The sequence below is a fragment of the Diabrotica virgifera genome, chromosome 3, assembly GCF_917563875.1.
Source record: "Diabrotica virgifera virgifera chromosome 3, PGI_DIABVI_V3a".
Taxonomy (NCBI): Eukaryota; Metazoa; Arthropoda; class Insecta; order Coleoptera; family Chrysomelidae; genus Diabrotica; species Diabrotica virgifera.
The window spans coordinates 101167551-101311729 of NC_065445.1; the positions used below are offsets into that span (position 1 = coordinate 101167551).

At 31.7% G+C, this 144179-nt stretch overlaps 1 protein-coding gene across 1 annotated transcript; it reads right to left on the bottom strand.

The window, feature by feature from the left end:
- Nucleotides 1–6641: 6641 nt before the first annotated feature.
- Nucleotides 6642–101137, bottom strand: LOC126881231 (polypeptide N-acetylgalactosaminyltransferase 2). Its single transcript, XM_050645375.1, has 8 exons — nucleotides 101039–101137; nucleotides 87490–87557; nucleotides 58360–58547; nucleotides 41447–41614; nucleotides 23714–23884; nucleotides 18848–19008; nucleotides 13892–14175; nucleotides 6642–7531 (listed from the first exon to the last, which is right to left on the bottom strand). The coding sequence occupies exons 3-8, from the start codon at nucleotides 58474–58476 to the stop codon at nucleotides 7332–7334; spliced, it is 1101 nt and encodes a 366-aa protein (XP_050501332.1). The 5' UTR covers nucleotides 58477–58547; nucleotides 87490–87557; nucleotides 101039–101137; the 3' UTR covers nucleotides 6642–7331.
- Between the last annotated feature and the right edge of the window lie 43042 nt (nucleotides 101138–144179).

Consider the following 144179-nt stretch of genomic DNA (forward strand, 5'->3'; position numbering starts at 1 on the left):
AACATATATTTTTTCAAATAAACAAAAGTTATCTACTTATCTTAGAAAATAAATATCAAATATAATTTGGCAGCATTAAATGGTAACTAAGTATTAAAATATTAATTATACAGAAGAACCTTTTACGCAATGTAAATCTTTCCTACGGGAATAATACCACAATGATTATAAAAATGAAGTAAATATTTAAGAAATTCTATTTATTAAAATCCTTTATAAAAGGTATATAATTTATTAATAAAAGTCCCTTAAAGAGCTACATCACAATAATTGCAGAACTTTTCGATCTGTATAGATCATCATCAATGCTGAACAGGATGTTCACATCCTTGATGATGATCTATACAGATCGAAATCGTTCTGGAATTGTGATGTAGCCCTTTAAGGGACTTTTATTAATAAATTATATACCGTTTATAAAGGATTTTCATAAATAGAATTTTTTTTGATATATGGATACACATACAGCCAATTACAGGAAATCATTTTCCTTGTGGATTCACTTATCATTTCATCCTATTAGTTCTAATAATAAAAGAGATATTATATTCGCGAACAGACAGGTATGAAACCGGAAGCATACAATTTGTTGTCGAATAGCTAAGGCGCGTCAAATAATATATCGCATGCACTTTTTCGGCGACTTTAAGACAATACTTCCGGTTGCAACTCTAAAAAGCTTTCATTCGACACCTCATTAGTCATTATATCTTGTCTAATGGTGGAGGAGTTGTGTTTACAGACCGACAGAGAGAAATGGATAATTCAAGGTTTTTACATTTTTTAAAAAGGAGTGAAAACAATATTACTTTTGATGTTACTGGATAAACTAGACAAAAATAATAAAATGATAGCTTTTCTTCTATCTAACGTGTTGCAATTCAGCAATATTATATATTATATAACAAATTTTGTTTAGTAGATATTTAATTTTTGTGATATTAAAACCTCTTGGTATAAGAACTGACAATTTTTTGTATATTAATCCTCCTGTGTGGTATAAAAAGTCCTTCTGTATATTACTTAATACACATTATTTCGAGCGCTTCGTCGACATTGTATGTTACTTACATTAAAATTAAACACACAAAATATTACTAAATTGTATAAAATTTTTTTGATAGAGGAACAAAACACTGCTAGATATTTTCAATCCCATTTCTTAGTTAATGCAACTTTTTCTTTATTTTACAATAAAGTTTAATATAAACTTCATTTGAAACCGATCTGTACTACCTAACTATATGATAACCAAAACATTTGGTAGCTAAAGGAATACTTTTAAATGTACAATTTAGGTCCAATCAAAATTATTAAAAATGTTAAAACTGTATTTATCAGTCAATACACCAGCATATACACCAGCGAAAAGGAAGACATCTAACCCTACAAAGATTAAGCTGTGTGAAATTTTTTTCATTATAGGTTATAAAATACACTCAGGTGCAATTAACTGTCATTGTATACCGGGTGTACGAATCAAACTGTGTTTTTTTCTCAAAGTTCGCATCACCCTGTGGACTATAGTAGCATTTATAAAATACTGAAATTAAAACCCAACTATAGCCTCAGGTTTTCTTAACATTCTGTTTTTAGATTCATTCGCTTATGTTGGATAATAAAAAAATTAGGTACTTTAACAACTGGCCATGTTCTTCATCAGTACAGGGTGTTTCTAAATAAGTGGGACAAACTTGAAGGGGTAATTTTAAATGAGAAAATAATGACAGTTTGCTTTATAATCATATGTCCGCAAAGGCTTCGTTTCCGAGATACGGGATGTTCAATTTTTTTTTACAAACTGACGATTTATTTATTGCTTTAAAACCAATTAAGATATGCAAATCAAATTTGGTGGGTTTTAAGACATAGTTTTTGCACATTTTTTGACATACAATTAAGAATTTTATTATTCACCATTGGCGTGCATACGGGTAATATGATCGGTCATAATACCCGTTTGCACGCTAATGGTGAATATTAAATTCTTAACTGTATGTCAAAAAATGTGCAATAACTACGTCTTAAAACCCACCAAATTTTCCGTATCTCGGAAACGAAGCGTTTGCGGACATATGGTTATAAAGCAAACTGTCATTATTTCCATGTGTAAAATTACCCCTTAAAGTTTGCCGCACTTATTTCGAAACACCCTGTACTGATGACGAACATGGCCAGTTGTTAAAGTACCTAACTTTTTTATTATCCAACATAAGTAAGTCGATGGGACAGCTCAGTGGGACTAGCAGCTGACCGCCACTTCACTTCGCCGTGAGGTATGTGAGTTCGAGCCCAGCCAGGTCATTGGAAAACAAAAAGGCTAACGCGTCAGTATAAAATCCTAAATATGAATCTGGCGCTTAGACTGGAATATGCGGGCGTCTGATCGGCCTATGAGGGAGCAGTACGGCAAGGGATAAGGGCTTGCGGCTCGGTGATACTCCCCCATAGATCCCTACCGGAAGGGCGTTAACGCCTAACATACCGGTGTATACATACATAAGTAAATGAATCTAAAAACAAAATGTTAAGAAAACCTGAGGCTGTAAAAAACCTGTGAAAGCTGTGAAAACCTATAGTTGGTTTTTAATTTCAGTATTTTATTAACGCTAGAATAGCCCACAGGGTGATGCAAACTTTGAGAAAAAAACACAGTTTGATTCGTACACCCGGTATACAATATACAATGACAGTTTACCTGTCTAGCAACAATGTTATTACAGAGATATTGTTAATGAATAAGGCTATAACATGGTAAAAAATTACTTAAATCGGACAACAGGTTTAGGAAATTAGAGACATCAAAAATGACCAAATTTTCAGTGGATCGATTTTTTTGCACCCGAGTGTAGATAATATTTCATTGCAAAATGGAATTGATGTTAATAAAAAATGTTTAAATGTAAATATGTATTATGACGAGTCCTACGGGATCTCGTGTCTATTGCCAGACAAGTTTTCGAAAAATTGTCCCATTATTTTCAATTTATTCTCACCATCTTGTGATATTAATACTGAAAATTACTATAACTAGCCAACAATGGTCACAGCAACACCATCTAACCAAAACCGGGATCGAAATGTCAAGAAAAGCTTATCAAAAACCTTTTCTGCTCCTAAAATTTAATTCTTCGAATAATTTAATAAATTGGCTGTGCAGAATTTTTAACTTAATGCCTTGATCTGTTTATTCATACAGCTTCAGCAACAAATTTTCCCGTCTCTAATGTCATCCTATTTTTTTTACAATCTGTCGTCATTTAAATCAAAAAACATTTGTTTTTCAGACGAGAGGCTGCAGAATATAAATTTGGGAAACAAGTTTAAAAAATAAACAGTTCGAATTTCGAAATGTTAACCTCCTGAGAAATGCTAATAATGTTCCTTTTAACAGGCTAAAATAAGTGGCCAGATGTATGGTTTTTGAACGAGATAGGCAAGTATTATGGAGGGGTTACGAAGAGAAAAAAGAACAGATTAGATTTTAGCTCGTTGACCACCTTTGATACAGTGGCGCAATATACCTAATATAAAAAACGAGAGCTTATCAGTTATGTTAAGCATAATTTGAAGTGTTAGTAATTATCAGGGTTAACAGGAACATGATCGACACGATCACATTCGATGTCAACTATGTCAATTTGCAAAGTGGTTGCAAGTATTGTATTAACTTTGCAGCTTATTGCCGTGAAATTTAATTACGATTATAAATTCGAATAATTAGGAAATTGCATACTCATGTAATTATTGCTTAAAATCACAATTAATAAAATATATTTACCTACGCCTAAAATCTAACTGCTGCTTTCAAAATAAAGTCACATATACACAATACAAAACAAAATAAAAAGATTACACGTTAATCAATAAAAAAATTTACAATGATGAAAAAAAAGTAGAAAATAATAATTATTATAAAATAAGTTTGATTAAAATCGAAGATTAATATCATTAATAATCACATTGTTAGCATTTATAAGGTGTCCAGAAACTATCCTCATAAACGAAGACCGGAGATTTCTCAGATAATTTTAAGACAATTTAACCCAATTCGTCTAGTCCGAAAATACTTTCTGAGGGAGCTAGAGCTCTTTGAAGAATGGTGACGCCTTGTAATTGGTTTTTTAAATACCTCCAGAACGTTTTTTATATAAAAAAAAAAACGAAAACTGGTACGTCTATTTATCTTCCAGAGATAAATTGATTCCATCAATTGCGAATTTCTAGTACAGGCCATAAGCGTCCGTTTTGAGTAGGACAACGATTATTTTATCGCATAACTTTTTTGTCTTTAACCTTTGATCATTTTTAAGACTGGATTATTAAATTTTGAGATATTCTAGTACTAAAAGGTTGTCTTGCTTTAGGTCGGTAGGATACTAGGGAGAAAAGCTCTTCTAGCTAACCCTAAAACCAGGTGGCTTAACCACATGAAGTAATACAAAGGATGTCCCATTACCCAGGGCATCCAAAGTAACGTTAAGTTCAACGTCTCCCCATTCGGTATGTCCTTCGATGGGGAGGGGTGGAGGTATAGCTTAGGGGTCAGATAGGAACCACTCCATTACGGGGTGTGACCGGTTTGATCTTCGGACATGTGGGTTCCACTTTTCCATTGGAACACACATGTCCGCCGGGGCTGGGGTTGATACGAGCATGTGTGTGTGGTCGGTAGAATACAAAGTTTTCTAGAAAAATCGATTTGAAAATTTTTCGTTTTTTGAATTTGCAATTTTTTTTATACGGTATATTTTACCGACTTAAGGCAACTACACTTGAATATCTTTTAGTACGAGAATACCTCAAGTTATGCGATATAATAACCGTTGACCTACCCAAAACGGACGTATATGACCGGTACAAGAACTTCGTAATTGATGAAATGGATTCATCTCTGGAAGATAAATAAACGCACCAGTTTCGATTTTCTTAATAGATTTTTTTGAATTTTTTTTAATTTCAAAAAACAAAAACTTTCAAACTGATTTTTCTAGAAAACGGTGTATTCTACTGACTTAAAGCAAGAGTACCGTTTTAGTCCGCTCATTTGTTTTGAGATGGACGTTGAGAGGTGACTCAAATTTTTTTTCAGAAATTGTTTGAAAATAACTCAAATAATAATAATTGAGTTATCCTCCCACTCAAAAAGGTCCGGAACATTGTTTAAATAATCAAAATGTCAAAAAATGAAGGAAAAATTCGAATTATTTCTTCGTTTTTTGATTATAACTTTAAAAGTATTCATTTCCGAGAAAAGTTGCACCGACATAAAAGTTGCGTAAGTAAATTTCCTATAATATAGGATTGGTTAAAAATTTCAAAAATTGTAACCCTTGTTGCAAAATAGCAATAATTGCAAAAAAACCATCAAAAAACAAGTATTTGCATTTTACGTTTTTCAACCATTTATGCTACACTTAGGACCTTCATATTTTACACAGAAAAACTATATGATAAAATAAAACAATACTGTAAAGTTCATTAAGATCGGTTCAAAAGATTTTGCAAAATAAATTTTGCAATTCAGGTTTAGCTAAAAAAATTCATTGTTTCAAAATGTTGCAGGACTGAAAATAAAGCAGATAGCAAGTTGAATTTTTTTTGAATATAGAAGAGTACCGTACCTTTCAGTTGCAATTTTTTGGCGTCAGAATTTTTTTAAATAAACATTAATTTTTGGTGCTACGCGCAGGACAGCGGTGTTCGATTCACACAAGTTAATTTCCACCAAAATTTCTTCCAATCTTTATCTAATATATTATTTTCTTACTCTATATTTTGTTGTATTTTAATATTTTAATAAAACTAATTTGATTATTGTTTGTGAAATATTGTTTAAACAATTGCATATGTTTAAAAATAATAAACTTTTATTCTCTAAGTTAAAATATATGAACAAAGAAAAAAAAGGTAAAAAATTGCTGAAAAAGTGTTATTTCAGTGTACGTGTTTTTATTTTGCAATAAACAAATTTATTTATTTATATGGAAATGTACTAAAAATTAAAATGTATCTCACTATCAAAGGTCATTTGAATGCCCAATCAGAGCAAACTATTCGCTGTCCTGCGCGTAGCACCAAAAATTAATGTTCATTTAAAAAAATTCCTGACGCCGTGGTGGTTAACCGATTTTAATTTTGAAAATTGCCAATCAAAGGTGCAGTATTGTTCTATACGTAAAAAAATTCAACTTGCTGACTGCTTTATTTTCAGTCCTGTAACATTTAAAAAAAATGAATTTTTTTTTGCGAAAGCTGGATTGCAAAATTTATTTTGCAAAATCTGTTGACCCGATCTTAATGGAATTCATAGTATTTTTTTATTATATCATAAAGTTTTTCTGGATAAAATATGAAGGTCCTAAGTGTATCAATGCATCAATGGTTGAAAAATGTAAAATGCGAATACTTGTTTTTTTATGTTTTTTTTTTAGAAATTATTGCTATTTTGCAACAAGGGTGGCAATTTTTAAAAATTTTAACCAATCCTATATTGTAGGAAATTTAATTGCACAACTTTTATGTTTGTAAAACTTTTCTCAGAAATGAATACTTTTAAAGCTATAATCAAAAAACAAAGAAAAAATTCGAATTTTTCCTTCATTTTTTGACATTTTGATTATTTAAACAATGTTCCGGGCCTTTTTGAGTGGGAGGATAACTCAAATATTATTATTTGAGTTCTTTTAAAGCAATTTCTGCAAAAAAAATTGAGTCACCTCTTAACGTCCAAATGTACTAATATTTTTACAGATGCGCCCTGGTCTATTTAGCACCAGAATACCTCACAATTTAATAATCCAGCGTCAAAAATGTTTAAAAGTTAAAGACAAAAAAGTTATGCGATAAAATAACCGTTAAGCTACCCAAAACGGAGGCTAATGACCGGTAATAGAAATTCGCATTCGATGGAATCGATTTATCTATAGAAGTTAAATAAGCGTACCATTTTTCGTTTTTCTAAATAGAAGCGTTCTGGAGGTATTAAAAAAAAACTAATTACAAGACGCCATCTTCAAAGACCTCTAGCTCCCTTAGGAAGCATTTTCGGACTAGGTGAATTGGGTTAAATTGTCTTAAAATCATCTGAGGAATCTCCGGTCTTCGTTTGTCATTGCCAGGAGCGTTATTGACACCATATAGATTTACCAAATTGTCTACTAAATATTTTGATTATCATGTAAGCATATTTCCTAAACGTCTCATAAAAATCGAGAGATCTCATGACCTACAATACCTAAAATCAGACCCAGTATTTTCATTTTTCTCGTAACATTATCTTTCGCAAATTACTGTATTATTTAAGTTCCGTGATCCACTTAATACGTCGTTTAAGATCTTCCTGTTAACTGCCATCTTTGAGAATCTAAACTGCTACTACATCTTTCCGCTGTAATGCCTTTTGTGTCTGTAAATCGAGAGTCTAGACAAAGTGGATATTTAGAATTACGAAGAAGACCATCGGGTGCGATCAAATGCCATTTTTGTTCAGCAGAACCGTCGCATATTCGCATAACCACCTGGGATCCCACTGAAAAAAAAATTATAATTATTTTTTATTTTTATATCAAAAAGTTTATTTATTAATGTCCGATTGGGATATCATTTGACAAATAATGACATGATTTCAAAGTCAGTTAAATATGATATATTTCCCAAAATAATACCCTAGGGTATTAAATTTAAATAACTAGTTAAGTACTGTTAAGTTGACAAACAACAAGCTAAGTAAAACTATGGTTACCACAATTAGGTTACGACTATTGCTGGTAAATGTACTTACATATTTGAAAACTAATTAATTTAAAATTCATTCAAATTTTTTGCATATAAAGAATATTTAGTCGGACATTAAACGTTGAAGGAACCACGGGTATTATGGATAATACCGCTTTCGGTCAACGTATATCCCTCGGGCCAAAGGCCCTCCGTATACACACCATTGACCTCAAGCGTTATTATACTTATAATACCCTTGGTACCTTAATAAATAAAAATCCATTGAGGTCCAGAATTGGTGATGACTTATTAGAAGCAATAAATACCACAAAATTTCAACTTGTAATGGAAATAATCGTGAACGAAGTCATAAAATAACTGAATGTCCGACTGGTATATTAATTGACAAATAATGACATGATTTCGAAGTCAGTTAAGTATGATATAATGCCCTAGAACGTTATTTTTCAAAATTAAAAGGGCATTAAATTTAAATAACTATACTTTATTTCACGTTAAGAAGAGAACGTTACGCGTATGGAAATCAGTGTTGACAAAGCTCTCGGGCACGGGTGGCTACTCGACTTCCGATATACGATTCATTTTAATCAGTACGGCGTAGCATCGGCGCGCTTCTATTGTTCATAAGAAATACATGGGGTATCTTCGCAATGTTCTATTCTTAACGTGAAATAAAGTATAGTTAAATACTGTCAAGTTGACAAATAACAACCTAAGTAAAACTATGGTTACCACAAATTACGTTACGACTATTGCTGTTAAATGTACTTATTTGAAAACTAATTAATTTAAAATTCATTCAAATTTTTTGCATATAAAGAATATTTAGTCGGACACTAAACGTTGAAGGATCCATGGGTATTATGCATAATAACGCTTTCGGTCAACGTATATCCTTCGGGCCAAAAGCCCTCGGTATACACACCATTGACCTCAAGCGTTATTATCCTTATAATACCTTTGGTACCTTAATAACTATAAAAAATACGTTGGAAAAAATACATGATGTCTTAAAGTTAAGATATGTGCCTAATTTAAAAGTGCAGGTGCTATTAAAAATCTAAAATACAGACAAGGAATTTTTCTGAAATGTAAATTATAAATCGTACAATAAATTGCTCCACCACCTCTGTCTTACAAGTCATTAGTTTGTTATGTCCAACAACATCTACAGTAGATGTTACAAATTTACTTATTGGTTTTGACCTTTTTGTCTTCTTTTTTTCCGTTTTCTTCTTTGTCTTCATATGCCTTGGCCGTTGCAGGTGTTGTCTACCATCATAGCAATTTTAATTTTGGTTGCGGCGTTTCTGAATAACTCAATCGATGTTAATCCAAACCATTGGCGTAAGTTTTTCGGCCAGGAGTGTCTTCTTCCAACTCCGCGTTTACTCTCTATTTTACCCTGTATTATCAGTTGCAGTATATTTTATTTATCATGTCTCATAATATGACCGAGGTATTCAAGTTTGCGTTTCTTAATAATTGTGAAAAAGATTTCTTTTTGTTTTCGCATTCGGAGCAATACCTGTACGTTGGCGGTGTGGGTCGTCCAGGATATTTTGAGGATACACCCACATTTCGAATGCATCCAGTTTTTTCATTAATGTTTTCGTTATTGTCCAGACCTCTGGATCATACAGCAAGACTGGAAATACATAATATCATTTTAGCAGCCGTATTTTTAGTGGAAGTGATATGTTGCAATTTTTCGGCTTTGCTTGTTTGAAATATAACGATACTACAGTATTCGAAATTCCTTTAATATATTAAAACATTTTCAAATAGTCTACAAATCATTTGGATTCTCATACAATAAAATTTTACATGATATATAACTCAATCCCCACTTAGTTTATTGTGCTTCTTTGGGTTGGTTTATTGAAAACCAGGAGAAAACTAATATACTAGTAGTCCAGGGTAATAAGGTTTTTTCCATGATATTTGAACAGCCAGGGTACTGAAGCGTTTTTTCGACAGCAATTGAATCGAAGAGCAAATTGTAACTATGGTTCTTTTCATGAGCATTTTTCAGTGCGTCACAGTTTTTCGATTTCTCTCTAACGCATTAAATTGTATGTGACAGAAAAAAACGCACCTCGCTGATTACATTTCGTCGGTGACATTGATTACATTTAATCTAGTTCTCAATAGATGGCGCTAATAATATAATATTAAATAATATTATATTATTCTATATAAAAAAAATTTAATCTGTACAATTTATAAGACTATACAAATCAAAGAAAATACCATTTTATAAATGCAATAAACAAAATTGATTTGTTTTTATAACAAATTGCAAATAAAATGTGACAACTGTCAGATTTAACTAAAATGTCATGTTAGAATAGATGTCATAAACGTGTATTTATCACGGACTAACCTTTTTTTCTATCATTTGTGACGCACTGAAAAATGCTCATGAAAAGAACCATATTTCCTGCGTAGGATCTGGCGGCCATTTTTATTTATAAACAATTAAGTGTCAAAAAATGGCATTTTTCACTTTTTTTTCAAATCAATGGAAAACAGGGAAACTTATGGTTTTTTTATTACAAATATTTTCGAGATTTTGGAAAAAGCTTTAAAATGACGTATTGCAAAGTTTGATATACTCATTTATTGTTAATATAATTGCGAAAAAAGGTCGGAATTGCAAAAAAACGATTTTCACAATAACTGTTGTAAAAATTAGTGTACAGCTTTGAAATTTTTGTCAAATAAGGGTTCTTTGGTGCTTAATATGTGATAAAAATTTCAAAGCGAGTCATTCAATTGTTTAAATTTTATTCAAATTGTTTATCCCAGAGAGCATTTTTTTTGCAATAACATAAGTCAGAAGAAAATGACGTTAGAACCATTCCAAAGGTGTCAAATGAAAGAGCATGAGCTATATTTTCAACTTGGTTTAAAAAAAGTGAATAAAAAAATGCATTTATTAGTAATAAATAATTATGCAAAAGTATCGTAAATCTTTCCTTATAAAATTTTTATTTTGTTATATAAGAAATTATACATATTTATTACAATTTTTTATCAATTATGATATAGATAACATTACTTGGTAGTTTTGCACTTAAAACAGGGTAAAAAAGTTAATTTTTTTGGAAAAAGTTATTCAAAAAGTTTTTAAAGAAAAATTGACAGTACTTTTGCATAATTATTTATTACTAATAAATGCATTTTTTATTCACTTTTTTAAACCATGTTGAAAATGTAGCTCATGCTCTTTCATTTGACACCTGTGGAATGGTTCTAAGGTCATTTTTTTCTGACATGTTATTGCAAAAAAATGCTCTCTGGGATAAACAATTTGAATAAAATTTAAACAATTGAACCAATCGCTTTGAAATTTTTATCACATATTAGGCACCAAAGAACCCTCATTTGACAAAAATTTCAAAGCTGTACACTAATTTTTACAACAGTTATTGAGAAAATATTTTTTTTTGCAATTCAGACCTTTTTTCGAAATTATATTAACAATAAATGAGTATATCAAACTTTGTAATACGTCATTTTAAAGCTTTTTCCATAATATCGAAGAGATTTTTACTAAAAAAATCATAAGTTTCAGTGTTTTCCGTTGATTTGAAAAAAAAGGAGAAAATGCCATTTTTGACAGTTAATTGTTTATAAATAAAAATGGCCGCCAGATTCTACGCAGGAAATAGTTACAATATAATTTGTTCCTATACGCTGTGAGCTCGTACGTAGAGGGGGTATTTATAAATTCACGAGCGCCAGAAGTGACAAGTAATTAAAATTAAAAACATTAATTATAAAAAATATTAGTTAGTCAAAGCTGTGGTATATATTTTTACCTTAAATATACTTACGTTTTAAATACTGAATTTACGTTTTTTAATGTTCCGTAATATGTAATTATAAATTAATCTTAGCGCCATCTACACGACAATTGTGAAAGTATCCGAAGTAAGAAATTAATATTTCATCAATAGAACGTCAAAATGATTAGCAAAATCTTAAAAAAATCTATTACAATTTTATTACTTTTTAGCGTTGTAAATATTAAGCGATAACAATTAAATAATAAATTTAAAAATTACCGGTGAAAGTTGAATTAGTAATCCGCTAGGGGCGACACCAGCGAAGCTCAGAGCGTATAGGTATTACCTGTCGAAAAAACGCTTCAGTACCCTGGCTGCTAAAGTGCCACGAACAGGGTATATTTTTGTCTTATTACCCTGGTCTATTGCTATAGTGGAGCTATTAACATTATGTACTGGTAATATTTGTTTTCAGTTAATCATTGATTTCTATAAACAAAACTTTGGGATATTTTTTATTTTCATTATTAACGGATAAACTCCAATATATACACATCCGCTAGAGTCATTCAAATAATATCAAAAATAATTTGAAACAAATTTGTTTACAAAATAGAAGTTAAAGTAAGGGGGAGGTATATATGTAGATGATGTATGTTCTCCTCATGGTTTAAAATCATTAGACAAACTGATGATATGAACTACAAAAAAATATCAATCAAATTTAAAAATGAAAACAGGAAATGATAGACTCCTTTTCTGAGTATATTAACCTGAAAGGAAGATACAGGATATCTAGCAAAAGTATAAAGAAAACCAAAACACGTTAACAGATATTTGAAATATTCATAAGGTACACAATAATAAGGGTATCATAAAATTACATAAGCCCAAAACGCTTGCTCCAGAAGAAATGCCTTTTTGCAATAAAAAAACTTGTTAACATCTATTCTAGAAAAAAATGATTATCCATTATCATTTAGAGATAGAAGAAATGAGATAACACCACATGAAAAGGATTGTGAAATACAAGTAGTGATTCGAATAGAATAACAATAACATACATAAAAGAATTTTAAGAAAACCACAACAACATTCCCAACAATTAACACATTGAGATCTATTAAAACTAACAACAAACAAGAAAGATAAAAGAACTACATTTGTAAAATATCTTGTGAGTGTGACAGTTTTATATGGGTGAAACTTCAAGACCACTACATGTTAGGATAAACGAACATGAATCTTACATTTCACAGATCTTAGATATGTATACAACCTTGGGACAATGAACATAAACGAGGCAAATTGTTCAGCAAATTCACCAATTCATTAATGCATCAAGATTTGGTTAACGATACTCAATGAAGAAGTTAGCAATAAGTAGAATCCAACACTAAAGAGGTAATAATATTAAATAAGCATATGCATTTGACTTGACGTTGCTCATTGCGTATGTGCCGCTTTCGATACAGAACATCTCAATATTCTATTGGCTAAAAGTCGGTCTCATTGAAGCCCCTTATGTTTGCAGGTACAGTCGACTCTCATTAATTCGAAACTCGAGGGACTCTTAAAATATTACGAATTATTGAGTGTTTGAAATATCAAATGGTTCGAAATTTGTGAGAAAAATAAATAAAACTTCGAATTACTAAGTGTTGATCAATTATTATTATTATTATTTATTAACTGCTATTCTATAACGATGACAAAAGTTTAGAAGTACATTCGTGTACATACATGTATGTATTCATAATGTGAATTAATCAATCTTTCGAAAGAACTCTATTATACTGCTTTGCTTCAAAGCACATTGCTGCTGCTCAGACTGCCCAATAATTTTTTTTAAGAGAAAAAGTGCCTGAAATGCTTTTTTCGTTCTGTAGACAAAAGGTTTATATGGTATCGAATGAGGATCATGCTTCCTTACCTGAAATAAAGGCGCGTTGAAACAAGTTTGAAAACTGTACTTACTACAATCTTTCCGCCTCTTTCGAATTAACGCGTCGTTTTGTCATATAGCAATGATTTTTTTCGTTCGAATTACCAAGTGCATAAAAATGTATTGATTTAGTTCGAACTATAAAGAGATTTTGTAGGGAACTCGTGATAACTTTGAATTTATAGAGAGTTTCGAATTATCGCAGGTTTGAATTAACGCGAGTCGACTGTATTGAAGTTTATTGATATTTGCTGGGTGTTGTATTTTCAGTGTCAGGGGGTAGTGAGCTGTCACTTTGTTGATGGATTAATTTTTATGATTTATGAATACGCTGCTTTCATTTTATTAAAATAATATTTATCATTCACTATATGAATATTATTTATAAAGTAAATCAAAAAAGTTACACTACCTTTAGCAAAATTAAATACTGTTAAACAAAGATCATGATGCCGTAGAAGTCCCGTATTGGTTAATCCCCATTCTTGGTTTCCACCAGTATGATGACACTGGTACAATCCTACAATTCCATCTAACAAATGGCCCATAGTGTCCAAGCAGTAAGCGCCTTGACGAATTTGGCCGTACCGTGAAGTAGTAACTTGAGGCACACTCAATTCTGGATAAACATTTTTTAAGTACCACTTAAATGGCTTGCACTGCAGTCGTTCTTTAAGTTCGAGACGATCACTGATACTAAAACAAAAAATAACAAATAAGTACCTATAATAGAAAATTAAGTAAAACAAGTAGGCAATAACAAATGCACATATGATTACCTTACTACTCTAATTAATTTAATTTAATTTCTACAAATGTGTCAAATGTGGATGGGATTTATAGACAGATGCTGAAGATACCTTGGACAGCAAGAAAAACTAATAAGGAAGTTATATGAGGGTCAACAAATATAGAGAACTGCTAAAGACTGTTAAACATCGGAAAATATATTATCTGGAACATATCCCAGATAGCATGTAAACTTGTGGCAAGTTTGATTCTTCTTTGATTTTAAATTGCTGAGTCAAATATGACGAGGCAAGTTTGTGTCAAGTTTGCTGCAATATTGTTATATGATGATGATGATTCAAGTTTGTAGCAACTTTGCTGCAAGCTTACAGTTGCAAAGCCACGTCACGCGTGCCATCTATTTGGTTGACTTACGTTACGGTCGGTTCCGTTCGGTTTCGTTCGTTACCCTGACTGATGTCACGCCCACGAGAACGAAAGTGTTGCCACCGGAGGTAAATTTCCCTTTTTTCGAGAAGTTTCAACATAAAAGGGAAAAAGTTAACTCATAAGAGAATCTTTGGTCCAGTCCAAATTGTAAAATATTTAAAAAAATCAAAATATTTGAAAATAATTCAACATATTTTCACAGATTTTTTAAATAGGAGCATAGGAGGGAATTTTATCATGAAAGTGAGAATTTTTAAGGTACGTTGAGGGAAAAAGCTTACTCGACAGCTGGCAGTGCTGGCAACACGGGAAAAGTAACCTGTGCCAACTTTGCCAAGCGGTGATAATTTGTGGTTATGTCCGTCCTATCCTATGTTGATATTTTTCTTTGAGTTTTTACAGCATTTACCGTACAATTCTCCGAGACTATTACTTTAATTACTAAGCTGAAGCTTCTTTTCTTCAGTTTTTCATAGATCCACCTGCTTGTGGTGATTAGGTACAGATTGGTATTCTTCTTGCTTTGGTGAAATTGACGTAAGATTTTTTTATGTTTTTCGTAACTTCTAGCTGTATTTACATACATACTATCTAAAATAAATATATTATAATATATTAGGTATATATAAATAAGTTTTAGGTTTTATTGAAAAATTGTTACTTTAACATCTTTTTATCTCTTTTAATAGCAAATATTAATTCTGTTCACACAGCAAGAGTTTATAACAATTTCTTTTATTTGTTTCAGAGCTGATAGACAAAACTGAGCATCGGAATCTGAAGCTAGCGGGTTTAATGTAAATTTCAATAAATAATTTTAGACAATAGATTGTATTTTAGTTGAGTGATTACTGAATAAATAGTTATATAAAATGGTATTGTATTTTTTATTCACATTGTTGTATTCAAATTGTGGGCAGTATGTCAAAACAAACCTTCATCAAGTTTGTATCAAGTTTGAAAAACAAACTTCATGCAACAAAAAAAAAACAAAACTTCAACAAGTTTATTATATCAAGTTTGTATCAAGTTTGTATCAAGTTTGAAAAAACAAACTTCATGCAAGTTTGTCACACTGTAACCAGCAAGTTTGATTTAAACTTGCTGCAAGTGTGCAAAGTTGCCATGGAAAACCTGCAGCAAGCTTTCATGTTTGATGTATCAAACTTGTTGCAAGTTTGAAACAAGTTTATATTGCTATTTGGGATAGTGATGGGAAATCGATATAGAAGACTACAACTGATCCTTAAAGGCAAAATAGAGGGCCGCAGAAGTGTAGGAAGAAAACAAGTTTCTTGGTTAAAAACATTCGTGAATGGACACCAATATCAAATGCATGTTACAAATTCCATGATGCAGAAGATCGAGAAGCCTTCGGAGACCTGACGATGAACAGTAAAGTTCAGTGTTCGAAACCGGCCATATAAGGTACAATAAATTGTTTGTGAGTGAGTCTTTTATTTATTTCTTTAACATTGATGATTAAAATAGTTTACATTACTAGTTGTTGCATGCAAGTATAGTTCAAGTAATGAAGCTTAAAATAGGACAAAACCTCGCAATTTTTACAGAATACGTCGATTTGCACGAAAATTTGGAATAAGTTTATCTTACCCTCTTCTTTAAAATCTATATTGTGCTGACGGGCGCTTTTTTTTTAAACGTGAAAACTACTCCTTATTGTCAAAACCTATAAAAAAGCTTAAAAAGGGTGACATTTGTACAGATGCATTACATAATGATTGTCTAATACTCTAATTATATCAAAAATGAATAACCATTTTTGATTTTAGTCTTTTACTCTAATTATATTTATTGACTATTTCGATTCTTTAAGAGTTAATTTTAAGGGTGAAAACTACCCCAAATTGCTCAAATTTGCTCAAAATTGCTCAAAAATGCTTAAGGAGGATAAACTTTGATTCGGATGATTTATGTGATAATGGTTTGATATTCTTTTTATAATTTCTGAGTATTTCAACCCTTAAAAATTTATCTTTGAAGGGTGAAATCTACCCATTATTGCTAAAACCTATAAAAAAGCTTTAAAATGGTGAAATTTGTTCAGATGCGTTACATAATGATTGTTTAATACTAATTATATTTAGTGACTATTTCGACCCTTTAAAAGTTCATTATTAAGGATGCAAACTACCCCTAATTGCTCAAACTTGCTCAACATTGCTCAAAAATGCTTAAGGAGGATAAAATTTGATTCGGATGATTTATGTAATAATTATATTAATTTTTTATATTCGTCCCTCCTAAAATTTAGGGATACATGCATACACAAATATGTATACGTATTCGTAAGTGTTATATAGTTCCATGAGTTGAGTATGAATCAATGTATGCGCATATATAAGTTTCTAGCGTACACCATACAAAAAACACCGCTAACTTCTTACATTGTTATGCTTCCAACTGGATTTCTCCATTTTTTTTTTTGAAAAAAATATATTGGTTTTTTAACCGTAACTTTTTTATTTTTTATCTTAGAAAGTTTGGCAAAAAAGAATTTTGTAGGCTTTTACAAGATCTAAAAGGCTATTAATATAAAATCCATTTAAAACCCCCAGTCGCAAAAAGAGGCAACTTTGAAAGGGTTGGCAGGTAAAGGTGGTTTTTGCATGTTAGTACAAGTTTTAATTGTCAATAGCTCACTTAATTTTTGCCGTAGAAAACTTTTGCAAACCAAGTTCTTGAAAATTAAATAACCTACAATTTCATATCGAAACATTTTTTCGTATCTCTGATGCGAATATTTCTATTCTGAAGAAAAATGCATTTTTTACCAAACTGCAAAAATTTGTTATTCGCTATTAACTCCAGTTTTTTTAAAATTAATCATTCTAAGCCAGTCAAACTTCTAGAATCGATTGATAATATATTAATAAAGAAGACTGAATAAGGTCAATGACTAAAAACACCTGTAACTTACATTATTATGCTAAAATTGGATTTCACCATTTTTTTTTTTCAAAAAAATATATTGGTTTTTTAACCATAACTTTATTTTTTAATTTAGAAAGTTTGGTAAAAGGGCTTTCGTAGGCTTTTATAAGATCTATAAGGCTATTAATATTAAATCCTTTTAAAATACTGTCACAAAAAGAGTTTTTGCATGTTATTACAAGTTTTAATTATTGTCAATAGCTCACTCAATTTTTGCCGTAGAAAAAATTTTCGCAAACCAGTTTCTTGGGAATTAAATAGCCTACAATTTCATATCGAAACATTTTTCCGTATCTCTGGCGATAATCTTTCTATTCTATCTTTCCATCAAACTACAAAAATTCGTTATTCGGTTTCAACTCCATTTTTTTTAAACTAATCATTATAAGCCGGCCAAACTTCTAGACTCTATTAACAATACATAAATAAAGAAGATTGAATAAGGCAAATAACTAATTTTAATTAGTGTGATAATTAGGAGGTTGTTTCCGATCACTTTTTCGCTGAAAAAATAGGAACACATTCGTTTCATTATAAGTCACTTAATTTTTGAGCTAGTGACTTTACTTTTATTTTTGGAGATATATATTTTTTAATACTTTAAATTAGTTTCTATAAGTTATCTTCCAAAAATGCATAGTTTTCCCGTCTTTTGACTTTGAAACTAAAATATTTAGCATTTGACGAAGAAGAGCTAACATAATAATATGAAGAGCTAACATAATAAAGTATAGCTCGATTACTGTTGGTCGTAAAGAAAATTAAAAAAAAACGTTTTGTTTCTTTTTTCAAAAGGTACATTTTTGTTAAGTAAAGTTGTTTTGATAAAACGAAAACTTTTTGAGTTATTAGCAGAAAACTAATTAAAAACATTGATTTTTTCGATATAAAACTAACACTTTCGATACCGAATAAATCGAACAATATTAATTTTATCAAAAAAACGTATAGAACATTTTTTGCTTAGAATGAATGTTTTTACCAACTTTTGCGGTCAAAATATAATAAAAAATCTCCACCCCCCGAGATGAGGTGGCAACCACCCCCATGGTAAAAGCGCCTTTCGGTATCATATAGATTTTGATCCTTGGACTATCCACTACTTATTCTCAAATTTTCAAACAAATCGATCTATTCTGTAAAAATTGCGAGATGAAAAGCTTTGGTTCCTGGACTAGTAGTGTATTTTCAAATACTGATAATCTAGTCTAGATAATGACTTAGTTATACTTACTCCCCAAAGTTTACACTCTTGGCTAGAGGAACTGAAGCGTAATAATAATTTTTAAATTCGTCCATCCAGACTTCTGCAGCTCGCCTAGTATTCCTTGCAAATACTGTACCACTACCTCCTGGGAATGTGTAAGGGTGTCTTTTTCTAAATACATGACCCACCTAAAATTGAGATCGAATTAATTAATTTAATATTAGTTATGAATAATAACCAAAATCAAGATTAATAGCCAAAATCAATTAGGCAAAGTTGGTCTTAAACTAATATGGCCACCGATGATCTCAAAAAATATACCAGGTCTTGACTTATTATCTTCTATCGATTTAAGAATAAGAGAATAGTTTTAGTGTTGCACTTATACAGTTAAGTATAGTATAGTGCAAATGAAAGGAATATGTACAGTGACGATCACTGAATAGTTTACACCTTAATTTGTATATTGTAATACTGTAAAATTGCAGTGTCGTACGGATTTGATAAATGTCAAAGTCAAGAAATTTTTAAAAAAATCAATGGTTGTAAAAAATTTGGCGAATGTTGAAAAATAAAATAAAATAATATCAAACTCCTCCAAAATGGTTAGAATGCATTTGAATGATGCGCAAAAAGCAAGAGAAATTGAAAATATTGAAAATCAAACAGAGATGGTGTTGGAAAAATAAATCCCCAACACTAATATTTAGTAAAACTATACTTTATTTAAATATTTTGTTTAGTGGTTTGCGCCTTGTTTACACGTCAAAGTTTTTCTATGTTTTTATGTTCTATGATTCAAAGTTTACACAAAGGCGCAATATTAAAAAAAAAGAAAGTTCGTTACTAAGGTGTTGTTGATATAATAATAAAAAATATAAAAACGGGAAGTAGGGCTTGTGTCCGATCCCACATAAATTATTACTATAATACCAAAAGTTTGTGTTAGTGTAATAAAGTTTATTTGTGAAAAGTGCCTTAGTTATACCTAGCTTCCAACGAGATTCAAAACCAGCGAACATTCTTCCTTAATGTTGAAAAAACCCAACAGATGGGATAATTTTCACTGTATACCACGGTTGGGAGGTTCCAGATGTCAGAAGATCTCCACAGATCAACAGGATGAGATGTAGATTATTTGATAAAATTTTCTTTATCAACAGCTCAAAAAGCTAAAATCGAAGAGACAGCGTTTGCGGGCAGTATTTGCAATGCTCGTAGAAGAATTAAAGTGGACTGATAAATTGTACAGCTGCAAGGAAACCTTTTTTGATTGAGGATTACAAGAGGAGACGAGTTGCATTTTGTAATGAATTTATAAACCGTGAAGAGAACTTTTGGTCTAAATTGCATTTTCCGATGAAAAATTATTTCATTCATATAGCATTGGTCAAGTAAGAGTTCATAGGCTGAGAAATCATAGATATAATGAACAATATACTCATCATTTATAAAATAGTGGAGGATTCTCGGTCAACGTATGGGGATGGATAAGTGCTGAAAGCCCGGAAGTTAGTTATCATATAGAAGAAACATTAACAGGATTACATTACAAACATATTCTGGAGAACACAATGTTGCCATCGGAGATCCAGAGATTCCCCAACAACAACTTCATCTTCCAACATGACAATTGCCAGATGCATACGAGTAAATTATTCGAGAATGGCTGGAAGAAACTCATGTTAATGTTCTTCCGTGGCCTTCCCGGAGTGCAGACTTTAACCTTGTCGAAAATGTGTGGGCAGAGTTAACAAAGAAACTAAATGAAAGAAACCTTAGACCACGGAATAGAATTCAATGGGAAGAGCTTGTTATCTATAACGTGAGGGGATTGGTGCTAACTATGAACCGAAGACTGCAAAGTTGTATTGGCAACAATGGGGCTTCCACCAAATATTAATTATTGTTTATTATTTATCATTTTTTATCCTTATTTAATATAAAATAAATTTAAAATAAAATGGATATTTTAAAACCAGACTTCCTTATTTTCGTTATTAAGACAATAATCCCTTTTATTCAAAAAAAATTCTTTCTATACTTTCCATTTTGTTAAATTTTGTAAAATATATTTACATTATTTTGATTTTTAAATTTTAATCACTAAACTATTCTATGTAGGTACATCACTCGGAAAGTCACTTTGACGTAAAAGGCGCGTTTAAACGAGGTAAACATTTAAAAAATCTGCTGATAGCTACGTAAGCCTGTAAACTATTCAATGACTGTCACTGTACATTCGTTATTTCGTAAACCGGCAACTTTAAGGAAAAATCCCAAAACAGGTCGATTTTTATTTTTAAATTAAGCATATATGTCACACTAGTGACGTCATCCATCTGGGTTTGATGACGTAATCGATGATCTTTTCTAATTAGAATAGGAGTCGTGTGCTAGCTTATTTGAAAGGATATTCAATTCTCTATTCAGGATTATAAACATTTACATAATTTACTACAATTTACATACTTATTTGTACAAGGTGTCCAAAAAAAAATTTTTAATTAAATTATTTGACAAAAAAAAAAGAAGAATATAATATGTATTTTATTTAATTTCAAATCCATTTTACTGTTGCCCGAAAACAGAAAAAAGTTTGTTTCACAAATAAACATTGCTCACAACTTGAGAGAATGGTACTTACATATGTATGTACACTTGCCATCAAGTTATTTTAGGAGACCTTAATCTTAATCCTATTACAAACTCATTTGTATTTGAATGGCGTCCTTAGGTTTCGAGAGGCAAACATACTGAATAGCAGGTACAATAATTAAAGGAACAAAAAATTAAAATTTATTAATTTCTACCTGTGCCGGAAACTTAACCACACGATTCAAATACAAATGACTTTGTAATAAGCTTAAGATTAAGGTTTTCCAAAATAACTTGATGGCAAGTCATTTTAAGGAACTTTCAGAGCATTGTCTCTAAAGTCCAAATGTCTATGATGATTGCCGACCTCCGTCTACAGTCTAGGAGATGGCACTTAAAGAAGAAGATAAAATGGTGATGGCATAAAACATGCAGACTAAGATGCCAGTAATAATATGAGATCCAAGGTCTCCTTGGATCCTAAAGAAGAAGATAAAATGGTGATGGCATAAAACATGCAGACTAAGATGCCAGTAATAATATGAGATCCAAGAGATAATATGAGATCCAAGTGCTTACAACTTTGTGTTTCGTTCATTGAATCTTACATCTTTTTATTTTTTTATGGATAGGATTTAAACCAGTTAACCTTGTTTAAACATTGTTTCGTTAATTAATTTTGGTCACTGCAGTAATAAAAACTGCTCTTTCCTGGGCTTTTATAAATCCTAAGCTGTATCTACCGTTATTGTTGATATTCCCTATGCTACGCTGTTGTTGTTCTGAAGCTAAATTAATATTTTGTATTTTGAATACTAATACTTGTATTTTGAAGCTAAATTAATATCTTGTATTTTGACAACGACATTCGATGTGGGCGTCGAAACGTTAATAAAATCATTTTTTTTTTCGTTAAATTGTGGCTTATTTCCCATTTAGAATAGTTGATTACTATGCTATCCTATTAAAACTCGAATCACTATCATTTACAACAACCAAAAAGTTTATAACAAAGAAACCAAAAACACAAGTTTTTATTTTAAATATCATCATCATTATCATCATCATCATCATCATCATCAGTAGCTCGACAACCCTTTTTGGGTCCTGGCTTGTTCTAGGATTTTACGCCATTCTGTTCTGTTCCTTGCTTTGTTCTTCCAGTGGGTAATCTCAAGTGTTTTCAGATCTTGTTCCACTTGTTCCATGTATCTAAGTTTGGGTCTTCCCTTTGACCTTCTCCCTACTGGTGTTTGTTTCATTATATGTTTTGGTGTTTCGGTCTCCAACATCCGTTCAACATGGCCCATCCAGCGCAGACGTCCGACCTTTATGGATGTTATGACGTCGGGTTCGTTGTATGTTGCGTCTAGTTCAAAATTATATCTTCTGCGCCATACATCATTTTCTTTCACCCCCTTATATATGTGTCTAAGGATTTTTCGTTCAAACGTACCTACATACCTAATAAGTTCTCATCGCTTTTCGACAGTGTTCATGTCTCTGATCCATATATAAGGACCGGTTTTATCAGGGTTTTGTATATTTTGCATTTGGTTTTTTTCGTGATGTTGTTAGATCTTAGATGTTTAATAATTAGTCCATTATATGTTTTATTAACAATATGTATTCTTCTCTTAATGATTATCGGGGGTATAAAAAAGTAACAAAAGTGCCCCAGTAATCTGTTTACATCAATTTGGTATCGAAAATCCTTGAAACTTCAGAAGGTAACTGCCTTAGCTATAACTTCGAGCACCAGGTGCTCCGGAGGTCGGTTCTGATGGCGTATCTGTGTTCAGCGATCCCAAAAACCTTCGAGCAATCTGTTCGTATCAGTTTACTGCCGAAAACCTACAAAACTCCAGAAGATGACGTGTCTTAGCAGTGACTCTGGTCACCAGGTGCTCCGGAGGTCGGTTTTGAGGGTATTCATGTTCAGCGACGTCAAAAACTCCCGAGTAACAAAAATATGGCCCTTAATGGACTGGATTTTGACATGTTTATTGCATTTTTGGTTGCATTTGACGCACTGTAAATGCAATTACATATTATGCATTTCCATCCTTTTTTCTAATGTCGACTTTTGTCGATAGAGTGCAAAAAGTTACCAAGTCGATATATATTTTTTAAAAATCGATTTATTCGGGAGTTTTTTGTTCTTAACGCCCTGGTTTATAAGCTCGGCTACCTTGTTGGGATTTTATGTAAATTTTTTATAATTAATGTTATGAATTTTAAAATATATTATTATACAATATAAGGAATATACTATTGCTAATAAAATATACTTACCCTACTACATGGTATTATTTCCAAACTGCCTCCACACTGCCATACCCTAAAAGATATTTCCAAGTTTTCTCCTCCCCATACATCCATTTTCATATCATATTTTCCCAGCTTTTCGAAATATGCCTTATTAATAACGAATAATCCGCCTGCTATCATTGGCGTTCTTATAGGCTAAAAAAAGTAGAATTATCTGGATGGCATTCTAAAATACACTAGCAGTTAATAGTGATGTCACATGTGAGATCTACTTCCATATTCAGTTCTTATGCTCTGATAATCTGGGCAAATTAAAAAAACAGGGAAAACTTATTTACTAGTAATTTTATTGCTGGAATCGAATCTTATGATTGTATATAGATAAATTTGCTATTTTTGTTTATAACAAAAATATGCTATTTTTGTTATAAACAAATTCTCGCTCCGAAATCGTGATTTTTTAATTATTGATCTGTAACTCCAAAGCTAATAAAGTAAATGTAACTCCAAAGCAATAAGATTTTAATTTATTATTTTAACTCAAATAAAAATTCACCGTAATTTCACCGACATCTCTTAAAGAAAAGAGAAAAGTCCCATATACAAAATTAACTATTAAAATAAAAATTAAAATTAACTAAACTAAAAAGGGTAGTTCCCTAGGTTGGCTGTATACCATATAGTTAAAAAACTCAAACATGAAGGAAAAACCACTTCTACGTAATTGGTATATTTATTAAAAATTTTAAAAATCCCAATGGATTGAAAAAATGTGTCCAATTCAGAACGTTTTCGGACCTATCGGTCCATCATCAGTGAATTCGAATACTTGCTAAATAGCCCCAGAACCAAACAATGGTTGAAATTATAATTCAATCTACATTATGTTGTAGTGATATTGAACAGGCTAAAAGCCGATGTTAAAAGATATAACCTACGGGAACATGGTGAAACTCTACCAGGAAACCTAATCAACCATCTTAGGCCAACGTTGACTACCAAGTAAAATTAACTAGTTTTGATTAACTAATTAAATGATTTTATTAACGTTTCGACGCCCAAATCGCAACTCATAAATATTGGCAATATCATTTTAAAGTCTTCTACTTTAAAAATGTATAATATATGTCTGAATTGTCGATATAAATGAGTCAGATTAAATAAATTATTAGAAGAATTTTTTTTTACTAAGCAACAACATTTTTGTTTAATTTTTGAATAATTTTGTTTGACGATTTGGGCGTCGAAACGTTAATAAAATCATTTTTTTAGTAAAATTGTGGCTTATTTCCCATCAAAACTAGTTAACTGAAAAAATGCCACAAGAAAATAGCTTCAGAACAACAAAAATTAAAATAGCAAATAATTATTTAAATCTAAAACTTTTCTTATTAGAACCCCTTTCTGGCGTCATCCTTAATCTCTGACTTTTACAATTTATAAGACAAGAGACGATGAATAAAGAAAGCGAAAAGGACTCTACAATATGCAGTCACATTCCGCGCTTTCATTCGTGTAGGAAAAGGTCCGAAAGAAAGTTTCAAGTACTCAATATTTGAGTACACTAAAACCTCGATATAACGAACTACTAATTGGTGGACGGGATGTCCGTTAAAGCCGAAAGTCCGTTGTATATGAATAGGGTTAAAATGAATCAAAAATTTTTTTTTCGAAATTATAAATTATGTATTTAGTAGATACAGTGTACAAATCTGTAAGTTAAAAAAGGAATAAAGTTGTGTTCACTACTTTTTTACTTTTCTACTTCATCTAAAAACTTGCAATATACTCATTTGGTTGACAAAATTATTCACTGTTTCATGGGTTGAATAAGCAATGTATTTTTTGACAAAACATACAATTAAAGTTGCCATCTTCTGAATTTAGAATACAGTAATACCTCCACTGACGCTACCTTGACCTACACGAATCCAGAGTTACGCGATTTTCAAATCTTGTCGATTAGTCATTTGAGCGCCAGACAATCACTCGATTATCGATGAAATAGAATTACCGCCCACATATTATTGCTCATCAAATGTAGACATTTGGACTTTTCACACGAAATCAGCACATCACTAAAATTTATTTTGTACATATTAGGTATTTCTTATCTACAGTTTTGTCTGCAAGTGGGTGTTTGTTATTTTTATGAAATTAGTAATGCGATTAAAGAAGTTGTTAATAGTGATGACGTTGAAGAACTGTTGAATTCCTACAATCGGGAGCTAACTATTGATGACCTCATAGAAATGCATCAGGAAGAACAAGACATTGAAGAGCTTGATTGTTTGGATCCATTTTAAACTGAAGATCAAATAACGGTTGGAAACTTGACTGAAGGTCTCAGTTTAATTGAAAAGGGCTTACAAATTTTAGAAAATATAAACTATAACAAAGATCGCATTTCTTCTACCAAACAAGGGATAAAAAAATTATTAGACTGCTATGAAGAAATTTTGCGAGAGAAAACAAATCTTTGAGTTGTCTCTTTGTTAGATTTTATGTAGCCTTCTACATCAAAATAAATTAAATTGACAATTTTATATTTTTATATGCTATTTTTCAGCATCCGGTCCCAATTAAATATAATTTATATACATACATATGCGAAATTACACCGCGACTTACGCGAATTTGACTTACGTGGTTATCGCTCGGTCCCACCTTTCGCGTAAGTGCGGGGTATTACTGTACTTTCACGGGAATTAGCAGGAGTTTTGTCTCAAGTCAATAAACATTTCGCCTCTTTAGGCCGTATTACCAGTTTCTTCTCTTGGAATTTTCTCACTGCAGGTACAAATCCTTTAAAACCCCATTTTTGAAAATATCTCTAATGAACCATGCCCTATTAAAGCTATAATATGAAACGGGCATATGATACCTTTTGATGATTATATCTTTGAAAACACTAGGTTTACGAGATTTACCAAATTATAGTAGTCAATCCATGTGATCCATCGGCGTTAGCACAAAGCAGTGCCGAGATTCTGTCCTTGTTGTTTCTCCTTCTAGAATTCGATTTTTCATATTTTTTTGCATTCAAATTTTTTTTATATTTGATCGGATTTTTTGTCCGTTATATCCGAAGTCCGTTAAATAGAGGTCCGTTCTATCGAGATTTTACTGTATACCCAACGCAATAACATGTAATTTTATTGAGTTGGGTGTACAAAAAACTTTCAAAATAGAAACTCTTATTTATTTTATTATTATAATCTATTATTTATCTCTTGAATATAAAATTCTTCGTAAGGTTATAGAGTGCAATGACCATAAAGCAATCAATTTGATCGGTCACGTTTTAGAGACAATTCGACAAGGAAGACATTACAATGCGAAATATGTCCTTTGAAGCATTTAGTCAGTTGCCAGTATAGAATTTTATTTCGGATTAAAGTAACTAACTAATTCGATTGATTTTTATTCATTCAAGACTTAGTCCAGGTCGCATCTGTTTTGAGATGGACGTTGAGAGGTGACTCAAATGTTTTTGCAGAAATTGCTTGAAAATAAATCAAATAATAATATTTGAGTTATCCTCCCTCTCAAAAAGGTCCGGAACATTGTTTAAATAATCAAAATGTCAAAAAATTAAGGAAAAATTCGATTTTTTTCTTCGTTTTTTGATTATAACTTTAAAAGTATTCATTTCCGAGAAAAGTTGTACTGACATAAAAGTTGCGTAATTAAATTTCCTACAACATAAAATTGGTTTAAAACTTAAAAAATAGTTATTTTAGTTGCAAAATATCAATAATTGCGAAAAAAACCATACAAAAACAAGTATTCGCATTTTACGTTTTTCAACCATTTATGCTACACTTAGGACCTTCATATTTCACTCAGAAAAACTTTATGATACAGTAAAACAATACTGTAAATTTCATTAAGATCGGTTTAATAGATTTTGCAAAATAAATTTTGCAATCCAGCTTTCGCAAAAAAATTGATTTTTTCAAAATGTTACAGGACTGAAAATAAAGCAGATAGCAGGTTGAAATTTTTTTTTGCTTATCGAAGTGTACTGTACCTTTCATTTGCCATTTGCAAAATTAAAATCGATTAATTACCACGGCGTCAGGAAATTTTTTAAATAAACAATAATTTTTGGTGTTACGCGCAGGACAGCGGTGTTCGATTCACACAAGTAGATTTCCACAAAAATTTCTTCCAATGGTTATCTAATATATTATTTTCTTACTCTATATTTTGTTGTATTTAATATTTTAATTCCACAAAAATCAAACTAATTTTATTATTGTTTGTGAAATATTGTTTAAACAATTGCATATGTTTAAAAATAATAAACTTTTATTTTTTAAGTTAAAATATATGAACAAAGAAAGTTTTTGCTAATAAAAGTGTTATTTTAAAGGATAGAGTATGTGTTTTTATTTTGCAATAAACAAATTTATTTATTTATATCGAAATGTAATAAAAATTAAAATGTATCAATCATTATCAAAGGTCATTGGAATGCCCAATCAGAGCAAACTATCCGCTGTCCTGCGCGTAGCACCAATAATTAATGTTTATTTAAAAAAAATCCTGACGCCGTGGTGTTAATCGATTTTAATTTTGCAAAATTGCAAATGAAAGGTACCATAGACTTCTATAAGCAAAAAAAATTTCAACTTGCTATCTGCTTTATTTTCAGTCCTGTAACATTTTGAAAAAATGAATTTTTTTTACGAAAGCTGGATTGCAAAATTTATTTTCCAAAATCTATTGAACCGATCTTAATTAAATTTACAGTATTGTTTTACTGTATCATAAAGTTTTTCTGGGTGGAATATGAGGGTCGTACGTGTAGCATAAATGGTTAAAAAACGTAAAATGCGAATACTTGTTTTTATATGTTTTTTTCGCAAGTATTGCTATTTTGCAACAAGGGTGACTATTTTTTAAATTTTTAACTAATTCTATATTGTAGGAAATTTAATTATGCAACTTTTATGTCAGTACAACTTTTCTCGAAAATGAATACTTTTAAAGTTATAATCAAAAAACGAAGAAAAAAATCGAATTTTTCCTTAATTTTTTGACATTTTGATTATTTAAACAATGTTCCGGACCTTTTTGAGAGGGAGGATAACTCAAATATTATTATTTGAGTTATTTTCAAGCAATTTCTGTAAAAAAATTTGAGTCACCTCTCAACGTCCAAATGTACTAGTATTTTTACAGATGCGCCCTGGTCTAACTCGGTTAAGAATTAAGTGAATGTTTTTAAAGTAAAATTCTGCTAGAAAAACGACTTCAGAAGCGATATGATGACACAACAGCTCTAATTAAAATAAGATGGACCCTAAGTAGGTACAAGAGAAAGATCAAAAGAAAATAATTATATTAAAAAGTAGCACCATTGAAAGGGAAAACGACATTGCCGAGATTGGATTTATGTGCCGCGGTACTATGCCTTTTCTCATGAGAATCTTTCAGTGCGTCACAGTTTTTAGATTACATTCTAACGCATTAAATTGTATGTGACAGAAAAAACGCACGTCGGTGATTACATTTTATCGGTGACATTTATAACATTTATTCTAGTTGGCAGTATTCAATAGATGGCGCTATAATTGAACAAAAAATTATTTACGAATTATATAATATATCTACCAATATAATCTGTACAATTTATAAGACTATACAAATCAAAGAGAATACCATTTTATAAATGCAATAAACACAATTGATTTGTTTTTATGCCAAATTGCAAATAAAATGTGACAACTGCCAAATTTACTTTTTTACTATCATTACTTACCTTTTTTTCTATCATTTGTGACGCACTGAAAAATGCTCATGAAAAGAAGCATATTTGCAAAATAATTAATGAAGAAAACACTACAGGCATTGAACAGGAAGACATTGAAGTATATGCGTGGTCGGACTCAACAATAACCCTGGCATGGATAAAGGGATCATCAAACATATAGAAAATATTCGTCGCTAACAGAGTAGAAGAGATAAAAAGCATTATATTACTAGAGAAATGGTATAAAGTGGATACAAAAAAAACCCAGCGGACATCCTTTCACGTGGAAGTACCTCATCAGAATTAATAAAAGATGAATTATGGAGGAAGGGACCAACTTGGCTGACAAGTAAACAAGCACTTAAGCCGACAACACCAGAAATACCTTAAACACACGAGGAGGAAATCAGAACGAAAGTAACGGCGCATACGTCAGTAACAAATGAAGACATATGCGAGAGGTTCTCGAATTTAGAAAGAATGAGAAGAGTATTATCATATTGTACGAGATATGCAAACAACTGCAGAAAAAAGAACTGCAAGAACCAAGAGCAACTGACGGTCCTAGAACTAGAGGAAACGTTATTAAAGGTGATAAAACTAACACAGCAAACCTACTTTAGACAAGATATTGACAAGCTGAGGAATAAACAGCAGTTAGTCAGGACAAGCAAGTTATCATCATTGGTACCATTCCTGGACCAACACGGGATTTTACGAGTCACAGGAAGGCTGAGAAACACGAATTTACACTACTCGGAAAAACACCCTATAATTTTACCCAAGGAAAGTGCACTAACAAAACTAATTATCTCGGAAAGTCACACAAAGAATCTACATAGCGGACTCCAACAGACATTATAGTACATAAAGAGGAAATACTTGATAATAAACGGAAGAAAAACTGTAAGAAATCTACTAACTAAATGCTTAAAGTGTAGGAGATATAAAGGACAAGCAGCCCAACAATTAATGGGAGACCTACCTATTATTAGTCTACTCCAAAGTTTATTTTTGTAAATTGTAACCTTCGTATAAATTTGCCTTAAGAGGCAACATCAGCGCATGGAAAACGCGTTCCAAGATTGCAGCTGTAATTTGGAATATTTTGTCTAAATATTTGGCACACATATTCGTAATAGAGTAAAGAATTGCTCCATAATAAAATAAAATATTACAAAAAGGAGCCTGTACCGACATTAAGAAGAACAAAAAATATACTTTCTTCATTTAGCGCGCCTATGAGTATAATAATTATTACAATCATTATCACAATATTGTGCCTTCGTTTTTGATAGTGTAGCGTCATTGTCACTGTCGTACTGCCGATGCACTGTTGCCGCACAGTTGAAAGTTCGCAGAACTTCCGAAAAAAAAAAAATTGATTACCCGCTGATATAGCCTCTTAAGTAAACTGCTACTTTATTTTAAATAAAGTGAGATGTCATACACAACAGTTTTTGTGTTTTTATGTGATTTCTACTAGCCTTTAAAAATCCTGGATTAGGTAGATACTATTACCGATGCGTAGAAAAACATTAGATAAATGTAAATACCAAAAACAAATATGAAATATGTCAAAGACAGAGTATCTTAAAATAGGGGATGATGAAGAAGATCCAGATTTAGAAATTAGAACCACAAAAACATGTAAAGAATATAAATATCTCGGATCTATAATATCTAAAGAAGGTAGATCTCCAAAAGAGACATCGAAAACAGAACGCAGCAGGGCAAAAAGCGGTAAACATTCCAAGCTCTCTACTATGGTCTAAAGATATAAGACAAAAAACGAAATTGACAATCTATCGTACCTTGGTAGAGCCTATTATGACTTATGGGGCAGAAGTTTGGCAGATCACGAAAAAAGATAGAAAAAGAATACAAGTCGTAAAAATGGATTATCTAAGGAGAGCGTGTGGTATATCCAAAAAAGATTACATCAGGAATGAAGATATTAGAAGGAGGACAAATACTGTATATTCCAGTGTAGATAGAATTGAAACGAGACAACTTGTGTGGTATGGTCTCGTGAAACGAATGAAAGAAGATAGATGGCCAAAGAAAGATTTAAATTACTTACCACAACAAAGAAGAAGAAGGGGAAGGCCTTCAGTTGCCTGGGAAGAAAATGTACGGCACATCATGAGAGATAGAGCCATCAAAGAAGACGAATGGATGAACAGAAAAAGATGGCGGTCGAAATGCGAGAAGCGGCAGAGGCTGTAGGAACATCGCTTATAGATAGAAAAACATTAGAACATTTTTGAAAAAGAAGTTGCTGTTTAATGAGTAAAAGTATGAATACTGAAATAAACTTTTTTTTTTCTAAATTAAAAATTTTTCACAGTAGAAAAAATAAAAATTGGAATTTACTTATTGTAGTCCTGTCGCCAGGGGGGGGCGGGGTACAACGGCCTCCTTAATTCAGATGGACTTACCCAAGTTTTTTTTATGTATTGTGACCCATACAACACGAATTTTTTGGGTAACAGTTGATCCGGATGTCGATAAGATTGTTGAACTTGAGGAATTACATAACAGCAATTTTTCGCAAAACAAAACATTTTTTTGTATTGTTTGGGTGATTCTCAGCAAAAAATGATCTTACAAGTTTTTTCGTAGGATGCATAGTTTTCGAGATAAACGCGGTTGAACTTTAAAAAAATCGAAAAAGTGCAATTTTTGAACCCGAATAACTTTTGATTAAAAAATTATATAGCAATTCTGATTACTGCATTTGAAAGTTCAAGTCAAATTCTATTGATTTTGATTATTTGCATTGCTAAAAATTAAGTTTTTATGTGTTAAACAAAGCCATAAACACATAGTGTTTCCCGTGACCAATGCATGCGTTTTAATGTACGTAATCTATGTACGTAGAAATTGTCTGTATGCGCGCCTACTCGTTGGATTTTAAATGAGAAATATATTGAAAACATCATTCAATCACTATGTGTTTATAGCTTTGTTTAACAATAAAAAATTAATTTTTAGCAATGAAAGTAATCAAAACCGATAGAATTTGACTTGAACTTTTAAATGCGGTAAGCAGAATTGCTATTTTATTTTTCAATCAAAAGTTATTCGGGTTCAAAAATTGCAATTTTTCGATTTTTTGAAAGTTCAACCACGTTTATGTCGAAAACTATGCAACCTACGAAAAAACTTGTAAAACATTTTTTGCTTAGAATGACCGAAAAAATACAAAAAAGTGTTTTGTTTTGCGAAAAATCGCTGTTATGTGATTCCTTAAGTTCTTTGTTTATAACAATCTTATCGACATCCGGATCGACTGTTACCCAAAAAATTCGTGTTCTACGCATCAAAATACATAAAGAAAATTTGGGTAAGTCCATCTGAATTAAGGAGGCCGTTGTACCCCACTGGCGACAGGACTATTGGTAGGTAAATATAAATTACAGGACGTGTTAAAAATTAATTCCTGACTAGGTCAAAAGCTTTGCTATAATTTATGAAGCACAGATATGTTGCGATGTTAAATTCTCTGTATATTTCTATAATCTCTTGTATGATTAACCTTTGTTCTCTAGTACCACGTCCAGGGACGAAACCAACTCAATTCTCCGCAATTTCAGGAAGTAAAAAGGGCTTTATGATCTCTAGAATTATGTATAAAAGCATCAATAAATAGGGTTACCATAATTTATTAGGGCCAAATCAGGACAGACTGTGAATTTGACTGTGTTGCTACCTCTACATTGTACATAATATATTCGAAATGCATATGGCACAATTAAAAGTACAGCTGTTTTAGGTCTGGATCCCGCGTATGAAAAAAAAGTTGATTAATAGCAAGCTGAAAATTTGGTAATATCTTAAGGGTGTCTAGTCAGATAAACTTTGATATATGGGAACACTGGAACAGGGGCAGTTTTAATTGTGGAACAGGTTGAAAATTTGGAACGGTCACACCACGAAAACGGCACATTTATTTTGTCCGACAGAACAGACTTAAACTGTCCGAACAGAGATTAAACTCTCATGCAAAAATCAGACTGCTATATTTATCACCAAATGGGCGTTTTAATGAGTGGAACATGTAGAATATGTCAAATGACAGGAATTATGACAGATGATAAATAGCAGTCTGATTTTTGCATGAGAGTTTAATCTCTGTTTGGAGAGATTAAATCTGTTTTGTCGGACAAAATAAATGTACCGTTTTCGTGGTGTGACCGTTCCAAATTTTCAACCTGTTCCACAATTAAAACTGCCCCTGTTCCAGTATTCCCATATATCAAAGTTTATCCGAATAGACACCCTTAAGCTATTAACAAATTTTCAGCTTGCTATTAATCAACTTTTTTTTTCATACGCGGGATCCAGACCTATTTCGCTACAATATGCAACTAACATCGAAAATCTCTGCCAGTTTAAAATACATATACACCTATGTTTTAACATACTTTAGACCTAAGGTGCTGCGCAGGATGATATTTCCCACCGCTGGGCCTAGGCCTAGCATTTTCCATTTTTTTTAGTAAAGAAAAAATCAGGACATTTCTCATATCCGGACGCCAATCCGGACATGTCTTTCAAATCCGGACATATGGTAACCCTATCAATAAAAGACATGTCTGTCTCTCCCTTTTTATGTACGCGGATATATAGGGTGAGGCAGATAAAGGGCCTATTAGAAATATCTCAAGAACTAAAGGCAACAGAATCATGAAAATTGGAATGAAGGGGTTTTGAAGAGTGATCTACAGGGTGGGGCATTAGTGTGACAAAGTCCAATTACTCGTTTGTCGTAAGAGATACGAAAAAAAGTTATTTAGGTAAAGGTTGGGGCACACATAGTACCATGATTTAAAAATATTTTCAAATATACAGGGTCGTCCGTATTGACAGGGTGACACAAACTTATGTTTTTTTAATGGAACACCCTGTATATTTTTACAGTTTTGAATTCTCCTCGATGTTTCCTTTCTTAAACTATATGGTTTTGTAATATTATACGAGGTAGTTTAAAAGTTAATTACGTTCTTTTGTTAATTTCGTAGCAAAATCTACACCCTGTAGAATTTTAGTGATTTGACATCAAATTTTTATTTTATGTTCAAACGATTTTTAATATAGTCTACTACTGTTAATCATTAATAGTATAGCGAAATGTTTAATTTTAGTTTACAGGGTGGGTCGAAACTCGGAATGAGTATTTTCTGAGTTTTCTTAAATGGAACACCCTGTATTTTAGTATTGTAGTGAAATTATATTTTATGGTACTTTTTTATTTCTTAAGCATTCCCTATACCTAAGTGCTTTAATTTGTAAGTTATTCGTCATTCTTTAAGCAAACATTAATTGCAACAAAAAATTACGTAAAATTTCATTAGGTAGCCGTGAAAATATCCAATCAAAAGTAATTTTTCGAAAAAAAAATACATAATAATCTAATCTGATCCTTAGTTTATTAATATTGGATGAGATATCCAAATACATTCTTAGTTAAGGTTGTTGGTGCTTAAAATATGAATCAAACATACAAAATTCTGCCTAGTTGGCTATGACACAAAATTTGCTTAAATATTTGACATTATACTATTTACATAGTTTCAGTTGATTTGATACCATTACTAATATTAATTTTTCGAATGAGGAACGGATTAAAATGGCTTTGTGCTAGGAGAGTATAACAAAAATTAGCTACTAGCAATAAAAATTTATCATCAGCAGTTCCCTGATAGACGACAACCAAAAAGAGAAACTTTTGAAAGTATACTAAAACGGTTTCAACAGACTAGATACTTAGATTTTAAGAACGATTATACTAATATGCAGATCCTCAGTGACACGTGACACTAAGGATTACATATAATTGCTGTTTTCTTCACTTGCAATAGTTTTTATTCGAGCAGATTTATCATAATGTAAGTGATCAGTCCGTTGAAACCGTTCTAGTATATTTTTAAACGTTTCTCTTCTTAGTTGTCGTCTCTCAGGGAATTTCTAATGAAAAATTCTTATTGCTAGTAGCACATTTTTGTTATATTCCACTAGCACGAAAACCTTATTAGTCAGTTTCTCATAAGAAAAATACATATTAGTAATGGTAACAAAGCAACTGGATCTGTAAAAATAGTATAATGTCAAATTTTAAAAGAAATTTAGTGTCATAGCCGACGAGGTAGAATATTGTATGTTTTTATTAATATTTTGCGCACCAACAAACTTAACCACGAATTTATTTGGATATTTCATCCATTAGTAATAAATTAAGGATCAGACTAGATTATGATGTATTTTCTTTTCCAAAAATTATTTCTGATCAAATATTTTCACAGCCACCTAATAAAATTTCACGTAATTTTTCTTACAATTAATATTTGGCTTAAAGAATCACGAATAACTTACAAATTAAAGCACTTAGGTATAGGGAATGCTTAAGAAATAAAAAAGTACCATAAAATATCATTTCATTACAATACTTAAATACAGGGTGTTCCATTTAAGAAAACTCAGAAAATACTCATTCCGAGTTTCGACCCACCCTGTATAATAAAATTAAACATTTCGCTATACTGTTAATGTTTAACAATAGTATACTATATTAGAAATCGTTTGAACATAAAATAAAAATTGATGTGAAATCACTAAAATTCTACAGGGTGTAGATTTTGCTAGGAAATTAACAAAAAAACGTAATTAACTTTTAAACTACCTCGTATAATATTACAAAACTATATATTTTAAGAAAGGAAACATCGAGGAGAATCCAAAAATGTAAAAATATACAGGGTGTTCCATTAATAAAAACATAAGTTTGTGTCACCCTGTCAATACGGACGACCCTGTATATTTGAAAATATTTTTAAATTATGGTACTATGTGTGCCCCAACTTTTACCTAAATAACTTTTTCTCGTATCTCTTACGACAAACGAGTAATTGGACTTTGTCACACTAATGCCCCACCCTGTATTTAATGAAAATATTTTCATCTATTTTCTACTTCCGGTTATACCGGAAGTTGCTTATAACTTCGCTTTTTTAAATGGGACACCCTGTATATTTTTACATTTTTGCATTCTCCTCGACGTCTCCTTTCTTAAAATATGAGGTTTTATGTTATTATACAGGGTAGTTTAAAAGATAATTACGTGTTTTTATTAATTTCGTAGCAACTTTCACACCCTGTAGAATTATAGTACTTTGACACCAAAAACTCTATTTACGTTCAGATGATTTTTAATATAGTCTACTATTATTAAACATTATTAATATAGCTACATATTGAATTTTAGTATACAGGGTTGGTCAAAACACGGATTGAATATTTTCTGAGTTTTCTTAAATGGCACACCCTGTATTTTAGTATTCTAATGAAATGATATTTTATGGTACTATTTTATTTTATAAACATTCCTTATACCTAACTGCTTTAATTTGTGAGTTATTGGTGATTCAAGCCAAACATTAATTGCAACAAAAAATACGTGAAATTTTATTAGGTTGGCCTTGAAAATATTCAGTCACAAATAATTTTTCGGAAATAAATACATATTAATCTAGACTGATCGTTAAAATTCCCAATAATGGTTGAGCTATTAAAATACTTACGTAGTTAAGATTGTTGGCGCGATTAACAATTAAGCACAAATTAAAGCAATTAGGTATAGGGAATGCTTAAGAAATAAAAAAAGTAACATAAATATCATTTCATTACAATACTAAAATACAGGGTGTTCTATTTAAGAAAACTCAGAAAATACTCATTCCGAGTTTCGACCAACCCTGTATACTAAAATTCAACAATTAGCTATTCTAATAATTTCTGACAATAGTAGACTATATTAAAAATCATTTGAACATAAATAAAGTTTTTGATGTTAAACTACTCCAATTCTACAGGGTGTTAAAGTTGCTACGAAATTAATAAAAAAACGTAATTATCTTTTAAACTACCCTGTATAACAATACAAAACCTGATATTTTAAGAAAGAAGACTTCGAGTAGAATCCAAAAATGTAAAAATATACAGGGTGTCCCATAAAAAAATGAAGTTATAAGCAACTTCCGGTATAACCGGATAATAAATAGATGAAAATATTTTCATTAAATAGATCACTCTTCAAAACCCCTTCATGCCAATTTTCATGAGTCTGTTGCCTTTAGTTCTCGAGATATTTCTAATAGGCCCTTTATCTGCCTCACCCTGTACAGAGAGGATCTAAATTATGGAATAAATTAATTTTCTCTAAAATGGACGACTTTGGAGAAAAATCCTGAAACAGGTCCATTTTTATTTTTAAATTACAATTGTTTGGCATATATTTCATACTAGTGACGTCATCCATCTGAGCGTGATGACGTAATCAATGATTTTTATTAAATGGGAATAGGGGTCGTGTGGCACCTCATTTGAAAGGGTGTTCAATTCTCTATTCAGTAATATAAACGATATCATTATTTATACAGGGTGACCAAAAAAATTTTTTTTTAATTAAATTAATTGACGCGAAAAGAAGAATGTATGTAATTTATTTAACTCAAAATACATTGTACGGCTGTCAGTAAATAGAAAAAATATTTATTTCACAAATAAACATTTCTTTTCGCTTAAATTAAATCACAAAGAGCCTCCCACCTACCTCTTTGCAGTTTGAACATTTAATTTAAGCGAAAAGCAATGTTTATTTGCCAAATAAACATTTTTTTTCTATTTTGTGACGGCGATATAATGTATTTTGAGTTAAACAAATTGCATACATTCTTCTTTTTTCGTCAATTAATTTAATTCAAAAATTATTATTTTGGCCACCCTGTATAAAAATAGATATTAATATTTATATTACTGTATGGAGAATTGAACATCCTTTCAAATGAGGTGCCACACGACCCCTATTCTTATTAAAAAAAATCATCGATTACGTCACCACGCTCAGATGGATGACGTCACTAGTATGAAATATATGCCAAAAGATTGTAATTTGAAAATAAAAATCGACCTGTTTCGGGATTTTTCTCTAAAGTCGTCCATTTTAGAGAAAATGAATTTATTCCATAATTTAGATCCTCTCTGTACAGTGATTTTGTCCAATCTTCAAACCATTTACCTGTCTCCCAGACTATTTGACTTTGATATATTATATCCACTCCAACTTAATCTAGGACCCAAATCATTTCATCCAAATAAGAATGTTATCTCGACCAGCAGCTTCATGACTTTTTTGCCTCATAATTGCTGCTTTAACTTCACTTTTGAGTACCTACGTTAGGTTCTGTCTCAAAACTGTCATCTTCTTCGTCTTCTTGTTGTGTTGTGATGGGCTGTCGGTGCTCTCCTCCATCGTCAATTGTCCACAATATTCTTTCCACCTGTGTAAAATATCTTTTGTAGAAGTGAGTAGAGTTCCATTACCGTCTTTCGTAGCCAAGTGGTTTGATGTAAAGGAACTTGTGGTGTGATTATTGAATTTTACCACAAATAAATTTTATAAATTTTTGGCTAGTGTACCAAACTACATATCAGTTCACACAACTTCATGTTACACTGTCTGCGTTGGTATACTGCAACAACTGACCAAGTCAAATTTTGTCAGTTTTGAGTTAACTTTGACTAAGTCACTAAGAACCGTTGTTAGTTTTACCAGAAAAATTGACCAGGTCGTTTAAACGTAATACAACCGTCAAACAAAACTCGTCTATAATGACTATGTGCATAAGACAAGTTTTTGTTACATATAAAACTAAGTCAACTTAGTCACTTTTGGCTGTCAGCAAATTGCACTTGTCCGTTTATTGCGTATCGTTAGTTTATGATTCAGAACTGTTTAGACTTTAAAAAGAGTACGATATTTTATACTTTCACAGTAATATTTATAAAGTATATTGCAAATTTCACCCTCAGATGTGTCACAACTATACTATTCTTTTAAATTGTGTGTTTACAACTTTATAATCTATGAAGCGGCACCTCCAAATAATGCGCAATGTTATAATTGGACAGAGATTAATGGTCAACGTGGAAGCTCTGAAATTGGAATAGCATTGATCAAGTGGATAAAAACTCTGCAATCACATGATCAAAAGGCATCACAGAGATCAGTTTATATTCTGACTTATCAGAGATTTTTATATTCGTTCATTGCCGCATTAATTTGTATGTTGTTGTAACACACACATTAAGATTTTGCAGCATAATTTTATGGAAAAAGGACATTCGTACATGGAGGTAAACTCAATGCACAGTGCCATATAGTCTGTTAATAAAAATGTTGCCATTTTTACAATGAACGATCTGTTGAATATTTTCAAGCTAGCCCGTTCTACAAGACGCAACAAAAAGACGGTGGCTACAGAGTTGAAGAATTACGGTTTTCAGACTTTTTCTATCTTAAGCACAGATGTTCTTAAAAAACAGAGACTAAGATTAAAATGAAAACAAATTATCGTGATTAAAATTAAAAGTTATGCGTTACTTTTAGAGTATGTGGCAAGATCAGAGCAGCTGTTATTCCTAAGAACATTCCAATGTTATAAAAAAGACTTTTGTCTACACCAGAGCAAAATAAAAACAGCCCCCTTGCGTAGAAACAAAATTATTCCGTAAGAGTTCCATGAGTGGTATAAAGCGATTCCAGTAGTCAAAAAAAGTTTTCATACCGTAACCAGCTTCTTCTGAAAGCGACGACACAGAAACTGATTAGATTTTAATTTTTTTTTATGTACAGACCGTAGTTAATAAATATAATTTCCTAATACGGTGTTGCTTATATTGACCAAGTCAAATTTCTAATTTTTTTCGACAACAAAAAGTGACCAAATACAATTTTTTTTAATTGTTCAAAGTCCACAATGTTTAAATATCGTGGTTAAAAACTAAAGTTTCTAATACACAGGATATCAAAATTGCAGTCATAAATAGCTAATATCCGATTTTATAAACAGCTTCCAAGTTAAACTTTAATTTCTCGAAAACAGTAATTTTTGACTTGGTCAGTTTTTGCAGTATGCCGACGGTCTGGCTCTACTGTCATTAGTCCGAAACGCTTTCACACCTGTCACCTGTAATCAGTTGGCTTTCACCTTTCTCTTTGCGAAGACAGAGAAATCAACTCAACCACCTACATGCTTGTGGTATAGTCATATGGTGCCTTGAGGTCTACCCTTTAAATTTCACTCATCGCCAGGGTTTAATAAATAATATGCCAATGTAAGACCTTTGGTCGGCATTTTAAGGGTTTTAACCCATGTATTTTTGGTAGCTTAGCATGTAGAGCTTGTAAGTATAACCTAATTTTTTATCTTGGTCATCCTTTAAAAAAATTTACTCTTGTCTTCACTAATTATGGTTATACTTATTTTAGGCTTAGAACACTGATGATGCTCTCTTTAGAGCGAAAACGTTCTGTATTTTAATGTAGCCCTTTATTGGGCTTTTCAAACTAATATACCTTTAACACAGAAGATTTTTTCTTCAATTTTTGTAATTAGTGGTATACAGCCAGCTACAGGAAAATTTTTCCTTGTTTATTTAGTATGGCGTTTATTCTTACAACGATGGATTTTATTTTCAATCCTATTGGTTCGGATTTCATTAGGTCTCTTAATTTAATCCCCCAATTTTTAACCCTATTTGCAGTTACATCATTGTTCATCTGAAACAAGGTCTAAAATGGCGCGTATTTCAATAACGACGCAACTGCCCTGTGGTGGCTCAGCACATAGTTACTGTTCTGTCGTTTTTGTATCATCTACACAGGATATTTTAGAAGTAGAATAAACAGGAATGGGTCTTCTCATTTCCTTCAAGTACTTGTTATAATTCATATAAATATTGTAATATATCGTAAAAGCCCTATTGAAAAAATTTGCAGTTACGTCAGTTTTCTTTAGGGACAGCGATAATGTCGTGCGATTTTGTGTTCGGACTATAAAAATTGATTTTCTTTATTTCAGAGTTTTAAATTTAGATGTAAATGTTCAATATATTTGTAAAATGTGTAAAAAATGCAATAAACATTTATTTACCTGTGTAGGATCTTTCTGTCGAGATTCTCGGTCAGCATAACTTAGATACTCCCATTTAAAGACTAGATTCCAATCAAACCCACCTCGTAAATCGGCAGATGCACCAATATACTGAAAAGTATCCATACTAATAACATCTATCACAGGACAAACAACCCTAGTGGGGTCCTGAAAAAAACCAAGATTTTTAATTAATGCTGTAATCAAATCAGATCTTTTGAAATATTTGGGGTCAATTTTGTTAAACCCTTTTTACTGGTCTAACTATTAAGCTTGTAAAGCCTCTTATTAGTCCAGGTTGTGAGGCCACTCATGTGTGAAAAATTTTCTGATTCGGTTTCTTTGCGTATTCCTGTCCAAAAATGTCCACTTTAAACACCCTAAAGGGTGCCAAGCAAAATTTTTGAATAGAAATTGTTTAAACAATTTTTTTAAACAAACGCCAAAAAACACCCTTTTTGGCTCGGAAAACATTTTTTTGGGCTTTTTATGTCATACTAAACTAAATAAAAATCGTCTTTTATTTTTCTTAAGACTTGACAGTTTTGAGTTGATACAAACAATTTACACTCCGAAAAATAAGTGTACGCATTTTTGAGGCTTAAAAACTCATACGTAAATTATTATTTTTGAAAAAATAGTAAAATCCTTTATAAAAGGTATAATATTTAAAATCCCTAAAAAGGGCTACATCACAATCACATAACTAGTTTTCCACTGGTTTACCAGTCATCATCAGTGCTTACGTGAAGTTTACATGCTAACCACCAAGATATAATTTACAAAAATATTAGGGCCAAAGCCCTGTAAAAGTAATCCGTTAAGGAAACGTCGATTGAAAATACTAACTTAGGCGTAAATGTTTTAGTCCAGAAAGCCACTGCGCATCCGCTAGGAAAAATATTCTAATTCGGATTTTTTGCACAGTCTTATTCAAAAAGGACTCCTTTTAACAAATTTGCATGTTGCCAGGACCAAAACGTGGTCAAAAATTTTTTAAACGTTTTTTTTTGTTTTTTTCCAAAAATAATTTTTTTTGCATGGAAAAAAGTTTTTTTAGGTTTTTTGGATCATTCCAAACAGAAAAGGTCTTTAGTAACTTTTCTCTAAAAATGATAGTTTTTGACATATAAGCGATTAAAAATTGAAAAATTGCGAAATCGGCCATTTTTAACCCTCAAAAACTATGTGAAAAACTGAAAATTTGAATGTTGCCAAGGTAGGTAGATATTCTTTAAACTGCAATTGATGAAATCCCGAAGAGTTTTTTGCAATACAATATTCAAAACTCCTTTGTTTTTTAATTGCTAATCAAGCGTGCGCGACACTATTTTCCACCGACAGTATGGTGCAAATGAAAGGAATAAATTCGTTATTTCGTAAACGGGCGACTTTAAGGAAAAATCCCGAAACAGGTCGATTTTTATTTTTAAGTTATGATATTGAGGCATATATGGTATACTAGTGACGTCATCCGTCTGGGCGTGATGACGTAATCGATGATTTTTTTAAATAAGAATAGGGGTCGTGTGGTAGCTCATTTGAAAGGTTCTTCAATTCTCTATTCAGTAATTTAAACATTTACATAATTATTTATACAGGGTGTCCTTCTACTTCTTTTTTGTCAAATAATTTAATTTAATAAACATTTTTTGGACACCCTGTATAAATAATTATGTAAATGTTTATATTACTGAATAGAGAATTGAAGAACCTTTCAAATGAGCTAGCACACGACCCCTATTCTCATTTAAAAAAATCGATTACGTCATCACGTCCAGATGGATGACGTCACTAGTATACCATATGTGCCACAATATCATAACTTAAAAATAAAAATCGACCTGTTTCGTGATTTTTTCTTAAAGACGCCTGTTTACGTAATAACGAATTTATTCCTTTAATTTGCACCATACTGTCGGTGGAAAATAGTGTCGCGCACGCTTGATTAACAATTAAAAAACAAAGGAGTTTTGAATATTGTATTGCAAAAAACTCTTCGGGATTTCATCAATCGAAGTTTAAAGAATATTTACCTACCTTGGCAACATTAAAATTTTCAGTTTTCACATAGTTTTTAAAGGTTAAAAATGTCCGATTTCGCAATTTTTCAATTTTTAATCGCTGATATGTCAAAAACTATCATTTTTAGAGAAAAGTCACTAAAGACCTTTTCTGTTTAGAATGATCCAAAAAATCTAAAAAAAACTTTTTCCATGCAAAAAAAATAATGTTAGGAAAAAAACAAAAAAAAAAAACGTTTAAAAAATTTTTGACCACCTTTTGGTCCTGGCAACATGCAAATTTGTTAAAAGAAATCCTTTTTGAGTAAGACTGTGCAAAAAATCCGAATTAGAAAATTTTTCCTAGCGGATGCGCAGTGGCTTTCTGGACTATTTGAAATATTTGCTAATATGCCCCAGGTAACATCTGAACAGTGATTCGACTTGTTCACTTCCACCATGTGAACAAGTCGAATAACAGCTCAGATGTTTCCTGGGGCATATTATCAAATATTTCAAATATCCACGCTTAAGTCAGTATTTTCAATCGATGTTTCCTTAACGGATTACTTTCACAGGGCTTTGACCCTAATATTTTTGTAAATTATATCTTGGTGGTTAGCATGTAAACTTCACGTAAACACTGATGATGACTGGTAAACCAGTCGAAAACTAGTTATGTGATTGTGATGTAGCCCTTTTTAGGGATTTTAAATATACCTTTTATAAAGGATTTTACTAATTTTTGTATTACATGGTATACAGCCAACTACAGGAAAACTTTTTCCTTGTGGATTTTTATTATTTTTGAGGTTGCCCAATACCTAAATTGAAGTTTAAACATTCAGTTTCAAGGTTCTGAATAGTAATCGAAGCTTATTTCAACTTAGGCCGTTCTTTTTTAATTGTTAATTATGCTCGATTTTTATCCGAATTATCCCTCGACTTTTAGCCGCCGAGGCATGCTCTGTGTCTATGTCGCACTTACACATATTATACAAAAAAAATTCATAAAAATATTTGATAATTATTTACCAAAATTTTGTAATTTGTTATTAATATACCTAATACAGTAAAACCTCCGCTAACCGAAATAATTGGGGGGAAGGCCGTTTCGGATAACAAGAATTTCGGTTAAACATAACATTGTTTTTTGTATTCTTCTTGTATCAAATTACATAGTATTATTGGCCAAAGTTGGTATTAAAAAATACTATGAGGTGATTTCGTAGTGTGTTGTATATTTAATTGCGTTCTTTAGTTGTATAAAAGCAATGTTGACGATGTTGACCAATTAACATCGAATTATTTCCGTTTGGCGATAAAAAATTACTTTTATTGACGAAATTATTGAAACTGTATCCGTTTCGGTTAAACGATGTTTCGGTTAAAAAGGTTTCGGTTAACAGAGGTTTTACTGTATTTAAATAATTTATTTTGTTATTAAATTTTTTTATTTAATAATAATTTATTAATATGTATTAATGAAAAATAACCAATATTTGTTGGGAATTTTTGCATATTATGTACGTATAATATTGTTAAGTGCAACAGAGACGCATCATATAGAGCGAGGCGCAAATATCGAGTTGACGCGCATAACTGACAATTAAAAACCAACGATATAAATTAAACTAAATTAGTCTGTAGAATCTTAAAATTGAATGTTTAATCGTCAATTTAGGCACTTGGCAACCATGATAATTTACATGAGTTTTCAAGCCTCAAAAATGCTTATTTTTGATTTTTCGGAATTTAAATCGCTTGTAATCCGAAATCTATCAACTTTTCAGAAAAGTGATACCAGACCTTTTTTGTTTAGAATAACCCAAAAAATTTGAAACAATATTTTAAGGAACATCAAAGGTGTTTTTTTAGAATTTATTTAAGACAAATTGTATAAACAATTTTTGCTCAAAAATTTCGCCCAGCATCTTTCAGATTTTTGGACAGGAAGCCGCAAAGAAACCGGATCAGAAACATTTTTATTACGGGAGGGGTCTCACAACGTGATCTAATTTACTTCAGTCTTTGTAAACATGAACCCATGTTAAGTAGATTAAATTACTGCATGTTTATCTTTCACGTAATTACAATCCAATTTTATGGGAAGCTAGGAAGAAAATGTAGGTAGGTAGTTAATATACTTCTAAGGTAAAATGTTGATTACTTTTAAGCACTGCAAATATTTACTTAATATTTAGCGTATATTTTAAACCAGAAATAATATGATGTTTTATTAATTAATTAATTATAATGTATAATATATCAAACTGTAGTGAGGGTAATTAGTTTTAAAACATTAGCATCTTTAAAGTAATTGAACGCTGTCTGAGGCAATTTTAATAGTACCTACGTTCTTTAACGGTAAAATATTGCAAAACCTCTAAATTTTAAAGAACCGCTTGGATTGTCATAAAATTTGGCATACACATAGCTAATAAGTCAAAGAAAAAAAGTGATATTGTGCCGATATGTGCTTTTGCCCCGGGGGTGGTTTTCTATCGGTATAAAAGTCTATCGAATGGTACTAAACATGACCCACCACGGAGAGGGGTGGGGGGTAAATTTAAAATTTTAAATACAAACCCCGCGATATTTCGCAAAATGAACATCAGATTGAAAAACTGCAAAATACACTTTCAAAATGTTTTTGAAAAATCTATCGAATGGTACCAAACACGACATCCCACGAAGGTGGAGTGGGGGGTTACTTTAAAATATTAAATGGGACCCCAAATTTTTATTATTTGGATTCTTCACGTAAAAATAAGCAACTTTTATTCGAGACATTTTTTCGAGTTATGGATAAATGGCGCTATAATCGAAAAAAACGATTGTTGAAATGGAAAATTTAATTAAAAAGTGAAAAGTCTCCACTAAAATGAAAAAAATTTACTGAACTTTTTTTGGTTTTAGGACCTAATAATCACAACCCAATAGGTTCCCATAACGCTGGAGTAACTGAAAATTTAGCATACTTTGCTCCCCTACCATTAGCACTTTATGTGTAGAATTTTTCTTTAAGTTCTCTTAGAAATAACGCTTGACTGCAATTTTAGCATCTTGCCGCAAATAAATCAGTTTTTATTAAACATTGCACGATTTTTGCCATTTTTGCAGCCAATTTGTAGCTGAAGTTGTATACTTTCACAAGTCGTACTTGATATGTATACTGGATGAATCGTACAATCGATAAGAAGAAGTTTTAACCGTTTTCGATCGTTTGTAACGCGATTTTTAACGTTTATTTTTGAATATTAGGCTCTAACAATGAAAATTTCATAGTCAATGGAAGTACCTAATAAATTTTATTGACCTCACGAGAATCATAAAAATATTTAACAGCCTTATAGAAACTGGCTTCATTTGCGGAAAATGCAAAAATTGCATACAAAAACTATACTCTTCTTGTGATTTTTATCGATAGGACACTCTGTGATCAAAACACCATCACTGTATCAGAGTGCCCAATAGGACAACCTCATACAATGGTATGGCATTTTCAGGGTACAAGGTTTCTCCCCATATAATAATCTGACGCGCTCGAGTAACTGCAAAATTCCCCGCTTGGGATCTCCTACCTTTATATAAAACGTCAGGCTATTAGAGAGAACACTTACCCATGTATTTACTTAATTACTTACTATTTAATTCTTTATTTTATCTATTATCGTCTTCGGGGTATCTACATACATATATAATTTTTATGATATTTTAAATGCAGTTTTATTGTAAAACCTGCATTAAACCATTTAGTGCAGTCACTGAAGGTTTTCACCTCCGATTTCGTTGAACCTCCATCGATTTTCATGAAAATTGGTGAGTAATTAGAGGATACCTCAAGGAACAAAGGTGACATGCTGCCAACTTGCGCTTTTACCCTGGGGGTGGATGCCACCCCTTCTCGGGGGTGAAAATTATTTTATTAAAAATAATACCATAAGTCGATAGAGGAACAAATTATAAGCAAAATTTGTTATATAAAGTTATTAAAATAAATCAATACTTTTTGAGTTATTAAAGACCACAGATTTTATTTTTTCGTAAAAAAATGCATGTTTTAAATCGGTTTTTCACGTATAAATAGTGTGACCAACTAGCCCGAAAAATCCGGGACATGGCCCGAATTACGAAGTCGTGTCCCGGAGTCCCGGGCAAGGCTTCCGGGCCATCCGAATTTTCAACGTTTTGGTAAAATTCTATTTTGAAATTTTGAATACGTTATTCTTCTAAGAATTCACATCAAATTGAATTGGTGGGACAAAAAAAAGTCGACAATTTCTAGAGTGTAATACTAATATCACATCCAAAACGCATGCATTTTATATCGTGGTATTATAGTTCTATGAAAACTAAAACGGTGGACTTTTTTTATTTCTGTATTTTAATTATCGTCTTCTGAAAAAAAAATGGCCCGACTTTCATTGAAATGTCCCGGATTTCAGGTATTTTTTTCAGCCTTGTCCCGGATTCGACTGAATTGGAGTTGGTCACACTACGTATAAATCAAAAACTATAAGCTTTTACAAAAAAGTTATTATTACTGAAATTGAAGATAATAAAAAATTGAATACATTCCTCATATAAAGAACTAAACTAATGTTAGTTCAAAGTGAGTTATTGGCAATTGAATGTGTATTTTTTTCGGCGAGTATGTAAGCTTAAATAACGGGAAAACGATGCAATGTATAAAATATTCCTGCTAAACATTTGTCAAAGTACTTCGGAATACCTATCAAATGAGCTTCAGAACAAGGTAATAGCGTCAAAATTAAGCAAGTTATAATGAAAATAAAAGAACCGTTTCGAATTTTTTAGGAAAAAGTGAGAAATAAAACATACGCAATTTCCACAAAAATTAAAATTTATAGTAATCCGTACAAGAACTTCTTTATATAAGTATAATTAATGTTTTCGATAATTTTGACCGGTTTAGAATGCATATTTTTGAAAAAAAAAAAGATATAATTTAAAAAATCATAATTTTTAAAATTATTGTAATTCTCATATTCTTTTGATAATAACTCCAAAAATACTCAATACATTATGTAAAAAATTATATATAATCAAATTTTAGTTTTTCTGTGCCAAATATTTTACCTGTTTTACTATTTCTATAGGGTAAAAAATAACAGATAGAAACGTTTAAATCTTAAATTTTGCCGTGGGAACCATGCAACCGGGGTCATTTAATCTTTTATTTTTAAAAAAGTAAGGGGTTTAAAAGATTAGATTCAACGTGCTTAAATAGTACTTGGAATTAACTTTCAAACAGTTTTTAGAACCTGATATTGTAAACATAAGCGGAGTTATTAAAAAAAAAAACAATAACATTTTTTGGAAAAATTTTTAAAAGATAAATTTTGAAAAAATTTTGGAGCATAAATTTTAACGCTATCAACATGTTTGGGGGCTCATTTGATAGATACGTTTAAGTACTTTGACAAGTGTTTAATAAGTTTATGTTATAAAATGTATCAATTCCCGTTATTTCAGCTTGAATACTTAGAGTTTTTTACTCGCCGAAAAAAATATGCATTCAATTACCTATAACTCACTTTTAGTTAACAGTAAAAGGTTTTTCTAGTAAGGAGTTTATTTCATTTTTTATTAGATTTAATTTTGATAATAATAACTTTTTTGTAAAAACTTACACTTTTTGAGTTATTGATGAAAAATTGGTTAAAAACATGCATTTTTCTCAAGAAAAAATTAAATCTTTGATCTTTAATAACTCAAAAAGTTTTGATTTATTTTAATAACTCTATATAACAAATTTTGCTTGAAATTTGTCCCTCTATCGAATTATAGGGTTAATTTTAATTAAATAATTTTCACCCCCGAGAAGGGGTGGCATCCACCCCCTGCGTAAATGCGCAAGTTGGCACCATGTCACCTTTTTTCCTTGATATATCCTTTAACCACTCACCAATTTTCATGCAAATCGATGGAGGTTCAACGAAATCGGAGGTAATAGCTCATATCCACCTTCAGTGACTCCACTAATTAACTTAGTTATAACCCAGAACATAGTTGTCAAATTATAGTAATTGTTAAAAAATATTTTGATTCATATAAATGACAATCTTCTTTTTTTAATTCATGTTAAAAATATATTTTTTCAAAATAATAACTATCATTTGCAAAAACATAAATTACACAGATGATGAAATATAATTAGGTACTATTTTTTGAATCAAAGACACCATGAAATAAAAAAATTATACATCTGTTGTAATATAATTACTAATTCTTGAAGCAAAGGAGAATTATTACATGGAATAAAAACTATAATTTTGTGGAGATACGCTTTGCAAGAATGGTCATATTAAATGTTTTATTCTGTTGTTATTTCATTCAACGTATTTCATTCCAGTTAAGATAAAAAAGTAAAAGAATTACATACTCAAATATTTCTTGTTTATTCACCTGAAGAACAAAGGAAATATGACGTCTAGAAATATAGAAGAGTAAATTATGCCGGTAAATACATTTTACTTGCATCCATGGAAGAATTTCATTTGGTATGCAAACTTACTGCAGGTTTCAGGCATAATACATACAGGGTGGAGCATTAGTGCGATAAAGTCAAGGAGGAGTAATTCAAATTTACCGCGCCGTAATGGTTGTTTGTAATTGGTCCAAGCCCAGGCAAGTTTACTACACTGTTACAGTCGGAAAAATGAAAGATTACCCATGAACGATCATATCAATCACTTATTTTGTATTTTTTGCTGTCTTTTTCTATAAATAACAAACGTTTGTTATAGAAAAAGACAGCAAATACAAAATAAGTGATTGAAGTCATTTGTTTCGAGCTTCTGTCATATTTCGTAGAATCCGTGTATATTAATATTATACACAGATTATACAGGGTGTCCCGAAAAGATTGGTCATAAATTATACCACAGATTTTGGGGCCAAAAATAGATTGACTGAACCTCACTTACTTATATACAATAGTGCACACAAAAAAAGTTACAGCCCTTTGAAGTTACAAAATGAAAATCGATTTTTTTTCATATATCGAAAACTCTCAGAGATTTTTTATTGAAAATGGACATGTGGCATTTTTATGGCAGCAAAATTAAAAAAAAAATTAAAGTGAAATTTGTGCACCCCATAAAAATTTTATGGAGTTTTGTTCCCTTAAACCCCCCCGAACTTTTGTGTACGTTCTAATTGACTTATTATTGTGGCACCATTAGTTGAACACTATGTTTCTAAAACTTTTTTGCCTCTTAGTACTTTTTCGATAAGTCAGTGTTTATCGAGATATTTTGAATATTTGTCGAATCCACCACATATTTGTATATAGATAAGTACGGTTATAGAGACCTGTTAATAATATGAAAATTTATGTATAATTTACATTTTTAGGTATATTTTGAAAAAGAAGCTACATCTCGATAAAAGGTGACTTATAAAAAAAAAGACTAAGAGGCAAAATTCTTAAAAACACTGTGTTTAACAAATGGTACCACAATAATAGTTTAATTGGAACGTACACAAACATTTGGTGGGTTTAAAGGAACAAAACCCCCATAAAATTTTTACGTAAATATATTGGAAAAGAAGCCGCATCTCGATAAAAACTGGCTTATCGAAAAAATACTAGGAGACAAACAAGTTTTAACAACGTTGTGTTTATCTAATGGTACCACAATAATGAATTAATTGGAACGTACACAAAAGTTTGGGGGGATTTAAGGGAACAAAATCCCCATAAATTTTTTATGGGGTGGACAAATTTCACTATAATTTTGTTTTAAGATGTTCCTGCCATAAGAATGATACATGTCCATTTTCAATAAAAAATCTCTAACAGTTTTCGATATATTGAAAACAATCGATTTTCATTTTGTACCTTCAAAGGGCTGTAACTTTTTTTATGAGCACATTTGTACTAAGGTAAGTTAGGTTCAATCGAACTATTTTTGACCCCAGAATGTGTGGTATAATTTATGACCAATCTTTTCGGGACACCCTGTATAACATACGACAGAAGCTCGAAACAAATGACAATCGATGAAAAACCCTATTCTTTCATTTTTCAGACTGTATGACATTTTGACACTAATGACATTTATAAAATTTTGACACATGCAATTGGCATTTCATAGGTTAATTAAGTTGTTATATCAGCGTTTTTTGAGTTTTCTGTGTTATTCCTTTAATTTTTAGTCTGATTTTATATAAAAACGTTATTTGTTTTTAGAACTCTTTAGCGATGTATTAGTATAATATAATATTTATGGATTACCTACTTTCGAAGCCCGACATAATCAACCAAAAAAAAGATGTATTTGATGATTTTTCTAGTGACCTTGGGTGTGAATCTGTCTTTTTAGTTTACTTTTTTTGGTTTAAAAACAAACCATAGTTTGTCATAAGAGATTTTATAAAACCTGTATCACACACGTTATCACCTATGGAATAGAATAACGGGAAGACACCAATAAAAACAAAAGTATGCTACATACAACCGAAATGAAGACACTAAGGGCAATATCAGGAAAAACAAGAAAGGGCAGAATAACACACAATCTCATCAGGGAACAATGCGTAGTACCAGGTAGGTTGGGATCGTGTCTACCCCAAAATCCCGACAGCCAAAATCCCGACAGCCAAAATCCCGACGGCCAAAATCCCGACGGCCAAAATACCGACACGCCAGAATCCCGACAGGCCAAAATCCCGACACGCCAGAATCCCGATAGGTTTGTTAAGTTCCTTTTTAATATATATAATTACATTTATTTCTGTTTTTTTGTTTATGGCCATCTGTTTTTTATTTTTTGTTACTAAACAAAAGTATTTACCATTTAATATGAACTAATTTTCTACTAAATAAACTTTCTAACAAGGGTATATGAATTAAATGATTTTTTTTTGCCAATATATAGTCCAATAATATATTTATGTACATATAATCATATCCTGAATTCAAGTTTACTTTCATATAACAGATATTATCATGTCACTTACAACCTTCCATTTCAGTAAGTATAGCTTTTATATTTTAAAATAAAGTGTTTAATAATTTCTTCTTTTAAAATACATAATAATTAGTACTCGTCACCCGTACTTATTAGTAAGTAATTAATTGTTCAATTTCAATACTCTATTATCTATAATATGATTTGGTTTTGCCTTTGAAAAGGAAACAATAAATATTCAAAATGAACTGGTCGGGATTTTTGCTTATGCGAGGATTGTTGTGGATTTTGGCCTGTCGGGATTCTGGCGTGTCGGTGTTTTGGCCGTCGGGATTTTGGCTGTCGGGATTTTGGCTGTCGGGATTTTGGGCGCCACCGATTGGGATGGGGCAGACAAAGGCGAAGAGAATGGTACAATGATGTGAAAACGATGGAAGAGCAAAAACTACAAATAACTGCACTTGAAGAAAACCAGTTGGTAAGACAACTCCGGGAGATCACCAAAGAGATGAGAAGATATATTAGCCAGTCTAACTCTCAAGAAACAAGCAACGGAATTAATAGATCGTCAGATGCACAACAAGTCCAAGGAGACATAAAAAATAGCAAAACAAGTAAAGAACGATATGGAGCCAATATGCTAACGTACTGGTACTTTGTGAAAAGTAATGAAACATAATATAATTCAAATATTTAAACAAATATGTACTATTTCGCTAGTTTTAGCCTGACCCCAAATAATAAATTTATAAATCAGTAGGTGTAGGTAAGTACACATAGTTCAGCCGTCAGAAATTTGAATTCTAAAAACGAGACAGACAAGCAGAATTTCGCTGAGAATGTCAATTTTGTGACGACCTCGAAAAAGAGGCAAAAAAAGTTCAACTCCTGCCCTCGGGTTTTCCCCTAAAACTCGCCCAAGTAGGTAGGAAAATGAAAAACATCGATTTACTAAGAATCTGTACGCCGTCCGTAGCAAAACTGATTTAAACAAGACATGTAGATGACATAATTTTGAACAAAAATGTTTATTAGAACTTTTTGTGTAGAATGAACCGTTGTCTCAGAAACAACGCTTGAAGCGATTAGCGATTTTTAATGTCAGTTAGGCCTGCCAAATCAATTTTTGAAATAAAATCTGTATCAATTCGATATCTTTTGATCAGAGTGTCCTACACAAAAATCAAAATGCGTTTTAAACGTGAACAGTGCAGCTTTCGTATAAAATTTTTATATTTGGTCGCAAATGAAGTTTCTACAAAGCTGTTAATTTATTTAAGGGCTTTTTTAAACGTGCATCTTTGTCATAGACGATTTTTATAAGATCAATATAATTTATCGCTTTCACTGACCGGACGCTGTGGAATTTCTATTGACAGAGCCTAATCTTGAAAACCCATAAATATGAAATTTCGATCTTGAGTTTTGACAACAAATTTTTTGGCATCTGGATTCTGCTTAAAAAACGCTAAATTTAAACTTTTACATTGCGAACAATCTCACGTAATGGAAATGCTTCCACGAAGACAACGTTAGGTGTAGTTTGTAGCCGAAGTTGTGTTATTTCGATTTTCGAATAACGTAATAATGTAATCGAAAAGACGCAGTTTTAGACGACAAATGTTGCCGCGGCAACAACTGCAACTGCCGCTTGCAGTTACTGTTTGACGTCTGCAGTCGTTGTCGGAATCGTTCCTTTAGATCGTTTTTAATGTGAAAGTTTAAATTCAAAGTTTTTTAGTCATAATTCAGATGCCTCATATTTGTTGTCAAAATTTAAGAAGGAAATTTTATGTTATAGGTTTTAAAGATTAGGCCCTAGCAATGGAAATTCCACAGTGACCAGTCAATAAAAGTGATAAATTTTATTGATCTCAAGATCGTAAAAAGCGGAGAAACAACAGCTTTATAGAAAAAAGGAAAAGACAGTATTTGTTTTTATTTGATTCAGAGTTGGACCACAATCTCCAGATAGCTATTTCTGCCTCTCAGGCTTTATCAATGGAGCTATGTAGTCACAACTCTGAATCAAATACTAACAGGCTGCCTTATTTAAGGGAAATTACCGCGAACGCAATAATACTCCAGGTAAATAAGGCAAAAATATACCATGTTCGAGACACTTGAGCAGCCAGGTTGCAAATGGGTTTTTTGGGTACTGTATACCTAATACATTATACATACAAAAATGCCCGTCACAGTTCGGACGAGAAATTTAGTTATTAACAAATAAGTGTCAAAAATGGCAGTGTTTTCGTTTAAATCGCTACGGGTAAAAAAAGTGTAATTAAATATCTTATTTATACTGTTATTCTCGTAGTAGATGAGCCAAGGTTTAATTGAATTTCGGTTTGATCATTTGTTGCTTCAGAAATTGAAAAATAAGACTAAAATTTCTAAAATAAAAAAATTGCTATAACTTTTGTGAAAATGACTTTAAGACTTTCATATTGCACGAAATGTTGAGACAAACAGTCCATATAATGCACAAAAATTTTTAAGACGATTCGTCAATTAGTTTAAATTTTATTCAATTTGTTTATCCCAATGAGCTTTTTTTTCTCAATAATATTGTTCAGAAAATAGTAACGTAATAGCAATTCTGTGAAAACCACATGAAAGAAGAAAAGTCATGATTTCAAAGTATTTAAAAAAAAAATCATTAAAAAGTCATTTTTATGAATCCGAAAACATTTTACTAAAGTAGGGTCATTGTTAGTTCATAAACAATTTGAATAACTTTGTTAATATTGACTGTAGATTAAAACTACTTTGAGATTTGAAAAGCTGGTATTTTTATACGAATTTAAAAAAAAACACTTTTTGCCTAGGTTAATTACAGTCAACGTTAGCTACTTTTTTTTTTAATTGACAGCTACTTTCTTTATAACAATTAAGCAACCCAACTAGCGCCATTTCGAAGTTAAAGGTATGTAGATTATGTGTAAAAGTTTGAGTAAACTTTAAACTTCAACAGAGTTGTTAATAAAGCTTTAAAAATAACGTTCTAACGAAATCGATTTGTGGTCGGTGGAAATGAATTATTAAAATCCGTGCACTCAAAAAATGAAACTGATTCTTCAAACATATGCTGCGATTAATATCTCCAGAGCTTGTTGATGGATTTTGATCATAATTTTTTTAAATTGTATGTACTCATAGTCTTGTAGAGTACGTTATGTACGTAAATCCCCACCTAACATTTCAAAATGTTAGGGGGAGTTCCCCTTATCACTCAGGGATTACGACCGATTCTAAGACCTACCGAATATACATATATAATTTCATAAAAATCGGTCAAGCGGTCTCGGAGGAGTATGACAACTAACACTGTGACAGGAGAATTTTATAGATGTAAATATATAGATGGGTATTAACAAATAGGGGTTGGTGATGGAAAAGGGTAAATTAAGGGTTGTATGTATTTTTTAATCCTACATCATATAAAATTAAGATAAACAATTTTGTCCAAAAAAATAAAAAAAAATGTCAGGGGGCAACCCCCTTATAACTTATGGATATGAAAAATAGATTAAAACCTATTCTCGGTCCCATAGGATACACTTGTAAAATTTTATAAAAATCGGCCAAGCCGTTTCGGAGTAGTATGGTAACTAACACTGTTACAGGAGAATTTTCTGTATATTGAAGTAACTGTGAATTAAATAATAAAAGTGGCTAACTTTGACCGTAATTAACATAGGCAAAAAGTTTTTATTTTTGAAAATTTGTGTAAAAATACCAGCTTTTGAAATTCCAAGGTAAATTTACTCTACAGTCAATATTAACAAAGCTATTCAAATTGTTTTCAAGCCAAAAATGACTCTACTTTAGTAAAATCTTTTCGTAGTGACAAAAACTACTTTTTAATGATTTTCTTCAATAATTTGAAAACAATACTATGGTTTTCACAGAATTTCTATATAATTATTATTTTCTGAACAATAACATTACAAAAAAAAGCTCTTTGGGATAACAAATTGAATAAAATTTAAACTAATTGACGAATCGTCTTATAATTTTTTTTGTGCAGTATATGGACTCTTTGACACACCTTTTTGTGAAATATAAAAGTCGTAAGGTCAGTTTCGCGAAAGTTATAGCAAATTTTTGTTTTTTTTTGAAATTTTAGTTTTATTTTGCAATTTTCAAAGCAAGAAATGATCGAAGCAAAATTAAAAAACTGCTGTTTTAAACATTGGCTCATCTACTAAAAGAAGAATACTATAAATAAGATATTTAATTATCCTATTTTTACCTGTAGCGATTTAAACGAAAAACTGCCATTTTTGACCCTTATTTGTTAATAACTAAAATTCTCGTCCGAACTGTGACGGGCATTTTTGTATGTATAATGTATTAGGTATATTATAGTACCCAAAAAACCCATTTGCAACCTGGCTGCTGAAGTGTCCCGACAAAAACATTATTTCCCTGGAGTATAATTCCACTTTTGAGATGCAAATCAGCGAAATCTCTCGTAAAACGAGGAAGACGAAATACAAAGTTTACTATAATTAAACAATTAAAATAACTGAAATAAAAATAATAAACAATATTTTAAATCTTAAACTTTTCGTTAAGAAACTGCTTTCTGGAAGCATCCTGTATCCCAAGCTTTTACAATTTATAAGCACAGAGACGACGAATATAGAAGAAACCAGATAAAGGACACGGTCACGTATCTACTTTCTTTTCGTCTAGAAAAAGGACAGAAAGACAGTTTCAAGTACTCAAATCTGAGTAAAGATGAAAAAGGAAATACAGTTTTTGTTTTTATTTGATTCAGAGTTGGACCACCATCTCCAGATAGCTATTTCTGCCTCTCAGGCTTTATCGATGAAGATATGTAGCTTTATAGAAACTGACTACACTGGCGACAAAACACAAAAATTGCATACGAAAGTTATACTTTCGCCATTAAAACGCATGTTGATTTTTGTTGATAGGAGACTCTGATCAAAAGATATCGAATTTTTACAGACGACTTTCGATTCAGTTTAATCTTTTTAAAAGCCTCTCTGATGACGGGTAGACCTAGAAACACGTGTCAGAGGATGGTAAGAGACTCAAATTAAATCGCAATTGAATCATCTATAAATGAAGTAAAAGACAGACGTACTCTCAATCGTTTATCGTAACTTCCTACGACTTTTTTCGCTCTCTAAAGTATGCAGAGCATCTTCAGATCAACGGTTACAAGTCACTAAATGCTACAAATTTTTGTAACATTTTTTTGATGTTAAGTTCCTTGTACTGATGTAGCAAAAATGCTAGTCTTGCATTATTCAAACCCAACCCAACTAACCCATTTAACATTTGAATAATGCAAGACTAGCATTTTTGCTACATCGGTACAAGGAACTTAACATCAAAAAAATGTTACAAAAATTTGTAGCATTTAGTGACTTGTAACCGTTGACCTGAAGATGCTCTGCATACTTTAGAGAGCGAAACCGGTCGTCGGAAGTTACAATAAATGATTGAGAGTATGTCTGTCTTTTACTTCATTTAAAATGAACTCTCACATGCAACCCATTCAACATTTGAATAATGCAAGACTAGCATTTTTGCTACATCGGTACAAGGAACTTAACATAACATCAAAAAAATGTAACAAAAATTTGTAGCATTTAGTGACTTGTAACCGTTGACCTAAAGATGCTCTGCATACTTTAGAGAGCGAAACCGGTCGTCGGAAGTTACAACAAATGATTGAGAGTACGTATGTCTTTTACTTCATTTAAAATGAACTCTCACATGCAACCCATTCAACATTTGAATCATCTATGTTTATTTAAATAATTCAAAGTTAAAATATTTTTCTAATGAATTATTATTTTATGACAAAACCTTAAAATGTTGTTTTAGATATTCTTTAAAACTTTTCCAATAATTTTAACTGATTAAAAAAGTTTAAATTTAATTTCAATCGTAAAATCTCATCACGGGAAAAATCTGCACTTACTTCAACAACTCTTTCGAGTAACGGCTCCAACCAATTAGCGTTGCACTCGCAGTGGCTATCTAAAAACGTCAAAACCGAAGCAGTTGCGGCATCAGCACCTTTTACCCTTGACCTCATCAATCCTTCCCTTTTATCGTTCCTTAGAACTCTTACTTTTTGAATTTTTGCCAATTCTTCGCCGTCGGTAGCTAAAAATAAAAGAGTTAAGATTTTTATTATTGCACTCGAATACACAAGAGGCGTTAAGGTCTTATAGGGGACAAATCGCTCAAATGTTTATTGCCCTGTTACTAAGAAAAACTTAAATAGAAAATCCACGAGGAAAATAAAAATCCTGTAGCTGGCTGTATACCATAAATCACAAAAATAAGAGATCCTTTGTAAAAGGTGTATTTAAAATTCCATAAATAAGGGTGACATTACATCACAGAACGTTTTCGGATTAAAAAATCCATCATCAATGTTAATAAAAGCCAATAATGTGCATGCTTGAGCCACCAAAATGTTTTTGGTAAAAACACTTTAAATGTTGAAAATTGTTATTAATACTACTGGGCTTATTAGCAAAATACAAGGAAAAGTTATTTACCAGCAATTTTATTGCTGGAATCGAATCATGATTGTATATATTAATAATATATGTATGCAAAGTCCGCAGATAGTCTGCTACTTTTTTTATAAACAAAATGGCGCCCGAAAATCGTGTTTTTTTCAATTTTTGCTCTATAACTCCAAAGATTTTAACTTTATATTAAAAACACCTAAATAAAAATTCACCGTAATTAAATTCTGCATAGAGACGTGTTTTTCCCAAAATACTTCGACGAAAATTTTTTCAACAAAATCTTTAATTTTCAACTAAAATTTTAGATAAGTAATCGTTTATAAATAATTAAATAACTTGGTAATATAAAAGCTCTTTTCGTATAGATCATAATCTCAGAAGCCGATGGAAATTGATTGAAAAGTTTAGCAACAATTGCATTGTTAATTAAAAATTTACGGTCGCTATAATAACAACAATAATTATGATACATAAGAATAACTATGATTTTTGTATAAAAAGACACTGTACCTATTTAATGTACTTTACAGAATTGAAATTGGACTATTTAAGCGGCCTCAGAAATATTTTAAAATTATAAACAGTTTTTTGGCATATAACCAAATAAAATATCTCGGGAAATATTACATTAAATTAAATCATGAAAACGGTATTGGGAAAAAAGCGGCAGGACGCTTCTTTAAAAAAGAAAACGTTTAATTGTGATGAGTGGTTCCTGAGATATGACTGGTCAAAGTTGACCGGCATTTCCGGCAAAGATATAAACAATAGGATCATAATTTTCAAACCATCAACTTTTTATTTTTGTCCTCTTCCTCCACACCAATTTTCATATCTTTAAAATACTCATAACATATATTATTATAATAAAAACTATCGATATTACGAGTGAAAATTGCTAAAAATAGCAAAATTCCAATTAAAAATTAGGTTGAAGAAAATGCAATCTCAAAGTTCAAAATCGGTATACGTTAAAAAAATGCATTTTCTCGGCTTCCTATAAAGCAATTTTCTTCATTTTTTTTTTGTTCCCAAGTAACTCGAGTAGAGACATCTAACTAACGCATTATTAAATGTCAAACTTGCTTTTGTTTTGTTATAATAGATTAATTTATTTATAAGAAAAGAAAACTACATATTTTTTCCAGTTGTAGACTTTTTTTTAGATAAACTTACTACAAGTGTACCTTTTAACGTTAAAAATAAAAATATTCTCATTTGAAAACTGTACGATTATTTAAACAATCTTTATTTAAACAAATTAAAAATTTTTGTTATAATAAATAAATTAATCTATTATAACAAAACAAAAGCAAGTTTGACATTATTTAATAATGCATTAGTTAGACGGCTTTACTCAAGTTACTTGGAAACAAAAAAAGAATGAAGAAAATTGCTTTATAGACCAGGGCGCATCTGTAAAAATATTAGTACATTTGGACGTTGAGAGGTGACTCAAATTTTTTTGCAGAAATTGCTTGAAAATAAATCAAATAATAATATTTGAGTTATCCTCCCTCTCAAAAAGGTCCGGAACATTGTTTAAATAATCAAAATGTCAAAAAATTAAGGAAAAATTCAATTTTTTTCTTGGTTTTTTGATTATAACTTTAAAAGTATTCATTTTCGAGAAAAGTTGTACTGACATAAAAGTTGCATAATTAAACTTACTACAATATAGAATTGGTTAAAAATTTAAGAAATAGTCACCCTTGTTGCAAAATAGCAATAATTGTGAAAAAAACATACAAAAACAAGTATTCGCATTTTACGTTTTTCAACCATTTGTGCTACACTTAGGACCTTTATATTTCACCCTAAAAAATTATATGATACAGTAAAACAATACTGTAAATATCATTAAGATCTGTTCAATAGATTTTGCACAATAAATTTTGCAATTCAGCTTTCGTAAAAAAAATTCATTTTTTCAAAATGTTACAGGACTGAAAATAAAGCAGATAGCAAGTTGAAAATTTTTTTGCGTTTAGAAGTGTACTGTACCTTTCATTTGCAATTTTGCAAAATTAAAATAGCTTAACACCACGGCGTCAGGAATTTTTTTAAATAAACATTAATTATTGGTGCTACGCGCAGGACAGCGGATAGGTTGCTCTGATTGGGCATTCCAATGACCTTTGATAATGATTGATACATTTTAATTTTTATGACATTTCGATATAAATAAATAAATTTGTTTATTGCAAAATAAAAACACATACTCTATCCTTTGAAATAACACTTTTATTAGCAAAAACTTTCTTTGTTCATATATTTTAACTTAAATAATAAAAGTTTATTATTTTTAAACATATGTAATTGTTTAAACAATATTTCACAAACAATAATAAAATTAGTTTGATTTTTGTGGAATTAAAAAATTAAGATACAACAAAATATAGAGCAAGAAAATAATATATTAGATAAAGATTGGAAGAAATTTTGGTGGAAATCAACCTGTGTGAATCGAACAACGCTGTCCTGCGCGTAGCACCAAAAATTATTGTTTATTCAAAAATTTTCTGACGCCGTGGTGATTAATCGATTTTAATTTTGAAAATTGCAAATGAAAGGTACAGTACACTTCTATAAGCAAAAAAAAATTCAACTTGCTATCTGCTTTATTTTCAGTCCTGTAACATTTTGAAAAAATGAATTTTTTTTGCGAAAGCTGTATTGCAAAATTTATTTTGCAAAATCTATTGAACCGATCTTAATGAAATTCACAGTATTGTTTTACTGTATCATAAAGTTTTTCTGGGTGAAACATGAAGGTTCTAAGTGTAGCATAAATGGTTGGAAAACGTAAAATGCGAATACTTGTTTTTGTATGGTTTTTTCGCAATTATTGCTATTTTGCAACTAGGGTGACTATTTTTTAAATTTCTGACCAATTCTATATTGTAGTAAATTGAATTACGCAACTTTTATGTTAGTACAAATTTTCTCGGAAATGAATACTTTTAAAGTTATAATAAAAAAAAACGAAGAAAAAAATCGAATTTCTCCTTCAATTCTTGACATTTTGATTATTTAAACAATGTTCCGGACCTTTTTGAGAGGGAGGATAACTCAAATATTATTATTTGATTTATTTTCAAGCAATTTCTGCAAAAAAATTTGAGTCACCTCTCAACGTCCATCTCAAAACAGATCCGCCCTGGACTATTATGGGAAGCCGAGAAAATGCATTTTTTTAACGTATACCGATTTTTCATTTTGAGATTACATTTTCTTCAACCTACTTTTTAATTGGAATCTTGCTATTTTTGGCAATTTTCATTCGTAATATCGAAAGTTTTTATTATAATAATATATGTTATGAGTACTTTAAAGATATGAAAATTAGTGTGGAGAAAGAGGACAAAAATAAAAAGGTGATGGTTCGAAAATTATGATGCTGCTGTTCATATCTTTGCCGTAAATACCGGTCAACTTTGACCGGTCGTATCTCAGGAACCACTTATCACAATTAAACGTTCTTTCTTTTAGAAGAAGCGTCCTGCCGCTTTTTTTCTAAAACCGTTTTCATGATTTAATTTAGTGTAATATTTCCCGATATATGCTATTTGTTTATAAGCCAAAATTTGAGGCCGCTTAACTAGTCCAATTTCAATTCTGTAAAGTACATTAGATAGGTACAGTGTCTTTTTATACAAAAATCATAGTTATTCTTATGTATCATAAATATTGTGGTTATTATAGCGACCGTAAATTTTTAATTAACAACTCAATTGTTGCTAAACTTTTCATTCAATTTCCATCGGCTTCTGGAATTTTAATCTATACGAAAAGAGCTTTTATATTACCAAGTTATTTAATTACTGATAAACAATTACTTATCTAAAATTTTAGTTGAAAATTAAAGATTTTGTTGGAAAAACCGGCATTTTCCGGGAAAAATTTTTGTCGAAGTATTTTGGGAAAATTACGTCTCTATGCAGAATTTAATTACGGTGAATTGTTATTTGGGCGTTTTTGGTGTAAAGTTAAAATCTTCGGAGCTATAGAGCAAAAATTGAAAAAAAAAGAATGTGTGTGTACTTTGTACGCACGTAAGAAGTTATACTTCTATTATATTATTGCAACGAAATAAATATACTTTCAACAGGTTATTTGTATTTAATGATTAAACTAATTTTTACTTACTACTTTCCAAAAATTTTTACTAAAACAATGCTAAAAATAAAAAAAAGTTAGATAACACACGGAATTGAACCAGGGACCTCTCGATCTCCGGCCGAACGCGCTACCACCGAGCTAAACCCCCTTTGCTTTGACAGCTTACAAGATTTCTCATACATACTGACATAGTGAGGTATAAAAATACTTTAAAATTTAAAGTAAATATACTTACTATTACATATTATAAAATATTTTATTCCCGAGGAAGACAAATCCAAAGACACAAAAATTATAATAATTAATACATTTACTAAAAACACTAATATATTCTTTTAATGACTTATTTGCTCTGATACATACATAATTTGAAAGATTAGCAAGGAACTATATACTGTCTGTCTGCGCATGCGCCAGGTAAGTATAAAATTTTCACCCTCGATCGTAAAGAAGTATAACTTCAAAAAACACGATTTTCGGGCGCCATTTTGTTTATAATAAAAGTAGCACTCTAAGCATAAAATAAGCATTAAACAAAAACATCTTGACAGCGTTACCTCAAGGAATGTCTAAAGAAAATATATACAAACTTCCAGGTGAGTTGGTCAAGTAGTTTTTGAGTTACAATGTCTTCAGCCTGAAAAAAGCAGTTTTGAGAAAAACGCGAAAAAAGTATTGTCAACTTTTATTTTCAATTTTTTTTGTCTGTCAAATGGTAAAGTGATGTACACCGAAATATGTTTTTAAATCGCGGAGTAATTTACAAAAGGAAATAACACCAGCTGTTGACCGTTTCTCACTCGCTCAAGCGCGTTGGCACGAACTTGCTATAAAACGAGTCGAAGGTAGGTAGGTAGGGAGATAGTGTTAAATATTCCTAGCTTTGACTCAATTTGCAGCAGGTTCGCGCCAGTACGCTTGAACGTAGTGAACAACGGTCAACAGCTGTTTTTATTTTCTTTTGTAAATTACTCCGCGATTCAAAAAGATATTCTGGTGTGCATCATTTTACGATTTGAAAGACAAAAAAGAAATTGAAAATAAAAGTTGACAATACTTTAAACGCGTTTTCCTCAAAACTCCTTTTTTCAAAGGCTGTAGACATTGTAACTCAAAAACTACTTGACTAATCCACCTGGAATTTTGTATATATTTTCTTTAGACATTCCTTGAGGTAAAGCTGTCGAGATATTTTTTGTTATATGCTTATTTTTTGTTTGACAATAATAAATATTTTAATTTTCACCCTTTTTTACAAAAAAAATTCGTTGTTTTGACTTCTGAGTGGTATCAAAAAGTCAAAATTAGATAAAACTAAAAAACTTGACAGCGTTACCTCGAGAAACTTATAATAGTCTGGGCTGATTATCGGAGAATAGGCCATTTTTGGGAAAAGTTATTTACCAGCAATTTTATTGCTGGAATCGAATCTTATTATTGTATGTATCAATAATATAGATATGCAAAGTCCGCAGATAGTGTGCTACTTTTTTTATAAACAAAATGGCGCCCGAAAATCGTGTTTTTTTTCAATTGTTGCTCTATAACTCCAAAGATTTTAACTTTAGACCAAAAACACCCAAACACAAATTGACCGCAATTAAATTCTGCATAGAGACGTGTTTTTTCCGATTTACTTCGACGAAAACTTTCCCCGGAAAAAGCGGGTTTTTTCAACAAAATCTTTAATTTTCAACTAAACTTTTAGATAAGTAGTTGTTATTCAATAATTAAATAACTTGGTAACGTAAAAGCCCATTCCGTATATATTATCATTCCAGAAGCCGATGGAAATTGAATGAACAGTTTAGCAACAATTGAAATGTTAATTAAAAATTTACGGTCGCTATAATAACTACAATAATTATGATGCATAAGAATAACTAGGATTTTTCATAAAAATACACTATACCTACCTAATGTACTTTACATAATTGAAATTGGACTATTTAAGCGGCCTCAGAAATATGTTACAATTATAAACAATTTTTTGGCTTATAAACAAATAGAATATCTCGGGAAATATTAAACTAAATTAAATTGTGAAAACGGTATTCGAAAGAAAGCGGCAGGACGCTTCTTTTAAAAGAAAAAACGCTTAATTATGACGAGTGGTTCCTGAGACACAACCGGTCAAAGTTGACCGAAATTTACGGCAAAGATATAAACAATAGGATCATAATTTTCAAACCATCAGCTTTTTATTTTTGTCCTCTTTCTCCACACCAATTTTCATATCTTTAAAATCCTCATAACATATATTATTATAATAAAAACTATCGATAATACGTGTGAAAATTGCCAAAAATAGCAAAATTCCAATCAAAAATTAGGTTGGAGAAAATGTAACCCTCAAAGTTCAAAATCGGTATACGTTAAAAAAAATGCATTTTCTCGGCTTCCCATGGAGCAATTTCCTTCATTCTTTTTTTGTTCCCAAGTAACTCGAGTAGAGCCATCGAACTAACGCATTAATAAATGTCAAACTGGCTTTTGTTTTGTTATAATAAATTAAATTATTTATTATAAAACAATATTTTAATTTGTTTAAATAAAAATTGTTTAAATAATTATACAGCTTTCAAATGAGAATATTTATGTTTTTAACTTTAAAAGGTACACTTGCACTAAGTTTATCTAAAAAAAGCCTACAATTGGAAAAAATATGTAATTTTCTGTTCTTATAAATAAATTAATCTATTATAACAAAACAAAAACAAATTTGACATTTAATAATGCGTTAGTTCGATAGCTCTGCTCGAATTATTAGGGAACAAAAAAAGAATGAAGGAAATTGCTCCATGGGAAGCCGAGAAAATGCATTTTGTTAACGTATACCGATTTTGAACTTTTTGGGTTACATTTTCTCCAACCTAATTTTTGATTGGAATTTTGCTATTTTTGGCAATTTTCACACGTATTATCGATAGTTTTTATTATAATAATATATGTTATGAGGATTTTAAAGATATGAAAATTGGTGTGGAGAAAGGGGACAAAAATAAAAAGGTGATGGTTTGAAAATTATGATCCTATTGTTTTATAGCTTTGCCGTAAATTCCGGTCAACTCTGACCGGTTGTATCTCAGGAACCACTCGACATAATTAAACGTCGTCCTGCCGCTGTCTTTCGAATACCGTTTTCACAATTTAATTTAGTTTAATATTTCCCGAGATATTCTATTTGTTTATAAACCAAAAAATTGTTTATAATTTTAAAATATTCCTGAGGCCGCTTAAATAGTCCAATTTCAATTCTGTAAAGTACATTAGATAGGTATAGTGTCTTTTTATGAAAACATTATAGTTATTCTTATGCATCATAATTACTGTCGTTATTATAGCGACCGTAAATTTTTAATTAACATTTTAATTGTTGCTAAACTTTTCATTCAATTTCCATAGACTTCTGGAATTATAATATATACGGAAAGGGCTTTTACGTTACCAAGTTATTTAATTATTGGTTAACAACTACTTATCCTAAAAGTTTAGTTGAAAGTTAAAGATTTTGTTGGAAAAACCCGCTTTTTCCGGGGAAAGTTTTCGTCGAAGTAAATCGGAAAAAACACGTCTCTATGCAGAATTTAATTGCGGTGAATTTTTATTTGGGTGTTTTTGGCCTAAAGTTAAAATCTTTGGAGTTATAGAGCTAAAATTGAAAAAAACACGATTTTTGGGCGCCATTTTGTTTATAAAAAAAGTAGCACATTATCTGCGGACTTTGTATATCTATACAGGGTGTAACGAAAATACAGGTCATAAATTAAATCACATATTCTGAGACCAAAAATAGTTCGAATGAACCTAATTTACCTTAGTGCAAATATGCACACAAAAAAAGTTACAGCCCTTTGAAGTTACAAAATAAAAATCGATTTTTTCGAATATATCGAAAACTATTAGAGATTTTTTATTGAAAATGGACATGTGGCATTCTTATGGCAGTAAAAACTTAAAAAAGAATTATAGTGAAATTTGTGCAACCCATAAAAATTTTAAGGGGGTTTTGTTCCCTTAAACCCACCCAAACTTTTGTGTACGTTCCAATGAAATTATTATTGTGGTACCATTAGTTAAATTCAATATATCTAAAACTTTTTTGCCTCTTAGTATTTTTTCGATAAGGCAGTTTTTATCGAGTTGCGGCTTCTTTTTTAATACGTTTACATAAAAATTTTATGGGGGGTTTTGTTCCTTTAAACCCCCCAAATGTTTGTGTATGTTCCAATTAAACTTTTACTGCGGTGCCATTAATTAAACACAGTGTTTTTAAAACGTTTTTGCCTCTTTGTATTTTTTCGAGAAGGCACTTTTTATCGAGATATTAATTCGTTTTTAATATGGCTCAAAATATACCTAAAAATGTAAATCATAAATAAATTTTCATATTATTATTTCAAATAATATTATTATTACCAAGTCTCCATAATCGTACTTAGCCATATACAAATATGTGGTGGATTTGACAAATATTCGAAATATCTGGATAAATACTGACTTTTCGAAAAAGTACTAAGAGGCAAAAAAGTTTTTAAAATATTGTGTTTAACTAATAGTACTACAATAATAATTAAATTGTAACGTACACAAAAGTTTGGGGGGGTTTAAAGGAACAAAACCCCCATAAAATTTTTATGGGGTGTCTAAATTTCACTATAATTTTTTCTTAAGATACTACTACCATAAGAATGCCACATGTCTATTTTCAATAAAATATATTTAATAGTTTTCGATATATTTTTAAAAAAATCGATTTTCATTTTGTAACTTAAAAGGGCTGTAACTTTTTTTATGTTCAGATTTGTACTAAGGTAAGTTAGGTTCAATCAAACTATTTTTGGTCCCAGAATATGTGATTAAATTTATGACCTGTATTTTTGTTACACCCTGTATTATTAATACATACAATAATAAGATTCGATTCCAGCAATAAAATTGCTGGTAAATAACTTTTTCTTGTATTTTGCTAATTAGCCCAGAGTATAAGCTAATAAAATCTTTTTGAATTTTTTGTTTACCATGATTCAATGATAAGTTCTGATGTCCACCGCAAAATTCATTATATTTTGAGGTGTCTTTTAAAAATTTGCCACCGTTGGCTTATTTTTCAGTATTTTCCTTGAGTAATCTATGAATTGTACTGAATATGCCTATTTAATTTAAAGATAAAATAATTCTACCATACTTAAAAAAAAATGTGTTTGGAATATTGATTTCAACCCCTTCGGCCCCCCTTAAGGATAGCTATGAGACGATTTTGATAGGCAACCCATGCTAGAAATATTTGTCTACGTATGAAATTTAATAAAAAAAATGTTTCATCCGGCAAGCAGATGAGTACATTTTGACCTCCTATTCGGATCTTAGATTATAATAGACCTGGATCCCGCGTAAGAAAAAAAAGTTGATTAATAGCAAGCTGAAAATTTGTTAATAGCTTAACGGTGTCTAGTCGGACAAACTTTGATGCACGGGAACACTGAAACAGGGGAAGTTTTAACGGTGGAGCATGATAAACGTGTCGTCCTGACAAGTTTATGATGGTGAAAAATAGCAAGTTGTTTTTAAGTTTATTCAATAGCCAACGTTATATAATATATGGAAAAATGTTTGTCCGACAAAAATGTTGGGCATTTTAACGAGTCCGACACGTAGAACATGTCACATCACAGGAACTATGTTGGTGATGAATAGCAGTCTGATTTTTGCATGAGAGTTTAATGAAAGGTTAAAAAAGCAATTGGAAGTTCTGTCGGACAAAATGAATGGGAAATTTTCCTAGTCGGACATTCTAAACATGTAAGATATAGACAAACATGTTGGTGATAAATAACAAGCTAATTTTGATTTGTTTATGTACAAATTATATTTTGTAACGCAAAAAGTTATATGTCGGACAAAAAGTTTGGGCAAATCGAAGGAAATAAATAAAAAACATTTTTTCAGAATGACTTAGTCACATATTGATAAAGCTATTTTAGTTGTATATTATTATTTATATTCACATATTTGCATGTGCATATATATACATGCACACTCCAAAAACAGTGAGGTAAGTATCAATGCATGTATATATTGCAAAACAATTATTTTTTTGGGTGGAGTTTCTTCTAGATATTCTCAAAACGACAATAAAAAATGTCAAAGAACATGTGAAAGAAATCTCTTAGGGTTTTCTAATTAGGTGCATCAGAAAGTACGGAAAATTTCCTATAAAAAACGTTGTATACATTTTTTTCCATACTTAAATCTTAACCCTGTAAACGACATTGAAAAATGTGAATAGTCTAAAACTTCGGTGCTTATAAGAATATACGTAAATATGACACATTATGCTTAGAAGTATGTATTAGAAGGCTGCATTTGTCAGTGTGACACTTTGTGCTATACAAAGTAGTATTTGAAAGTACATGGTCTCTGAGTTTCTGTTTGCCACGTGTGTTGGAAATTAAAATTTATATTAACTATGGAGTGTTTTTGTGTCTATTTTTGAGTGTCAACAGTTTAAATTTTAAGTCGCCAAATCAAAAGTGAAACCATTCAACGGAACATTTTTGAGTAATTTTCGAACATTTTACAAAGTTAGTAAAATACTTGGTCATCAATTAAATGAGGTTCAGTTGCCAGATAATTATTGTGAAAGTTCTATTGAATATCATTCTTCGTGCTATAATGCTTTGCTTGATTGAAAAAGGGTACCTAAATAAATTATTACTAAAATTGTATAACGTAATTTTTCTCAACTTTCTACAAATGAAATAATGTAATTAATATGTCACAGGGCAAGAAATAATTTGCTGCCAAAATAAATCGATTAGTTTAAATTTGAAGTTACGATTGCAATTTATTATGAATTATTGTCAAAAGTGACAGTTTTTCTTAAATGAAAATGTATTCATAGACATAAGGGTAGACAGGGAATACAGTGCAAAAAGTCGATAGGTGGTCTATCTATCTCTTTTAACCAAGCGATCCCGCGCATGTGGCAGACAAAGATAGCTAGACCACCCAATCCATAATATAATTTGCCTGATCTACTATAAATGTATTACAGTGAGGTATCTAAATGATGTTGAGATAAATCGAAAGATATCGATTGTAATTGATTGCAGGTGCTTTTGACATAGAGTAATCACCCCTTATTAAAATTTCAAAAATTATTTTTTTAAATTGTCCGACTACAAAATCTACCCCTTATTTTTTTCCGACAACAGTCATTCTTGCTAAGGAATAATTTACTTTATTAATTTCGTCTTTGTCGGAAAGCTATTTATCACCAGCATTTTTGTCTATATCTTACCTGTTTAGAATGTCCGACTACGAAAACTTCCCATTAATTTTGTCGGACAGAACTTCCAATTGCTTTTTTAACCTTTCATTAAACTCTCATGCAAAAATCAGACTGCTATTCATCACCAACATAATTCCTGTGATGTGACATGTTCTACGTGTCGGACTCGTTAAAATGCCCAACATTTTTGTCGGACAAACATTTTCGCATATATTACATAACGTTGGCTATCGAATAAACTTAAAAACAACTTGCTATTTTTCACCATCATAAACTTGTCAGGACGACACGTTTATCATGCTCCACAATTAAAACTTCCCCTGTTCCAGTGTTCCCGTGCATCAAAGTTTGTCCGACTAGACACCGTTAAGCTATTAACAAATTTTCAGCTTGCTATTAATCAACTTTTCTTTCTTACGCGGGATCCAGGTCTATAAGCTTTATTTCCGAAGAAATAAACACTTCTATTGTGACCAGATTCTGGTAACTTCTGTATTCGTGCTTTATAATACTTGTACATCAAACGAACGATGAATTAAAGAAGACTACGGGAACCGTAAAATTGCATTTCACGACCTGTCTATGAAAAAAATGAATATAAGAAATCGCAACAAAAAAATGCTGCAAATATTTTCTCCCTCTCTAGTGCTATCCCTCCTTGTGGAGAATTGTGCACTTAAGCGTTTCTTGGTCAGTCAAAAGTGTAAGATGGTTGGCTGTCTGGCCAGGTCAGCACATCTTCTTTTTTGGGCATTCTTTTAATATCCTGTGTACCTACTAGTTCTTTTCATTCTCTTCTATCTATTACTCTGTTTTTGGCCTGTTCTTCACCCCATCTTAGTCCATACATTTTGTGTTGTGTGGTTGTAGTTCTTACAGCTATTGTCTGGTCTTCTTTTCTTTCTCTTTTCCTCGGATCGGTATTAAAGTGCTTGTCTCGCTATGTTGTTTTGATTTTTCCTCATGGTATGGCCAACCCATTTCTATTTTCTTTTCTCGATTGCAGTTAGATATGTTAGTTTATTTTGTTCTTTTCCGTAGTTCTATATTAGTTATTCTGTTGGGCCAGTATGTTTTCAGAATCTTTCTTAAATATTTGTTTGCAAAAGTTGGTAGCTTTTTAGATATATTTTTATCCTGTTTACACTAACTCACAGTGTACGCGGATTTTTACCAAATTTTAGTACCTGTGCTATTTTACCTTAAAAAAGTAACCTATAGCTTTTTTTAGCCCTCTAGGTGACCCTAGATAGGTCTTGAGATATGTCCCTTGAAAGGGTAAAAATAACCCTTTTTACCCTATATTTATCCCTTTTATAAAAACCGCAAAAGATATATTTTATTTTATAGGTTAAGAAAAAGGAAAAGAAAACTTACAAAATTTTTATAAGGGCCAAAATTTAATTAAACGAGGAAAAAATATAGAAACCCGCAAGTGAAAGTGCTTTTATAGTTATTTTCCTAACAAGTGCAGAAAGTCATTCTTTTCCGCACGCGACTGCAGTTTGCCGAACGACGCGAAGCGGGAGTTCGGCAAGCAGTCGAGTGCGGAAAAGAGACTTTCTGCAAGAGTTAGGAACAATATTTTTTCTAAGAGTCTTTAAAAAATTACCAAATCTACCAAAACGACTGTTATTGTCTACCAATTTGACTTTCGAATATTATGTCAAAATAATTTTATTTCATCGAATTGTCGCGTTAATTTCATTAAAACAGGAACACAATAAGATATATTTGAAATAAATTAGTAAATAATATCTAAATATTAGTTTATTGCATGTATCAAGCGCGGCTCCTCCTTAGGGTCAATTGGTCAATGACCCCCCTAAAATAATCTCATAAAAATACCAATTTTATTAAAAATATCTTTTATCTAAAACTTCACTCTGAAATATAAAATTCTCTCTCAGCAGTCTGCATTGGCAAAACAAATATAATAGATATAATAACGTCGCGCCTCGCGCTATACACAAGCCCGTGGCTGGGCCGTATTTTAAATTGTCTATATACAGTTCTTATGGCTTATGGACAAATGCATGTAAAATAGAAAAGAGACGGCAGATAGCAATTTCGTGGGCGAGAGTGGGAGTGACCTTTCCGTCGTATACCTCTAGTAGAGTCGACGGCCTCACGTTTAGTTAGTTACCGTCTGCTGACCGCACTTCACGGCAGGTCTATATCGATCGCGGCGTATTTGCGTAATTTATTTTGTTTTGTTGGATTTTTTTGTGATTGTAACAAAAACAAGATGAGTGTTGTTGACGAAATAATTGCCTTAAAATCTGCTGGAACACTAAATTATGAACGGCGGCTTGAGAAAAAAGAAAGTGGTCGACCAAAACCAAACATGAATTTAAAACAAACAACAAAGGATAGGGGTAAGGACATTCAAAGATATTTTAAAGAATCAATGTACAATTTGTGTGATTGGATTTGTGGCTGCAGTGTGAGAAATGCATTTTTTTGCTATCCGTGTTTACTGTTTTCGAATGACGCTGTATGGGCGAAAAATGGAGTAACTGACATTAAGCATTTAAAAGTGAAAATTACAAAACATGCCTCTTCAACTACTCATATAAATTCATCAATGAGTTACGCAAGTTTAGGACGTGTTAACATAAGACAGCAACTTGATAGTGTATATCGTAAATCTGTGCATGACTTTAATGAATTGGTATCTAAAAATAGGTATATTTTAAACAAACTAATCGACTGTGTAAAATTTTGTGGAGTTTTCGAAATTGCATTGCGCGGTCATGACGAAAGTGACAGCTCCAATAATCGTGGAATTTTTCTGGGCCTTATCGATTTTGTTTCTGAACTGGATTTAATGTTTAAAGAACACATTGAAAAAAGTACAGTATTTAAAGGAACATCGAAAACAATTCAGAACGATATTTTAGAATCAATGTTAGCCATTGTGCATACTCATATCATGAAGGAGATTGGCCAGACAAATTTTGTGGCCATTCAAGTAGATGAGACCACAGACAGCTCCAATAAAACGCAGATGATTATCATATTGCGATATGTATTAACTGGTATTGTACATGAAAGATTTTGGAAATTTGTTAACCCCCTAGGTACTACAGCACAACATTTAACTAATGTAATATTGGAAGAACTTCAATTATTAAAAATTAATGAAGCACCTGAAAAATTGATTGCCCAAAGTTACGATGGTGCATCAGTCATGAGCGGTAAACTGGGAGGAGTACAAACAAAAATTAAAGAAATATACCCAAATGCACACTTCATTCACTGCTATGCCCATCAATTTAATCTTATCCTCCAAAAAGCGGCGAGTCAACACAAACCGATAAAAATATTTTTTGCAAATTTACACGGATTTTCGTCCTTTTTCGGCCGATCTCCAAAACGTACGATGGTTCTGGATAGAGTGGTTAAAGTAAGGCTACCTAAAGCTGCGCCTACTCGATGGGCTTTCAATACAAAATGTGTTGAAATTGTATACACTTATAAAGATGATTTAAAATCTTGCTTAGAGGAAATTATTGATGAGGAGCAAGATGGTAACAATATAAATCAAGCAACTGGTTTAAAAAGACATTTGGAAGATGAGCATTTTTTATTTTGGTTAAATTTTTTCCATAAAATAATGCCCCATGTTGATATATTGTTTAAACAATTGCAAATGCGAGACATTGATGTTATATCTGTCAAAAATTGTATCCTGTCTTTTAACAACAATATCCAAATAATTAGAAATACTATTTTGGAATCAGAAGTACCAAGCACATCAACAGCAAAAAAAAGAAAAACTACTGCAGAGGATCCAAAGCGACGAACTGCACTTGAAATTTGTGATATTATTATATCTGAAATAAATCACAGGTTTAGTTTCAATGATCATCTCATGATTTCACAGTTATTCTACATAGAGAAATTTGAAGCATACACTACCAACTTTCCGCAAAATATTTTAAAAATGGTGACGGCTAATTATCCCACAGTGAATATTTCCAAACTAAAATCGGAACTTGAAGTCTTATATTATCGTGAGGATTTTCGCAATAGTGCTGGTGCAGTAGCCATACTTCAGCTTTTTATTAACATGAATTTGTCTGAAACATTTTCTGAAGCAGTGAAGTTATTAAATATTTTGTGCACACTCCCTATGACAACCGTGGAAAGTGAGAGATGTTTTTCTACTTTAAAAAGAGTAAAAACATTCCTGCGTAATACGATGGGACAACCTAGACTTAGTGCCTTGTCTATGCTGAGCATCGAGAAAACGCTTGTCAAGAGCATTCCAAATTTCAATGAGAAGGTCATAGACTATTTTGCAGAACTAAAGGATAGAAGAATTGACTTAAAATATAAAAATATTTAAAGTAAGTTTCGTTTTAATAAATTTACAATTTATTATACTATAAATATTCCTATCTATATATCAGTCAATAACCTGTTCATACCATTTTTCCTATATTTTTTAAAAGATTTACTCTAAAAAAAGACAAATTTAATTTTCGGAAAACTAGGGTAAATAGTATTGAGTTTTATCTAAGTCTGTATTTTTTATCTAAAATATAAATGCTAAAAGATCTTTTAAATACTTTAAAAAATCAACAGTTTGAAGTTTTCAAACCAAAATGACCCCCCTGAAGATTGACCCACGAGCCGCCGCTGGCATGTATTATAATTACTTTAAGGCTATATTAACATATCTAAATTAACACGCGTGCGGAAAAGTAAAAAACGCGTGCGGAAAAGTAACACGCGTGCGGAAAAGTGAAACTTTCTAAACTAAAATGCGTTCGCGAAAGTAGACATTTTTGCACGCTCGTAGAAAAAATAATTTTCAATCAAAAATAGCCCGTTTTTCGAAAATCGCATTTTTTATTATTTGTAAACTGATAACACCTAGGTACTTTTGCCTGACAATTTTAAATTTCACAAACATTTAGGAGAAGGTAGTTTTATATGCATACAACAATCTCCACTTATTTAATTTCTTGGTCCAAACCTTTAACTATTTTTCTAACCGCTTAAAAATTGAGTTTTTTTATTCATAAGTAAACCAACACACATCAGAATAGGGAACTTAAATATAGACTTAATCGAATCATAAAATTTTAAATTGAAAAAAAATGCTGTAAATTACAGCAGAACATAATTTAAAGTATATATAAAAAAAAAAGTTGTTTTTATCTTTGGTTTGGCCCCTAAAGACGATTAAAATCGAGATAAAATTCAAATTATAGCAATCCGCCCAAAACGCGCTCTCAGTGGTCATGACGTCATATCATAATATTTGAGATCCGCGCCATTAATTCATTATGTTTGATATTCGTTTACTTCTTGTAATCATCTTATAGTGTACCTCAGTTTTATAAATGTTTAGATAGTTGCTGTGAACTGAAAATTACCAAAGAGGGTTTTTCTAAAGGGCAGTCTGATAACTTATCCATTATGAACGTAAAACTTTATTATTATGATTAGCTTATTTTAATTTTAGAGTAAAAACAGTTTCAGAAAAATATTGTATGGGTAAATATCATTTAATCAGTAATGTGCACCGACTACTTACTTACTTACTTAAGCCGTCCTCTTGTACCTTACGGTGTCGAGGTAAGTAGAGAAATCAAACGTCTCCATGCCTTTCGGTCAGTAGCTAGTCTTTCTGCTTCTCTCCACCCAATATTTCTTTTTACGCAAGCCTTTCCAATATTTGCGTTCCACGTTCTTGCTGGCCTGCCTCTTCGTCGTTTGTTGTCAGATGCCGCTTTCCATACCCTCTTTACAGTTCTACCTTCACTTATTCTTGCCATATGTCCGAACCATGATAACTGTTTCGTTTCAAGTCTGTCTAAGGTCCTTCCAACACCGCACCTTTCACGTATGTCTTCATTTCTTATACGATCACGTCTGGTCACCCCGGACACCGCACGTAAATATAGCATTTCGCATGCTTGAATTTTACTACGGATGTTGTCGTTCACTGTCCACGTTTTACTACCGTAGAGTAGCACCGGCTCATATACAGTTTGAAATACTTCCATTTTTGTTTTCAGGCTTACTTCTTTCTTCCTAATAAAACTTTTGTTTAGTGTATAGTATAATTTTGTTGCACTCATTACTCTGCTGTTTATTTCTTGTTCTATATTTCCTTGCCCATTCATTGTTGATTCTAGATACTTGAAGTCCTCTACTTGTGTAGTGGTCTCATTATTCAGCTTTACATTTATATTTTCTTGAGTTTTCGATATTATTTTACTAAAGCTTCTGTTTTTTCAATATTTATTTTCATCCAAAATTTCTTAAAGGCTTCATTCCAAACATTCACATTCACTTGCAAGTATTTTTCTGATTTTGCCACAATTGCCAGGTCATCGGCATATATCAACTCTGACACGTAAACTTGTTGAAGTTTATACACCCCAACCCTAGTTCTTTTTACCTTACCCCTGCATTCAATTTCGTCCATTAGAGCGATGAATAACAAAGGACTCAGAACACCACCTTGTCTTACACCTGTCCTTATGTAGAATTCTAGAGATGAGCGATTGTTCGTTCTTACATTATTACGTGTACATTTATATATACTCTGTATTGCTTGGATTAACTTCGGTTTCACATTTCTACAGTTTAATAATTTCCAGATTTTGTTCCGTGGCGCGCGATCAAATGCTTTTTCCAAGTCCATAAAACAGAGAAACAACTTACTGTTATGCTCTAGAGTTTTTTCTGATACCTGTCTCACCGCGAATATGAGATTGTACACCGACTAAAATATACCAAAATTAGATTTTGTTCAAAATACACTTGATTTATTAAAAAAACTATTAAGCATACATATATTATTTGCCCCTCCGGAGGTGACCTCATGCAGTGACGTATGGTTTATGGCTTTATATTGCCAGAAGCACTAGCGTTCACGTATTTGATAAGTCAGATTAAAGTTAAAAATAAAACTACCATAACTTTGGTTCTCGACCACCTAAAGCCTTCCGTAAACTCTTAAAATTTAGGATTTTTCTTGTCTATTTTAATAATTCGTTGAGTTGTAATATTGTCGGATAATCAAATACAGGAGAGAAATCATTAACGACAACGTATGTAAGCTTACTTATGACTCAAAGAGCTCAATTTTTAGGCGGTCAAAAAAATAAAGGATTGGGACAAGGAATCCAATAAGAAAAAAAATGTTGTATACATATATTTTGACGAAGACCTACTGAATAAATTTTAGTTCATTATTTCTTCAATAGCCTTTCTGTCTAATCATGTTTGATTTACTTTTTATTTACTACAGAATCTATTGTTTTCTTGCTTAGTGCTTTGGCTATATTATTACGTAGACCCAAATTAATATTTGATATTTTTTCATATTAGTTTAAATATGTGTCTTGAATTAGAAAATGCCTAACCTGTCTTCTAATTATTTGACTTCTGTTCTCTACTTTTTTATACTTTTAACTACTGTTTTCGTACTGTCAGTATTTTTCTTCATCCGTGTATACTAATATGTTACTTATAATTTCTAATATATATATCCTTTCTTAATTAAGTTACCTACTTTCCAGAGATACTTGTGTCGAGTTATTTTATTAGTCCTTGTTTTCGTTTTTTTGTTTAATGCGTTTAGAAACTAATCATTGAGTGATATGTCTATTTTCTATAATCTGACATTTAGTTTAGATATTTTCATTTGGATTAGTTTATTATAACTGTTGAAATGTGAACTAATTTACTACACCATAAAAGTTAAGCTCCAACAATCCGATGATCCGAATACCTATATATTACTGATTTAAATACCTTTTAAATTAGCAACTAATAAATACTGAACCCAATTTAATGGTCTAATAAATTGAGATGTTAATGTTTTTGCTTTTGCAAATTAAATTCAATCCAATCTATCTAACCACTTACCGGAAACTCATTCCAATCGAAAAGGTATTTAACTTTCTTTAGTCACACTTTTATATGGACTCATCTGTCATTTTTTTACTTCGAGCGAAGATAAAAAAAACAACATAGGAAATCAAACAATATTTATTTTAAAGCAATTTAATCACCAATCCATAAAAATTAAATAAATTAATAAACTCTTGTTAGTCTAGCCTGTATCGTCAGGTAGATTATTCCGATTCGATTTTTTTGCACAAACTTACTCAAAAACAGGTCCTTATAACAAATCCACAGGGTGTTAGGCGGTACCGTGGTCGAAAAATTCTGTAAACAATTTTTTTTAAACAAATTCACAAAAACAATTTTTTCACATCAGATAAATTTTTTTAGATCATTTGGGTCATTCGGAGCAAAAAAGGTCTCTTGTGATTTTTCTCTAAAATTGATTGTTGTCAAGTTATACGCGATTTAAAATTTGAAAAATGCGAAAATGACCATGTTTAATGCTTAATAACTCGGTTAAAAATTATTTCTATGAAAGTCAGAAAGCCACCAAATCAAAGTTTAAAGCCCACCCTACAAGATCCTGAAGAAATTTTTGTCATTATTTTATTACTAAGCTGTTATTTTTAATTATTAACAATGAGCGCTAAGAGCGTCTATGTGAGTGCGAGTGTGATTCACCATTGGACGGCGGGAATGGTGCATCTCTTTCGCATTCACCATTGACGGCCGCCTAATACCGGCTTAGCGCTCATTGTTGATAATTAAAAATAACAGCTTAGTAATACTATTATGACACAAATTTCTTCAGGATCTTGTAGGGGGGACTTTAAACTTTGATTTGGCCCCTTCCTGACATTCATAATAATACTTTTTAACCGAGTTATTAAGCATTGAAAACGGCTATTTTCGCGTTTTTCAAATTTTAAATCGTGTATAACTCGACAACAATCAATTTTAGAGAAAAATAACAAGATAACTTTTTTGCTTAGAATGGCCCAAATGATCAAAAAAAATTGTTCGAAGTAAAAAAAATATTTTTGTGAATTTGATTAAACAATTTTTGACCACGGTCCCGCCTGGCACCCTGTGGATTTGGTTATAAGAACCTCTTTTTGCAATGGATATGTTGATGACATTAATCATTGGTTGTTTGAATGCAAACATAATGATGATGCAGTTAAGTATTTGATGCACAATTTGATTCAAGAACAAATACCTTTTCCACAAAATAATGCTTCTCTTTTATATTTGTCTCGTCGAAATTCTAAGATTAAACAAATCATCTGTAGTCCAGAAAGCCACTGCGCATCCGCTAGGAAAAATATTCTAATTCGGATTCTTTGCACAATCTTACTCAAAAAGGACTAATTTTAACAAATTTGCATGTTGCCAGGACCAAAAGGTGGTCAAAAATTTTTTAAACGTTTTTTTTTGTTTTTTTCCTAAAATTATTTTTTTTTGCATGAAAAAAGTTGTTTTAGGTTTTTTGGATCATTCCAAACAGAAAAGGTCTTTAGTGACTTTTCTCTAAAAATGATAGTTTTTGACATATAAGCGATTAAAAATTGAAAAATTGCGAAATCGGCCATTTTTAACCCTTAAAAACTATGTGAAAAACTGAAAATTTGAATGTTACCAAGACAGGTAGATATTCTCCAAACATCGATTGATGAAATCCCGAAGAGTTTTTTGCAATACAATATTCAAAACTCCTTTGTTTTTTAACTGTTAATCAAGCGTGCGCGACACTATTTTTCATCGACAGTATGGTGCAAATGAAAGGAATAAATTCGTTATTTCGTAAACCGGTGCCTTTAAGGAAAAATCCCGAAACAGGTCGATTTTTATTTTTAGGTTATGATATTGTGGCATATATGGTATACCAGTGACGTCATCCATCTAGACGTGATGATGTAATCGATGATTTTTTTAAATGAGAATAGGGGTCGTGTGCTAGCTCATTTGAAAGGTTCTTCAATTCTCTATTTAGTAATGTAAACATTTACATAATTATTTATACAAGGTGTCCAAAATTTTTTTATTAAATTAAATTATTTGACAAAAAAAGAAGTAGAAGGACACCCTGTATAAATAATTATGTATATATTTACATTACTGGATAGAGAATTGAAGAACATTTCAAATGAGCTAACACACGACCCCTATTCTCATTTAAAAAAATCATCGATTACGTCATCACGCCCAGACGGATGACGTCACTAGTATACCATATACGCCACAATATCATAACTTAAAAATAAAAATCGACCTGTTTCGGGATTTTTCCTTAAAGGCACCGGTTTACGAAATAACGAATTTATTCCTTTCATTTGCACCATACTGTCGGTGGAAAATATTGTCGCGCACGCTTGATTAGCAATTAAAAAACAAAGGAGTTTTAAAAATTGTATTGCAAAAAACTCTTCGGGATTTCATCAATCGATGTTTAAAGAATATCTACCTACCTTGGCAACATTCAAATTTTCAGTTTTTCACATAGTTTTTGAGGGTTAAAAATTGCCGATTTCGCAATTTTTCAATTTTTAATCGCTTATATGTCAAAAACTATCATTTTTAGAGAAAAGTCACTAAAGGCCTTTTCTGTTTGGAATGATCCAAAAAACCTAAAAAAAACTTTTTTTCGTAAAAAAAAATTATTTTAGGAAAAAAACAAAAAAAAAAACGTTTAAAAAATTTTTGACCACCTTTTGGTCCTGGCAACATGCAAATTTGTTAAAAAGAGTCCTTTTTGAGTAAGATTGTGCAAGAAATCCGAATTAGAATATTTTTCCTAGCGGATGCGCAGTGGCTTTCTGGACTACTGGGAGTTTTTAAAAAGGACTAAAAGGAAAATTTAACTTGCACTGAATGAGTCCGGTTGAATGTGTTTAGCAATAATTATTGTTTGTTTTATGTTTCTACTTTTGTAATATTGTCTCCCTGTGAAATTTTACAGGGAGGTAATAAGAATAAAATTGTATAAAAATTTATATTGAAAAAATTAAAAAAAAATAATATGTATACAAAAAATTAAAAAAAAAACAAGAAAAAGAAAACAAAAAATAACAAAAAATATTAAAAAACAAAAAAAAAAACAAAAAAGAAAAAAAAAAACAAAAAAAAATAAATAAAAAAGTATAATAAATTATAAAATAAAAAGAGAAAGAGATTAAAAACACAAAGAAAGTCTAAACCTCCCCGGTGTCAAACCGGGTTGAAGCCTTAGCGCTGTGTTAAAAAAAACTTATATGTATATTTATTAGTATTAAGTATTAGCATTTAGTTTTTTTGTCAATTTCATTGTTTGTAAATTAATTTAAGTTGGTTAGGGCCATGAATGAAGGGTATACCTGCCGGTCAATTTAATGTTTCCACCCCCCTTTTTGGTTTTTTTTGGAGTATTGTAGCAAACAGTAATTTAGTATCTATCGTGGCTGAATGGATCAAGTCATCCAAAGCCAATAAGCAAAGAAAAAAAAAACCTCTTTTTGAGTAAGTTTGTGCAAAACACTCAAATAGGAATAATTTACCCAACGGGGGCGACGATACAGCCTGGACTATGTATAATATTTAAATTGTTTTCATTTATTTGTTTTTTTTTTATAAGTATTACCACGCTTATGTAAGCTTCAATTTGCGTGGGCACGTTCCTAATCAAATTGTCAACATTTTTTGTGGTATTCTTCAAAGGCAGCTAGTACCGAGCAGTGTTTTATGGTCAACTATTTTCAATGGGAAATAAGCCACAATTTTACCAAAAAAATGATTTTATTAACGTTTCGAAGCCCAAATCGGGTTTCGTTGTCAAAATACAAAATACTACTAAAATAAACAAAAATGTTGTTGCTAAGTAAAAAAATTCTTCTAATAATTTATTTAATCTGACTCATTTATATTGGCAATTCAGACGTATATTATTATACATTTTAAAGTAGAAGACTTTAAAATGATATCGCCAATATTTATGAGTTGCGTTCCTGGACGACTTTACTAAAAGATAGTTCATTCGATTATATGAAATCAATCCCAACTCAAGAATATCCGTCACAAAAAAAATCATAGCATGTAATCTGTCTTTAAAAAGACAACCAAATGCAACGATGACAGTTAAATTCTCGCGTTAGAGATTCCATAGTAAATCACGAGGGAAAACCAGGAAAAACCTCGTGATACTATCCCGACATCGTAAATTATTATAAGTGTTTAATATAATATTTATAATAAATTGTTTATTTTATAATAAATTATTATTATATTAAATTAATATAAGTGTTTTGTGGATTATCCCGGCGATCTCTAATTCTCTGTTAAGCATATCTCACAAATGCTCTATACGCTATGAGCTCGTAGGTAGAGGGGATAATTAAAAATTCGCGAGCGCCAGTAGTGACAAGTCTGTAAGCTTTTACTGGAAATTTGACATCAATGTCAAAGTGATTAATTTAAAACATTAAAATTAAAAACATTAATTGGAAATGATATTAGTTGGTCAAAGCTGTGGTGTATATTTTTACCTTAAATATACTTACGTTTTAAATACTAAATTTAAGTTTTTTTAATATTTCGTAATATGTAATTATAAATTAATCTAAGCGCCATCTACACGATAATTGTGAAAGTATCCGAAGTAAAAAATTAATATTTCATTAATAGAACGTTAAAATGATTAGCAAAATCTTAAAAAAATCGATTACAATTTAATAACTTTTTTGCGTTGTAAATATTAAGCGATAACAATTAAATAATAAATTTAAAAATTACCGGTGAAAGTTGCATTAGAAATCCGCTAGGAGCGACACCAGCGAAGCTCAGAGCGTATATGGTTAACGTCAGGCGAGCAAGCAGGCCTCTCTGCTGGTATGCGGAAGTGCATTATCATGCAAGAAATTTAAATTATCTACCATTCCAACTCTCCAGAGCCTAACTACAGGTTCTTGAACCCAATTAACGTACTTGCGAGCTGTTATAGTTGTTTGAATGAAAATTAAAGGATTTTTTTACTGATCATAATGCTTCCTCAGAACATGACACGTCCTTCTTTATATTTGTGAACAGATCTGGCAGTTTTCGTTCTTTCTTTGAAAAATTCTCATTAAAAAAATCATCTATTACGTCATTACGCCCAGATGGATGACGTCACGAGTACGATATAGCCAAAATCATAATTCAAATATAAAAATCAACCTGTTTCGGCTTTTCTTTCCAAAATTGCCGATTCTCAAAAAAATGAATTTATTCCATAATTTTGTCCTTCACTATATATTCTATTGTACAGGTTAAGATAAAACATCAACACTGATTGTTGGTTGTCTTTCTCCACCTAAACATTTCTCTCAGAGTGCCAGTTTACGATATAGTTGCAAAAGTTTGCTTATAACAGTTTGTGAAGTTTCTAATTTAACACGAATTGCTTGTTGTGTGGCACTTCTATCAAGCGTTCCAACCGCACTTAACATTTCTTCTTGGGTATCTTAATGTTTTTTGGCAGAAAGTTTTGTAAAGTATATACCGGGTGTCCACTTATATTTTCCCCCATTTTAACTGCCTATAACTTCTAAACAGCTCAAGATAGAAATATGCGGTTTTCACTGAAATGTTTTATTTTAGTAAAAGTTTTGTATGAATGGATGGAATTTTTTATATCGCTTTCAAATACGAAATAAAAAATGGCGGATTTTTGAAAAGAACTTTGTTGACTTTTTTTAAATAGAACACCCTGTATATTCTTTTGTAAATTGAAAGAAAGGTCATTCACCTATCTAGCGATATAAAGTTTTTCAAAATCGGTTGTCAAATCACTGAGTAATTAATTTTTAAAATGAGAGGTGCAACGTGGATATCTCTCATTTTAAAAATTAATTGCTGTCTTTTGACAACCGATTGTAAAAAATTTTATATCGCGGGATAGATAAATGACTGTTTTTTCAAGTTTTTAGGTAAATGACCATTTTTTATATCGCTTTTAAATAAAAAATGGCGGATTTTTGAAAAAAAGAACGTTGTTGACTTTTTTTATTAAAACACCCAGTATATTTTTTTGTGACTTGAAAAAACGGTCATTTACCTATCCAGCGATATAAAATTTTTTAAAATCGGTTGCCAAATGACTTAGAAATTAATTTTTAAAAAGAGAGATGCAATATGGAAATCACATAACATAGTATCATTTTGCTCAGTTATGTTATTTAGGTTTGTGATATCCACGTTGCACCCCTCATTTTAAAAATTAATTACCCAGTGATTTGACAACCGATTTTGAAAAACTTTATATTGCTGGATAGGTGAATGATCTTTCTTTCAATTTACAAAAAAATATACTGGGTGTTCCATTAAAAAAAAATCAACAAAGTTTTTTTTAAAAAATCCGCCATTTTTTATTTCGTATTTGAAAGCGATATAAAAAATTCAATCCATTCAGACAAAACTTTTACTAAAATAAAACATTTCAGCGAAAACCGCATATTTCTATCTTGAACCGTTTAGAAGTTATAGGCAGTTAAAATGACGGAAAATATAAGTGGACACCCGGTATATTATTATATATGTATTATTAACAGTCATAACATATTAATTGCGCGCTAGTTTTCTTTCACTTTACCTCTGATACCTCCTGTTTTTAATAGCCAACAACCCTAGTTCTAGTTTGAGGAAAGTATTTCACGGGCAATCTTTTATCATCGTATTTGAACAAAATAGCTTTTATTGGAAATTTATATAAAAGTCTTCTTCTTCTTTTACTTCGTGGATATCTTTCGATCTGTTTAATTCTGAACCTTTCTATCTGGTTAATTTCCTGAGAGGTAGATTGCCAACTATCCCTCCATCTTTTAGCTGATCTTCCGGGGGTATTGAACCGTTAGGGTTGTTTTCTAGGGCAATTTTTGAGCGTCTACTCTCATCCATTCTTCGTACATGGTTATCGATAGTACCACATCCTCTTGCGCTGCCTTCCCCATCTTACAACATCTTGAATTTTGCATTGCTCTGTAATGGTTGTATTTCTCACCGTGTCTCTTTTTGTTCTCGCCATTATTATTCTTAGGGTTTTTATTTCGGCAACCCTTAGCATCTGTTTCGTTTTGTTGGTGTCTTCGCGCACTTCTGTGCCATATGTCATGATATGAAAATGTGATTTTAATTAACTAACTTATGAACGTAGTGATTCTGCAATGGGACTTTAGACTATTACTAAAAAATATTTGTGCTAATATTGCTAGCTGATTTTTTTTATTTTAGGCATAAATAATTTTAATAATTTTAACGATTCCTTCTAGTTTTATGTTTCGAACCTCTCACGTGAAGACCAATCTATATGGAAAGCTACAAAAAAATTTAAACGACCGACAATAACAAATTCACCTTTAAGAAAAACAGATGACCTGGACCCGCACAAATGAAGAAAAAACCACAGTATTCGCACAGCATCTTGCAACTGTATTCTCAGCACCAGAAAACAATGACGATGAAGATGACGATATAAAAAGGTACCCCAAAACTCCTTGTCAACTATCTCTTCCTCTGACAGCATTTACTCCGACAGAGGTTCGACAACAAATAAAAATGCTAAATCCTCAGAAAGCCCCTGGCTATGATGTGATAACAGAGAATTACTTCAGAAGCTACCGAGAAAAGCAGTGGTGTTATTAACAGTAATATACTACGTCTTCGCTACTTTCCAATACAATGGAAATTAGCTCAAGTTACTATGATTCCGAAACCTGGTAAACAAACAACACAAGCAAATTCATATCGCCCTATAAGCCTACTCACAATAATGTCGAAAGTATTAGAACGGCTGTTATTCCATAAAATCGAGCAAGTTGTCCCCATAAACGAAATTATATCACAACACCAATTCCGATTTAGACGTGAACACTCAACCATCCAACAATGCCACACAATAGTAAATATAATTAAAACAACTCTTGAAGGGAAAAAGTTTTGCGCTGGAGTGTTTCTCGATATACAACAGGCATTTGATAGGGTATGGCATCAAGGTCTCCTCTATAAACTGAAATTACACCTAACAGACCAACTATACTTTATTCTAAAATCGTATCTTACTGATCGATACTTCCAAGTCAGAATTTAAGATAACTTCTCAAATTACCACATCATCCAATCTGGTGTACCGCAGGGTAGCGTTCTCGGCCCATTTATGTATCTGATATTTATTTACAGCCCTGTTTCAACCAGAAATGATACCTTCTTAGCTACTTTTGCCGATGATACGGGAATCTTAACAGTGGATCTCGACCCTAATGTAGCATCACAAAAAGTACAAAATCATTTAGACCAATTACAAAACTGGCTCAAGCGATGGAAAATAAATGTTAATGCCAGCAAATCAGTACAAATTACTTTTACAACCAGAAAATCTGCATGTCCTCAAGTTTTTATAAATAATACTCCGATTCCCATCAAACCAGTTGTCAAATACTTGGGATTGCATCTGAATGAAAAGCTCACATGGAAAACGCACATTAAAACTAAACGTAAACAATTAGATCTTAAACTAAAAAATATGAAATGGCTATTTAACAAGAGCTCTCAGTTATCTCTTGAAAATAAGCTGCTTCTGTAGGTACAAATCTATACTTATAACAGTTTGGTCATACGGAATAGAACTATGGGGCTGCAGTAAACCTTCAAATACGAAGATACTCCAAACATTCCAGTCCAAAATACTCCGTATGATAAGTAAAGCTCCATGGTACGTATCCAACCAGATACTTCACAATGATCTGGACATCCCACTAATCAAGGACTTAATAAAGAATCATTCAATAAAATATAAAAATCGCCGAATTGATAAATAATTTATTCACCCAAGCACTTGCTGAAAGAAGACTGAAGAGAATATGGCCAGACGATCTACCCATGATCTACCCCAATAATGCTTAGAGAACCGTCATTGCACGGTACCTAACCCATGTTAATTGACTTACATACCATTTACTTATTAACTAAAAAGGGTAGTTCCCTAGGTTGGCTGTATACCATATAGTTAAAAACTCAAACATGAAGTAAAAACCACTTCTATGTAATTAGTATATTTATTAAAGATTTTAAAAATCCCAATGGATTGAAAAGAAGTGTCCAATTCAGAACGTTTTCGGACCTATCAGTCCATCATCAGTGAATTCGAATACTTGCTAAATAGCCCCAGAACCAGATTTACTTATTACTTTGTATATAGAGTAGATTGTAAAAATGCAGTGTATCAAATAAATAAAAAATAATAATAATTTTAATCAAAATTACTTACGGTTGTCGCTGAAGTCATCCACAAGAATAATTTCTTTTATTAGGTGTTCCGGACTTCGGTTCAAGACGCTGAAACATTAATAGATATTTATTACAAAATGTAATAAAGAAAAGGATGCAGACGTCGAAAGTATAACGCTAATTCATGAGTTACGAAGAAGCAAGTGAATCATCTCAATTTCATTGAATTTATTATAAAATATGTCAGTCGACATTGAAGCTTGGGGGTACCAGTATTAAGCATTTAAGTTGTAACGGATAGTTGAGTCGGACAACAGACTAAGTAAAACGTAGGTTTAATTTAAATAAAAATATATTCGAAAGGCTGTTTTCAATCTAATAGCAAATAAAACAACACCAAAAAATGCTGTTCCACGTCCTACCAGACTGAAAACAATGGGAACCTTCTCTGGTTACATCTCTGAGGCTTCTACAATTTGCAAGCCATAATGGATGCTGAGACTAAGGAAGATGAGGGAATTTTACAATTTATAATTCACGTCCCATCTGCTCAGCGCGGTAAAGTTCCAACGAGAATGGTCCCCTTCGTACTCTATTCAGAGTAAACATGTAAATAAAAAATGAATAACCATTTTCAATTTCGTTGCAACACGAAACTACAGCCGCATCATTATTCCAGTTCAATCAGAGAGTGCAGCAAACCTCTACCGGTTTCGAAACTTATTAGTCTCTCATCAGGAGGCACATATGCTGCTCTCTCTGACCCAACTAGGACAAACCCCGGCGTGCAGTCACGGATTGCAACGAACGAAATGGCAGGGATGCTCTAGCGGAAACTGCTAACAAAAGACTAAGTTTTCAATCTAATAGCACATAAAACAACACCAAAAAATGTTGTTCCACGTCCTACCAGACTGAAAACAATGATAACCTTATGGCTTGCAAATTGCAGAAGCCTCGGAGGTGTTACCAGAGAAGGTTCCCATTGTTTTCAGTCTGTTAGGACGTGGAACAACATTTTTTGGTGTTGTTTTATGTGATATTAGATTGAAAACTTAGTCTTTTGTTAGCAGTTGCCACTAGGGCATCCCTGCCGTTTCGTTCGTTGCAATCCGTGACTGCACTCCGGGGTTTGTCCTAGTTGGGTCAGAGAGAGCAGCATATGTGCCTCCTGATGAGAGACTAATAAGTTTCAAAACCGGTAGAGCTGCTTGCTGCACTCTCTGATTGAACTGGAATAATGATGCGGCCGTAGTTTCGTGTTGCAATGAAATTGAAAATGGTTATTCACTTTTGAAAAATATATTCTTTTAACCCAATACAATAAAATAAAAGTAACAAAATAATATTACAATTCTCCACTCCGGCTCGAAGGCAGTACCCCAGTAGTTATCTGTAAAGAAAAATAAAATGTCTTGATAAAATAAAATGTACTGATGTTAAAATATGATGATGTTATTATATTTACATACACACATCGACAAATCACCAAGATGAAGATGGGAGTAACCGTTCAATTCACGGTTACGGTCACTGCGAGCAATTCATCAATTCTGAACCGCTACACGGCTGGTTTTAACTCAATTCGTCAAAGCCTGTTTTGTTTTCGCTAGATCAGTTTGAACCAGAGAGTCTTTTTAGACCAGAACACCGCAAAACTCCGGTTCCGTTGGAATCCGGGTGGCTCCCAGGGACCGGTGAGTTTTTTGCCAGATCAGTTCCCCAGCTTGAACTCACTTTCTGTTACCTCGATCTCTATTTTACATAATTCCGACGGACCATCTCCTAGCATTCGTAGGTAGTAGTGGGAACTTTGGTGGGACAGCGTGCGTTCGATGCGTGTTCAGTGCCCGCTGGCGAGCCGAATGCGCGAGCTAGAAGCTCTACCGTTACGCAGTTAGATTTATTTTATTTTAGTCCAGAGTAATAAGGATTTTCTCGGGACACTCAAAGATCCAGGTAGCTGACTATTTTTTTAGTTATTGTAGACTTATAGGAAGAAAACCTACCTGTTTCCTGCCTAGAGTTCGCGTCCGCTTTTTAATTATTAACAATTTAGTGCAAAAATCGCGATTTTTTCGATTTTTTGCACTTCATTCAAAAGCTAAATAAATGAAATAAAATTTCAAAATTCAGTCTTTTAGAACATTGAAAAACCTTCAAAACGTCGATTTTTGAAAGTTAAAAAGGTCATTTGTTACTACGCAAACTGCAAAATAAGTGAAAATCGTTCTTTGTTAATAACTTTTACTAAAACTACCTTAGAACTTTAGTGTTTCACTTAAAGTTGGGTATGGGCGTACTTAACAAACCTTTAAAATTTGAGACCGATCCATTAATTAGTTTAAGAGTTATTCTATTTGTTTATCCCAGAGCCCTTTTAGTGCAGTCACTGAAGGTTTTCACCTTCGATTTCGTTGAATCTCCATCGATTTTCATGAAAATTGGCGAGTAATTAGAGGATACCTCAAGGAACAAAGGTGACATGATACCAACTTGCGCTTTTACCCTGGGGGTGGATGCCACCCCTTCTCAGGGGTGAAAATTATTTTATTAAAAATAATACCATAAGTCGATAGAGGGACAAATTATAAGCAAAATTTGTTATATAAAGTTATTAAAATAAATCAACACTTTTTGAGTTATTAAAGACCAAAAATTTTATTTTTTCGTAAAAAAATGCATGTTTTAAATCGGTTTTTCGCGTATAAATCAAAAACTATAAGCTTTTACAAAAAAAGTTGTTATTACTGAAATTGTAGATAATATAACATTGAATACATTCCTCATATAAAGAACTAAACTGATGTTAGTTCAAAGTGAGTTATTGGCAATTGAATGTGTATTTTTTTCGACGAGTACTCAAATCTAAGTATTCAAGCTTAAATAACGGGAAAACTATGCAATGTATAAAATATTCCTGTTAAGCATTTGTCAAAGTACCTCAGAATACCTATCAAATGAGCTTCAGAACAAGGTAATAGCGTCAAAATTAAGCAAGTTATAATGAAAATAAAAGAACCGTTTCGAATTTTATAGGAAAAAGTGAAAAATAAAACATACGCCATTCCCACAAAAATTAAAATTTATAGTAATCCTTACAAGTACTTCTTTATATTAGCATAAGTAATGTTTTCCATAATTTTGACCAGTTTAGAATGCATATTTTTGAAAAAAAGGTATAATTTAAAAAAATCATACCTTTTAAAATTATTTAATTCTCATATTCTTTTGATAATAACTCCAAAATTACTCAATATACGTAAAAAATTACATATAACCAAATTTTAGTTTTCTCTGTGCCAAATATTTTACCTGTTTTACTACTTCTATAGGGTAAAAAATAACCGGGATAGAAACGTTTAAATCTTAAATTTTGCTGTGGGAACCATGCAACCGGGGTCATTTTACCTTTTATTTTTAAAAAAGTAAGGGGTTTAAAAGATTAGGTTCAACGTGCTTTAAAAGCACTTGGAATTAACTTTCAAACAGTTTTTAGATAAACCTGATATCGTAAACACGAACGGAGTTATTAAAACAGAAAACAATAACATTTTTTGGAAAAAATTTTAAAAGATAAATTTTGAACAAAATTTGGAGCATAAATTTTAACGCTATCAACATGTCCGGGGCTCGTTTGATAGATATTTTTAAGTATTTTGACAAATGTTTAATAAGTTTATGTTATAAAATGCATCAATTTCCCGTTATTTCAGCTTGAATACTTAGAGTTTTTTACTCGCCGAAAAAAATATATATTCAATTACCTATAACTCACTTTTAGTTAAAATTAAAAGGTTTTTCTAGTAAGAGGTTTATTTAATTTTTTATTAGCTTCAATTTTGATAATAATATCTTTTTTCTAAAAACTTACACTTTTTGAGTTATTGATGAAAAATTGGTTAAAAACATTCATTTTTCTCAAGAAAAATTAAAATCTTTGGTCTTTAATAACTCAAAAAGTTTTGATTTATTTTAATAACTTTATATAACAAATTTTGCTTGAAATTTGTCCCTCTATCGAATTATGAGGTAATTTTTAATAAAATAATTTTCACCCCCGAGAAGGGGTGGCATCCACCCCCAGGTAAAAGCGCAAGTTGGCACCATGTCATCTTTGTTCCTCGAGATATCCTCTAACCACTCACCAATTTTCATGTAATTCTATGGAGGTTCAACGAAATCGGAGGTAATAGCTCATATCAACCTTCAGTGACTCCACTATTTATTTTGCAATAAGATAAGACAGAAAATAATGAAGATAGGGCAATTCTGAGTATGCCAAATGAAAGTAGAAGAGTATCAAAATGTATTAAAAAAAGATAAAAAATAATTAATATAGTCAAAAATCCTAATGCCAAATTTTTTGAAATTTTGTAGTTTATAAACATTTACAATAACTTTAAAAATGTTGTCCGTAGAAACAATCTTTTTATATAATCGAAAAGATATTAACACGAATTTTCAAATTAAAAAAATTAGCCTGGGTTCATTTGGGACAAAGTTAGCCACATGCTTTTTTTTTAATTCACAGCTAATTTGTTTATAATAAGTAAGGAATCTCATTAATGCCATTAAAAAATGGGATTCCTATTTTTTCTTAAAAAATTTGCACAAACATTGTACCTTCACAACACCCACAAAAATCTATTTTTTAATCATAGTATCATTAATGATCATAGAAAAAGTTAAAGTACACTTTAATAAATAAATTATTTTTATTAGATAATTATTTATTGAAGATAATTTATTTATTAAAGTATACCTTAACTTTTTCTATGATTAATAACGATAGTATGATTAAAATCATGGATTTTTGGGAAAACATTATTTTTTCAGAAATTGTTTAAACAAATTAGAGTGTTTATTAATTAATAAATGTCTAGAAAAATTGCATATTTGTAACGTACAGAAAAATTAAATGCAGATTAAAAAAGAACGATCAAAATATATTCAGTAGATCCCGAAAATGATAGTAGTTTTAAGTTGACTTTTTTAGTTTTCGAACTCGTGCATTTGTCGGCTCCCAGCTCCCCCTTTACTTACCACGACTAGTCACCAATTGAACTACATTTTTAAAAATTCGTGTAAAATAATATGTAAAATGATTTTTTCTACGGACAATATTTTTAAAGTTATTCTAAATGTTTATAAACTATAAAACTTCACAAATTTGGCATTAGGATTTTTGACTATACTAAATAATTTTTTTCATCTTTTTTGAGTACTTTTGATAGAATCAGTTTTCTACTTCCATTTGGCATGCACAGAATTGCTCTATATTCATTATTTTCTGTCTTATGTTATTGCAAAATAAAGGTCTCTGGGATAAACAATTAGAATAACTCTTAAACTAATTAATGGATAGGTCTCAAATTTTGAGGGTTTGTTAAGTACCTCCAATCTCCAATACCCAACTTTGGGTGAAACACTAAAGTTCTAAGGTAGTTTTAGTAAAAGTTATTAACAAATAACGATTTTCATATATTTTGCCGTTTGCTTAGCAACCAATTAACTTTTTAACTTTCAAAAATCGACATTTTGAAGGTTTTTTAATGTTCTAAAAAATTAAATTTTGTAATTTTATGTCAACTATTTACCTTTTGAATAGGCTGCAAAAAATCGAAAAAATCGCGATTTTTGCACTAAATTGTTAATAATTAAAAAACGGACGCGAACTCTAGGCAGGAAACAGGTAGGTTTTCTTCCTATAGGTCTACAATAACTAAAAAAATAATCAGCTACCTGCATCTTTGAGTGTCCCGAACATGGTCTATGTCTAGCTCATTACTCTGGAGTATTTATATGAATCCAAGCCTTAATATAAAGGTTTGTAAATTGAACAGTAAAAACTATCGCTAGTGATTATGCATGGTTTACACTACCAATAAAGCATATTTCGTTCTATTTTATTTTACGCCGTTTAGAACTACTTATTCGCTAGCATAGGTACAGTCGATAGAGCGCATTTGAGTTACCTTACATCGATTAAAAACGGAAAATAATGAAATTTGGAGCGGCATCCTTTTCCGTCCAGTGTTGTCAATTCTATTAAATTCTTGTTAAAATCACGAAAAAAGAGTCACATGTGTCATACTAGACCAGGGCATTTAGGAAAAAATAACTCTTTTATTAAATACTGCACCTATAGATCTGGAACTTTTTATGTTTTGTTTTGCAAAAGTCTACTAACAATAGAAAAAGTGGAGGAAATACTTAATGGCATTTCAGTGCCGCGCCAGCACGTGGTAGCGCCTGTGTGCAAAACATTTAATGGCGCCCAAAATGAACAATTATTTATTGTAATAAAAAAAAATAACTAAAAATTCTTACACATGCAACAGGAAAATAAAGCAAGTTCAAATAATTAAGTAAAAATAAATCTTTGGCGTAATAGCATAAAAAACTAAAGATATAGGTAGAAAAACATGAAATACTTAGCTATTTTATAAAAAATTAACTTTTCGCATCTTCAATTTGAAAAATCTTTTTATGGTGAATATCAATTTGATTTAATACTGACGACTCTATAGAGATGGTAGATAAATGTATCAACCGCCCTTGACTGATGGTATGGTCGTTGGTAAAGTTTCAGTTTATAAAAAGATCACTCAGCAGTGGCATCAGATATGGGCAGAGTGAGCAGAATGCGAAGAGCTATTGCTAAATTTGGGCAAACTGCAGCAAATTCGTTTAAAAATATAAATTTTAAAATTTTAAAAACATTATTTAATTCTTTTAACAAAGGCTGAAGCTGTATAATTTCTTCAATTAAATCGTCTCCCCCTATATCTAAATGATCATTAAATCTCATTTTATTTTACAAATTTCTACACAAAAGTTTTAATTGTGAGTGTTCTGTACTGTCACTGTCGTTTAAATTATATAAAAATTTGAAATAGTCAACATGATTTGAAAATATGGAAAATCTTTCATTTACTGAAATTAATGCTTAGTCGAGAACACAATAAAATAAATGAACTTTGTATGACTTTTGGGATCCAAAATCAGTTCGTCTTTATGTTCGTAATCGAACTGTTTGCTTTTATTCCGACGCCGAACTGTATTTCTGATTGAAAACTGGGCTCCACATCCAGTTTCTCTGAAGTTTCATTTGCTGTAGTAATAACATCATTAAATTTTCTATCTATCCGAAACTAGAGCAAGAATTGTTTTAATGGAGTAGGCGCAAAATTTCGCTCCAATGTGTTTTAAATAAATTCATTTTTTCGAATCCTGAGAAAACTAATAAGTATTTTTGAAAAATTCAAAACGCAGAATGAAAGATTACATTATTACCGAGGGCAGAAAGTCCCTTAGACTAACCAAAAAGTTTCATTTGAATGAGATCTTGAAAATTAAAAATCACACTAATTTTTTTTTTCACTCCTGTAACGTATTAAATAAACATTATAGAAGTTTTTACGGACTTTCGGCCCTCGTAATAATGCAATCTTTCATTCTAGGTTTAAATTTTTCAAAAATACTAAGAATTTGAAAAAAAAAAGAATGAATTTAAAACACATTGCTCCGAAATTTTGCGCCTACGTCCTTAACTCTTGTAAAGCATTTAAGGCAGGCTGCATATTCATTGTTTTTGATTGTAAAATTTTGCTAACGAAGTTAACTTTCATCAGAACATTTTGAAGGGTTTTCAATGTTTTTTTCCCGTCCGAAAAGAATATCTCCACGGCCAGCTTATTTGAAAGACACCATACCTAGGTATATATGGACTGAAAATATGAATGTAAATGTTGATATTTTATCTTCTAAATGTCTAGCTTGATATTTTGAATCAAGATTAAATTTATCCGAATGTGTTATAGGTACTTACTACATAAAGCATCATACATTTCTATAAAAATTTTTTACAATGGCTTTAAAGCATAAATTCTGCTGGACCAGTGGCTGCATGTCTTTACAGGATGTTTCTTGTTTATGTAGATTGTATAAATCAATATATAACGTACCTACCTTTAAAATTGAGATATGCAGGGTGGCAAGGTAGTTAACGACGTTCTACACCTTCGTTGCGGGGTATGCCTCTCAGAGGAAAGGGGGGAAACTTATATGCAAGCGAAAGTTGGTAACAATGCATTTATAGCAGAATACTCAAATCATACCTTTCAGTATTGAATAGGTACTTTATAAAAATAAATTATAATAAATTACGGAAATTAGGAATAAAGTTATTAACTTTTTAAGAATTCCCATAAGAGCCCATGTTAAAACTTAACTTTGACCCTTAATAGTAATTAAACGGCACGGTAAAACAATTTTTAAAAAATCAAGTCTTAGTTTTTTGAAGTAAACTATAACATACTAAAATTTCATGCAAATCCTTAATTCTTTGCCCAAGGTGTAGAATGTCGTTAAATGGGTAAGTGTTGTTTTTACCAGCGTAAAATTTTTGTAACAAATCTAGTGGCGCCCCTTAATTGTTGGCGCCTGTGTGCGCCGCACATATTGCACACGTGGACGGCGCGGCCCTGTGGCATTTTAAAGTGCATAAATAAGTCAAAATCAGTATGTTAAGGGCCAAATTTTGTTATTCAGGGAGTTTTTGGGGTCACTGTTCTGTATGGGGATATGCACGTCATGTTCTGGAATTTTGAGGCTTTCCTACACTAAATTGATGCAAATAGACTACTCGAGGGAATTTTTTGGGATTGTTGAACACGAATACGCCATCAGAACCGACCTCCGAAAACCGAAAACACTTGAAATTCCAGAAGATGACGTGCACATCAATCACCTTGGACGCAAGGTACTCAGTGAGTCGGTTCTAATGTCATATTCCTATTCGTCAACCCCAAAAGCCCCGAGGAATCTGTTTGTATCAATTTAGTGCCAAAAACCCTCGAAACTGCAGAAGATGATGTGCCTCAGCAGTGATCCTGGGCACTAGGTGCTCCGGGGGTCGGTCCTGATGTCATATTCCTATTCGTCAACCTCAAAACCCCCGAGGAATCTATTTGTATCAAATTAGAGTCGAAAACCCTAGAAACTTCAGAAGATGATATACCTCAGCAGCTACCCTGGGCACAAGTGCTCCGGGAGGTTAGTTCTGATAACGTATTCGTATTCAGCGATCCCAAAAACCTCCGAATAATCTATTGGCATCAATTGAGTGCCGAAAATCCTCGAAACTCTAGATGACGTGCCTTAGCAATACTGCCGTGCTTAGCAAAAACGCCGTATCTGCAGAGACATCACATTCGAGTAAAATCGATTTTAGTTTAAGCATTCGTATACATTTACACAGGATATGGCATAAGACGCGGTATGTTTAATGTGTTTTGGCTTAACTTACGTCATTTTTAGTAAGCAAATAAGATAGATATGCACATTTGGGTTAGAAAAAAGTAAAAATTTCATTCTTTCCGATTTTTGCAGATACGACGTTTGTGCTAAGCACGACAGATTAACCCTAGGCACCAGGTGCATCGGAGGTCGGTTATGATTACCTACGTATTCGTATTCAGTGACTCCAAAAACCCCCCAAATAATAAAATCTGGTCCTTAATACATTAATTTTGACATGTTTATGCATTTTTGATTGCATGTTATTCACTTTAAAGTGCAATTATGCATTTCCAGCCATTTTTATATTGTAAACTTTTTTCCTGACGTCATCCTGAAGACAATGAAAAAAGTTGCAAGTCTCTAGGTGCTGTGTTTAAAAATCGTTTATGACTTTTTTGTCAGTAGTGACACAAACTCTTTCTGATTGCAGTTTTCATTAAATACTATAAAGAGTGATTTCGATAGCTTCTTTTATTTTTGTTTTGTGATGTTTTCTTCTTTTTATATTTCATGGGCGCTATAGAATATATATTTATTAACGTATCTTTTTTTTGGTTTAGCTGCTTTGTTTGCTGAGATATTTGATTTTATGGTTTTGTGTTTAAACGTATATTGTTCTCTCATCTTAATTTCCCCGGCATCCTGTTTGATTTATAAATTTTGAAAATCTCAGGAGGTGTAACCAAAGAAAGTATTCCACCTGTTGTCAATCTGGTGGTATGGGAATGATATTTATTGTCGTTTTCTGTGCTACTTCGATTGATAACTTACTTTGTTTTCGGTAGATGGCTCTAGTTCATCCGTGACATTTCTTTCTTTGCAATTCGGAAAGGCCCAAAGTATGATGCGTGGATAAGTCGGAGAGAAGAGGATATGGGACTACTGACGAGGGGGAAAAGACCTCCGACACCGGTATAGACTCTTCCTGCACTCTCCGATTTAACCAGAGTATTATGCAGCTGCTGCATTTTCGTGTTGCAAAGAAATTGAAAATGTTTATACATTTTTAATTAATTTACTCTTTTGTAGGAGTATTAAGGAATCTTTCTTGTTGGAACTTACCACGCTGAGCAGATGAGTTGTGAATTATTTAAAATTCTCTCATCTTAATTTCCTCGGCATCCTGTTTGATTTACAAATTTTGAAAATACCCCAGGCTGTGGGTGAAAAAACGTAATATAATTCAGGAATTTTTGAAACCTATCAGGTGTTGTGAAGTACGATGCCAGGAATAACTTCTACTAAAATGTAACCAAAAATATTGTGCGCTTTTTTTTAATTGCGATTTTCCTTTGTTAAATTTGCAGTTTTTATTGATTTTTAATTTTGTAGCTTAGGATATTGATTTTAGAGAAAAACTTTTTAATAGAAAATTGTAGCAAATTAAAAAACCTACAATTTGAGCTATCGTAAGTTTAATTTCGTTAATTGGTTATTGCAAAACAGCCTGCTAAAGGTCCAAAATGGCCGTTTTTTACAATTGCATTATTTATTGTACAAATATTTTTTTTTATTTTTTAAAGCTTTAAAATGAAGATCTTTCAATTCCAAACATAAAAAAATTGTAAAGCCAGATTAACGAATTTGTTGCTTAGATATTATAAATTGTTTATCCCAAGAGGTCAAATGTCGAAGGGTATAACTTTTTGAAAAAAAAAATCGTAGAAAGTTGGCGAAACATCCAATCTCCTTCTAAAGAGTTATATTTTCATATTGTGATGTAAGTAAATGCGAAAAACATTTTTAAACCTCTAATTTTTGGATTTGAAAATAAGGGGGCAAATTTCGTTATAAACATTTAGAGCTGAAGCGGCCCTGTACATCCTATGAGTTTTTAACTTACATATTATTGTTGCTGAAGATGAAACGAAGATTTATAAAAAAATAAAAAATTTCTACGACCAACTGAAGCCGAGATAATTTTTGGGGTTTGAAAATAAGGGAGCAAATTTCGTTATAAACATTTAGAGCTGAAGCGGCCCTGTATATCCTATGAGTTTCTAACTTATAGATTATTGTTGCTAAAGACGAAACGAAGAATTATAAAAAAAAATAAAATTATCTACAACCAACTGAAGCCGAGAAAATTGTTTTTTTTTTCTTAAATCATAGTGCCTTTATTTATAACAATTAAGAAATTATTTTACAGTAATTGACTAAAGAAAGACTTATATTATCTTAAAATAAAAATTATTATAAAATATAATTACATTTAATTATTAAAAATTATTTTTTAAATCGGTGCTTTTGCAAGCGGCCGAATTTTGCAAATCGCCCGGCTCGCTTCAAATCCGCGCGCTCGAAAAATTTTTACGTAACTTGTATTAAATTTTGACAGAAAACAATGTAATAATATTACCATTATAATATACAGTCTATTTACCACTGTATTTGTTTTTCTTGATAAACTTTTATATGTGAAATCCAAAAAGAATAGTCACTACAAGAAGAAAAAGTTATATATTGTATATTATAGTAAGAAGTAACATTATTATTATTATTATATTTATATAACAATGAAAAAATTAAAAATATAGTTATATATTTCATATATATGTATCATTTTTGTAATATTATTTCTTCAGATATGAAATTTCACATATAAAAGTTTATCAAGAAAAACAAATACAGTGGTAAATAGACTGTATATTATAATGGTAATATTAATAAATTGTTTTCTGTCAAAATTTAATACAAGTTACGTAAAAATTTTCCGACTGCTCGGATTTGAACCTAGCCGGGCGATTTTCAAAATTCGGCCGGTCGCAAAAGCACCGATTTAAAAAATAATTTTTAATAATTAAATGTAATTATATTTTATAATAATTTTTATTTTAAGATAATATAAGTCTTTCTTTAGTCAATGACTGTAAAATAATTTCTTAATTGTTATAAATAAAGGCACTACGACTTGAGAAAAAAAAACAATTATCTTGGCTTCAGTTGGTTGTACAAAATTTTTATTTTTTTATAAATCTTCGTTTTGTCTTCAGCAACAATAATCTGTAAGTTAGAAACTCATAGGATGTACAGGGCCGCTTCAGCTCTAAATGTATATAACGAAATTTGCCCCCTTATTTTCAATCCCAAAAATTAGCTCGGCTTCAGTTGGTCGTAGAAATTTTTTATTTTTTTATAAATCTTTGTTTCATCTTCAGCAACAATAATCTGTAAATTAAAAACTCATAGGATGTACAGGGTCGCTTCAGCTCTAAATGTTTATAACGAAATTTGCCCCTTTATTTTCAAACCCAAAAATTAGAGGTTTAAAAATGTTTTACGCATTTATTTACATCAGAATATGAAAATATAACTCTTTAGAATGAGATTAGATGTTTCACCAACTCTCTACGATTTTTTTTCAAAAATTTATAGCCTTCGACATTTGACCTCTTGGGATAAATAATTTATAATATCTAAGCAACAAATTCGTCAATCTGGCTTTACAATTTTTTTTATGTTTGGAATTGAAAGATCTTCATTTTAAAGCTTTAAAAAATAAAAAAAATTATTTGTACAATAAATAATGCAATTGTAAAAAACGGCCATTTTGGACCTTTCGCAGGCTGTTTTGCAATAACCAATTAACGAAATTAAACTTACCATAGCTCAAATTGTAGTTTTTTTTTTAATTTACTACAACTTTCCATTAAAAAGTTTTTCTCTAAAATCAATATCCTAAGCTACAAAATTAAAAATCAATAAAAATTGCAAATTTAACAAATGAAAATCGCAATTAAAAAAAAGCGCACAATATTTTTGGTTACATTTTAGTAGAAGTTATTCCTGGCATCGTCCTTTACAACACCTGATAGGTTTCAAAAATTCCTGAATTATATCCTGAAATCGACCTATTTTTCACCCACAGCCTGGGGTAAAATCTCAGGAGGTGTAACCAAAGAAAGTATTCCACCTGTTGTCAATCTGGTGGTATGGAGACGATATTTATTGTCGTTTTCTGTGCTACTTCGATTGATAACTAACTTACTTTGTTTTTCGGTAGATGGCTCTAGTTCATTCGTGACATCTCTTTCTTTGCAATTCGGAAAGGCCCAAAGTATAATGCGTGGATAAGTGGGAGAGAAGAGAATATTGTACTACTGATGAGGGGGAAAAGACCTCCGAAACCGGTATAGACTCTTCCTGCACCCTCCGAGTTAACCAGAGTATTATGCAGCTGCTGCATTTTCGTGTTGCAAAGAAATTGAAAATGTTTATACATTTTTTTAATTTGTATATTGTTTTGTTTCTATAATATGTTCTGTTAAATTTAATATATTTACCTGACAACTGTCCTTAATAAGGTTGATCTGGCTTCGTTGTGGAATGTAATTATAACTGAGGTAGATGGAAGTTCATCCGTCACAAATATTTTTTTACGGCACCTGCAACAAATTTATATACTTATAGTTTATTTGCAAATATATTCATAATAAATTCTTTTATAATTACAATTTTATTATTATTTTAACAATATTAGAAATGTTCATATACTAGACAATATATTGCTCTGAAGCTATTTCTTGTGGCATCTTCTGAAGCTTTACTTTCATATTGGAAAGCATATTTTTACCTTAAAGTAAGATTATTGACGTTTCGATCTATACTTAGGAAATCCTTCTCAAAATACAGAACAGTAATAAATTAAACAAATTTTGTTTTTGTTACTTGGTAAAAAATTGCTTTATTTTATTTATTAACTAATATATTTGTGGAAAAAAGAGACAAATATTATTTCTAAACAAAATTTAAAACCGTATGATAGCGATATGTAGATGATGTATTATAAATATGGCCACATGGATCAGAATTGTTGGACACATTCCTGAATAATATAAACAATAAAGAATAGACAATAACATTTAAGTACTGTGGAAAAGAAATATAAGAACACACTACCTTTCTTGGACCTATCTAAATTACAAATCAAATCACATCCATATTAAAAGAGGTTATGATTATTGCTTAATGAAAGATATAACATTCAATTCATCCACATTTTTGGAGGCCAATTAGGTCTGGATCCCGCGTATGAAAAAAAAAGTTGATTAATAGCAAGCTGGAAATTTGTTAATAGCTTGAGGGTGTCTAGTCGGACAAACTTTGATATATGGAAACACTGGAACAGGGGAAGTTTTAATTATGGAACAGTTTAAAAATTTAGAACGGTCAGACCACGAAAACGCCACATGTATTTTGTCCGACAGAACTTCCAATTGATTTGTTACCCTTTCATTAAACTCTGATGCAAAAATCAGGCTGCTATTTATCACCTGTCATAATTCCTGTCATTTGACATATTCTACATGTTCCACTCATTATAATTCCCATTTGGTGATAAATAACAGCCTGATTTTTGCATATGAGAGTTTAATGAAAGGATTACAAATCAATTGGAAGTTCTGTCGGACAAAATACATGTGACGTTTTCGTGGTCTGACCGTTCCAAATTTTTAACCTGTTCCACAAATAAACCTTACCCTGTTCCACTGTTCCTATATACAGAGTGAGTTTTATGTATGGAAACACTCAATTATCTCGAAAACGGCTTCCACGATTTTTATAGGTTTTGGTAGGTAGGGGTTTGCTAATGCGGCCGATATTATAGTGCAAATTACATTGTTGTCATATTTTCCGTTTTTCTGGAAATCTAATGAACTTTCTTATTTCAAATAGAACATCCTGTATATTTTTTGCGTTGTGAATTCCTTAAGAAATACTGATTATTTTTCATGCTATATTATCTATACCTAAATGCCATAATTTCGGAGTTATTGCTACATTTATTTTTAAAAAAAATTTTAAACAAATTATAAAAATAAATTTTTTTGGCGCGGGTAAACACTATTTTAGGTTATTTGGATCATTGGAAACAAAAAAGACTTTTTGTAATTCTTCTCTAAAATTAATCGTTTCCGAGTTATAAATAATTTAAAACTGAAAAAAATCGAATAATGACGATTTTCAAGGTTCAAGAACACAAATTAACAATGTTATTTTTGAAACTGCGAAGTACCCAAATTCAACATCAAGCCTTATTTTATCAGCTACCGATAAGTAATTTGAGATTGTTTTATTTTAAAACATTGTTTTTTTGTTGTTAATGTAGCCCGATCGCCCGGCCTCCCATATGCACATCATTAAAAATTAAAAAGCAATATTGTAGAATAAAATGAGGCAAAAAATATTACGGCAATCTATTAGAAGAAGAGTTGGACTTGAATATAGGTACTTTGTAATTTCAAAAATCATATTTTTTACTTGTGTTCCTGAACCTTAAAAATCGTCATTATTCGATTTTTTTCAGTTTTAAATTGCTTATAACTCGGAAACGATTAATTTTAGAGAGAAATTACAAAAGATCTTTTTTGTTCAAAATGATCCAAACAACCTAAAATAGTTTACCCGGGCCAAAAAAATTGATTTTTATAATTTGTTTAATTTTTTTTTTGAAAATAAATGTAGCAATAACTTCGAAATTATGGCATTTAGGTATAGAGAATATAACATGAAAAATAATTGGTATTTCTTAAGAACTACAAAACACAAAAAATATACAGGGTGTTCTATTTGAAATAAGAAAGTTCATTAGATTTCCAGAAAAACGGAAAATATGACAACAATTTAATTAGCACTATCATATCGGCCGCATTAGAAAACCCCTACCTACCAAAATCTATAAAAATCGTCCAAGCCGTTTTTGAGATAATTGAGTGTTTCCATACATAAAATTCACTCTGTATATCAAAATTTGTCCGACTAGACACCCTTAAGGAGGGGGTATGGTTTGAAATCAACATATCAAGCACATTTTTGTGAATTTTTTTCGAAGCTATGGTAGAATTATTTTAGTTTTAAATTAAATAAGCATATTAAGTACAATTCAAAGAATATGTTAGAAAAAAATTCAATCCAAAATATTGAAAAATAATCCATTGGTGACAAATTTTGACAGGCAGCTCACAAAAAAATGGATTTTGCGGTGGACATCAGAACTCGACACTCGATCATACGAAACAAAAAATTCAAAAAGATTTTATTAGCTTATGAGTTTCACGAGGTCACAACGTCGAGTTTTTTATTTTTAATGATTTTTGAATTTTTGCTATCACTCAGAAATCAAAAAAATTAAATTTTCGGTAAAAATTTTGTGAAAATCAACAGATTTATTATTGTTGAACAAAAAATAAGCAAAAAAAGAAAAATATCTCGACGTTGTTACCTCATGAAATGTCTAAAGAAAATCTGTGCAAAATATCAGGTAGATCGGCCTAGTAGTTTTTCAGTTACAATGTCCACCGCATTTGAAAAAGCAGTTTTGAGAAAAATGCGTTTAAAGTTTTGACAACTGCATCTTCATCTTCTTATTTGTCTGCCAAATCGTAAAGTGATGCACATTGGAATATGTTTTTTGAATCGAGGAATAATCTGCAAAAGAGAAGGCGAACAGTTGTTTAACGTTTCTCACTACGCTCAAGCGTGCTGGCGCGAAGTCGCGGCAAAGCGAGTCGAAGGTAGGGATATTCAACACCCTGTATCTCTGGTCATTTTACTCCGATTATTTTGAAATTTTCAGAGTGTATTCTTGAAAATATGCAATTTTATTTGAAATAATAAAAAAAAAGAATGTGTGTGTACTTTGTACGCACGTAAGAAGTTATACTTCTATTATATAATTTTAACGAAGTAATTGTATTCTATTTAAATATTAAACTAACTTTCTTATCTACCACTTTCAAAAAATTTTTATTAAAACCACTAAAAAAAAATGAATCGTAGAGGATTGGAACCCGGGACGTTTCGAACTCTGACCGAACGCTCAACAACTAGACCACCGAGGTCATGTGAATGACACGTACGTTTCGGATATAATTATGAGTGCAGCTGATCTCACTACTACCAACTTTGTTAAATTTCGAAACAGTAATTTCACTTTTATTTAATAATGGTACGGTAAACAATCCTCATTTTTTAATATGTTATTCCTTACAAAAATACCTTTAATTTAAGCACAAATAATTAAAAATCGTAAATTTGGGTCAAAAGTTATTAACTTTTTAAGAATTCCCATAAGAGCCCATGTTAAAACTTAACTTTGACCCTTAATAGTAATTAAACGGCACGGTAAAACATTTTTAAAAAAATCAAGTCTTAGTTTTTTGAAGTAAACTATAACATACTAAAATTTCATGCAAATCCTTAATTCTTTGCCGAAGGTGTAGAACGTCATTAAACTTATGATATTTTGAAAATTGATCAAATTATTTTAATTTTGAATTGAAATGATTTAAGTGCACTTTACATCAACAATAAATTGAACAAGAAATTGACAAAGTTATTCAAGGCCAAATTTGACGAGTACAAAATGTATGGTTTGTAAAAGAAAATGAAGGAATTTGATGAAATAGAACAATTGGATATGTTTTATTTTGTCAAATTTCTTTATTTTCTTTTTATTCACGGCAAAATTGGATGTAGAATTGTGTTTTGTATAAGCCAAATTTGACCTTGAATAACTTGTTGTCAATTTCTTATTCAATTATTGTTGATGTAAAGTGGACTTTAGAATTGAAAAAATATACAACAAAACATATAGTAAGAAAACAATATATTAGGTGAATATTGATGGTAATCAAATTATATAAATAAAAGTATTACATTATTACATACTATGTATTTTGGCAGATCAAACAGGTAGGTTTATATCCATGATACATTAACAATTATTACGTAGGGGAACATGGGTAACAATGAGACACGGGGAACAATGAGACACCTGTATTTCTGGCTACCTATGCGACTTTTTCGTCAAAATTTTGGCATGCGCGCTTTAGCTTTTATGTAAGGACCACAAGGTTTCTGTTTGTAGGCATCCCACATGTTTAGTTTCGTTCCGACCGGCAGTGAGTGTTAATATTTGACCAATTCTTTTTTTGTTAAAGGTAGGTATTTTTGAATTTTAAACGAAAAACCTGTTTTCTTTCATTTTTTGGCGAATGGATAATATGCAGGGCCTTATTGTTTGATAATTGGAGATATTTTTTCATTGAATCGATTAAAGGTTAGGTTGAAATTAATTTTTTTTGTTGTAAAGGTCGTTTGGGTAACAATGAGACATTGCTTGTTGGGTAACAATGAGACATGTCGCATTGTATCCCATAATGTAAATTATTTTATATCTTAATTTTAAATTAATTTTTGAAAAAAAAAATGACGCGAAATCCTCCTAGGAAATTCGACAAAGGAACAATTGCGTACAGCTGTAGATGCTGGATCCAGCATCAGAAGAGTAGCTAAGGAAAATAACTTGAAAGTTTTAGACATTGGCAAGAGAATTGAATTACTATTATAACTTTTCCTCCACATTCAACGAACAAGTTGCAACCTCTGGTTTTAAAAGTCTTTAAGCCATTTAGTTTGGCTTACAACGCTGCCAAAAAGACATAAAAATGATTTTGCCATGTCCTGTTAACTATGGCATAACAAAACGCTTTTTATTCATTTGAAATTAAGTTCAATTTAAATATTCAGCAAAATTAATATTTATGTTTTTCTTATATTACAATAAGGTTTAGTTTATTTATTTCCGAAAGGCAGAAAAATTAATGTTTTTTTTTTTATTTTATTATTATTGGATCACGTTTTGCTCAGTTCTAATATTCAGTAAAATGAATGTTTATCTACGTTTTTCTTATATTATTATTAGTTTTAGCTCATGCTGGTGTTTTATAATAAATAATTAAACATTTGATATATTTTTTTCATTATTTTTCTAATGTTTTGCTTAAAAAATTGCACTTTTCAAATAGTGTCTCATTGTACCTCCGCTATGGGTAACAATGAGACAAATGACATTTTGATAGAATATTTTCTGTATTGACTTTATTTATCATTTTTTGCATTATATTCTATTCAAAATTATTTGTAAATACTTATACCATCATGTAACACTCAAAAAATAAATATTATTTAGCTTAGTTTCTAAAATACTAAGCTCCAAAAAAAAAAGTGTCTCATTGTTACCCATGTTCCCCTACCTGTTGCTTTTAAAAACTATTTAAAAGTCACTACAATATTATAAACTGTTTTGTTTCTGTCCTCACAACAATAAAACTAATATATTATACATTTGTTTACCTTTACCTTTTCCTCCAAACCACAGCTGTCCTACAGCTGCCATATTGGATAATTTTTGACATGTCATTTGAACATCCAATCAGAACAAAGTTATAATGCGCGTATGCGCCTGGGTGATGCGTATGCGTTTGGTTTTAACATATAAAAATTCACCCTCATCGCGCGTAAAGAAGTATAACTTCAAAAATTAAATATTTCAGACCATACCCCCCCCCTTAAGCTATTAACAAATTTTCACAACTTCTTATTTATACGCGGGATCCAGACCTAAATATATTTTTCTGAAAACAGATATCGAAGCTGTGTCAAAAAATGAGTGAAATATTAAATAGAAATTGTAAAATTCAACAATTATTAAAATTTCTCAAAGGCATTAATATTTTAAAGATTTGATGATTATATGTTGACATTAATTTATTGAAAATGTGAGTTCATTGATTTTATAGTTTGAATAGTAATGATAATCAAAATTATGTGCAATCAATTTGTGACGACACTATACTCTTATCGTCTAAAGCAGGGGTTCCCAAACTTTTTTGTACCACGCCCCCTTTTGTTGAAATGAAAGCTTCTCGCGCCCCCCCCCCTTTACAATAAATTGTATGGGCCTAAATAGGAACAAAACAAAAACAAGTATTAGCTTGAAAACAAAACACTTATTTATTCTGCCATAAGATACTACAATATCAGTTTCCATAAAATACAAAAATTATTAATAAAAGAAAAATATATTAGGTTGGTTAGTGAGAAGGATGTGCTTGCATTTTATTTACTATAATATGCCTATTCGTGGCCGAGTTTTAGTAAGTGCACAGCATAAGTCATTAGCAACATCAAGTTCATTCCGATACTTTGTTTTTTTTTGCCCCAAGTGTTGAAAATCGCACAAATAGTTACTTGAAAAAGGCAAATATAAATGAAGAGCTTCACGTGATACACTAAGATACACTTTGAAATATTTTAACCAAAATGAAGGTTTGTCCATTATAATTATTAATTATAACAAAGTATTTGGCAGACGAATCATGCAAAAAATCCTTTGGATTTATTTGCAAAGCATCTTCTTGAAGTGATTCAGGCAGGGAGTCTATGTTGACATGGAATGAATCAGTTGACATTCTGTAAATAAAATTGTCACAAGTGTTTGGGAAGTATTTCTGGAACTCTTCAATTAAGCTCTCCAAATGGTTTGATATTTGGATTTTCAAACTTGATCCTTCACAAATGTCCTTGAAGCGTGTTTCTTCTGAGACTGGCTCTACTTTAGAGAAATTTGAATAATTTCAGGAGTTTGCTGATATTTTACGCCTCCAAAGTTGAGTAACTAAGCCTTCATCACAATGAGTAACTACTATATTTGAGTCTCCACCCTGCAGCTTTAGGTTGAGGCTGTTCAACGAGTCAAAGATATCTGACAAATAAGCCATTACCCAATTACTTGGGTACAATGTTTTTTGAAACCCATGTTTAGCTCATATTGCTTTTGATGTTCCAAGGTAATTACTTCATCTCAAAGGTCAAATAATCTTGCCAACATGTTTACTTTTGAGAGCCATCGTACTTCTGTATGAAGTAGCAGTGTTTTGTGATCACTTTCTAAATCTTCACAAAGAGTTTTAAACACACCGAGAGAACAATTTCTTTTCTCCTAAAACACCGATTTCTTTGAGCAATATTTCTTAAAAGTTAACATATCCTATTAACTTAAACATACCGGTTCACATATAAAGAAACGAGTTTTTTAAACACAACTCAATAATTTCTTACAGATAATTTCTTTAATACTAAGAAATGCATTAATGGTTATATTTAATTTTCTTATCCTAAGTTTTTATTTCTTAAATTGAAAACTACAAATATTTTGCAGTATAAGAAATATAATGTTAAGATAATCCATATTTATATTTGTGAACAAGAAATTTTCTTGCAATCAAATAAATATTTTAAACCACAAGAAATAATTCTTCAGAAATACCCTCTTATCTGTAGTAACTGTGGTTATAAAATAAAAACTTTGTCATTAATGCCGAAATGTTACTTGCAAAGAGATTTTCTTCCACAAAAGAATTGCGCAGATTAACTATTTATGATTTAGTCGTCAGTGTTTGTCAAGATGGCGTGATATGTTCATGTTCATATGTATTTTAGATTTATTGCTGTTCTTTAAAAATTAACGGATATTTTGAAGGTACGTACATATATAGGTATTAAATAAAAGTAAATTGAGTAATTTAAGATGTAATAATAATATTGTTGCGTATCCGAATGGTTAAAAAAGAAACATAATAGTATCTTTATATGCTTTTTAGGTATAATGATGGACGACTCTGAAATAAAGGAGCTTATTATTCTAACTAGGAAATATGCCACAATTTAAAGCTGGGACAGAATGATATAATATATAGCTTCAAAACAATATTAAGAAAGGAGTTATTAACCAACTGCGGGGCCTTCCAGAAATGGTAGAACTTCATACATGTAAGTACCTTTTTAAAAATGTGTATATTTATGTATCAACTATAATAGGTTTCTTGAATGTATCGTCTTCTATAAAAATATACAATACAACGCTATATCAAACATGGCGGGTGCAACGCTAAAGATGTTTTCTGTTAATTTATTTGAGATAAAGAAATCAGTTAGTCTAAAAGAAATATAGGTTTATGGTTACGAAATGTTATTGCCGAAAACCGTGAATTAGATAATATGTATTAAATGACTTAGATGTAAACTAATAATACTTTCCCGTAATAAAATTTCTTAATGATTAGGTATGCTGTCTCTTTTAGATTATAAAAATTAAAAAAATTACAATATTATTATGTCTGCTTCAATGTTTTACATTGGTTGTATTTCCCTCTGATTTTAGCTAAACAATGTTTATTGTGTGACTTAATATTATACAGATAAATAATTAATATTTCATTAAAAAAAAGAAAAAAATTAACAAAGATGTGTAGGTTAAATAATGGCATGTTTGAACTAAATATGATTGATTATTATTAGTATTAATAGTTCTTATGTGGGGCCGTGTGTTTGTTTTTTTTTTGTATTTCCTAAATTTGTCAAAATAAATATCTATAGCTTTATAAAAAAATGTTATTAAAGTAAGTTTACTCTTTCTACTTAACGATTTTGTTTTAGTGAATTGCTGATATACAAAGTGCTATTAACAAAAGAAAGAAAATTTGAGGAAGTTGGATTTGCCTCTCCATCCTTTTATTGTTGTGTAGAAGCCAGTGGTTTAAGAGTGGAGAAAATATTTGTATGTAATAATAACGTTTTATATCTTGTTTAATTAATAAATAATGATTTTACCTTAACACAATGACTTATTTCGCCGTATGTAATATCACTTTATTTTCAAGAAATATTAACTTCACTCTAAATATACGTTTATCTCTGCGAAATATATTTCTTAACATTAAATACATTAATTATTAATAGTAGAATAATAATATTCCTTACTAAGAAATATTATTGCTCAGAAAGAATAGTTTTGTAATGTGTAGAAAATATATTTTATGACTAATAAAATTAATTAACATCAAGTGTAATTTCTTTCTGATAAATGGGTTTGAAGTTTGCCAGAAAGTAATAGTTCAATCATGTTTAAGATATATTTCTTTGGCTATAGTAGAATTTATTTGAAATATTTTAGAAAATTATATCTTACATACAAAGATATATTTCTTAGGCAATATGCCAAGTCGATCTTTCTTAAATATTAATAAAGTTTCTTTATGTCAAGAATTTTTTTCTCTCGGTGCAGTCAAGTATTCAACGCACTGTTTTTTATGTACTTCACTACTTTAATACACAACTTTAAGACAGCCATAAGTTCATTTGGAAGGGTTTTTGCTGCCAAAGCTTGTCGATGTATAAAACAATGTATCCCAATCACATCAGCATTTTTCTCTATTACTAATTGCAAATAGCCTGAACGAAAACCAAGCATTGAAGGTGCTCCATCTGTACATAAACTGATCAGTTTATGCCAAGAGAGTTCATGTTTGTCAAAAAACCCTCACACTGCTTTCATATCTAACATTAATAGCTTTTGTCGTGGTCTCCAGTCTCCAACTCTGAAGAAAAGAGTAGCTCGTCTTTCATTCTTTCGTTTTGAATATACCAAACATAATCAATTAACTGATAACGTTGTGCTATGTCAGTACTCTCGTCTAGCTGAATATCAAAAAATGGCGATTATTTTACTGCATAAACTACCTGGTTTTGTATGTCTTCGGTCATATCATCAATGCGGCGTTTCACAGTGTTGTCAAAAAGAGGTATTTGAGATAACTTTTGCTTACTCTGCGTTACCAGACACAATTTAACAAGCGGCTAACTAAATTTAATTTAATGTTCAACTTGTCTCGCGCCCCCCCTGATATGTCCTCACGCCCCCCAGGGGGGGCGCGCCCCACAGTTTGGGAACCCCTGGTCTAAAGTAAGCCTATGTATTCAACAAAACATCTTCTTATACCGTATTTGACAGTATAAAAGACCGAACAGAAATCCATTAGGGCATTCTCTGTGCGTTGAACGGAGGATAACTAACTATCGGAATAGGTGACCTGAACGTATTCCAAAGCCCGTCGATTTGGCGGGTTGAGCGAAAGCAACAAACAACTCAACGACTACGTGAGTTGAACGTAGGTATTATACATTTATTTAGAGTTGAGAAAAAATGCGGCTCCTAATTAATTCTCTCGTCGCGTCGGTTCATTATTCATATATCGAATATCGACACACTAACCTTCCGAGATTTACGAAAACCCTGTATGTAGAATATAATTATATTTAAATAACGAAGTAATTATTTTTTTGTATGTTTTTACATTTTACACTTCATTCAATATTAATTCTAAACATTCCTTTATTATTTTTTATTCTCTCTGATGAATAAAAGTTGTTGTACTCTGTTAAGCTATTTCTGGTCTCAAATAATTCGTTTCCTACCACTATTATACAGTAGATCAATAATGACATATAAAGTCTATTCCATCAATTTACGACAGTTTAGGATTACCTATGACAGGATTGATTTAAGTGATACACTATGCTGAAAGGGAGATTGTCGCAATATTTGACGCATTGTCGAAAGCAAGGGTAAATAAGATTTAAAATGACAATATGCTGTATATCTATTTAGTGAAACATATTTTATATAAAAGTAATAAAATAATAGAACTAGGAAACATAAATGGGAATTATTACTTCTATGTGATTTCCGCGATTTCCAAAAGCTTCTTTTCATTTTTCAGGAGCAACAAACATATTTCCAAAATTGCCTCATCATTGTAAATCATCATTGTCATTGTCACTATCCGAATTCATATTCTGATGATAATCGGCTGATTTTCCTGAAAGCACAAGGTTGACTTCAACAATAAAATCATATTTTCCACGATAAGGACGGTATCTAATTAGCCATCATCATAATTAGATGAGCCTAAGCCTTCTTCACAACAGTCCTCCATTCATCCTGTTTCTGGCAACTCTCCTCTATGATCTAACTCAAATAGATTTTAAATCCTATACGCGGGATCCAGACCTAAATATATTTTTCTGAAAACAGATATCGAAGCTGTGTCAAAAAATGAGTGAAATATTAAATAGAAATTGTAAAATTCAACAATTATCAAAATTTCTCAAAGGCATTAATATTTTAAAGATTTGATGATTATAATGTTGACATTAATTTGTTGAAAATGTGAGTTCATTGATTTTATAGTTTGAATAGTAATGATAATCAAAATTATGTGCAATCAATTTGTGACGACACTATACTCTTATCGTCTAAAGTAAGCCTATGTATTCAACAAAACATCTTCTTATACCGTATTTGACAGTATAAAAGACCGAACAGAAATCCATTAGGGCATTCTCTGTGCGTTGAACGGAGGATAACTAACTATCGGAATAGGTGACCTGAACGTATTCCAAAGCCCGTCGATTTGGCGGGTTGAGCGAAAGCAACAAACAACTCAACGACTACGTGAGTTGAACGTAGGTATTATACATTTATTTCGAGTTGAAAAAAAATGCGGCTCCTAATTAATTCTCTCGTCGCGTCGGTTCATTATTCATATATCGAATATCGACACACTAACCTTCCGAGATTTACGAAAACCCTGTATGTAGAATATAATTATATTTAAATAACGAAGTAATTATTTTTTTGTATGTTTTTACATTTTACACTTCATTCAATATTAATTCTAAACATTCCTTTATTATTTTTTATTCTCTCTGATGAATAAAAGTTGTTGTACTCTGTTAAGCTATTTCTGGTCTCAAATAATTCGTTTCCTACCACTATTATACAGTAGATCAATAATGACATATAAAGTCTATTCCATCAATTTACGACAGTTTAGGATTACCTATGACAGGATCGATTTAAGTGATACACTATGCTGAAAGGGAGATTGTCGCAATATTTGACGCATTGTCGAAAGCAAGGGTAAATAAGATTTAAAATGACAATATGCTGTATATCTATTTAGTGAAACATATTTTATATAAAAGTAATAAAATAATAGAACTAGGAAACATAAATGGGAATTATTACTTCTATGTGATTTCCGCGATTTCCAAAAGCTTCTTTTCATTTTTCAGGAGCAACAAACATATTTCCAAAATTGCCTCATCATTGTAAATCATCATTGTCATTGTCACTATCCGAATTCATATTCTGATGATAATCGGCTGATTTTCCTGAAAGCACAAGGTTGACTTCAACAATAAAATCATATTTTCCACGATAAGGACGGTATCTAATTAGCCATCATCATAATTAGATGAGCCTAAGCCTTCTTCACAACAGTCCTCCATTCATCCTGTTTCTGGCAACTCTCCTCTATGATCTAACTCAAATAGATTTTAAATCCTATACGCGGGATCCAGACCTAAATATATTTTTCTGAAAACAGATATCGAAGCTGTGTCAAAAAATGAGTGAAATATTAAATAGAAATTGTAAAATTCAACAATTATCAAAATTTCTCAAAGGCATTAATATTTTAAAGATTTGATGATTATAATGTTGACATTAATTTGTTGAAAATGTGAGTTCATTGATTTTATAGTTTGAATAGTAATGATAATCAAAATTATGTGCAATCAATTTGTGACGACACTATACTCTTATCGTCTAAAGTAAGCCTATGTATTCAACAAAACATCTTCTTATACCGTATTTGACAGTATAAAAGACCGAACAGAAATCCATTAGGGCATTCTCTGTGCGTTGAACGGAGGATAACTAACTATCGGAATAGGTGACCTGAACGTATTCCAAAGCCCGTCGATTTGGCGGGTTGAGCGAAAGCAACAAACAACTCAACGACTACGTGAGTTGAACGTAGGTATTATACATTTATTTCGAGTTGAAAAAAAATGCGGCTCCTAATTAATTCTCTCGTCGCGTCGGTTCATTATTCATATATCGAATATCGACACACTAACCTTCCGAGATTTACGAAAACCCTGTATGTAGAATATAATTATATTTAAATAACGAAGTAATTATTTTTTTGTATGTTTTTACATTTTACACTTCATTCAATATTAATTCTAAACATTCCTTTATTATTTTTTATTCTCTCTGATGAATAAAAGTTGTTGTACTCTGTTAAGCTATTTCTGGTCTCAAATAATTCGTTTCCTACCACTATTATACAGTAGATCAATAATGACATATAAAGTCTATTCCATCAATTTACGACAGTTTAGGATTACCTATGACAGGATCGATTTAAGTGATACACTATGCTGAAAGGGAGATTGTCGCAATATTTGACGCATTGTCGAAAACAAGGGTAAATAAGATTTAAAATGACAATATGCTGTATATCTATTTAGTGAAACATATTTTATATAAAAGTAATAAAATAATAGAACTAGGAAACATAAATGGGAATTATTACTTCTATGTGATTTCCGCGATTTCCAAAAGCTTCTTTTCATTTTTCAGGAGCAACAAACATATTTCCAAAATTGCCTCATCATTGTAAATCATCATTGTCATTGTCACTATCCGAATTCATATTCTGATGATAATCGGCTGATTTTCCTGAAAGCACAAGGTTGACTTCAACAATAAAATCATATTTTCCACGATAAGGACGGTATCTAATTAGCCATCATCATAATTAGATGAGCCTAAGCCTTCTTCACAACAGTCCTCCATTCGTCCTGTTTCTGGCAACTCTCCTCTATGATCTAACTCAAATAGATTTTAAATCCTCGTGTAGGTTGTGTTGATACCTAAGTCTTGACCTGCTTCTGGCCTGTTGTCCGATCGCCCCTCTTCGGTCAAATACTTTTCTGGCTAATGTATCCTCCGCTCGCCTGATTATAAATACCCTATCCATCTAAGGCGTGCTATCTAATGAATTTAAAACGTCAGGTTACACAAAAGTTCTGTACAACCCAAAGTTGTAACGCTTGCGCCACAAACCTTGCTTTTTTAATACTCCATTTCTACTGAGAATTTTCCGCTGAAAATGTTTAAGCAGTTTTTGGTCATTCTGTGTAAGTGACAACGTTTCTACTTTTCCAAAAGTGTGAATATACTCTGTACACAAAGAGAAAGAAGATAGGTAATCTAGAGTGCAAAAATCGTAGGGATATAGTCATACTGAAAACGTGCCAATGCAAAATAGTAAAATGGACCAACTTTTTCTTAGCCTTAAAAGCCCATTAAATTGATGACTTTCCTGACTACGCCAGTCAAAGCGAGGAAAAACAGGATATTACCTCCGAATTCTATCCTACTGTATGGATTTTAATAAAATTTGGTAAATAGCCTCGGAATAGCCTCACCTTACCTCCCAATTCAAAGTCTACCCTATGCCGGTGTGAGCTTTTACTTTGAGGGTGGTTCCCACCCCTTCTCGGGGGTGGAAAATTTTTTGGTCAAAATAACCACGAAAGTGACTAGAAAACCTAATTCTAAGCGAAAACTGATCTATAATTTTTTTTTGAAAACTCAATACTTTTTGATTTAATAGTGGTTAAAACTTTGTTATTGTCATTGAAAAAACCTTTTCGGACGGTTTTTTGCGAATACTTTAAAAATTATTCATCTAACGAAAAAAACTACCTCAAATCGGTGTGTTCAACTTAAAATAAAGGAGAAATGGTCGATATTAGGGGTATAATGCTCTCCTCCTCCTCAGTCGCTTCCTCATTGCTGAGTGTCGTGATTCCCTATAATACGAGCAACTATCTCTTTCCATCGGCTTCTGTCCTGAGCTTCCCTCATGGATTCAGAGAATGTTTTTCCACTGGCTTTCTGTACTTGATCCGTCCATCGAGTAGGTTAGCGACCTCTACTTCTGCGCCCTTCAACGTTTCCCGAAATTATAAGTCTCTCAAGATTATCATCACTTCTTCTTGCAATATGGCCGAAAAATTTTAAGACGGTGGAGAGGCAAATAGAGGAAAGTCGAGTCTGAATATTAAGCTCTTGGAGGATTGAGTGATTTGTTCTGTGTTCCGTCCATGAGATCCGAAGCACTCTTCTTCTGTCGTCCGATTTTATTGTCCATGTTTCGGTAAGGCACGTACTAATCTTATTTTGGTGTTCTTCGACAAGGAGCGATCTTTCCAGATTTTCGATAATCGACTCATAGCGTTTTTGGCCATGCCTATTCTCCTACGTACTTCTGCTTCACAAGGTATAATGCTACAGATGCCTTTTGTAGTGGTTGAAAAGACCTTTAAAATGAGCACTGTTAATATCAACTACGTTCAAATTAAGCGAGATATGGTGTAAAAAACTTGATGACTAATGTATTTTAAGGAAAAATAAAAAGTTTATTTAATCCCTCATCCACCAGAAGTTAAATGCATCGTTTTCCTTGTACATACAATATCTTTTATTATAATGTTATTTCTATATTCAAAATGTTGGACGGGTTTAAAATGAATGATTTAAAAAAATAAGATCAAATTAGAGAGCGCATTTTTAAATTTTCTTAAAACTCTTCCTATTTCTCCATGTAACTCGAAAATGATACGAGATACGAAAAAAATGTACCTACAGTACAAAAATGTAGGGTTTTTCCTGATAACAATATTGTTTTTTTATTTACTGCATATCTTTAACATTTTCGAGTTACATGGAGAAAAAGGAAGATTTTTAAGAAAATTTAAACATGCGCTCTATAATTTACGCTCTATAATGCGCTCTAATAAAATAAAAGGCATTGTAGAAGGGAAACGATGCATTTAACTTCTGGTGGATGAGGGATTAAATATATATCGCATTTTATTTTAAAATAAATTGGTCATCAATTTTTTTTGCACCATATGCACCACTATAACAGGTATCCATAGCATTATATCCCTAAAATCGACCATTTCCCTGTTATTTTAAGTTGAACACACAGATTTGAGCACGCACCAAAAAAAATCTCTTTTCACATAGCATATCTCTTTTTGTATTATAACTAGAAGATTTATGAAGAAACGAATCTCTTTGGTTTTTCATATGCTACAAATATATTGTATATAGTTTTTTTCGTTAGATGCATAGGTAATTTTTAACGCATTCGCAAAAAACCGTCAGAAAAGGTGACATTTTTTTCAATAAAAATGGCAAATTTTTTACCACGAATAACTCAAAAAGTTTTGAGTTATAATAAAATATAGAACAGTTTTTGCTTAGAATTAGGTTCTTAAGCAACTTCCGTGGTTATTTTGACAAAAAAATTTCTACCCCCGAGAAGGGGTGGAAACCACCCCAAGATAAAAGCGCACATCGACATAGGGTAGACTTGATTTAAGAGATAAGTAGAGCCTATTTCCAAAATTTCATTGAAATCCATGTAGTAGGATGGAATTCGGAGCCAAATACCCTCACTCACTGCACTAAACGATACCAAATTGAACTGTTTTGAAACTTAAAATTAAAAGGAATTAAACTTTTGATGAATATTGTAATATAGCCACGTGCCAGCATGTTCCAACCCATTCTCTCCAAATACTGTCTTTGTCTGCTTTCTGCGTCGACCTGCAAAATTTCGAAAGTCATTCCTGATCTTGATAAATTGTAATTGCACAAGCAACTTTTAATAGGGAGTTGAATTGCACATAATTTTATTTTTCTCCCTTTTTGCCGTAAGTAGATATTATCTTTTCAGAGATATTGTAACCTACATTTTTCATTCTTAAATTTATCCTAAATTCCCCTAAAGCATTATTCAAATTATAGGAATTTTACAATTTATAATTCACGTCCCATCTGCTCAGCGCGGTAAAGTTCCAACGAGAATGGTTCCCTTCGTACTCCAATCGGCTTAAACATGTAAATGAAAAATGAATTACCATTTTCAATTTCATTGCAACACGAAACTACAGCCGCATCATTATTCCAGTTCAATCAGAGAGTGCAGCAAGCACCTCTACCGGTTTCGAAACTTATTAGTCTCTCATCAGGAGGCACATATTCTGCTCTCTCTGACCCAACTAGGACAAACCCCGGCGTGCAGTCACGGATTGCAACGAACGAAGTGGCAGGGATGCCCTTGCGGCATTTCTTTAGTCTCAGCATCCGTTATGGCTTGCAAATTGTAGAAGCCTCGGAGGTGTTACCAGAGAAGGTTCCCATTGTTTTCAGTCTGGTAGGATGTAGAATAACATTTTTGGATGTTGTTTTATGTGCTATTAGATTGAAAACTTAGTTCTTTGATAGCAGTTGCCGCTAGGGCACCCCTGCCATTTCGTTTGTTGCAATCCGTGACTGCACGCCGGGGTTTGTCCTAGTTGGGTCAGAGAGAGCAGCATATGTGCCTCCTGATGAGAGATTAATAAGTTTCGAAACCGGTAGAGGTGCTTGCTGCACTCTCTGATTGAACTGGAATAATGATGCGGCTGTAGTTTCGTGTTGCAACGAAATTGAAAATGGTTATTCATTTTTGATTTTATTTTTTTGATATTTTTTTTTGTTGCGGCACAGCTTAGTTGCCACAGAACCTAAAGAAATATTTTTGTTGACTGTCGCCATGCGGCATGCCACTAGTGTCATACTTTCTTATTGCAACCTGTCTATTCGTAGATTTGCATCTTTTAAATATTCGACCAATGTAGTTTATCATAGTACTATAGAGAGATGCTTCTAGACGAGATGTTTATCTGATGATGAATGCGACGAAAGCAATTTATGGGGCGAAAACTCTGCAGAAAACTTCCTAAGGCATATACAATTTTCTTACGATATAGGAATGGTACTGTGTTCTTTGGTTACCGAAACTTGAAATTCCGGGGAAATGAGCGACTAGGGTACTGACAGGCCACATATTTATAACTCCAATTGGAACAGCATGCGGCATAACTGCTGTGCCGCAGAACTTAACTAATATTTTAGCGCAGCACACCGTGAATGCCGCGTGCCGATTAAAGTGTTTTAAAATGCTAAGTAGTTGACATAATATTAAAAAATTCGATTTTTTAGAACATTGAAAAAGCTTCAAAATGACAATTTTTGAAAGGTAAAAAGTCAATTTGTTGCTTCGCAAACTGTAGAATAACTTTTAGAACTGCAGATTTGGGCGAAAATCGTATTTCACCATATGTTGGGTAGTGGGGTACTTAACAAACCCTCAAAATTTGAGACCGATCCATCAGTTACTTAAAAAGTCATTCTATTTTTTTATCCCAGAGACCTTTAATAAGTTATTTTAAATATTAAAAAATATAAAAATAAATGATTTATTATAGTCTAAAATCCTATTGCAAAATTTTCGGACATTTTTAGTTTACATATAAAAATTTTAAAAAGTTGCAAAAATATTGTATATATCTATATGAAACCGGTTTCATAGCGTTCTACGCCATTCCGTTCCTAATCGCCATTCCTTTCTATTGTGGCAGTCTTCCTCTCTTAGATTTCTTTCTGACATCGTCTTGGAGATGCCCTTTTTCCATGTTGTTGCCGGTCTTCCTCTTTTTCGATTTTCTGTGGGGGTCCATTCTAACACTTTTTTTGCGATTCTTCTTTCCTCCATTCGTCTTACGTGTCCGTATCATACTATGTTTACGTTGTTGTTAAAAATATTGTCAGAAAAAAAATGTTTTTAAATATTCGTAAAGCTGATAATTTTTCCACAAATTTGACAAAAATAGTTATTCTGGGACGATTAGATAAAAAGTAGGAATACTTTTTTTAATTCCCACTAATTTGTTTACACTAATTAAAAAAAGTAATTATATTTCATTTTAAAATACAAAGACTAACTCTTTTAATATTTAATATTTATGATATAAGTGTTAAAAGTACACGTTTAAGGCACGCATGTGAAAGTTATTATTACATGCAATTCACATAAGTGCCTTAAAAATGTACTTTTTAACACGCATACCATACAATATTTTTTCTACCAACGTAATTACAGGACAATAATTTTTACTTGAACTTGACTGACATTCCATTTTTATATTTTTTTGACATTACATCAAAATTGTCTATACGGTCAATACGAACAGCAGTGCCTTAATAGTATATTGTGCAACAAGTGCAGAAAGGTACTAATTTCTCACGAGTTTGAAAAGTTGCGGTACGAGCGCAAGCGAGTGCCGCAATTCAAACGAGTGAGAAATTACCTTTCTGCACGTGTTTCACACTATACTTTTTCTACAAGCACAGTTTTTCCTAAAAATAAAAATCACAATTTCCAAACGACGATTAATTATAATAGGTACCTATGTGATAAATTTTAAACTGTATTTAATTAGTTAAAAAATTAATACACTGCCTTAATTTGTTTAAATTTAAACAATTATTACACATTATTGACATTATATTTATGCAGTCACGGATTTACACAAAACCTTCTTCATTCGACGTCTCTTGCACAGGTTGCTAAATCCTTATTGGTTATTTGATAATTATAAAATGTTTAATAAGAATATACTTGTAAAATAAAACAGTTGTAACATCCATAATTTAGTTTCTATGCTATAGTTAAATATAATAATTGTCTTATAGGTTATATATTTGTCTAAAGTTTAACCACGGATGTAAACAGAATATAACGTTACTCAGAATGCGGTAGTCCACGGATGTAAACAGAATATAACGTTACTCAGAATGAGGTAGTCAACTGTGCAGAAAAGAACTTTGCGGCACAGAAACGTCACTTTGCGGCACAGAAACGTCACTTTTCTGCACACTAGTGTCAAATATCTTATACTGTGAGAAAATATCAAGTTTGCTAACATAAAACCGTGCAGAAAAGTGCACTTTGAATAGTGGTTGTAGAAAAAAATATTTTTTCTACAACCACTATTCAAAGTGCACTTTTCTGCACGGATTTATGTTAGCAAACTTGATATTTTCTCACAGTATAAGATATTTGACATTAGTGTGCAGAAAAGTGACGTTTCTGTGCCGCAATAGTATATTGTGCAACAAGTGCAGAAAGGTACTAATTTCTCACGAGTTTGAAAAGTTGCGGTACGAGCGCAAGCGAGTGCCGCAATTCAAACGAGTGAGAAATTACCTTTCTGCACGTGTTACACACTATACTTTTTCTACAAGCACAGTTTTTCCTAAAAATAAAAATCACAATTTCCAAACGAAGATTAATTATAATAGGTACCTATGTGATAAATTTTAAACTGTATTTAATTAATACTAATCAATTTAAATTCCTTATACCCAAATAAATTGCACAGAAATCAGTTAAAAAATTAATGCACTGCCTTAATTTGTTTAAATTTAAACTATTTTAAAAAATTATTAGGTACACATTATTGACGTTGTATTATGCAGTCACGGATTTACACAAAACCTACTTCATTCGACGTCTCTTGCAGATGTTGCTAAATCCTTATTGGTTATTTGATAATTATAAAATGTTTAATAAGAATAAAATTGTAAAATAAAACAGTTGTAACATCCATAATTTAGTTTCTATGCTATAGTTAAATATAATAATTGTCTTATAGGTTATATATTTGTCTAAAGTTTAACCACGGATGTAAACAGAATATAACGTTACTCAGAATGAGGTAGTCAACTGTGCAGAAAAGAACTTTGCGGCACAGAAACGTCACTTTGCGGCACAGAAACGTCACTTTTCTGCACACTAATGTCAAATATCTTATACTGTGAGTAAATATCAAGTTTGCTAACATAAAACTGTGCAGAAAAGTGCATTTTGTATAGTGGTTGTAGAAAAAGTTCTTTTCTGCACAGTTGACTACCTCATTCTGAGTAACGTTATATTCTGTTTACATCCGTGAACTACCGCATTCTGAGTAACGTTATAATATTCTGTTTACATCCGTGGTTAAACTTTAGACAAATATATAACCTATAAGACAATTATTATATTTAACTATAGCATAGAAACTAAATTATGGATGTTACAACTGTTTTATTTTACAATTTTATTCTTATTAAACATTTTATAATTATCAAATAACCAATAAGGATTTAGCAACCTGTGCAAGAGACGTCGAATGAAGTAGGTTTTGTGTAAATCCGTGACTGCATAAATATAATGTCAATAATGTGTAATAATTGTTTAAATTTAAACAAATTAAGGCAGTGCATTAATTTTTTAACTGATTTCTGTGCAATTTATTTAGGTATAAGGAATTTAAATTGATTAGTAGGTATTAATTAAATACAGTTTAAAATTTATCACATAGGTACCTATTATAATTAATCGTCGTTTGGAAATTGTGATTTTTATTTTTAGGAAAAACTGTGCTTGTAGAAAAAGTATAGTGTGAAACACGTGCAGAAAGGTAATTTCTCACTCGTTTGAATTGCGGCACTCGCTTGCGCTCGTACCGCAACTTTTCAAACTCGTGAGAAATTAGTACCTTTCTGCACTTGTTGCACAATATACTATTAAAGCACTAGTGCCTTAAAGTAACATTTTTAACGCTTGTATGGAGTGCTAAAAATTGCAGTTTTAACACGGTTGTAGAAAAATACTATTATTAAAACATTGCCTATTCGTAATGTACGCAAAAAGTAGGTACAACATAGGAATTAAAAAAAGATAACAATTTATAAACTAGATAGATTTATAATCCATAAAATTATATATTAGATAAATAAATAATAGGATAAGCAAATAAAATAACTTTTAAACTAATTATTGATGAATTATCCTGACATTTTGAGGGTTTGTAAGTACCCCACCTTTGGGTTAAATACCAAAGTTCTAAGTTAATTTTAATAGTAATTATTAACAAATAACGATTTTGCTTTATTCTGCAGTTTGCGAAAATCTGTTCTAAAAAAACAAAATTTTTAATTTTATGTCAACTATTTAGCTTGTTAAAAGGGTGCAAAAAAATTTAAAAACTCGCGTTTTTTGTACTAAATTGTTGATAATCAAAAAACGGCTCCAAACTCTGGGCAGGTAACAGGTAGGTTTTCTTTCTATAGGTCTACAATAAGTAAAAAAAGAATGTGTGTACTTTGTACGCACGTAAGAAGTTATACTTTTATTATAATATAATCTAACTTCATATTATGATTTCAACGAAATCAATACCTTTCTACTTTAAACAGTTTTTTTTCTTTAAACTAATTTTAGAAAGAATAAAAAGAATACCAAAAATTAAAAAAAAAGGATATGACTTTGTCAGGATTCGAACAGGGAACCGCTAGATCCCTAGGCGAATGCTCTACCGATCAGCTACCACCGCTTTTGTATTCAGTCGATCATTTCTCGGACATAATTACAATCACGGTGACAGATACATTAATTGAAAATAAACATTTCCAATAATACTTATAAGGAGGCAGACAACTCCACAGATATAAAAATTATAATAAATATATTTACTAAAAACACTAATAATATATTCTTTTCACGCACACCTTATTTGCGCTACATAACTTAAAAGATGTAGCGACTAATACCATACTGTCGGTGTGCGCATGCGCCAGGGAATGTAAAAATTCACCCTCGTGCCCAAAGAAGTATAACTTCAAAAGTAAAAGTTGTCATATATTCTTGTTCTCATGATCATTTTTCAGTGCGTCACAGTTTTTCGATTTCTCTCTAATGCATTAAGTTTGATGAGACGGAAAAAGCGGTAGCTCCGTGATTAAACACAAAAATAATGCAGCATTACAATGGTTATATACATAAGATGTCTATTCGTAACCTACGTTTGATTCGTTGATATTTAGAATGCGCGTTTTTTCTAGCCAATCAAATACACATATTACGAAAATTTGACGAAAACTTCGTCCATTTTGGCCATTTTTTAGAAGTGTCAGAGTCAAGTGACGGTTATTATTAAGGACAGTATTTTGTGTACCTGTCATTTTGAAATTTCGAATTCGACTTCCCTTGTGTTTCACAACGTTTCTGTGCATTATTTTGTGTTTTGGTTTAGAATTTAGTTCGTTAAAAGTTAGTTTTGTATTTGGGTTTAGAATTTAATTCGTTAGAAGTTAGTTTATACTCCAGGTCATTATGCAAGAAAAATATCCATAGTAAGGAGACGTAACTCATGGCTGAAGAACCTTAGGAACTGGTTTGGATATAATAACAATGAATTATTTAGAGCCGCGGTTTCAGAAATAAAGATCGCTCTGATGATTACCAACTTTTGAAGCGGAGACAGCACCTAGAGAAGAAGATAAAAACACAGGTTATGGATAGTTTTGTGTCATTTTTTAATGTTTCCATATTTATAAATTTAATTAACAATATTGTTTACTTTTTAATTTTATTACCCTTTGTAAAAAATACCTACATGTTAACATATTGTGTAAAAATCAAATCTACTAAATTACTAATTAGTTTAATTCCACAAGCTTTTCACCTATGGCTAAGTACGATTCTGGCATCTGTCAGATTCGTCAATAATTACATGAAATAATTCTGAACACACCCAATACAGTATATGACGTCATAATTAATGACGCATTGAAAAATGATCATGAGAACAAGAATACCTGGACTATTCAAAGTCTTGAGAAAAATCTTAATTCCTTGGACTAATACAAAGTATACGCTGTGAGCTCGTACGTAGAGGGGATATTTACAAATTCGCGAACGCCAGTAGTGACAAGTTTGTAAACGTTTACCGGAAATTTGACATAAATGTCAAAGTGATTAATTTAAAATTAAAATTAAAAACATTAATTATAAACAATATTAGTTGGTCAAAGCTGTGGTATATATTTTTACCTTAAATATACTTACGTTTTAAATACTGAATTTAAGTTTTTTTAAATGTTCCGTAATATCTAATTATAAATAAGCTATTATAATCTTAGCGCCATCTACACGATTATTGTCAAAGTATCCGAAGTAAGAAATTGATATTTTATCAATAGAACGTCAAAATGATTAGAAAAATCTTAAAAAAATCGATTACAATTTAATTACTTTTTTGCGCTGTAAATATTAAGCGATAACAATTAAATAATAAATTTAAAAATTACCGGTAAAAGTTGAATTATTAACCCCTAGGAGCGACACCAGCGAAGCTCACAGCGTATACGCTGTGAGCTCGTACGTAGACGGGATAATAGAGAGATATTGCTGAGTCTTTTTTGCACTTGCTGTATTACAGCACGCGTTATTTTGACGGTAGAGCATGCGCAGATGTGATGTCTAGCTTACGCTGCGTTATTGGAAATACGGCCTGCCGTTATTAGGGGAGTCGTTACGCTGTGCGGTATTAGTTGCGCCATTTTGTTTTCAGGTTATGTTTGTTGTTTACCTTTCATTTAAACCAAATTTATTCGTAATAATTTGCTAAAATGGGTACCTCAGACAGTAGCAAAGTAGATTTACGTCTGATGACGATTTGTGTTTATTAAAACAAGTTTTATGTCAAAATCCATTGACTTCTCCAGAAAATTTTACGTTAGATCAGGAAAACATGAAGAGGATCAAGGATTCAAGTATCATTTGTTTCTCTTGCTCGATATTTGGAAGAAAATACAAACCTTTCTTCCATCTAAATTAAATTCTGGATTTTGAGTACAAATTAGATAAACAGCTAATCTTAATCGAGCCGTAAAATACCGCAACCAAAATGTTAAGCAATATCTGCATTTATGAAACGTCTGAGAAATGTCAATTCTGTCAACATAGGGCGGTGTAAATAGCGTAGGCTGTGTTAAATTTGCAATATCTCTCTATTTACAAAGTCGCGAGCGCCAGTAGTGACAAGTCTGTAAACGTTTACCTGAAATTTGACATATATGTCAAAGTGATTAATTTAAAATTAAAATTAAAAACAATAATTATAAAAAATATTAGTTGGTCAAAGTTGTGATATATATTTTTACCTTAAATATACTTACGTTTTAAATACTGAATTTAAGTTTTTTTAATGTTCCGTAATATTAATTATAAATTAATCTTAGCGCCATCTACACGATAATTGTGAAAGTATCCGAACTAAGAAATTCATATTTTATCAATAGAACGTCAAAATGATTAGCAAAATCTTAAAAAAATCGATTACGATTTAATTACTTTTTTGCGTTGTAAATATTAAGCGATAACAATTAAATAATAAATTTAAAAATTACCGGTGAAAGTTGAATTAGTAACCGCTAGGAGCGACACCAGCGAAGCTCAGAGCGTATAGCTACAAACAGCTTCCGGGAAGGTTTCTATAAAAATATAAGGCCCAACTCATTATAGTCAACTCTAATCACATCCTGTCCTGCTGATAATTTCTGTGTAGAAACAAGTAGAAATGAAAAAGTGTGAATAGTAGAGATGGTCTCAGATTTTTGATAATTTGTCTTTTTACTCTGTGCGCTTTATTTTTACTTACATAAACGTATTATTTAGACATACACACACCCAAACTTATATGGAATCACCATGTCTTTCAAAGAAATATTTATTTCTCTTGAAAAAACTTGTTATTGTTGCGAAGAATATAGGTTTTTATTGAAAATAAACAAATCGATAAGACAATCAGATAGTACAGCTCGGTAGAGTATAAGTTATTTGCTTAAGAGGAAACAGTAGTGATCAACAGGTAGCGAAAACGCGTTCCAAGATTGCGGCTGTAATTTTGAATATTTTTTCGAGATATTTGGCACACGTATTCGTAATATAATAAATAATGGCGGTACAGAGCCCAATTTGAAAAATATATTAATATGTGGAAATTACTCTGTAATTAAATACAATATTAAAAAAACGAGCCTGTACCGCCATTAAGAAGAACAAAAAAATGCACTTTCTTCAAATAAACTTTTTTATCCGATGCTTAGATTTTGTGTCATTTTGGAACTACTAAAATTTTTTATTTCATTAGTAGTTCCAAAATGACACAAAATCTAGGCATCGAATAAAAAAGTTAATTTGAAGAAAGTGTGTTTTTTTGTTCTTCTTAATGGCGGTACAGGCTCGTTTTTTTAATATTGTATGTAATTACAGCGTAATTTCCACATATTAATATATTTTTCAAATTGGGCTCTGTACCGCCATTCTTTATTATATTACGAATACGTGTGCCAAGTATCTCGAAAAAATATTCAAAATTACAGCGGCAATCTTGGAACGCGTTTTGGCTACCTGTTGATCGCTACTGTATCACCTTAAGTTGCAAATTGAACGAAAATAAATAAACTAACTTTTGCGTCAAAAAACGAGAATATACCTCATGTGGTGCTATAGAACCTACAACGTCTTGTAAAGCAAGTAATGTTCTCCGAGGGACATAGCTGCAGAGCCAGGCGTAACTTAGGGCATTCTGTAGAAAAACCTATACTAGGGACCAGGAACTAGGAAAGTTCAATAATAAAGCAAGGGAAAGTCGCCAAAAACTAGGAAAGGCTCCCCCCGATCGTTTAATTGTCAAATCAGCTAGAAGACACCCGACCATTTCTCACCTGCAGCTTCAAAGGCAGCTTTTGGAAGATACAGGTGTAACTGTTTCAGTTGAAACGAGAAGAAGAAGAGTTCATGCCAAGAAGTATACAGCAGGAGACAGTTATGGGTTCCCGAGTTATCCAAGCAGCACAAGATTGATCGCCTAAATTGGTGTCTTCACCACCAAAACTGGAACATTGGGAATTGACAAAATGTTCTATTTTCAGAAAAAGTCAGGATTTGTGTAAAATCAAATGACCCACGAAATCGTGTACTTAGAGGTCGAGGAAGACAAGAAGAACGAAAACTGTCAGATCTGTTCACAAATATACAAGAGCAAGTGTAATGTTCTGGAGAGGAATTGTGATCGGTAAAAAAACTCATTTAATTATTTTGATCCAATCAACTTTAACTGCTCACAGGTATGTTGATAACCTGTAGTTAGGCTCTGGAGAGGTGCAACAGGAGAAAATTTAATTTTCATGCATGATAATAGACCTCCACATACCATTAGAGTGACTAGAGACATCATTGAAGCAGAAGGTATCCCTTGTTTGGAGTGGCCTGCTTGCTCACCCGAGCTTAACCCTATAGATAGAGTATTTGTGGGATATGCTTAAAAGAAAAATTAGAGCTCGCCAGGATAATCCACAAAACACTGCACGGCTAGTACAAGCCATGTACAATCTGTTCTTGAAGAATGGAGCAACCTATCACAACAAAATGTTGATAATTTGATTAGGAGCGTGCCCAAGCAAACTGAAGCTTGCATAAGGACTAGAGGTGATAACACTGACTACAAAAAAAAGCAAAAAAATAAATAAAAACAATTTAAACATTATTCGTTTTCGTTTTACATTGAAATTTTTTATGCTATTGACTTTAAACAACTAGTTTCAATTTGTTTTTTAAATACTTTATTGTTTTAGTTAATTGTTATGTATTTGTTATTCAATTGCTTTAGAATAAATATTGTTTTACTTCATGTGTTCGTTTTTTTTTTAAATTGGCACGAAATAATAAGAAATATCTCATGATTCCATATAAGTTTGGGTGTGTGTACTCTTATAGTCTAGTCCAGTGGTGGGCAAACTTTTTTATTAGGGCGCCGCAAAGTTCAAGAAATTCTATAGGAGGGCCAGAATTATGAATTTTGTGTTAAAGCTATATGTATACTGTATACCAGGGGTGGGCAAAGTGCGGCCCGTGGGCCGCATGCGGCCCTTTAAACATTTTTTTGTGGCCCGCGGAAAAAAGAAAAATATTTTCATTTAAAGATTTTTTAAAATTATTGCTAATATTAATAAATCAATCTACATAATGCAGCTATTAATTAACAATTTCGCAGAGGGTAATTTTTCCGCAAATTTGCAATATAACGCAGGCAATTATTTGTGTTTCCGGCACAGTATTTTGTCGGCTCCCTCAATGAAATCCATGAAATTTCAACAAATTAATGGAAACGCTATTTTTGAAATTTTGAAGTAATCAAGAACTGTTTTGGAAAATTTTAAATTATGCCGTAACCACCTAGTAAGTGTAACAACTGACGGAGCACCTTTAAGAGGAGCAAAAATAATGTAATGTTGAGAAAATTTAAAGTAGACAAAGTCATTTCAATTATAACTAATATTGCTAATTTTATTCGTTCAAGAGGAGGATTATCGTGCATTCATAACATTCTTGGTAGAGTTAGAAACACAACATCCTGATGTCTTATTTATACCACAATCATCTTCGTTGGCTAAGTTTAGAAAAGGTCCTTAAAAGAATATTGTGAATTAGGGGAGGAAATTGCTTTATTTTTAGAAAGGAAAAACTGCAAGTAATTTGCTAAATTTACAAGTATTGAACGCAAAACTTTTAAAATGAAACTCAAACTATTCATTGGTCATATAAAAAATAAAGCATTACTTAGTTCAATTATTTCCCTGATTAAAACAATTAAATAATGTACCAGAAAATAAGTTTAAAATTTATGAAGAAAAAAGTTTTAATTTGTTGACGGAATTTGAAAATCGTATCATTTCCCTTATCACTTATAATAAATAGTTTTTCATTTCAAATTGATTGCGTACCAGTTTAAATTCTACTGGAAATTATAGGTTAATTTGCATATTTTTGCAATATTTTTGCATTTTACAAATCTTTGCAAATGATCCAAAGTACATAAGTACCTAGCTAAATTTATAGTTCGACATTTTTTTGCGAAAAAAACATTTTGAATAATGAACATAAATAAAAATCCATTGAAGACCGGAATTGGTAACACAAAGTTTACATCCGAAATAGAAAGAATCATGAACGAAGACATAAAACTAAACTAAAATTTAAAAAAAAAGCCATTAAGCTTGATTTTTGATATCTTGATAAATATTATTTATTTAAGTTTGTAAATAACAAATAATGTGTTTCATACTTTTTTTTAAGTATTTAATTTTTTCAAAGAAAACAAAAACAATGAAGAGAATCAATATCAACGGAAGGGAAATCGAAACGTCAAATAAATTTAATTTTACACTTAAATTGTGGCATATTCCCAAATAAAATAGTAAATTGCTTAAAATGTCACAAGGAAATAGCTTGAGAACCATATTAGTGAAAAAAGAAATAAGTTCCTAGATAAACTAAAAATAAATAAATATATACCTATCATATATTTGAGGAAAATAGTACGCTTAAATAAGGACGAATGTTATTTAGGGGGGAGAGATATGGTTTGAAAATTTGGATTTTTTTTATTATTTTAAATGAAAGTACATAACTTCAGAAACAGTCTCTGAAAATTTCAGTTACCGAAGTAAAATTACCGAAAAAACAGCACGTTTAATTACCTTCGACTTGTTTTGCAGCAGTTTGAGCGTAGTGAGAAAGGTTCAACAGATTTTCCTTCTATTTTGTAAATTACTTAGCGATTCAAAAACATATTCCGATGTGCATCAATTTACGATTTGACACACAAAAGAAGAAATTGAAAATAAAAGTTGTCAAAACTTTAAACATGTGGACATTGTAACTCAAAAGCTACTTGACAGATACACCTGAAATTTTTCATAGATTTTCTTTAGACATTTCGTAACTTAGCTCTGCTGAGATATTTTTTGTTTTAGGTCTATTTTTTGTTTAACGATAATAAATACGTTGATTTTCACCCCTTTTACAAAAAATTAAAAAACTCGGGAGCTTAACCTCAAGAAAAAACTCATGCTAATAAAATATTTTTGAATTTTTTGTTTCATATGATCCCATTATGAGTTCTGATGTTAAATGAGTACTGTAAAATATTTTTCTTTCGAGGTATCTGTAAAAATTTGCCACCGTTGGGTTAGTTTTCAATATTTAGTCTTGAATTTTTTTTAATATTATTTGAATTATACTAAATACGTTTATTTAATTTAAAAAATGCCACTTGAAATATTGATTTCAAGTCATCCCCCCCCCCTTAAACAAAATTTGTAAAAGGTTCAAAATTCAAACATATTAAGGTAACAAATATTGCGGCGGCCCTCGGTAATAGACGAAAAACATTTTGTGGCCCTTTCTAGAAAAAGTTTGCTCATCCCTGCTGTATACTGTATACTATCCATGTCGATGAACCCTCGGCGGGCCGGATTAAATACTTTCTCGGGCCGGAGTTTGCCCGCGGGCCGTACTTTGCCCATCACTGGTCTAGTTTATGTCTATTTCTCAGGAGACAAATATATTTTATTTAGTGTGTATTATTTCAAAAATATATTACAAAAATTATTCTTATTATCTCAATCATTACGATTTATTTTAGAACGTTATATTTTGTTTTCCATTTCTATTTTCGTCGTTGGGAAAAATTCAGACAAACATGTAACACTCTGCAGAAGAAGTATAGTTGCGTGTTTATTAGTTTTAATGGTTTCTATTTTTGGACCTTTACAAGATTGTATTCAGTATAATATTTTCTTTTCTTTGGTGATAGTTAAACAGTATTGCGTGTTGTTCGGCTGGTGATTTATGAAGCATTCCGTTTTAAGTATGATTGTTTTGAATATATATTACGAATTGAGTAACTTTGTTTTGTAAATATACTTTATAAATCTCTATTTTATGATTTTTTTAATTAAAAAGCTTCTTCCAAAAAAATTAAGAGCTTACGTGTCTCTGGAAAGCGAAAATCACGAAACGTTTTTTGTTAAAATTTTGAAATAGTATTTTCACTTTTTTTCTTGACCGATAACCTCATTGTAAGGAGATTTTTATTTCACTTTTTTTGACAAGGACAGTTGCGATTTAGTCAGTCTCAATCAACATCAGTTTTATTAAAGAATTTAAATAAGTACATTAATTAGTGGAACTAAGTAGGTACTATGTATATTGCTATCTTAGGACCAATTTTATAATTTAGTTATTGAAATGTCATCTGAAATTTATAGTGTATATGTTACAGTTCAAGTTGATTTTCCAGTTGGAGTTGACTCCAACTAGTTGGAGTCGACTCTAACGGCTGGTTTCAGTAAAAGTTGATTATAAATATAAATTGAAGATTTATATTCAACATTTACTGGTAAAAGTAGACTCCAACTAGGAAAAGTATACTCTTCCCAATGCCATTTAGTAAAAGTTGATTCTGATTCACACAAACAGCCGATTCTAGAAATTAAATGTTACTGAATATGTTCAAATTAGTCTAGGCTGTCTCGTCGCCCCCGTTAGGTAAATTACTCCGATTCGAATTTTTTGCACAAACTTACTCAAAAAGAGGTCCTTATAACAAATCTACTGGGTGCCAGGCAGTACCTTGATCGATAAATTGTTTAAACAATTTTTTTAGACAAATTCACAAAAATAATTTTTTCACTTCGAACAATTTTTTTTAGATCATTTGGGTTAGTCTGAGCAAAAAAAGGTATTTTGTGATTTTTCTCTAAAATTGATTGTTGTCGAGTTATACGCGATTTAAAATTTTAAAAATGCGAAAATAGCCATTTTCAAGGCTTAATAACTCGGTTAAAATCCATTATTATGAAAGTCAGAAAGTGACCAAATCAAAGTTTATAGCCCCCTCTACAAGATCCAGCAGAAATTTTTGTCACTACAGTAGTCTCTCTTTATAACGATTCCCTATATAACGATACTTAATTCGTCTATAGTCTATAACGATCAAAATACTAAACATTGTTTGGTTCGTCATAAGGACAATGTATTAATTCTTTCTCTATACCGATATCGTTCTCTCTTTATAACGATAACTTTTCAATATTAGATGACCTCACTTTTCAAGAAACAACTGATAACCATTTGCGTTTGGCAATAAGTAAAATAACTAAACCGTGAGAATTTTACCAATTAAAGATAACACTTAATTGAAACACAGGGAATAACTGAAAAAGCTCTTGCGTAGGTGTAACTTGATAAAAAGTGATTAGTGAGTGATTCATTTTGTGGTTCGAATTTAGCAAAAATTTGGTGGTTCAAATTTCAATCCGATATGCAGAAAGTTGAGTACACGCTTTTATCGTTCGGGCATTAACTGTTTTCACACAGATGTTGTCCTCTATTGACTATTGACGACTTCTAAGTTTCAATTTGAAACTTAGAAGGGTATGTGGACGTGGAAGGGGTGAAGGGTATGTGGACTTACATTCAGGCAACAGGCTCTATTATAAAGGCAATGAAGACTATACATACGGTGGAGTAGGTTTCTTAATCAACAAGAAGAGAAAATCACAAATTCAAATAATTGACAGCATCTCAGACAGAGTTACATACATGATTTTAAAACTAAATCCAAAAACCAAATTAAAGATTGTGCAAGTTTATGCTCCAACTGAAAAGGCAACTGATGAAGAAATAAATACTTTTTACGAAGATCTTAAAAAAGCTATAGACACCAACAGAGAATCCAAAATAATAATAATGGGAGATTTTAACGCCAAAATTGGAAGTAAGATTGAAGATTCTGAAAGCAAGATTGGAAATTTTGGATTCGGCACAAGAAACACAAGGGGAGAAAAACTTATGGAATTTCTGGAACAAGAAAACATGTATGTTATGAATACCTTCTACAAAAAGAAACCTAACAGAAAGTGGACATGGGTTGCACCTAACGGAACCACCAAAAATGAAATAGACTATTTTCTCTCAAACAACAAAAGAATATTCGAAGACGTAACAACAATAAACAACGTAACAACGGGTAGTGACCATCGTATAGTTAGAGCAAAAATAAATATTAACATGAAAGAAGAGAGGAAAAGAATATTTAAAAAAACAACGCGAATAGATGCCTTTAAAGTAAAAACAAATGAAGACCAATTCCGAGAGGTCTTAGCGGATAAGTTCAAATATGATCCTTCACATAATCAAGATGAAATTAACGAAATTAACAAAAACATCAATAAGAACCTTCTCGAAGCCGGACTACAGGTCGCAAAGAAAACAAGTACTAAAGAAGACAAAATAAGCAACGAAACTAAACAACTAATGACGGAAAGACGACAACTACTAACGCAAAACAAACGCCATACTCAAGAATACATAGAACTTAATAAAACAATTAGAAAAGAACTAAAACGCGACTTACAAAAATGGAACGAGAACTTAATAGAGCGAGTCATTGAAAACAACAGAGGCTTAAAATGTCTAAGACCCGCACTGGGTGTTCAAAAAATCATTAAAATTAAAGACGCCAATAGTAAGGAAGAGAAGGACAAATATAAAATAACAAAAATAGTCGAAGACTTCTACAAAAGCTTGTACAGCTCGCAAAGCCAGTCTAATGAATCAACAAAGGAGAACGTCAAAAGAAAAATAAAAAATGTGGGATCAGAAGTACTACCAAATATAAAGGGATTCGAAATAGAAAGAGCTTTAAAAGAACTAAAAAATAATAAAGCTTCAGGACAGGACGGTATAATTGCCGAGCTCTTGAAAACAAGCAAAACAGTAACAATCCCTATACTAACAGAGCTATTTAATAAATGTCTCCATAATAGCAAGATCCCTAAAGACTGGAACGAAAGTCTAGTAATACTTTTACACAAAAAAGGGGACAAATGTGACCTACAGAATTATAGACCGATATCGTTGCTTAGTCAAGTATACAAACTATTCATGAGAATTATTAACAACCGGTTGACCTACAAAATGGACAATTACCAACCAGTGGAACAGGCTGGCTTCCGCAAAGGATATAGTACATCAGACCATCTGCTGACAATGAGAACATTGATAGAGAAGGCAAATGAATACCAACTACCCGTATTTCTTGCCTTTGTAGACTATGAAAAGGCGTTTGATAGTATCGAGATGTGGGCCATAGAACAAGCTATTAATAATTGTAGAATAGATTCGAGATATAGACAACTAATACATAATATATATGAAAATGCAACTATGATAGTACAACTAGATGAAAATACAAATCCCATCCCTATTAAGAGAGGCGTGAGACAAGGAGACGTAATATCGCCAAAGCTTTTCAACCTAGCACTAGAAGACGTCTTCAAAACGACAAATTGGTCAACCTATGGCATTAACGTTAATGGCAAGAAGCTAAATCACCTCAGATTCGCTGACGACATTGTGATTATAGCGAGCTCATTCGAGGAACTGCAAATTATGATAGAGGAACTCGCAGGCAGCTCCCAATACGTCGGCCTAAAAATGAACATGAAGAAAACAAAAATAATGACAAACACAGATGACCCCAGACGCATAACTATAAATGGCAGTGAGATAGAAAAAGTCCAGGAATATATCTACCTAGGCCAAATCCTGAAACTTGACAAAGAAAACCAAAGTGCGGAAATTAATAGGAGAGCAAGACTAGCATGGGCAGGATTTGGAAAACTTGGTTATATACTTAAGAACCGCAAAATACCTCAATATTTGAGGACCAAAGTGTTCAACCAGTGCATCCTTCCTATCATGACATATGGGTGTCAAACCTGGACCCTAACCAAGGCAAATATGAATAAATTAGCCACAACAGAAAGAGCTATGGAAAGAGCAATGTTAGGTATACGACTGTCAGATAAAAAGAGGAACGACTGGGTAAGATCAAAAACAAAAGTCGAGGACATAACAACAAAAGTTGCCAAACTTAAATGGAGCTTTGCAGGCCACACTGTTAGACAAAAAGACCAACGTTGGAATGCCACGATACAACATTGGAGACCTTACCAAAGCAAACGACCGAGAGGAAGACCACAGATGAGATGGGTTGATGATATTAAAAGAGTAGCCGGAACGAATTGGAAATATGTTGCTCAGGATAGAGACCGATGGAAGGAGTTGGGAGAGGCCTATGTCCAAACGTGGACGATAGAAGGCTAAGAAGAAGAAGAAGAAGAAGTTTCAATTTCGGTTGTATCTCGGTCTGTGAACACTCAAGATGTTTTCGAAAAAGCGTAGAGTACTCTCGGTTAAAGAAAAGTTATCGATAACTCGGGCAATAGAGAAAATTAACACAAGTTATTTAGTACAGTATGATTACTATTACAATAACAATTTTTTTCTCTCTCTCTCTGTATAACGATCTCTCCTTATAACGATGAAAATTCCCGGTCCCTTGCATATCGTTATAAAAAGAGAGGACTGTATTTTATTACTAAGCTTTATATTTAATTATTAACAATGAGCGCTAAGTGCGTATTAGGCGGCCGTCAATGGTGAGTGCTAAAGAGATGCACCATTCCGGCCGTCCAATGGTGAATCTCACTCGCACTCACATTGACGGCCGCCTCAATACACGCTTAGCCCTCATTGTTGATAATTAAAAATAATATCTTATTAATGAAATAATAACAAATATTTCTTCAGGATCTTATAGAGGTAGCTTTAATTTTTGATTTTTTTTTAGTTTCTGACTTTCATAGTATATAATATCGTATGGCATTTTTGCCTTTCGGACAGTTCCGGCTCCAATTACATCTTTAGCCCAGGGGGACCGACGGCTTAACGTGCTCTCCGAGGCACGGTGAGACGGCTCGTGTCATTATTGGAAATGAAAATGGTTTGTCTTTGGCAGGACCGCAAATAATGATATGTACCACCAGTGGTACATGTACCACAGATTGAGAACTGCTGCTGTACATAATATGAGTTAGAGTAGATAAAAATTATTTTTGTGAATTTGGTTAACAAAAATTGGTTAAACAATTTTTCGACCGCGGTACCGCGTGACACCCTGTGTATTTGTTATAAGGATTGTTATAAGGATGTATTTCTTTGAGTAAGTTTGTGCAAAAAATCGAATCAGAATAATTTACCTAACGGGGGCGACGTTACAGACTATACTAATAAGTAGTTGAAACGGTCAAAACAAAGAAACGCACACTCATCAAAAATGCACTTGAGATTCTCGTATAATCAACATTTACTGAATCGATCCAGGAAGAGTCAACTCCAACTAGTAAAAGTTGATTTAAATTTTTAAAATCAACTTTTACTGCTCATTTCAGTTGGAGTTGACTCCAACTCTAACTGAGAATCAACTTGAACTGTAACATATATACCTATTCGTATCTTACAAAATAAAAATATCTACTTACATGTTAATAAATACAACTAAGACAATATTTTTTTTATATACAGAGAGAGTCTGTAATTTGGAATAAATTCAATATCTCAAATACTAATTCTTTTTTTGAAAAATGCTAAGACCCGTCGATTATTATTTTAAATTGTCCTTTTTGACATACAATAATAATGTATACAGGGTGTCCCAATTTAGAGATATGACGTCATCGTTGATTTTCTTAAATGGCAACACTGTCATTTTGATAGCTATTTTGATAGGCTGTGTAAAGTTATACACAACTGCAAAATATCAAATTTTTATTCTCTACATTTACAAGATAATAGAAAATAACAAAGTTATGTCTCTAATTTGGAATAAATTCAATAGGTAATTATAATACTAATTGTTTTTTTTTGAAAAATGCTTAGATCCGTCGATTAGTATTTCAAATTGTCATTTTTGACATACAATAATATTGTATACAGGGTGTCCTAATTTAGAGATATGACGTCATCGTTGATTTTCATAAATGGCAACACTGTTATTTTGATAGCTATTTTGATAGGGTGTGTAAAGTTATACACAACTGCAAAATTTCAAATTTTTATTCCCTACCATTTACAAGATAATAAAAAATAAAAAAGTTATGAAAAACAAGTAAGTAATCAAATAATAATTGAATTTAATTATTTGGCAATAATTGAGGGCAACATTATGAGTATTTGATTAATTGAAATAATTAAATTCAATTATTATTTGATTACTTGTTTTTCATAACTTTGTTATTTTTTATTATCTTGTAAATGGTAGGGAATAAAAATTTTAAATTTTACAGATGTGTATAACTTTACACACTCTATCAAAATAGCTATCAAAATGACGGTGTTGCCATTTAAGAAAATCAAAGATGACGTCATATCGCTAAATTGGGACATCCTGTATACATTATTATTGTATTATTATTGTATGTAAAAAATGAAAATTTGAAATACTAATCGATGGGTCTGAGCATTTTTCAAAAAAACAATTAGTATTTTAATTATTGAATTTATTCCAAATTACAGACATAACTTGTGTTATTTTCTATTATCTTGTAAATGGTAGAGAATAAAAATTTGATATTTTGCAGTTGTGTATAGCTTTACACACCCTATCAAAATAGCTATCAAAATGACAGTGTTGTCATTTAAGAAAATCAACGATGACGTCATATCTCTAATATGGGACACCCTGTACATTATTATTGTAAGTCAAAAAGGACAATTTGAAATACTAATCGACGGGTCTAAGAATTTTTCAAAAAAAAACAATTAGTATTTGAGATATTGAATTTATTCCAAATTACAGACTCTCTCTGTATATATTGTATCTAAAAAATTATTTTTAAAATTAAATTAATTGGCACAAAAAGAAGAATATACTTAATTTATTTAATTCAAAATACATTTTACTGTTGTCAGAAAACAGAAAAAATGTTTATTTCACATTATAAATATTGCTTTTCGCTTGAATTAAATGTTTTAACTGCCAAGAGGCAGGTGGGTGGCAGCTTGAACCTTGAATTTAAGCAAAAACCAATGTTTATGTGTTAAATAAATATTTTCTTCTGTTTTCTGATAGCAGTAAAATGTATTTTGAATTAAATAAACTACATACAAACTTCTTTTTTGTCAATAAATTTAATTCAAAACAAATTATTTTGGACACTCTGCATAAATAATTAGGTTAATGTTTATATTACTGAATAGAGAATTGAATAACCTTTCAAATGAGCTACTACACGACCCCTATTCTTATTTAACAAAATAATCGATTACATTATCACGCCCAGATGGATGACGTCACTAGTATGAAATATATGCTAAAAAATCATAATTTAAAAATACAAAAATTAAAATCGACCTGTCTCAGAATTTTTCTCCGAAGTGGACTATTCTCGAAAAAATGAATTTATTCCATAATTTTGTACTTCTCTATATATAGGATGTAAAGGTACGTAACCTATTTCCAGGATTTTAAGGGCGTAGGGTAGCGGGTAGCACTCTTCTACGACCCCGGTAGAAGACAGGCTGCTACAAGGAATGGCGTCCTTGCCCTACGCTAGCTACTGACTTTCTCCTCTATCCCAATCCCCAGGAGATGTCAGGTCCTTAACCTCTCCTCCCATACACCCCAATTTCCACGACCTATATATCCTACCCCTATTCACCGAATGATTGCCGGTATAAGCAATCCCCCACTTTCTGACCAACGGCTTTGGGCGGATGAGTTGGAAAGTGGTAGGGCACCCTTTTGTCCTGGGGTTGAGAAATCGGCCTCGAAGGCGGAGGAATCAAAAGCATGGTCAACGGCATAAGGATGTAGAAGGCAAGGGGAAACCACTACATTAAAGATCCCTGTGGATATCCCTAGTACAATCATCATGGTCTTAGTAACCAACAACGGCGTTACCGATCATGGCCCTCGGAAGCCAAGATCCGACAGGGGAGGAAAAGACAAGGCCTCTCAGGTCGTTAATCAGCGAAATCCTTGTCAGAAGAACGGAGGCGAAAAAATAAGACTGTCAAACACTAGAATTGGAACCTGGAATGTTCAGAGTATGTTTCAGCCTGGTAAGATGCACAATATTATTCAAGAAATGAACAGGTTGAATATTGATGTACTGGGTATCGGTGAAGCCAGTGGCCCAACTCAGGTTGTTTCTCAACAAATGAAGCCACAATATATTATTCCGGTAGCGAGGACAATCAACATCGACACGGCGTGGCAGTCATAGTTAATAAAAAATCTAATAGAGCAGTAGAAGGCTTTTTCCCTATCTCAGAAAGAGTAATGGCATTAAAGTTAGTGACATCTCACGCCAGATTGAACTTGATACAAGTGTATGCTCCTACGGCGAATGCCTACGAAGAAGAGGTTGAGTTGTTTTATCGGGATATCGAAGAGGCACTGAAAATAACGAAAACTAGAGAAATCACGATAGTCCTAGGTGATCCCAACGCAAAGATTGGAAGGGGGCAAAGCGGAAGGTGTGTGGGAAATTATGGTCTGGGAAATCGTAACAAGAGAGGAGATCGTCTAATACAATTTTGCCAAGAGCAGAATTTGATTATTACAAACACATTCTTCAAGCTACCAAACAGACGACTCTATACATGGCGATCGCCCGCAGATACATCGGAGAAAGTAGTTAGGAACCAGATAGACTACATTATGATAAATGAAAGATACCGTAATGCTGTTAAAGCTGTGAAAGCATATCCCGGAGCAGACGTGGCCTCAGACCATAACCCACTTATCGCCAGGATTACATTCACACTTAAAAACATTAAAAGACATCAAAGAACTCCTACAATAGACACAAGTAAGCTTAAACAACAAGATATAAAATAATGCCTCCAACATGAACTGCATATGAACTGTAGCAAACTGAACATAGACACCAATGATATTGACGAGCACTGGGATCGACTAAAACATTGCCTACTAGAACCGTGCAAAGAAATACTGAAGACTTCTACAAAAAGAAATAAAGAATGGATGAACGACGAGATACTCAATATGATGGAACAACGGTTACAACATAAGAACAAAGATAACAATAAATACAGGGAGATTAACCACCAGATAAGAAGGATGATAAAGCAGGCAAAGGAAAAATACTTTGAAGAGAAATGCAAAGAGATCGAGGACCTTCAAAAAAGATACGATCTATTTAATCTACACAAGAAAGTAAAAGAAATGGCAGGGCTAAGAAAACAAAATCTCACTGGTGCACTTCTGGATCGACACGGGACTACTATAACACAGACCGATGAGAAGGTACAATGTTGGGCAGAATACATAGATGAACTGTTCGATGATGAAAGAGGAGACCTGGAAAACATAGAACTTACTTCAGAAGAAATAGGTCCAGATATCACAAAAGAAGAAATAGCACACGCATTAAAAACAATGAAGAACGGAAAAAGCCCTGGTCCTGACATGCTTCCTATCGAATTAATAAAAATTATAGATGAACAGCACATTAATGTTCTAGTTATACTTTTGAACCAAATTTATAGCTCAGGCGTATTACCCAAATAATGGTTAACGTCGATCTTTGTTTGTCTCCCCAAAAAGAAAAACGCAAGAGAATTCGCCGATTACCGCATCATCAGCTTGATCTCCCATGTGCTGAAGTTGCTACTGAAAGTCATCCATAACCGAATATATCACAAATTGGACATAGATATTAATGATACACAATTTGGGTTTCGCAAAGGCCTAGGAACGCGTGAAGCTCTTTTCTCACTTAATATCCTAATACAAAGGTGCCTAGACGTCAATTAAGATATATATGTCTGTTTTATTGACTATAATAAAGCTTTCGATAAAGTAGGACATGAACAATTAATGAATGCCCTGAAATTAAAGAAGATAGACTACAATGACCTCAGGATCATTATACTATAAGCAGCGAGCAAAAGTACGTGTCAACGAACAGTTGTCAGAGGAAATTGAAATTAGACGTGGGGTGAGACAGGGATGCGTATTGTCTCCAGTTCTCTTTAATGCCTACTTGGAAGAGATCCTAAAACAAGCTCTTGAGGGTGAAATGGCTGGAATAAAGGTGAACGGAGTTCCCATTAACAATATTAGATATGCGGATGACACTGTCGTCTTAGCCGAAAATATTGAAGATCTTCAGAGACTGGTTAACAGAATAGCGACATATAGCCAAGAATACGGTTTAACAATGAACATCAAGAAGACAACATTTTATGAGAATATCTAAAACTCAAAGAAATAACGAGAATCTCCTCATAAACGGAACCAACGTCGAACAAGTAGACCAATATGCATATCTTGGAACAATGATCAACTCCACAAATGATTACTTCCAGGAGATTAAAATTAGAATAGAAAAGGCTAGAGCGAATTTTAACAAAATGAGAAAAGTGCTCTGTACAAGAGATCTAAGGTTAGAGCTAAGAATAAGATTGGCTAGGTGCTACGTTTTCTCGACTCTGTTTTACGGAATGGAAGCTTGGACCTAAAATGCGGCATCAATGAAAAAACTGGAATCATTCGAGATGTGGGTATATAGAAGAATTCTAAAAATATCATGGACAGAACACGTCACAAACAAAGAGGTTCTGAGAAAGATGAATAAAGAAATGGAAGTCTTAAATACAATTAAAACCAGAAAATTGGAATATCTCGGACATATTACACGTGGAGAGAGATACAACTTGCTCCAACTCATTATGCAGGGAAAGATTCAAGGAAAAAAAAGCATATGGATACGCAGAATATCGTGGCTGCGCAACCTGAGAGAATGGTACGGATGTACATCAAACGAACTTTTCAGAGCAGCCGTCTCCAAGGTCCGAATAGCTATGATGATTGCCGACCTCCGTCGCGGAGATGGCACTTGAAGAAGAAGAAGGGCGTAGGCGCAAAATTTCTCCCCGATGCGTTTTAAATGCATTAATTTTTTTCGAATCCCGAGAAAACATAAGTATTTTTGAAAAATTTAAACGCAGAATGAACAACTGCATTACTACCGAGGGCCGAAAGTCCCTGAAAACTTCTCTAATGTTTATTTTAATAAGTTACAGGAGCGAAAAAGAGAAAATTTAATGTGATTTTTAATTTCAAATATCTCATTCAGAACTTTTTGGTTATTCTAATAGACTCTCGGCTCACGATAATAAAGTCATTCGGTCATAGTTTCATTTTGCGTTTAAATTTTTCAAAAATACTTATTAGTTTTCGCAGGATTCGATAAAAAATGATTTTTTGCATATAGTGCATGTTGACACTTCAATTTTTTCTGTTACACCATAATATTTTAGCAAATATGAATGGAATTTTAGAAAATCTGCGTTTAATAAAGTATTTACCTCTTAACCCAGTTTATATAATTTCATATAAAAACTTTTATAAATTACCTTTACGTGAATAAATAAGTCCAATTTCTATCCACTCGTATCTCGTTTATCTTGATAGTCAAGAATCACGCATTTCTTATTCACGTTCATCTCACTTGGAAAGTTGAAAATTATTAATTGTAAGGCAACATACATGCAAAACTTTTTAGCAAGTACTAATTGCTTTTTGTAGACTCATTAGTCGAGAAAGGTAATGCTGATACATAATATAAATAGTAAATATACATACATTGAACATTGAACAGATTTCTGAAAATGAAAAGAAACAATACATCTTTAATTATGATTAATTAAAATGAAGAATTGTGTTTAGAAATTGAGCTACCAAATTTGCATATTGTAAAAAGGAGTCCACATTTTTATAAAATAAAATTGAATACCAGAGAACGGCAGCTCAAAGTGGTGCACAACATGCGACACTATATAGACACGAAATTTTCGATTTTCTAAATCTGACTGAATTGAAATTTGGGCCAAATCCCATCTTAAAGTTTAGGAAAAGATTCGCTCCTCCATATGTCAACCATCGATTTTGGTCCAAGGGTGTGGATTTTAAGGCCCTTCCAATTTAGGGTCTGTTTTTCGTTCTCGTCCCCAAAAATTTCGAAAATTTATGCCCGACCTTTGCGGCTTCTGATAATACCGATCATTACCTTTCCAACGCATGTCTAATTTTGAAAATCGGTTATACCATTCAAAAGTTACCGAGCTCAGAAATATGACTCAATTTCTATTTAAAAAGGGGAAAATGTTTGTGGGTATGTGTGTGGAAAACTTACACCGATTTGACTTTTTTTTCTGTGTTTCAAGAGGGGATCAGAACCGATTCAGAACCGGTGTAGTTTGTGACTTTTGACCACCCTTAAGCCAGCTATAAGACTGGGTGGAACAAAACGGCATATTTTTGGGGACATATATCTTAGGTTCAAGGAGAGGCAGGGAAATCGCAAATACACCAAATCAATAGCGTTGAGTTAAGCTTTCAAATGGTGCCTAAGTGGTCAGGATCAGACAT

Coding starts and splice junctions, on each gene's coding strand:
- LOC126881231 (XM_050645375.1), bottom strand. CDS start 58,476: ATGAGGTCAAGGGTAAAAGGTGCTGATGCCGCAACTGCTTCGGTTTTG. Junction 19,009..23,713: donor AAATAATACCATGTAGTAGG/GTAAGTATATTT, acceptor TCTCAATTTTAG/GTGGGTCATGTATTTAGAAA. Junction 7,532..13,891: donor AGTATTTAATTTTGCTAAAG/GTAGTGTAACTT, acceptor TTTTTTTTTCAG/TGGGATCCCAGGTGGTTATG.